This window comes from Rattus norvegicus, chromosome 20, assembly GCF_021556685.1.
Source record: "Rattus norvegicus strain SHRSP/BbbUtx chromosome 20, alternate assembly SHRSP_T2T, whole genome shotgun sequence".
Classification (NCBI taxonomy): Eukaryota; Metazoa; Chordata; class Mammalia; order Rodentia; family Muridae; genus Rattus; species Rattus norvegicus.
Window position 1 is genome coordinate 26357060 of NC_141553.1, and position 133197 is coordinate 26490256.

Genomic DNA, 133197 nt, shown 5'->3' on the forward strand with positions numbered 1-133197 from the left:
TTGATCCTAGAAACGCAGCAGCCTGGTCATTGCACCATGATAAGCAAGGAGATAGAAGGCTCAGAGACGAGATATGGGGAAAGAGTGCACTTGCTGGTGCTGTAGCTAACCTGCTGGGTGCCCCTTAAGCGGTCCTACCTCTGAACTTCTGCCTAATACAGAGTAAAAGTCTCAAAGTTTGAAGCCATTGTTAGTACAGAGACGGCCAGAATAGTGATTCGCCAAAGGACCCATAAGTATGTTTTGTTACTAGCAAGAGGTAATTAGGTTCAATCAACTGATTATTCTGGATTAGCAAACTCCAGGTAAAATATGTGTGTATGTGTATATATGTATAATATATATGTTATATATACATAACACATAATGGTTTATATATAATATATAATATCACATGCATATTTTATATATATTATATTATATTACATTACATTACTGGAGATTGAATAACTCAGATCCTCAGACAGGTGAGGCAAATACTCTACAACTAAGCTAAATCCCAAGCTGGCAGGTATCTTTAATGATAGATGTTGTTGTTAAGACAGGGTTTCTCTGTGTAGTCCTGGCTGTCCTAGAACTTATTCTGTAGGTCTGCCTGGCCTCAAACTCACAAAATCTGCCTGCCTTTGCCTCCTGAGTGCTGGGAATAAAGGGATCCACCACCACCACCCAGCTTTAATGGTGGATCTCTAATGTGCATATACGTGACCGCTATTCTTGGTTGTCAATTTGACAACTTGACTACATCTGGAATTAACTAAAACCTAAGTGGTTGGGTATACCTATGAGGGATATTTTTTCTTTTGTCCCTTTTTTTTTTTAATTTAAGCAGCCATTAAAAACCCTTTCCAAACTTAAATTCTAGTGTTGTTAAAATCTTGGGTTAGAACAGTCACAGAATTTATAGAGACATAAAAAACGTGTCCTAAATTGAGAATGGTGGTGTGTGTCTATTGTTCTAGCTTTTGGGGAGACATAGATCTGAGCCAAAAGGATCTGCCTAAGCCCAGGAGCTTAAAGGCAGCCTGGCCAACACAGTGAAATGCCATCTCAAGGAAAAGAAAATGTCCCTTTATTACAGAAACAGGAAATTAAATGTGCAGCTCTTGTAAACAGTAGCTTAGTTTGTTCCTTCCGAATGCAGTTAAACCCTGAAAGGCATTTATTCTGTATCATATGCCCTATATGGAGGAGATAAAATATTTGGATTAAATGTGATGGAACTAATATAATACATTAAATCTGACATAGCAGATATATGTGTAGCTTGTTCGGGGAAGCAGAGGAAAGCAGATAGATCTCTGTGAGTTTGAGGCCAGCCTGGTCTACATAGCAAGTTCTAGTGAGAACCTGTCTTCTGGCTTCCTGTTGAGATAGGGGGAAAAGAAACTCAAAGCCAGTTTGGAGCAATCCTGGGCTGCACTGCTCCTCTCTTGTAAATAATAAGTTCCTCCCTACTCAACCCCACAACCCACCTTATTTGCTGGATCACAAAATGTGTAAAATTTCCCTCCACCAATCAGCAAGTAGTCAGTTACTGTGGAGGAAAAAGAGGAGGAGGAGGAGGAGGAGGAAGAGGAGACCACCTTCATCATTCTGGAATAGTCTGACAGCTCCCAAATCCCAAAAAGATAAGATATGTCCACAATGAATTACAACTTGGCTTCTGTGCTACTTTCCTGGCAGACCCCCAGTAGCAAGGATTTTTTATTGACCTAATTTGGTTCACATAGTAAGAACAGCTTCTTTCTCCAGAATTGTTTGTCAAAAACAGTCAACCAACTGTTTAAGAACATGACTTCTGCCTGAGCTGTAGGCAAGTTACTGAGGCAAACAATTGGCTTTAAGCAAATGTTTGTAAGCACCAGCATGACATGAGATGATGTGACAGGTCTACTTTCAGGGCTTATTTTAATGGGTGTGCATGTGTGCATCTACAAAAGGCAAAAAGAGGATGCCGGATCCCCTGGAGGTGGTGTCACAGGGGTTTCTTAGCTGCCTGGCATGGGTACTGAGACCTGACCCCAAGTGCTCAGCCAGAACAGCAAGTGCAACCTGGCATGATGGCCTACATCTTTGATTCCAGCGCAGAGGAGGCAGAGGCAGGTGGATCTCTGTGAGTTTGGGGCTAGCTTGGTTTACATAGAAAGATCTAGGATGGTCAGAGCTACATAGTGAGACCCTGTCTCAGAACAATGGACAACAAAACAAACATAAAACAGTACGTGCTTTTAACTGCTGAGCCATTTCTCCAATGCTGGAAGGGGGTTTCCACTGGAAGAAGAAAGGAGAAAAGCTCCGGGGTGTTCCTGGAACTCTAGAAAGCAATGCACAGGTAGACAAACAACTCTGAATCTATTCTAGAACCACAAGCATGAATACCTGAGGAGGCCTAAAGTGGTTACTTTAGCCACCTAGAAACTTTGTGTAAGAGCTGGAGAGATGGCTCAGCGGTTAAGAGCACTGACTGCTCTTCCAGAGGTCCTGAGTTCAATTCCCAGCAACCACATGGTGGCTCACAGCCATTTGTAATGGGATCTGATGACCCCCTTCTGGTGTGTCTGAAGACAGCTACAGTAATATTCATATACGAGAGAGAGAGAGAGAGAGAGAGAGAGAGAGAGAGAGAGAGAAGTCAGGACAGTGCCTGTTAATTTCTCATTGCAACAAAGTAACTGTGCAGGACAACTTAAGCTTGGAAGATTTCTATTGGTTCCTTTTCAGAGAGTTTAAGGTGTTCAGGCACCACGTGGGGGTGGGTCAACAGTAGAGTGGAGAAGAACAGCTCAGGGTATGGCAGCCAGAGAGAGAGAAAGCATTCACTTGAGGAGGAGCTTTATTCCAGCCTCCTGCCCATTCCTGTAATGGGTAAAAGTAGCTAGGTAGTGGTGGTACATGTATGACTTTAATCCCAGCAATTGGGAGGCAGAGGCAGTCAGAGCTCTGTAAGTTCAAAGCCAACTTGTTCTACAGTGTAAGTTCCAGGATGGCCAAGGCTACACAGAGAAACCCTGTCTGGAAAAATAAGAGGGGGAGAAGGGATATTAAGGTCAAGAAAACAAGTAACCCAATTAAAAATGGGGTACAGATCTAAACAGTTCTCAAAAGATGAAACACAAGACACGAGAGTCTGAAAAACAATGAAACATCCTTAGTCATCAGGGAAATGCCACTTAAAACGACTTTGAGATTTCGAATCTTATACAAGTTAAATGGCTAAGAGCAATAAGACAGATGACAGCTCATGTTGGTGAGAATGTGGGGTATGAGGAACACTCATCCACTGCTATGGGAATACAGCCCATACAGTTACTATGGAAACCAGTGTGAGTTCCTTAGGAAGTTGAGAATAGATCTATCTCCAGACCCAGCTCTACAACTCGTAGGCATCTACCTAACGGGCTCTACAACCCACTACAGAGACACTTTTTCATCTGTGTTCATTGCCGCCCTATTCATAACAGCTAGAAATTGTAAACAGCCTAGCTGCCCACTGACTGATGAATGGATCATGAAAAGTGGTATATTTATAAAATGAATATTATTCAGCTGGCTTTTAAACAATCATGAAATCCAAAAATAGTTGGGTGGAACTATAAAAAATTACCCTGGGGGTTGGGGATTTAGCTCAGTGGTAGAGCGCTTGCCTAGGAAGCGCAAGGCCCTGGGTTCGGTCCCCAGCTCCGAAAAAAAGAACCAAAAAAAAAAAAAAATTACCCCGGTGAGGTAACCCAGATCCAAAAAGACAAATGTTCATATTTTCTTATACTTTCTTATATTAGCCTTTAAGCTTTTGACAGGCATACTACAATCCATATAATCACAGAGGTTAGAGGTCTAGAGTAGGAAACTAGGGGAAAGGACATGGTTTTCCAAGGAAGAGGAATAGACTTTATCCTTATGAAAGACAGGGAGAGATTGGAACAGGAGTTATAAGCGGAGAGAGTCAGGGGACAATTAACATGAAGAGTCATCTGGAAACTAACTACAGCAGAAGCTTCTTAAATATGAAAGAAATCTAAATGCATTCACTGAATAACAGGGGAAACAAAGCCCCAACCAGACAACTTTTGCCACTAACTCAAACCTCCAGTGCCAGGAATGGGTTACACCTAATTGAATTGTTGGCCAAAGGGGCCCCATACAAAACCCCTGAAACAACTCAGGGTATTGCTAAGACTGTTGGTTGCTCTCCGCAAATGGATGGTAAGGCCCTATTGCTGAAGACAACACTTAGGTTCTCTTGAAGTTGAAGCCCTTACTAACTAGTGTTTATGACACTGGTCGGTATGCACTCTCTACACTACCAGAGGAGAAAGGTCACCACCAAACGAGCTAGAAAACATTCTATCCACAATGGTGACCTGCCTGCATGACACATAGGCACAATAGTGACACATACGCTGTGGGAGTAACCAACCACTCTCTGATTGGACTTACCACCCACTCCGTGAGATGGAAGCTGTTTCCAACACTTCGCAGATGGCCAGCAACCTGAGACTACGTAAGTCATGCACTTAGAGGAAAGCCAAATACTACTGTTCTGCTAAAGGAACCTCTTAATGAAATGACGCCAAGTGACAATCTGCTCTATCAGATCAGTACCTCAATCAGCCATCATCAGAGAAGCTTCCTCCTGCAGGAGATGGGGGCACATACAGAGGCCCACCGTAGACAATGGGCAAAGAGTGAGAGATTCTGAAACGCTCAGTCCTGCATGGGACGTCTCCATCCAACCCCTCCCCTCAGCACTGTATGCATTATTCAGAAGAGGAGGCAGAAGTAATGTATGAGCCAGACGGCATGGAGGACACCAAGGAAAGAGTGTCTTCATGTGTGTCAGTAAGATTAACACACATGTGAACTCACAGAGAGTTCACGCAAGCATCGGGCCTCCCGAGGTCCAAGCCAGATGGGGGCTCCAGTGCCAAGAGGGGAAGGTGGACACAAACTCCCATCCCTAACCAAGAAGCTATCTCCAAATGATAACCACTTGCAAAGAAAAGGTTTTCTCCAAAAGAGTCTCCCTGGGTATATAAGCCACATTTATGGGTATACCACATGTCCAGCACATGGTCAACAGAAACGGAAATCAATGGAGTTTCTGAGGATTTTTGATCTAATATTGTTTTTTTTTAACCTTACTGGTCTTTTGCTTGTAAATTATGATTTCTGATTTTGTGTATGGTGGGTGCGTGTACGTGCACATGCAAGTGCATACATATGCGTGTGCTTTTGTTCCTGAGGTTTGTTGTTGTTGTTGTTCTTCTTCTTCTTCCCCTCCTCCTCCTCCTCCTCCTTCTTTTCTTCTTCTCCTTCTTCTTCTCCTTCTTCTTCTCCTTCTCCTTCTTCTTCTCCTTCTTCTTCTCCTTCTCCTTCTTCTTCTCCTTCTTCTCCTTCTTCTCCTTCTCCTTCTCCTTCTCCTTCTCCTTCTCCTTCTCCTTCTCCTTCTCCTTCTCCTTCTCCTTCTTCTTCTTCTTCTTCTTCTTCTTCTTCTTCTCCTTCTCCTTCTCCTTCTCCTTCTCCTTCTTCTTCTCCTTCTCCTTATTCTTCTCCTTCTTCTCCTTCTTCTCCTTCTTCTCCTTCTTCTCCTTCTCCTTCTCCTTCTTCCTCTCCTTCTCCTTCTCCTTCTTCTTCTTCTTCTTCTTCTTCTCCTTCTCCTTGTTTTGGTTTTTTGCTTTTGCCTGTTTGTTTTTTTAAATAAAGAGAGAAAGAAGGTGTGGATGGGTGTGAGGGGGGAAGACCTGGGAAATAAGGGAGGGAAACCAAGATGAGGATAGAAAAAAGAAATTTATGTTTAGTTCAAAAAGAAAAGAGAGAGGGAGGGATAGAGAGGGTTATTACAACAAAACAAAACAGACAAACATCTAAGCTTCAGAAGCTAAGACCACGTTTCCATCATTTGTCTGACTAATGTTGTTGAAGTTATTTCCCATCATGCTCTCTGATCTCTGCATCAGAGGCTGGAGGACACAGTGGTTCCAAAACTTTTGCTGTTGTTTCTTTCGTGTTGAGATGGGGTCTTATTTGTAGTTTTGACTGTCCTGGAACTCACTGTATAGACTAGGCTGCATTGGAACTCACAGATCTACCTGACTCTGCCTCCCAAGTGCTGGGATTAAAGGCTTGGGTACCACGGCTGCAAGCCTCTCCCTCAGCAACAACCAAGTATCAGCAGAGTGGAGAGCTGAATTGAGGGGAAACAGTCAGAGAGGAAATCAGCAGAAAGGAGAGCTGAATTGGGGAAAATAGTCTGATAGTGACCATATTTGGAATCTGACTGCAAATAGTAAAATGTATTCATGATCGTGACCTGAAAGCTTTAGTCAGGCTGTGCTAATTCCCAGGGAGTCTGGTGAGGAGAATGCTGGAGAAATCTGATGCAGCTGAGCAATGTCTCAGACATCTTCAGCATCTTAGTCTGCATAAAGAGATTCATGGAGGTAGAGGGACCAAGGGAACAGGGGCAGGGGAGGACTGAGAGAAAGAGAACGAATCATAGTGACTATGTAATAGATTTAATTTCAAAAAATAAATTATCTATATGGGTGCTTTGCCTGTGTGTATATCTGTGTACCAGATATGTGCCTGGTGCCTAAAGAGCCAGAAGGAGGCATCAGTTCCCTTGTAATTAGAGTTACAAATTATCTTGTAAGACACCATATAGGTGCTGGGAATTGAACCCAGGTCTCCTGGGAAAACAGAGAGCAGCCCTGACCATTGAGCCATCTCTCCAGCCCACTATATAATAGGTTTTAAGACTGAAATTATTATTAGAAACAAAGAGGAGGGGTTGGGGATTTAGCTCAGTGGTAGAGCGCTTGCCTAGGAAGCGCAAGGCCCTGGGTTCGGTCCCCAGCCCCGGAAAAAAAGAACCAAAAAAAAAAAAAAAAAAAAGAAAGAAAAAAGAAAAAAGAAACAAAGAGGAACATGTTTCTATCATGGATCAACATGTGATTGTACTGGCTGGTTTTGTGTGTCAACTTGACACAAGCTGGAGTTATTAAAGAGAAAGGAGCCTCCCTTGAGGAAATGCCTCCATGAGACCCAGCTGTAAGGCATTTTCTCAACTAGTGATTAAGAGTGGAGGAACTGGGGTTGGGTATTTAGCTCAGTGGTAGAGCACTTGCCTAGGAAGTCCAAGGCCCTGGGTTTGGTCCCCAGCTCCGAAAAAAAGAACCCCCCCCCAAAAAAAAGAGCAGAGGAACCAGCCCATTGTGGGTGGTGCTGTCTCTGGGCTGATGATCATAGGTTCTATAAGAGAGCAAACTGAGCAAGTCACGGGAAGCAAGCCAGTAAGTAACATCCCTCCATGGCCTCTGCATCAGCTCCTATGACCTCTGCATCAGCTCTTGCTACCTTCCCTGCTTGAGTTCCAGTCCTGACTTCCTTTGGTGATGAACAGCAATGTGGAAGTGTAAGCTGAATAAACCCTTTCCTCCCCAATTTGCTTCTTGGTGATGATGTTTTGTGCAGGAATAGAAACCCTAAGGCAAGGATGAAGACATGACAAAAATAAATACTTATTAACAGAGCATAAAATGCAAAACTGACAGAGCTAAGGGAAATAGACGACCCAACATCAATAACTGGAAATTTTGATGCCTACTTTCTTGTTTGTTTTGTTGTTGTTTTAAGATTTACTTTTATGGGGTTGGGGATTTAACTCAGTGGTAGAGCGCTTGCCTAACAAGGGCAAGGCCCTGGGTTCGGTTCCCAGCTCCGAAAAAAAGAAAAAAGAAAAAAAAATTTACTTTTATTTATGTATATGTGTCCATGTCTGCTTGCTGTTTAATTTTCTGTTTTTTGTTTGTTTGTTTGTTTGTTTGATTGTTTGTTTGTTTTTTACCAACTTGACACAAGCTAGAGTTATCTGGGAAAAGGGAAAGCCAATTGAGAAAGTTCATACAATGTAGGCAGGCCTGGAGGACATTTTCTTGACGAATGGTTGACGTGAGAGGGCGCAGCCCACTGTGGGCGGTGCTATCTCTGGGCAGGTAGTTCTGGGTGGTTCAAGAAAGCAGAGGTCACCAAGGCAGTGAGTACTAAGGAGCAATTTAAGGGGACTGGAGAATTGGTCGCTCCAACTGTCTGTAACTCCAGTTTCAGGGGATCATTAGGAGTAGCCTTCTTCTAGTCTCTGCTTCAGTTTCTGCCTCCAGGTTCCTGGCCTGCTTGAGTTCTTGCCTTGGCTTCCCTCAGTGATGAACTGTGATAAGATATGTAAACCAAATAAACCCTTTCCTTTGCTTTTGGTCATGGTTTTTTGTGGGTCTGTGTATTGGAAGCTTTCCATGGAGATCCCTGGCCTGGCCAGGTTCAAGAGAAGGGGAGAGAACTTGAGCAGGGAGGAGGAATGGCCTCCGCCACCTCCACTGTTGGTGCTGCTCCACCTCATCTCCACCACTGCCACTTCAGTTGCTCCAAGATGTCAGGCCGGGCTGAGCCATCAGGAGGCTGACTAGCCAGGGAGGGGCACAGGGGAGCTTCTGGTAGCAATTTTGGGAGAGCGGATCTCTTCCCCAAGCGGCAGTGTTATAGCTTCTATGACAGAAGCTCTCAGATGATGGAGTATCTCACACACCTTTATTCTTTCTGGATAAGATCCTCATATACAGTTTTGGGGTAGGTCAGGGTCTGATAGTAGATACTTCCTATTGGCTTGGTCTGAGAGCTTGGGGATAACTTATCTATATCTGGGAGGGCTTGGGGTGCTGCTCCTACGAGACTGATGGTCACAAACCTCTCTACAGGGGGATGTGGAGGGCTGTAGCTACATGACAGGGGCCTGGTTTCCTAGGAGTTTAGGGAAACGCCTACCATCCCTTAGGGTCATAGGGGTTTGAAACCTGAGCTCAACTGGGAACCAGGCTACCTTTCACAGCCCGCTGCCCCACAACTCCCTCTTTTCTTTTTATTAGGGAGAGGTCTCATCAGAATGACTGTCTCCTATGTTGGGAACAGTTTGATACTGAACCAAGACCTGATTAGTAGTGATCTTTGTAATGTTACTCATCTGTTGCTTTAGAAACTGAATGAGACAGGGTGCCAAGAGAAGGGCCAAGGAGGGGAAGAATCTAAACTACCAAGGGGTTAAAGTACCAAGGGGAAGGGGTGTTGGGTGTATAGTGTGCCCAGAGGTTCCCCCAGAGCTCTTTGAGCATTTTATATCTCGTTCTACCAGTCCAGATTCATTGACATAGACATAGAAGCAACATTCCTCCCCCAACAAAATGCAAGTCCCTCCCTGTTCAGCAGTCAAGTAGTCCAGGGCTCTCTGGTTTTGCTAAAAGATATCTGGCCTTGAAGAGACTGAAGGCTGTCTGTAGTGGAAGCCATTGCCTGGTAAGTTTGTCTTGGAAGTCGTTGGCCAGATGTTGTGTTTGGACCAGGGCTGCTCCAGCAGTTTCTGTTGAACCCAGTGAGACAGCAAAGCCTAGTCCAATGAGCAAAGGGATGACGCTTCTCTTTTGATAGAGGTCACTGTGGGATCCAGATGGCTTTGTTGGAAGGCCAGTCAACTCAGGGAGTGTTAAATCTAACAGTGGCCTCTAGGATTGGGGGTGACCTGGAGGAGGGTTTTTAGGGTCTCCTTAGGTGTTATTTTCTGTATAGGTAATGACCTCTATCTTAATGTGGTCTCTTTTTGGTAGAGTGGTAAGAACCACCTCTAAGGCTTGTAAGATAGCTCTCCCTAGAAGATTGGTGACTACTTGAGCCACCAGGGGGCGTATGAGACCAGTAGCTCCCACCTATAGGCCTGTTTGGTGGTGAATGCGTGAGAGGCACCCTCTATGCCTAGGAGCTGGGGCCCAGGGGTCAGTTGCCAGTCACATGAGATCTCTTGTCTTAAAATTGTCCTGTTTGCTCCAGTATTAATAAGACACTTGAATGGTTTATTATCTATTTTAATGGTTAATTTTAGGTGGGACCTTCTGAGATGCTGCACCCCCATAAGACTTCTATGGGAGTAGTTGTCCCTCTTATCCCTTTTATTATAGCAATAAAAAGTAAACCAAGATTGTCTCTGCATGTGTATATCATGTGTTTCCTGGTGCTGGATTTACAGGCAATTGCGAGGTGCCCATGGTGGATGCTGGGAGCAGGCAGCAAACAAAAAGATCTATTTGTGTATGAGTACTTTGCACATATATCTATGTGCCATATTTGTTCCTCGTGACCACAGAGGTCAGAACAGGGTGTCAGATCCTCTAGAACTGCACTTACAGATGGTTATGAACCACTGTGTGTGCACTGAGACTCAAACCTAGGTCCTCTGCAAGAGGCAGAGCCATTTCTCCAGCCCGGAACAAACAGATTCTTTGGGTGGGGGCTGTTGCTGTTCGGTTTGTTTTTAAAAGCAGGCTTCTCTCAGGATTATGTGTCTTAGGATGGTCTGGAACTCATTACATAGCTCAGGCTCCCCTTGACCTTTCACCTTCCAGCCTCTGCCTCCTGAGCATTACTGGAGTGTGTGTGTACCACCATCATACCTGCATCTGTCCTTAGTACAGCTTTTCTGAATCAGTGCTTCTCTGCTGTGTCTTCTTCTAGCCACCCCCTCTCCATTTTTATCTACCCTCCACATGATAATTAGAATTATCAAATTAGAGGCTGGGGACAAAGCACCTTTGGTGGAGCCTTATCATGCCTTACCATGCTTGACACAATTTCCTTTTTTGTTGAGAACTGGATAGTTGTATAAGAAGGAACTGTTTTCATTTTCCTGATAACAATACTCTTTTGTTTATGATTTTACTTGTCAATTTTTACTTTGGCAGTGCTGGGGAGTGACCTGAGGGTTCACATGTTAGGCAGGTCCTCTACCACTGAGCTACACAATTTGGTGACCAAGGAGGCCAAAGAAGGTGTCAGGTGTCTTGGAACTGGAGTTAGATGATTATGGGAATCAAATGTGGGTCTTCTGGAAGTGTGGCCAGTGTTCTTTACCACTGAGCTTTCTTGTGTGTGTGTGTGGGGGAGGCATTGTGTGCTTGCCACATGTGTTTAGTAGTCTGAGGACAAGCTGTGGGAGTTGGTTTTCTCGTCCCATCTTGTGGGTCCCAGGGATTGAACTCTGATTAGCTTGGTTGAGTGCTGGGCTGTTTGGAAGCGCTGAGATACTGCTCAGGGGTGGGAAAATAGTCTGAGAAGTGGGAAACCAGAGCTGGTTTGGGGGTCCCTGGGCCTGCAACGAGGCCGGGCCAATGGGGTTCTCAGGCCCTTGAATGTACAGGTGGTGCTGGAAGTCATAGAAGAGCCGAGAACGGGATTGGGAGACCTGCAGGCCAGGACGTCTGTGGCTTGTCCCAGCAGTGATTGTCCTTTGCTTGGAAGTGGCATGCTTGGTGGTGTTGTGGTTAGGAGAAGAGAGGCCTTCTACAGGAGAACTAAGCTATGGTTCTGTAGGGGAGTGCCCCCTCTCCATGGCTCCCTACAGCAGATCTTGATGAAAGAGACAGGCCATGATTCTAAACAGTTTATTGATTGTTCATGTTGGAAAATGGATGCATAACCCTTTTCTCAGGGTCTGACCGGAGACTGAATACCTTTTATCTGGGAAAGGAAGCTTATTGGCTAAGCCCTCACGGCCTCTAGGTACCTAGGATGGAGAACTCTGTTTTGGGTCTACGTGACCACAGGGCACATTTATTTTATGTGAGGAACATGGCACGTGAACAGGGAGCAAGGAGTGTACCCACCGAGTCTCCGGTCTCAACTTGCTCTACCTTACCCAACTTCCTGGCATGGTTTTACTGTCCAATACACACATATAATAATTTGCTGGAGTCTGGTAAAAATGAATTAAAGTGTCGGTTTGAATATGCTTGGCCCACAGGGAGTGTTAGGAGGAGTGGCCTTGTTGGAGGAAGTGTTTCACTGCGGGGTGGGCTTTGAAGCTCCACTCAGTGCAGAAGAGTCAGCTTCTCCATGCTTAGATCCAGATGCAGAACTCTTAGCCTCAGCTCCTTCTCCAGTACCATGTCTACCTGGATGCTGCCATGCTTCCTCCCATGATGAACCTCTAAGCCAGCCCCAATTAAATGTTTCCTTTATAAGAGTTGCTTGGGTCATGGTTTCTCTTTACAACAGTAAAACCCTAATTAGGACAATGTACCCCTAAAACGTAAAAGCAGGACTGAGGAGATGCCTCAGCAGAGAAGAATGCTTATTGCCCTTGTCGGGGACCAGGGCTTGGTTCCTAGCACCTTATCAAGTGACTCACAACTGCCTGTCTCCAGCTCCAGGGGATCCAATGCCCTCTGGCCTCTGAGGGCTCCTGTGAGTACACACCCAGGCACTTGCACATATACACAAACTTAAATCTTGAAAAAAAAAAGCTTAAAAAGTGGGTGTGGCAACACATACCTGTCAATAGCGTGTATGGATGGAAACAGGACGGAGGGTCCCAGAGTAGCCTGGGGTGTTTAGCAAGTCTCAAGAAGCCTCACACACACAAAACTATAAACTGGGGTTGAAAGAAATGATCTCTTATCTCTTATCATGACGTATCTCCTACATTGCCATCCACTTAGACATTCCAAAAGGCACAGTGATGACACACGTTCCCTGGTTCTTTTCTTTGGCTCCCACAGTGGTCACCGGAGCAATTCAATACTTGGAACTATTTCAAAAAATTAGAGAAAGGGGACCTGAAGTTATAAGCACATTAGGAAGGGTGGGTGCCTTGCAAGCAGAGGACCTGAGTTTTGATCCATTTAAGAGGCAGAGCCAGGAGAGTCTCTGGGGCTTGCGGGCCAGCCAACCTTGTCTAGGCAAACCCTAGGCCAGTGAGGGGCCCTGTCTCATTAAGAGGTGTATAGTGAGGACAAGTAGATGGCTCAGAGGGTAAAGGAGCTTGCTGCCAAGCCTTGTGCCATGGGTTTGATTCCCCAGGCTCCACATGGTAGGACAGAATGGAGAGAACGGACCCATGAAGGCTGTCCTCTGACCTTCACTACACACACACACACACACACACACACACACACACACACACACACACACACAAAAGAAGCCCAGAAGATGCTTGTGGGCTGGCCTCCATGGGCACACAAGCACAGGTATCTCCTCCAGTATAGAGAATGACTGGGTTCAGGGCCTCCTGCCTTAGGAACCATTTGTTTACTTAATATCATAGTAAATGAGGTCTTTTCATTTCCATAGTTCCCGGGGAAGTAATTTAAACAAACACTCAAAGCTGGAATCTTTGAGAGCCTTGTCCTGAGAAACGGTGGTAGCCATGTGAAGAAGGTGGTCCATCTTCTGAAGACATCAGATATTTAGGTCATAAACCAGAGAAGGAGCCCTTCACAAAACCTTGTCAGAGTTGCTGTTCCAAAGCCCTTAAACACTGAATAGACACAACCCCAATATGATGTTGTGGGTCATTTTGTTCTTGGCTTATTTTCATGCAGGCAAAGTGATTATTATGATTCCATTCTAGTGATACTCTGTAGTATCATTAGGGATGTGTGAACATAGACTGTACACTAGTTTTTAGCTAATGTGCTCTGTCTGCCCTAAGAGAGCGCATTCTCAGTTTCTCTTTCATTTTCATGCATGCCCTGCATGGAATTTTCCTTTTGTCTTTTTTCTGATGGAGTAATGCACAGTGACGTGTATCCTTTTCCTCTGGGAGGGGTGGGCATTTCTATTTCCTTCTCTTGCTTCATCTTTTCTCTCATTATACACTGTAACAGAAATTCTCTTCAGGGTCCCTATGACCTCTACTCTAACAGGAGAGCACATGAGAGGGGGGTGGGGAGCAACTGGGAGCCCTGAGCTGTAACCATCTCCATGGAGACAATTCCTTAGAGATCAATCTGGAAACAATTCTGTAGGCATCACCGAACAGCAGGGTCCAATTGCACCAAGTCTAACAACAGGATTCAACCGTGTGAGGAAGGATCAGCTGTTCTTTTTAAAAGAAAATTAGTAAACTAAGAAGTTAAAACAAATTACCTATATCATGGTCTAATGCTCCTTTAAATGAAAACATTCCTACTAGCTGTAATAAAAAGGCAAAAGGACTGGATATACTAATTCCAAGACCTTCTAAATCTTCATAGTGGTAAAGAGCACTCACCACAAAGAAATGATATAGACACGCCTCCAAAAGAAACATCAAACTGGTTGAAAAGTCATATATTAGAACCATCAAAACAAACTGAGGATTGTTGCCTATAACCACACAAAGTGTATGCAAAGAATGCCAAATTTATTCAGGCGGTAAGTAGACAGAATTCCAGGGGAAGAGGAAAAGGGATTACAGAAGTCCACCCACCATTGTATTGAAAGACTGAAAGAGAAAGGAGCCATGTAATTAAACCCAATAGAAAAAAGGCCCTGGTTCGAGTTCACCCTAAGTGTTCAGTTTGGAGTTCTGCTAATGAACCAGTTAGGTTTTGGTTTCCTCCTGTCCTGTCTACCCCCCTCGCCCCCACCCCCAGTGTATCCTTGGCTGTCCCGGAACTTACTCTGTAGACCAGGCTGGCCTCTAACTCAGAGATCTACCTGCCTCTTTCTCCCGAATGTTGGGATTAAAGATGTGTACCCAGCTAAACCAGTTACTTTTTAAAAATGAGAACATACTTTGAGCCCTAAATTCAACCCCCAGCTATTAAAAGGAAGGGGGTGACTTTAGGGAATTAAAGTAACAATAAGATAACCAAGCTTCAGCAAGTCTTTAGCTAGTAAACTTCTAATTTGTAACCACAAAAAAAGGGTTTAGTGTTAGGCTCAGCTTTTTGTGTTGGGCAATTTATTTTCACTCTGATGGGTCTAGGAAGTGCACCTATGAAATGAATACCACTTTTTAAGGCTATGGAGACACATGATGTAGAGGTTGGAGGGTCAGAGTTCAAGATTATCCTTGGCTACCCAAGAACAAAGACAACGAATTGCTTACTATGTCGTTCCAGTAAGTCCTTAATAAACCTGAACTATGATGGCTTCTATAATAACTTTTGATTTTCCTGTCTGTAATTATAATCACACACACACACACACACACACACACACACACACACACACACACACACACACACAACTTTCTCTGAGGGAAATTTTGGGTTATAAAATCAGTAGAGCACTAAAGACTTTCAAGTAGGTTTGAAGATGAATTAAAACTGTGAAATGCAAGTTTCCATACCAGAAAGTAATTGGCCTCTTAGCTCTAGTCTAAACATAAATAAAATTCTCATAAGTAAAATTCATCCTTCTACACTGCCAATGTACCACGCAGCCCCACTCCACTCCTAATGAACTTCCCAGTGTCTGTAGCGCAAAGAAATCTTTGAATGCACACTGAACAGTGATCCCAACCTAGCCCCGTCCACGTTTAGTCTTAATCTGTCCACCCTGGCCTCTTTGCCCTCACACTGTCCATTCCTAACGTAATTTGCTTTGCTCTTCTAAGTCTCTTACACCAGGGTGGCCCTCAACCTTCCAAGAGACTTTCCATGTGCAATTTGTGCTAAAACTTAAAAAGAGAGCACGACAGAACGTCAACAAGCGTTTCTTAGGTGTCTCCGGGAAGCAGTTTTTAGGAATACTAAACTTTATTTAGATAAAGTATACTGCCATGAGCCGCTGACCCGTCAGTGGGTTTAATGGAGAGAAAAATGAAACATGGCAGGTAGGAAACCAATCAAGACGTCGAGGTTGGCTATGCAGGTGAACAAAGGGGAATCCTGTTGGATTTAGGCGTTTTGTATTTTCGGAGGCGAAACATTCATTTTCTTCCGATTGCATAATGCAAACACGGTAGACGAGAAAAGAAAGCCTTTCCCTGGTTGGGGGGCAGAAACCACGTGGCTCCTTTCGCGCGGGGGGCCTGTGTGGGATTTATTCCCGGTGAAACATTAAAGAGATTTCGCAAACCTACAGAGCTCACGGCCGGATTAACCCATACATGAGCTCCCCCTGCCACATCGAGATGATCCTCACTGAGAAGGAACAGATTGTTCCAAAGCCAGAAGAGGAGGTTGCACAGAAGAAAAAGATATCCCAGAAGAAATTGAAGAAACAAAAGCTCATGGCACGGGAATAAATTCAGCATAAATAAATGCGGATAAAGTAAAAAAAAAAAAAAAAAGAGATTTCGCAAACCGCGTCACCACGGCTCCGCAGAAGCCACACACGCCCTCCCGTGGGGAGAGACAAAAGCGAGCTCGGGGGTTCAGAGGTTCGGTAACCAGGAGATAACCGAGTCCGCAACAGTCTCCTTGCGCCATTCCGCGCCCACCACGGTTGCCACTACGCAGGTCCTGAGTGCGTAGGTGCCCTTGGCCCCGCCCTTACCAAGACCCCACTGTAATCAAGTCTCGCGAGAGCAGAGCGGCCGGTCTGGGCACTCCGCCCCGCCCCCTCCTTCTCGCTCGCTCCCTCCCATCCCCCCTCGCCAGTCTCTGTGCTGCGCAGCTCCCGGAGCGGTTGCAGCCGCGGGAGACGGTTGAGGGAGAAGAAAAAACCAACACCACCACCAACAACAACAAAACAAGCCAAAAAACCGTTGTGGAGAGCGCTGAGCCGCGAACCAGCCCGTGGTCCCTGCCGGCGACCGGATCCCCGCGACCGTCGGAGTCAGCGTTGCTAGCACCCCACAGGGTATCTGAAGTAGAAGTGGGGTAGGTTGGGCCGGTGGTGCCGACCGCGGAGTCGGGAGAAGGACGAAGAGCCCGGAAGCGGGTGAGGGAAAGTGGAGTCGCCGTGCGCCCCGGCGCTCGCTCTCTCGGCTGCCGCCATCTTGGGGCCGACGGCGGCCCGGTCGCCTTCCCGCCTTTCCCCGCTCCCGCTACTTTGTCGCCTCTGGCTTGCGGAAAGTGTCAGGAAGGAGGGGGGCGGGAGAGCCGAGCTCTCCGGTAGGGATGAGGGTGGGGAGCTCAATGAGCCGGGCTAGCGCGGAGGCGGGACGCGCTTCGGATAGAAATGGCGTCCCGCGGGCCCGGCCTCCCACCGCGGCCTCCGGTGCTCTCGAAGGCACCTGGGCTGGCGGGGCTGCGGATGGCTGCTGACGCAGACGCCCGGGATGAGACAGGGGGAGCCGGGGGGGGGGGGGGAGAAACCAGTGACGATGGGAGCGCTCCGCTGCCAGATGCAGGACAAAGGCGGCCACCGTCCTCCTTTGTAATTCCGCCTCGGTGGCGAAGGAGGGGGGCTGTCCCCTAGTTCTCTGGTTTCCAGGGCAAGGTAGATAAACGGAAAATCTGCAGGAGGAGGTAAAGGACGCTTAGCCGACCTTTTAGTCTCGATTTGGAACTGCGGAAAGAGTACGTACGCATCTCCAAAGGATTCCTTCCCATCCCACACTGCATGCCCCGCTTAGATGTTTACCGAGACTTTAATTTTGTAAGAGAAGTGAAAGGCTGATCTAATAGGAATAGCACCCTATTCCGGTGAGATGGGTATGTTTCAAATAGGTCGAGTCCGGTGAACATAGTACATAGTACATCTTTTAAGCAGGGGTTGATAGTTAAATGAGGTTTTTGTGTAGGTAATTCTCCAAGAATTGTGTTTTGTGTCGTTCTGTAATTAAGGCTGAAAGTCAAATACATTCGTTTCATTTAATGTCTAGGCGTGTTTAAAACTTAAGTATCAAACTGTGGTGTTTCGAACCAGAACTCTGTTTATTAAAATGGAAGCCTAATCCCGTACCTAGTTGATGTGTTTTGGGTCCATAAATTAGAACTGTGTCAGTAATTTTCATTGAAGATGGGTTAAAAAGGAAAAAAGGACATCCTGGGCCTGAAAGTTAGTTTGTAGTATTACTCATGAGTAATGGGAAAACTGTTAAGCGCATTCCAAGATTTACGACAAAAGCTGGACAAAACGCTCATTAGTATGGACTTTGGAAATGCAGAGGGCTCAGATCGACTGTAATGAGCTAAATGATATGCCAACTTTTCTTGATTGAATTATATTATAAATATCTTTGCTTTTTTTTTTTTTTTTTGAGACAGGATCTTGTTATTAACCTGTAACTGGTTGTGTACAGAAGGCTGCCTTCTAACTCTCTAGGAGCCACCTGCCTCTACCTCCCAAATGTGTTTTGTTTTGAGATAGGGTTTCATTGTAGATCTTGGAGGATCTTGTTACTTTTCCCTCCCAAGTGCTGGGGTGGCAGCTGTCAGCCACCATCAACTTAATCAGTGGATTACTAGTTGTCAGACTTATCACTACAATCCGGTTTTTAAAACACTTCTATAATTTCAAAAAGAATATATGTACCAACAGTCATCCCATGACAGTTCTCTATTTCAAACCTGGGAAGATCGTGGTTTTGGTTTTTTTTTTTTTTTTTAGATTTTTATGATCTGGGTGTTTGTGTAATTTGGAATAGTATGTAGTCTTTTGTGACTGAAATTTTTGTTTTCTATTTAAAGTCTCAAAAATGTTACTAAAATTGGCTTCATTTTAACTGATAGTCTTTTTTTTTTTCTTTTTTTTTTCCGGGGCTGGGGACCGAACCCAGAACCTTGCGCTTCCTAGGCAAGCGCTCTACCAGTGAGCCAAATCCCCAACCCCAACTGATAGTATTTTTAAATTGGTCCTATCACTTGGAGGTTTTATGGTTAGTGTTTTGCTGCCTACCCTGGCAACCCTAGGACTCCTAGGTTCAAACCATCCTTCCTTCCCCTTTAGCATGGATGTGATTCAGGTTGGTTTCCTGTCTCAAGCTCTGAAATTAGTGACATGAGAACAATTGGCATCCCCACAGCAGAGTAGCAATTAGTTTATGACACTGTTATAAAGGTTGGAGTATTGTAAATAGTGAAGTGAACTGTTGCATAGCCTTTGAAAACTGTATATTAAGGTATCAGAACAGACTGCCCTTTGGGTTTTAGTGGGATTCTAGAGTTGACTTAAAAGGTATATTAGAGCAAGGCTGCTTCCCTACTCTCTTTACTTGAATAGAAAGTCACCCTATGAGATAACTTTTTGTCCAAATCAGTTTTTGCCCAGTAAAGTTTTGTTAATTGAAATCAAGAACTGTTGAACAAAAATTTTTCTCTGACCTTCACATTGCACTCAGGTATGTGTGTGAGGTATGAGCACATACACCAGATTAATTAACTGTAATAAAAGATTGTTAAATAAAAGTTATCAGTGTAGTGTTTTTCAGAGTTCTTGTTTTCATAAGGACTTTCCTGGCAAAAATGGTGTTTTAAGTTTTAGACACACAAAAGAGCTTTCTCCCTTGTACTTGCTACTGAAATACTTGTCTTTCCCTCATTTTAATTTTATGAATGTTTTGCTTGTGTCTGTGTTATGTATACCACATGGGTAGAAACCCAAAGAGTGTTAGATCCATGGGAACTGGGGTTATACAAGGTTCTAAGCCCCTGTGTAGGTGCTGGGAATAGAGCCCAGGTCCTCTGCAAGAGAAGCAGTGCTTTTTGTGATGAATTATAGTCATCTCATGGGGGTGAGGGTGGGATTATCTTAAGCTGGTGTGGTAGCATCTGTAATTCCATCTATGAGTCCTGTCCAGGTTATAGAGCTCCACCTGGCTACATTAGTTTGTTTTTATACTCAGACTTCAAATATGAATAGGCATGTACTATATATACCTTTGTGTTATTAAACATTTGCAGTTGGGCAGGTGTGTCAGTAAAGCTTAGTACTCTCCAGCTGAGGCACGACTGCTTGAAGTTCAAGGCGAACCTGGGCACTGAGGCCCTTGGATTTTTGGTTTTGTTTCTCGTCTTGTATTCTTTTTGTTGGTGTTTGGTTTTTTTTTTTTTTTTTTTTTTTTTTTTTTTTTTTTTTTTTTTTGAGACTAGAGAACAGCCCTGGCTATCCTGGAATTTACTTTGTAGACAAGGCTAGCCTTAAACTCCCAGAGATTCTCCTGCCTCTGCCTCTCCAATGCTGGGATTAAAGGTGAAGATCCTTGTTTTAAAACAGAAACAAGTCCCCAGCTCCGAAAAAAAGAACAAAAAAAAAAAAACAAAAAAAAAAAAACAGAAACAAGTTTGGTATATAGTGACACCCTGTCTGTAAAACAAAGTCTGGGGAGCTTTGTAAAACAGTGTAGCATGAGGAAAAGGATAGTGTGTGACAGCAAATTTTATTCTGGTGGTAAAATTCTACAAGCCTTGTTAGATCTTCAGGGTTGTTGGTAGGAGGGGGGTGAATTTCACTATCTTTTCCTACCCTACCCCAAAGAAGCATGTTAATAGAACACTGTTGCAGATTGTCCCAGGAGTCACTTTAACTTTTGCCTGCATTTTGAGTTGTGACACTTGTCAGAGTTGTTGGAGTTTTGGTAAGACTGTGTTGTGATTGACTGCTTTATGTGCTTGTTTATTTTCATAGCATTTAAATCAAGCGGTATTGAAATGGATTGGGTTATGAAACATAATGGTCCAAATGACGCTAGTGATGGGACAGTGCGACTTCGTGGACTGCCATTTGGTTGCAGCAAAGAGGAAATAGTTCAGTTCTTTCAAGGTACCTCTAGCACTAGTCAAAGTTTAGTAGTATTTTAAATTGTGTTTATTAGCTGTTACTGTTTTTAATTTGTAAAACCCATTTGATTTTAGAACTTAGTTTTGTGAAAACCTGGGTTATATAGTAAAATGGGGAATGTGCTCCAGTTACTATTGCATAGAGTATGTGTAGGCCAAGTAAACATTGATGATGTATAGTGTAGTTAACCGAGAGTAACTGTGATGACATGGGCTGTGAGTTACCATTGGGAGCACAGTTAAATGATTTGTAGTTTTTCATGTAGTGGGCTTTTAGAAGTATAATTTTAAGACACTGGTCACAAAATATTTAATCCAATGATATTTGAAAACTATTCCAGTTGTATTATGGGGTGATGGGAAACTAAGCCTTTTGTTTTGTTTTGTTTAGATTTGTTTTAAATATTTGATTCAGATGGGAATGTTTCAGCCTTTAACACTGTTCCCCTTGATGGGGTATTTGTCCTTGGGTTAAAGGGTTGGAAATCGTGCCAAATGGGATAACATTGACGATGGACTACCAGGGGAGAAGCACAGGGGAGGCCTTCGTGCAGTTTGCTTCAAAGGAGATAGCAGAAAATGCTCTGGGGAAACACAAGGAAAGAATAGGGCACAGGTGGGGATGGAGAGTTTGGGATGGTGTTACATTTTTATTTTTGGGGGTTGTGGGTCGCTATTGCTTAAATGGGGGGGGTAAGCATAACATTTTTCTGGGGTAGTTTTAAAGAATTGATAATTACCTAAATTTAACATGGAAATACAGATTTGGGTGGGGAATTAATGCTTATAGTTTAAATTAAAATTAGATTGTTTCCATTTTTTTTGTAGGATGTTGTTAAATTTGTTTTTGTATAATCACCTGATTTTTGTTTTGTTTTTGTTCTTTTTTTTTAATATACCTATCTTGTACTAAAGGAAACAAGCTAAAATATATTCCTAATTCAGTGTTTTCAAATGACTCATTTGTCTATGTAAAACTTAAATATTTAAGTTTGTAGGTGTAAAAAAACGTTAACCTTATGGTTTATTTAGGCAATTTAAATTGGGATATATACCTAGATATAGACAAACTTACTGCATTTGCCCAGTATCTAATTTACTCTCTAATGCATCTGAGCTGAAACCTGTACCTTAAAACATTTTTAAATAGGTATATTGAGATCTTCAGGAGTAGCAGGAGTGAAATCAAAGGATTTTATGATCCACCAAGAAGATTGCTGGGACAGCGACCTGGACCATATGATAGACCAATAGGAGGAAGAGGGGGTTATTATGGAGCTGGGCGTGGAAGTATGTATGACAGAATGCGACGAGGAGGTGATGGATATGATGGTGGTATGTGTGTCTAATGAACAAAGGCTCTGTTGTCATTTTCTTGATGTTCCTGACACTTTGTCAAGAAGTACAGAAATGGCAGTAATTCCAGTACCTATGAGGTTTCAAAACCTGGTCATGAAATTATGGGATGTCCATGACCATCAGGTGGAACTTGATTGATGCATGTCTTGACAGCTAGAGAACACAGTGGAGAAGTAAAAATAAAGATGGTTGGCATGTTTTCTTCCTGGCATAAATATGAGACTTCATTTCCATGTCATGTTTGAATTTATCCTCTGTAAATTTCCATTAAGTGTTCACTTTTTCTCACATATAGTCAGCTGCAAACATAATTGAAAGAGCTAAGACAGTTACTGCTAGTTTACAGAACAATGGCTCAGAGTTGTATTTATTTTTCCTTACATTTTCCACAGGCTATGGAGGTTTTGATGACTATGGTGGCTATAATAATTACGGCTATGGGAATGATGGCTTTGATGACAGGATGAGAGATGGAAGAGGTAAACAGAATATTGTCATAATGAAGTCAATTTTACAGGGTTGGGGATTTAGTTCAGTGGAAGAGCACTTGCCTAGCAAGCGCAAGGCCCTGGGTTCGGTCCCCAGCTCCGAAAAAGGGGGGAGAAAAAACAAAAAAACTATTCACTGAAGTCAATTTTACCATTCCCTTTTGTAAAGTTCCAGTAGTAATTAGGTAACTTTCCAGTAGTAGTAAGACAACTTTGATAGGTTAGTGGAAACTTGTGTCAATGCACTGCTTTGGAGATGTATATGAATATACTTATGTGAACCCACATGGTTTATCTAGGCATGGGAGGACATGGCTATGGTGGAGCTGGTGATGCAAGTTCAGGTTTCCATGGTGGTCATTTTGTGCACATGAGAGGGCTGCCTTTTCGTGCGACTGAAAATGATATTGCTAATGTGAGTAATTGTGGTTTTATAGTGCGTTTTTTAATTTATTTTTTGTTAATAATAATTACTCATGGCGGGGAGACAAACTGGGCTAGAATTTGCAAGAATTTGCAAATGCTAACTTGGCTTTGAGCCTGTTGGAATTACAAGCAGCTACCATGCCCAGTTGACTCATCTTTTTTATTTGTTGAGACTCAGGCTAGGGTTGTCTTTTAGTAGATTGATTATTTGCCTAATGTGCACATAATTGTTTGTGCCCATTATGTGCTGACCTAACGAGATTTTTCAGCAGGTTAAAAAAAAATGCATTAAAATAAACAACAGAAACCCAGCTCTGTTAAGGATAGTCAATTAGGTAGGAGCTTGGTAGGGACTGAAGCAATCCCAAACTCAAGATACTCCTAAGTATACTTTATCATGGAGCTGTATCCCACAGTTGCACAATTCTCATTTAAAATTTAGTATTGCCTTAACTTTAAAAATAGAAGTGCTTTTTGCATTTTAAAATATGTACTCCTTCCCTGCGTGAGCTAAGTTGACCACTTCTGTAGCAAAGGATGACTAGCCTACCTCCACAATGCTTCAGCCTTTAGAGACTCTTAGTAGTTTATTTAGTGGACTAGGAAAGTAATTAAGGTATGTGTTAACTTTAAATAGCTGGAATTTTAAAATGAATAACTTCTATTTAGTTCTTCTCACCACTCAATCCAATACGCGTTCATATTGATATTGGAGCCGATGGCAGAGCAACAGGAGAGGCAGATGTAGAGTTTGTGACACATGAAGATGCAGTGGCTGCCATGTCTAAAGATAAAAACAACATGCGTAAGTGATATCTTTGGTATGCTTGTTTTGTAGTGGTGGGCAGTTTATAAAATACTTGTTAAAGCTTGTGCTGTAGACCCAAAGGTTTAAAATCATCTGACCTGTTAATAATGCTTAAACTTTAATGGCTATCTGAAACTTTAATGGCTATCTGAATTCTATATTTATGGATAAGCCTATTTAAATACTAGCTAACTGATCTTTATTTAATACCTTTGATCCAGCATCCTTTTCTCTACTCTTACCTTTTTCCACTTTTTTTTTTTCTAAAGAACATCGATACATTGAACTCTTCTTGAATTCCACCCCTGGAGGTGGCTCTGGAATGGGAGGTTCTGGAATGGGAGGCTATGGCAGAGATGGAATGGGTATGTATAGTTTTGTATTTGTGACAGGTAGCATCTCCTCTGTAACACAGGCTGGCCCAAAACTCACAATCCTCCTTCCTTGGTGCTTTAGCATATCCTTCCAAAACCTAGGTTTATAAATTTTGTAGAATAAGCAAGTGTTAGCTACTTTGTTAGGCAATCATCCTCTGTTGCTTCTTTATGTGTAGATAATCAAGGAGGCTACGGATCTGTTGGGAGGATGGGAATGGGGAACAGCTACAGTGGAGGCTATGGTGCTCCTGATGGCTTGGGAGGCTATGGTAAGTAGTTGTTTCTGTGTCATGGTATTGTCCTTCATTTAAAGACATGGATGTCTCCTGATGGGTGGTTCTTACTGTCTTCTTAAGGTCGTGGTGGTGGAGGCAGTGGAGGTTACTATGGGCAAGGTGGAATGAGTGGAGGTGGATGGCGTGGGATGTACTGACAACACCACCCCAACGTACACGTCCTAACACCGGCTCTACTAGACTTTCTTACAAATTTCTTTTGTATTTCAAGAACTTTATAATGACTGAAGGAATGTGTTTTCAAGATATTATTTGGTAAAACAACAAACTGTGATGGGAAAATCTGTTTTCTGTAGGTTTTATTTGTTGCATACTTTGACTTAAAATAAATTTTTATATTCAAACCACTGATGTTGCTACTTTTTATATATAGGTACTCCTAAAGATGTGCTGCCTTCGTAAGATTTGGGATGATGTATTTTACTGTTAACATAGGGCAGTGTTAGAGGGCAAGACTGCAAGTAGGCATCTGGGATAGCGCTAACTTTCACTCCTGGACATATGTAAATAAAAGCCTAAAGATAGATCTAGGGGGTTCAAGAATATAAGTTAGTATTCTCTTTTCAGTCTTGTTTATCAAGCATAGCTCTGAATAATTTAAGAGGTATCTGGATTCTAAATATTCACAATTGTATTATGAACGGGGGAGGGAGGTAGGAGTATTGAAATTATAGCTTGAGATTTTAAAACCCTCATAGCACTTGACTAAGATACCAAAAATGTTCCCAAAACTTGAGTCTGTCGGAGTAGTTTGAGTATTTTCAGTTTCTCACCTAAGAAAATAGGGTCTTCAATGGTGTAAATGACATTTAAGAAAATGTAAAACAATGCTGTAGCTGGTTTTGTGTCTGAAACTGGCTTTGAGTAGTTAAGTGCTCTGTATAACAAAGGAAAGGTGCTTTCTACTAATCTTTTATCACTTTGGTCAATAAGACATTTTCCCTAAATTGGCTAATGGATCAAAATGAACCTGTCAATGTGAACTCAGTTATTGAACTTGTTACTTGTTTTTGCTAGACATGCTATTAATGTAATAAATGTCAACATGGGAGATAAAGGAATGCTGTCTGTGCTAGTATGCTTTGTGTTCGTTATTGGCTGTAATGTATTGGTATAGAGAATCACATGCCTTTAATCCCAGCACTTGGGAGGCAAAGGCAAGTACTGTTAGATGCCAAATTGAGGTTTCTGATCGAATGACTGCAAAGGAGTTATTTTTCTCCATGCTTTAAGAAAAGAGAGTTGCCACAGCATGTCATTTGGAGCCTATCCACCTGAAACGGTGAGTTTCTGTCTTATGGGTTTATCTTGGTGCTTATATACTGATGAACTAGTTTGCATGCTTGCCACAGAAGTCAAAAGCACTTCAAGGGTTACTTTAAATTTCAAAGTAGGTGGCTGGAGAGGACTTAAGTGGAGTACTTAAGAGTCCTCGCTGCTCATTCAGAGGGGCCTTTTGGTTCCCAGCACCCACATTAGGTTGATCACAACCCTGCTGTAACTCTAGTTCCAGTGAATCCAATACCTTTTCTGGCCTCCGAGGTCATCTGCACACATATGGCATACACTCACACACATAAACAAATCTTTTAAAGCAATAATAGTAATTGTCAATTTCTTAGATCTCCATGTTATAAAATTCACATTTATTTTAAAAACATTACAGATCAGAATTACAGTTGCAATTCCTTGGCACCATGATGACATCTTTGTGGTAGTACTGGCTAGGTAAGTAAGAGAATGACAGAAATTTTCAGCAAAATAAGAATTGTGAATGTTTTGTAATGAATAGGATAACCTAAGTTTAAAGTTGGGTGGTTTTTATCTTTTGGTGGTAGTGCTATGAATTGAGAATTCAGGCTCTTAACGGCCATAATAAGCAAACATTCTACCACTGATCGAGTTAATGCTGCTCCAGAAAAGGCTTGTGTTAATGACAATTTTTAAGTATTTGAAATCTTTTCATTTACGCTCACTTTTTTTTTTTTTTTTTTTCGGAGCTGGGGACCAAACCCAGGGCCTTGCGCTTCCTGGGCAAGCGCTCTACCACTGAGCTAAATCCCCAACCCCACGCTCACTTTTTTTTTAAAGATTTTAATTTTATGAGTACACTATGACACACCAGAAGAGGGCACCGGATTCCATTACAGATGGTTGTGAGCCACCATGTAGTTGCTGAGATTTGAACTCAGGACCTCTAGAAGAGCAGTCAGTGCTGTTAACCACTGAGCCATCTCCCCAGTCCCCTATGATCACTTTCAACAGCAGAAAAATTAGTCATCCCCATCAGTCAAAGTGGTTTAAGAATATATTATAATTTTTTAATTTTTGTGCCAGGGTTTCACCACCGTGTGTGTGTGTGTGTGTGTGTGTGTGTGTGTGTGTGTGTGTAGCAATAGGGATGAACCAAGCAAGCTGCCCTTGAAACTTGTGGTAGTCCTCCTTTCCTGCCTTACTATCTTAATTCTGTCTCAAGGCCAAAAGAAGAGACAACTAGAAATCTGTCAGAGCGAACGTAAGTTAACCACAGAAACTGGTAAATACTGGTTTTGTAAAATGGCAATTTATAAAACCTTACTGAATTGCAGCAAATGAAAAGATCCTGCAGGAAAGGGGATCAGAAAAGTACCCAGTCACTGACCAGTGTCCTTGGGAATGTAAAGTCGATAGCGTTTTGAAAGGCTTATAGACTTAAAGGTACAAGACTGGAAATTAATATACTTACGATCCTGAATGGTCATGATTTAAGTAACTTAATGCTTTTTCCCCCTGCTTGAAAAAATAAGGAACCACTATCTACCTAAGACCATAGCATAAAGGTATTTGATATACACATAGGGTGAAATTCTCTTGTGGGTAATGCACCAATGTAAGGCTTCTTAGAATCCTAAGAGAACTGAGGATGGAGAAACTTAACTCTTTCATAGCAAAGGCAAAGTTTTAAATGCTCTTATTTTTAATTCTTTAGAATCTTTAAAGGCCTGTGGTCTCACTCAGTCCCCCTGTTCCCTGGGAAGGAATGTTTTCTCCTTTGGAATCTGACCCTTTACAAAAGTTAGCATCTGGGATAAGGATGATGGTTCTAAGTAAAACTCGCCTTAAAGTGAGGGAAAGACTAGAGGCCAGAGCACTAGTCCTTTAATCCACCATGCGAAAGATGGGCAAGTGAAGAGGAAAGGATGGGGTAAAATCACTGGTCTTTCTCATTGTAGAGGAGGGAGACGGACAAACAAATAAATTAGAATCTTACCAGATAATGAAGAATATACAGACCTGGGATGAAAGCACACAGCTATGATCCCAACACTTCAGAGCTGAGGCAAGAAAATTCATGATAAAAAATGCCCAACTTTGATTCAGTCTGTCTTTCCTTTTCTGTTTCTTTTTTTTTTAAAGATTTGTTTATTTATATATAAGTACACTGTAGCTGTTTTATATGTAAGTAAATACCAGAAGAGGGCATCAGATATCATTACAGATGGTTGTGAACTACCACGTGATTGCTAGGATTTGAACTCAGGATCTTTGGAAGAGCAGTCAGTGCTCTTAACCACTGAGCCATCTTTCCAGCCCCTTTCTGTCTCTGTGCAGCTCTGGCTGTACTGGAACTTGCTCTGTCTACCAAGCTGGCCCCGCTGAACTTCTGCCTCCACCTCCTAAGTGCTGGCATTAAAGGCATGGGCTACCATTTCAAAAAACGGTGCTAATCAGCATATAACAAAGTGAACGCATTTCCAGTTTTTCTCTGAGAATTGTGATGCTTTTAAAGTGCATTAAGAGATATGCAGGCACCATCAGGTGCCAACTCAGTTCAGAAGCAAATAAGCTGTGGCCTTGTTCTCAAGAAGGCCTCTGTAAGGTAAGGCAAATGTGTATTAGCTCTGCTATCTGACCTTGTGTCAAAGGTTATTTGATTGTTGAAGTAGTGCTAAAACATGCTATCTTAATCTGATTAAATAACAGGAACGGAATACTAACCCATATAACTTATAAACTTGTGTGTTAGCTGGAGGTGAGGTACAGTACTGACTGGGTGCCGCTGTACACACAGCCCTCCCTCATTGTAGATGCTTCTGTGCAGGAGCATTGAGTTCCTATGTCACGGCACAGTAGAGGAGCATCTCTGAATGAGCATTGCATGACAGGAATCACAGACGCGCACGGGCTTTGGTGAAGAAGGCAATGGCAGCTCGTTGTCAGAACAGGCATTACAGAAAATTTCCCCACAATTTCTACAGTGGTGCTATTAAATGGGAAAATAAAACCAAATTAGAAGCCATTTTTGCTGCCAAACTCTTTTTTTCTTTTTTTCTTTTTTTTTTTTTTTTGGTTCTTTTTTTTTTCGGAGCTGGGGACCGAACCCAGGGCCTTGCGCTTCCTAGGTAAGCGCTCTACCACTGAGCTAAATCCCCAGCCCCCTGAGCTAAATCCCCAGCCCCGCCAAACTCTTTAGAATCACTTTCACCCCTCTTACCTTTCTTTTGGAGAGTGAAAATTCCTTCTCACAAAGCTTACAGTGGGTTGCATCTTTGTCTTTTAGCCAGACCAGTCCCTAATAGGGAAAGATGAGTGTTAATGTTCAAATCATTAACACCTGTCCTTGCTTTAAAAGTATGAAAACAGAAAGGCATTCTCATGTGCACAATTACTGTGACTCATTTTCACCATTTTTTAGGGGGTCACTTCTGTTCAGTACGAAGAAATAACATAGGAAAGAAGGCACAAGGCTCAGGCAGTAGTTCTCAGAGTTAGGTTAGAAACTCAGGAAATGGGGTTGGGGATTTAGCTCAGTGGTAGAGCGCTTGCTAGCAAGCGCAAGGCTCTGGGTTCGGTCCCCAGCTCCAAAAAAAGAAAAAAGAAACTCAGGAAATGTCTGGACAGAACTCAGTTCTGCGTTGTCCTGATGTGGGTAGGGGGCTTGACTTGAAGACAAAATAATGAGCAACTCTGCTTCTTCAGGGGACATTTGATAAAAGTGCTGTGTTGTCACAGAATGATAACATTTTGGTCCTGAAGTAAAACACTGGGAAATAAAATAACTGACAGGCAGTAGACCTCAGGAAAAATAACAAGGGTAGAGTGCACCTGGGAGGCAATGGCACTTCTTGAATCTCTGGGTTCAGGGCTATGGAGGGAAACCATGTCTCAAAAAGTTCAGGCGAGGTGTGTGATGGCATATATATCTTTAATTCTAGCACTCAAGAGGATCAGCCAGGGTTCTAGTGAGACCCTGTCATGCTTACTAAGGGCATGCAAGGAAGAAATGAGTTTGAGTGAACAAACAGGTTCAACCATATCCATAGCAAGGTGAGAAAATGTTAGTGTGGCTCAGTCATGCAGTGTTTGCCTAGCAATGTGTCAGGTGTGTTCAGTTCCATTCTCTGCACTACAAAAGGAGAGCAGTGTGAGTCATGTGTTGCTTTGAGTACAGAGCTAGATGCCAGAGAAAACAGCTATAAGAACTGGAAGCAGCTGTTTTTATAATAGCAGGTTAAAGGCAAGGGAAGCAAAACACTTGAGATCTTTTTGGAATGGGGTCTGGGACAGTGGCTCAGCCATTAAGAGTGCTACTGTTATTCCAGAGGGCCAGCATCCACATAATGTCCTGTAACCCCAGTTCCAAATCTAACCCCCTTTTCTATGGGACTCTATAGGACCTTTTTTTTTTTTTTTTTTTTTAATCTAGTTCGGAGTACTGATATTACAGCAGTAACATATTTTGTTGTTCATTTGTTTTGTTTTTTTCAAAGCAGGGTTTCTCTGTGTAGCATGGAATTGCTCTGTAGACCAGACCAGGTTAGCTTCAAACTCAGAGATCCACCTACCTCGTGCATCACTGCTCCCTGGCATCATGTACTATTTTGCTTAAACAATTAAATGGAGTTGGGCATGGTGGTATACACCTTTAGGGGGCAGAGGCAGATTGATCAAGGCCAGCCTGTTCTACAAAGAGTTACAGGACATCCAGGGTGACACAGAGAAACTGTGTCTCAGGAAAAAAGAATGGGTGGGCGATTAGGAGTAAAAGGCCATCATTCATTACACAGGTCATAGGATTCTTTCAGGCAGCCAAAGTCAAGGCAATGTTGTGTGCATCAGAAGCCTTTTCTAGAAGGGTCAGCAAGGACATGTTACTGCTAAAGTAGCATTATAGTGCCATTGTTTGCTAAGACCAATCATTATACACCCTTTAACAGATGCTAACTAACATTTCCATCCTTTTAAACATGTCAGTAAGGGTGGAGATAGTGATGAACAGAAGGGCAACTGCACCACCCACTCCCCTTCATGGCTGCCACCTCTGTTCACACCGTCTGGTGCTAGGACCAAACCACGGGCCCCCAACATCCTGGTTTCCAAACATTCCAGGTTTACCAACTTTAAAAAACTTTCAGCTGGACTCACAAACCTAGTTACTCACCTGCAATGCTTTGTTGGCTTCTTTTATATCGTCTATTTTAAGTTTAGATCTAAAAACATTACAAACAGCCCAGATTTTAGTATGCATGTAAATACAGAACACTCAGTATTTCACAGATTATTTTTTTCACTGCATATAATTTTAGATCCTAACAATCTCTTGACTAAGGGAATATTTTGTATTTTCCTAATTTTTTTCTAAATGTCTTGAAACAAAAATCGGTTTTTGAGATTTCCACAACTTGATTTTGGTTTTTGTTGAAATAGTTTTACAATCTACAACTGAATTTTTTCAGAAGCTTCTGTGTGTGGGTTTACAAAAGTGCTGTACACACTGTAATCCCTCTATTAGATTCCTCAGCCCATATAGACCCAGGTGTGGGGCCTACATCGGTAATACTAGTTCTCAGGAAGCTATACAGCAGGAAGACTGGAAGAAGTTCAAGGTCATTCTTGGCTACTTGTATTAAAATGACTTTTTGTTTTTGAAGCACAATTGAGATTTCATAGCCCAGGCTGGCCTCAAGTCAGGTTACAGATAAGGCCTGCTTACACCCAGCTCGCTTACATTTTCAATGGACTATCATCTGTAAGAGTTCTCAGCAGTGGATCCTACACATGAAATGGATGGATTAATGGCACACAGTCCAGCCTATTTTTTGAGAGTCCCATGAGCCCAGGAATTCAACACCAGCCTAGACAATATACCAATATCATTTCTCAGGAGAAGGAGTAAAAGGAGAGGGAACACAAACCTAAAATAAAAAATTGAAAGGATGGTTTTCTTAGGTATTTCCCATCTCCATTTCTTTTAAAGATTTATTTTTGCGTGTGAATGTTTTGCCTGCATGTATGTATGTGTGCCATACACACGCATTATGCCCAAAGGTCAGAAAGAAGCCACTAGATTTCCTGCAACTAGAGTCACAGATGGTTGTGAGCCACCATGTAGGTGCTAGAAGTTTAACCTAGGTCCTCTGCAAGAGCAGCAAGTACTTTTAAGATCTGTTATATAAATGAGTGCTCTATCTGACATACACCTGTGTACCAAAAGAGGGTGCCAGATCTCGTATATGATTGTGAGTGGGTCCTGGGAATTGAACTCAGGATCTTTGGAAGAGTAGCTAGTGCTCATACTACTGAGCCATCTCTGCAGCCTCTACTTTTTTTTTTTTTAAGGCGTGCTCTCAAGGCTGGCCCTGATTGTCTGTGTAACTGAGGATGACTTGAATTCCTGATCTTCCTCTCTCCCTCCCAAGGCCTGAGATCACAGCCTTTCCTGGCTTCCTTTTCACTAGGGATCCCAATAACCTTCTACTAACACAGGATCACACTGAATCATGATGGTAAGCTTTGACCCCTGTAGGCATAGTCTGTCAATAGTCTGATATAGCCCTGGAAAATTTCAAAAATTCAGCTTTTGTTGTCCTGACAAAATTAAGTTTCTGGATTTGTTATCACTGAAGAACTCAAGCAATAGTTTTAGCTCTTGTTTGTTGGAGCTCTTCAGAGCCAGTGTCTATTGGAATGCACAGAACTACTGAAATCCCTTTAAAGAATCTAGTTTTGGGGCTAGAGAAATGGCTCAGTGGTTAAGAGCCACGACTGCTCTTCCAGAGGTCCTGAGTTCAATTCCTAGCAACCACATGGTAGCTCACAACCATCTGTAAAGAGATCTGATGCCCTCTTCTGGTGTTTCTGAAGACAGCTACAGTGTACTTATATATAATAAATGAATAAATCTTTAAAAAAAAATAATCTAGTTTTGGGTTTTTTGTATGCCCATGCTCAAGACCTTCTGCACCACTGATGTGGTATGAGTGTGTCTTTCACACATTTGTGAGCACTTAGCTGAAGGAAGAGAGAGAAATTACTCGCAGAGTTTGCTGCCAAGTTCTTGCAGAGCCTGTTCTTGTTCGTGATATATTCTTTTCAACTGCTGATTTTCATCCTGGAGGTTAAGAAACTCCTTCAATAGAAAACAGAAAATATAACTTTAAAAAAAAACAACCCCAAATTACATACGTATCATTAGTTAGGAAAGTATAAATATCGTTGCATTTTGTTCTGATTGTGCTTCTACTTCCCAAGTGCTGGGGTTACAGGAGTATCCTATCAAGCTTGGATAAGGGACTTTCCACCTTCATTTCTCTTACGTAAAAAGAATTTGTGTGCAAGTATCCTTGCCTGCATCTATGTGTGTTTCCATGTGCATGCTTGATACCCAGAGGTCAGGAAAGGGCATCAGATGCCTGCAGCTGGAGTTAGAGATGGTTGTGAGCCACCGTGTATGAGCTGGAATCTTACATCAAACTTTCCTGGAAGTCACTGTAACTAGGCTAGCCTCAACCTCCTGATTCTGCCTTGGCCTACTCAGTACTACAACCTCCTTACTCATATTCCTAAGATGACCAGTATATCTTGTTTATTCATGTACATGTAAACTGTATAAAGTATCTTGTTTTGGAAGTATCTTGTATATGTATTTTTGTGGAGGTTGGAAGATAACCCTTGTTGTGGTACTTAAGACTGCCTACCACCTCCTTTGAGACAGTCTTTCACTGGCCTGGAGCTTACAAATTAGGCTACACTGGTTGGCCAGTGCCAGGGATGCCTCCCCAGAGCTGAGAGTACAGGTCCCACAAGCACTTTACTGACAGCCATCCCCTCAGCCCCCAAATCATTTATATAAGCCAACAGAGCAGTCAGGCAGGCACAGTGGCTCATGTCTTAGTCCCAGCACTCCTGAGACTGAGACAGAACTGCTGTGAGTTCAAGGCCAGAGTTCAAAGATAGTCTGGACTATAGTATGAAATCCTGCCTCCAGCAACTTGTCAAGATGTAAAATTTAAAGTTTTACCACTATTTACTTTTTTAAGACTTATGATTTTTTGGGTTTCGTGTCTAAGATGAGATAGGACATCTTTTTCCTTTTGAAGATCTTCTTGCAAAGTCTGCCTCCATTCCTTCTCAATCTTCAAGTCCGTTTCCAGCTGCACCCTTGAATGGCAAACATAGAAGCTCAGTGTGTGGTAGGGTCTCATGTATCTGAGTGTAGCCTTCAAGTCCTAGTTCTCCTGTGCCCACCTCCAAAGTGTGCTAGGTTACAAGTGTTCTCTACTGCCAGGCCATGCAGATGCTGCACACCTTTAACCTCAGCACTTGGGAGGCAGAGGCAGTGAATCTCTTGAGTTCAAGGCCAGCCTGGTCTACAGAGAGTTCCTTGACATCCAGAGCTACATGGAGAAACTCAAGGAAAACAACATCAAAACAACTGTGTGCTACCCATACCTGGCTCTTTTTTTGTTTGCCCTTTCAAGACAGGGTTTCTCTTGTGTAGTCCTGACTGGCCCCGAACTTAAGAGATCTGCTTGCCTCTGCTTTCCCAAGTGTTGGGATTAAAGGGGTGAGCCACCAGTGCCCTGTTTTAAAGGCTTATTTTTTAATTACAAGTGATAGACATCTGGTATGGTGCTATGGACTGAACTGGTGATCTTCTGTAAGAGGCATACCCACTGAGTCATCTCTCCAGTCCCTTTATTTTTTTTATTTTTATTTTTTAAGACAGGGCCTCATATCCCAGACTGGCCATGAACTTGCTATCTAGCCAAAAATGACCTTTAATTTTTGATCCTTTTGACTCTGCCAATATTAACCAAGACCCAAGATTCAGCCACACACCTTTAATCCTAGTACTTGGAAAGCAGAGAGAGGCAGGCAGATTTTATTGTGTTTTGTTTTTGAGACCCTGACTTGGTGGGTAAAATCTCTTCCTGCCAAAGTTTGACAACCTGAATTTGATCCCACAGTCCTACATTGGAAAAAGAAAACCAACTCTCACAAGTCCGCATCTAACATGCATACTCTAGTACATGCATGCTAACAGACTAGAGTAAAACCATGCATTGCCTATATATTTGTATGTACAAAGAAAAGTCATACTTTGTCCTTATTTTATTGAACTTTGGACTTTGTGCAAACTGAGAAGCATATAATCATTGTACCAATGAGTTACACTGTAGCCCAGAACAGTTTTAAGCTGCTCGGGAGGGTTTTAGCCTTTAGAAGTATCACTCACTAAAGCTCCTCCCCAGGGGTCCCATACTCACTGCCTTTGTTATTCAAAAGAAGACAGGCTGCAGAGATGGTGGCTGAGCAGTGAAAGATACAAAACTACAGGCTGGAGAGATGGCTCAGCAGTTAAGAACACTAACTGTTCTTCCAGAGGTCTTGAGTTCAATTCCCAGCAACCACATGGTGGCTCACAACCATCTGCAGTGGGATCCGATGCCCTCTTCTGGTACACACAACTACAGTGTACTCATACATAATAAATAAACCTTTAAAAAAAGATACATAACTGCAAGTAATTAAAAATGAAAATATTTTTTAAAATCTTAGAAAACAGGAGCTGAAGATACAGCTCAGTGGATAGAGTACTTATGTAGCATAAACTCTGAGTTTTGACTCCCAGCATTACATAAGCCAGGCACGATGGTACTTACCTGTAATCCCAGCATTCAGAGGTGGAAGCAGGAAGAGCAGAGGTTCAAAGTCACCCTCCCTTATGTAGGGAATTATGTAGACCCGTCTGGGGTTTATGAGACATTATCTCCAAAAGTCAATAGATAAAATAATCAGAGTAAAACTAATATAAGTATCCTTACAATTACATTCTCTCTTTCTCTCTCTCTCTCTCTCTCTCTCTCTCTCTCTCTCTCTCTCTCTGTGTGTGTGTGTGTGTGTGTGTGTGTGTCTCGAGTGTGCCCTTGGAGTTTAAACCCAGGGCCTCACCAATGATAAGGGACTGAATCTCTAACCCAAATTGTTTTTCTAAAAACTACATTTATTTAGTGTGAGGATCTGAGACATGAGTTTGTAAACCAGAGGATAACCCACAGGAGTCAGTTTCCCTCCATCTACCACATAGGGCCTGGAGACTGAACTCCCGCTTGCTGGTAACTGCCTTTCCATACTGAGCCATCACAAGCATCCCACGTACCTTCTTTAGGTGCCTGTACTGGCTAGCAGAGACCATGTTAGTACAAGAATTTGATTCCAAGACCAAACACTCACAGCTGTTGCTCCTTCTGCGAGATCTGTCTCTGCAGACTGTCGAATTTGCTCAGACACTCTTGGGCATATTTCTCATCCTCATCTTCAGCTTCCATTTGCGCCTTCTCTGCTTGCTGCAATCTGGTGTAATTCAAATCAACTTTGGGTAAAACTGAGGCTAGAACTAGGGTGTAAAAGGGTGAAGAAGACAAAAGAAAAATGGGGAAATAGAAACATTTCTAAATGAAAACAAAGTTTGGGGGGAGAACTCACAAACTCAAACGTGAAAGCCACACAATGTCTAGAAATTGTTCTGTGCTTTTTTTTTTTCAACATAAGATATTATGCCCAGAAAACTATCTTTAAATTTGCTTTATTTCTTGTTCATAATTAATGCAAAGCAATACAGGTTTTTACTGTTGTAGGATAATGATTCAAATTTCAAATATGGCTAGGTATGATACTGCCCTTTTACAAAGCCATGAGCAGCATACTTGGGTCTATAGTAAGTGCAGACCACACCTGCTGTGTGTGATGCTAAGATGTGTGTGCCAGGACTCAAGTGCACTACAAGGCCAGGAGCAACCACCACTCTCAGTACTGGAGTCTTCCTGTGGGGCTCTGTGCAGTTGATTAATTATGCAAGGCTGTTTATGTATGTGTGTATATGTGTATTTTTAAAATTCAACAATATTTAGTGCTTGGCATCATTCCCTAGAAAGAAATTTTTAAATATTTATTTTATATTTATGAATGTTTTGTTTGAATGAATGTCTAGGCACCACATATGCTTGGTGCCCACAGAGGTCAGAAGGTGTCAGATCCCATGGAACTGGAGCTATAGACAGTGGTAAGCCACTCCATGTGGGTGCTGGGAAGTGAACCCAGGTCCTCTATAAGAATATGTGCTCTTAACTGCTGTCACCTCTCCAGCCCTAAGTACAATTTCTATTCTTTACCTTGAATCCTGTTTCCCTATTTTTATTTAAGTCACTGTCCCCAGGCTTAGCCACACTCATTGCTTCCCTTGGCCATCAAGATTTCTGAGGTTTATCTTCAATATTTTATAAGAAAATATTTCCTAGAATTCAAGGGACATTAACTCTTCATGAGAAGTCACAAGAGAACTCTTGTATCTTCATATCTGCCTCAAACACCCTAAGTAAGGCAACACACACTGCGAGTACAAAAGCCTCCAAGGAAAGGAGAGGAAGTAAGTTACCTCTAGGTCTACATTGAAATGAAAGGATTAAGGCGGTAGGGGTGGACTCCGTAAAGTAAGTGAGGTAGGCCTGCAGTTGTGCTATCACAGGAGGGCGGGAGGATTAGAAAACGGAGGTGCTAAAGCTCAGGGCAACGGCCAGCCTGGCTTGAGAAATGCTTTAAAAACTTAACTTTAAAAAGGAGCCATTAGGCAGAGTATGCCAGTGGGTGTGGGTATATGTTTTATCTGTGCCAACACAGCTTGAAACCAAAGGTTTCTAGCTTCCATCAAAAAGTAGCTAAAAAGATAAAACTTTGAAAATCTTGCCATCCTCGAAAATGAGACTTGGATCTGCCCTTGTGCACAAGGCTGAGGAGTGCATGTAAGGAGCCCGCCCAAGTGCAGCTGCCGTGTCGCACAGCAGCCATGAAGGGGTGGGTCCTGCAGCCTGTACATATGAGATAGCATAAATGCTTTTCCATTAACATGGGAGAGTATGGGCTCTGCTCTAGGAGTGGGTTTCAGAAGGAGATGTCTTTGACCAGCTTGTACTGGTCCTGAGGGTCACTGCTAGCACTTTTCACCAATGACACTGCAATTGTCCTAGTTTGAGTTAACAAGTCGTTGTCACTTCATAATGGAATGAACAGAAATCAAAGACAAGAAACAGTAATAAAGATGTCCAAAATGTAAAAGTGGGGGTAAAGAAAACAACAAAAAGAAAGAAGAAAAAAGAAGAAAGAGGATGTCAATAAAAGAATATTTGTGTTAGTAAAGCATCACTAGTTATGTCTTTCCTAAGTAAGTTCAAAGAAAGCAATGGTGACACACCATGACAGGGCAATGGACACAGAGGTTTTCCGAGGGTAAGGTGAAAAGGCCAGATGGAAGGGCTCCACTGACAACGTCCTGCCTTGGGAAAGCAGCTCCCCTGGAAGGATGGACAGCTGCTCAGCAGGCGGCCTCTGAGCCCCATGTCATTTTTCCAGGTCTTTGTTTTATGTCACAAATTAAATGACAAGAAACTACAGATAGTGTGCCTTTAAATTATCTTCAAAAGGTAACTTTAAATGAATCGTCCTAAATAAAGCAACTTGATTCCATGCAGCAACCAAAAAAAGGCAAATCCTGTCTTGGCATTGGCAGACACAGGCCCTAGGTGAGGTCTTTCTAACAACTTTCTGTGGCATGTGTAGAGGTGAAGAAAGGAAGGGGAAGGGAGAGAGTCGAATGTGAGTATCATGTAAGTATCGTACCTTTGCTCCAGCTGCCTCATGGCTGTAGTGATTTTATTGGTCTTTTCTTCTAGTCTGGCAATTATTTCATTTTTTTCTTTCAAGCCATCTTCAGAGCCCTATTTATAAAAAACAAAACAGCTATGGTGGTTTTGATTTTGAAACCTAAATATTAGGCCAAGTTATGTCTTGGAATTATAGCACTCGGGAGGCAGAGGTAGGATGATTATGGGTTCTATACCAGCCTCACTACACAGGGGCATTGAGGCCAGCCTGGGCATCCGTCCCTCTCAAAAATAACTGGTTGCACCAGAGAGGGGCTCAGAAAATCCACATAGCTGGCCTGTGAAGCTGGACCTGTGGAGCCCATCTGATGGAAGGAGGGTTTACTTCTGAAAATTGTCCTCTGACTTCCACACATGTTCCAAGATACATACACAGCCTGCACACTTAAAATAATACAATAAAAAGATCTCTCATACTTCAATGTGACTGAAACATGGTGGCTCACACCTTTATCCTAGCACTCAGAAAGCAAAGACAGGTGGGTCTCTTGTCCAATCTGGAATATAGAAGTTGAATTCTAGGATAGCCAGGGCTACACAGGAAAAACCTTGTCTGGGGTGCAGGAGGTGGTTGCATTTAAGTTTGATGAGGTAGGGACAAGCATCTAAATTCAAGGCAAGCCAGGGCTACCAGGAGAGGCCTTATCTCAAAATAACATAAGTGAGTGTGAGATCATTTAGTGGGTAAAGGTGTTTTCTGCTAATCTGGAAAATCAAAGTTGGATCCCCAAGTTCCATATAATGAAAGACTGCCCATTCCACAAGGTATCCTGATGTCTACATGTGCGCACTGTGGTACACACACACACACACACACACACACACACACACACACACACCAAAAACTAAATGTAAAACATTACTGAAAGCCAGGTGTGGAACATAGGCCTTTAATCCTAGCACTGCAGAGGCAAAAGCAGGCAGATCACTTTGAGATCAGGGCCAGGCTGGTCTAAGTAGGTTCTAGGCTAGTCAAGGCTACACAATGAGACCCTGTCTTAAAGACAAGTTACTGAAATTGGAGGCTGGAGAGATGGTCCAGTGTTTAAGATAACTTGTTCGGCAGAGGACCTCAGCTTGGTCCCAGCATTCACATATGGTTCACAACCATTCCAGAGGATTCCATGCTCTCTTTGGCCCACTAAGGGCACAAGGCATGCATGTGGGACACATTCATGCAGCCTACATTTTAAATAATAGTAAAATTTAAAAATAAATTGGGAACGGGTTGGGGATTTAGCTCAGTGGTAGAGCGTTTGCCTAGCAAGCGCAAGGCCCTGGGTTCGGTTCCCAGCTCTGAAAAAAAAAAAAAAAAGAAAAACATAAATTGGGAGGAGAGGAAGAAGGGGAAATAGATTTGGAACTGGGTGGGTGTAATGTTCTGGATGTCCTTAACATGATGAAGCCTAGGGGTTAGATCTCAGCACAAGAAAAAGGGGATGGTGGGGGGTGAGTTTGTAGCTGAAATGTGTCAGTTATTGCCTGCAGTAACAATTACAAGTCAACTAAGTCTTGTGTTAGGGAAAAAAATAGGCCAGCAAGGCGGCTCAGAAGGTAAAGCACTTGCCACCAAGCCTGATGAGCTTCATCTCCAAAATCATGTGGTGGAAGGGAAGGGCTGATTCCCACAGATTATCCTCCGACCTCCAGATTTGTACCGTAGCATGCAAACGCTTGTAATCTCGGCACTGAAAGGAAGGAGGCAGTAGAGGCTGATAGCCTGGCTACCCTTCCGGTGCCCTGTCTGTTGATGTGTGGGCAAGCAGCTTCAGTAGCTAGGGCTAAAAACCACTCCTACCACTGCCTTCCCCATTATGACTATCTGTCCAACTGTGAGACAAAGTAAATCCTTAAATTACCTAAGTATTCTGTCCCAACAAGGAGAAGGAGAAAGGATCTGGGCGTGGTAGCACATACTTAATTCTAACACTTGGGAGGCAGAGGCAGTTTATGAAGCCAGCCTTGACCACATAGTGAGCTCCAGGACAGCCAGAGCTATATAAAGAAAGCCTGTCTCATAAAACAGAAATCAGGGTGGAAGTGGCTCAGTGCTACAGTGCTTGTCATCATGCACGAAGCCATGAGTTTGATTCCTAGCAATGCCAAAAGTCAAAGAACGTTCTGTACCTGCAGCTTTTGATACATCTCAATGTTGATTGCTTTGACTTCTTCCAGCTGTTGCCGAAGGCCTATGAGAGTGTCTTGTTTCTCATGAATATCTTTCTCCAACAACTTCATGGCCAGCTCGATCTCATGCTTCATGCCAACTTGTACTGATAGCTCATTCTCCACATCCTGCAATTTCACAATGTCATCAGTTCAGGTTGTCAAAATCAGATGTGCAACCATTAACAAGACTGGGAACACTTCATTTCCATCTAATATTGAACATCATCCTGCCTGGTGTGGTGGTTCACACGGCATTCCAGCACTGAAGAGAATGGGACAAGACTGTTTTGCGTTCAAAGCCAATCTGGGCTACACAGTGAAGTCTGTTTCAAAAACAAGGTCCGGGCCTACTGCTGTACACTTTTAGTCAAGCACTGCTCAGGAGGCAGGGGCAGGGGCAGGGGAATCACTGAGGCCAAAACTAGCCTAGTCTACATAGAGGGTCCAGACCAGCCCGAGCTACATAGTGAGACCTCATCTATCGTAAGATTTATTCATTTATTATATATAAGTAAGTACACTGTAGCTGTCTTCAGACACACCAGAAGAGGGCATCGGATCTCTTTACAGATGGTTGTGAGCCACTGTGTGGTTGCTGGGATTTGAACTCAGGACCTCTGGAAGAGCAGTCAGTGCTCTTAACCGCTGAGCCATCTCTCCAGGCCCCCTAGCTTGCTTTATATTGCTGTGACAAAACACTAAACAAAAGCAACTTGGGACGCAAAGGGTTTATTTGACTTATGGTTACAGCCCATCAGTTGAAGGTAGGAACTTCAGCAGAAACCAGAGGAATGCTGGCTTGATCCCCATGGCCTGCTCAGACTGCCTTATTTCTTACATCACCCAGGACCACCTACCTGAAATGGTACTGCCTAGACTGGGCTGAACCACACTGACCATTAACTAAAAAGAAAAAAAAAAAGCCTCACGAACTTATTTACAGACCAATCCAATGGGGGGGGGTATTTCCTTGTTGAGGTTCTCTTCCCAGGTGACTCCAGTTCTTTCTTGTTAAATTAACAAAAACTAGCTAGCACACTGTCAAACAAAACAATCAGATTAAGACATTTCCTAAGGTTAAAAACAGGAAGAGTGCACTGAATTTTGCCTCATTAAACTGTGTCCATTTTTGTGTCTGGTCTACCATCTGAAATCTAATGATTTAAACATGGTGTTGCTAACATATTTCACTGTATTCTCTTTCTTACTGTTTCTGTGATGGCGGTCTTCATTCACATTAACAATCTTGTAATAGTTTTAAAAGTACTGCGAGATGTGGGTGTATGTTTTGGTTTTCAAGACGGTTTCTCTGTGTAACAGCCCTGGTTGTCCTAGAACTCACTTTGTAGACTAGGCTGGCCTTAAACTCACAGAAATCCCCCTCCCTCTACCTCCCTAGTGCTGGAGATTAAAGCTGTGCACCACCATGGCCAGGGCTGTTTTTTTTCTCCCAACTTATTGATTCGTTGTGAGTTTCACATCATGCATCCCAGTCCTACTCATCTTCCCATCCTCCTAGTATCTGCCCTCTTCCCTTACAACCTACCCCCGAAAAGAAAATCTAAAACAAACCATAGAAAACATGGAGATGTGTTTTTAAAGCAACATGACTCCATAGGCATCACATTCAGCTTTATGGCAGCCTCAAGTCACCTGTGTGTGTCTGCTGGGGAGTGTCTAGAAGGGTAGCTGATAGAGGAGCAGTGTGCAGTGCAGTTCCTGGGCGTGAGGGCCTGAGTTATATAAATAAAGCTAGCTGAGCACCTCTGCCTTATGTTCTTGCCCTGCCTTTTCCTAGGGAAGGACTGGGACCAACCCCTTCCTCCTCTATGTAGACTTCAGAGTTTTATCATGGCAGCAGAAAGGACTAGAACGTGGGTACCTTGATCGCCAAGCCTGATGACCTGAGGTCAATCCCTATGGCAGAAGAACCACATGATAGAAGCCTCTGACCTCCACACAGGTGCCATGGCATGTGTGCAGACATACAGAATAAATGCAAAACAGTCAAAGTGCATTATGGGTATCAGGTTCTACTCCACCTCCAAGAGGCTAAGGCTGACACACTTGAATGGTGTTGCCTGAGAGTAAATTATCCCCAGAATTTTGCTGACATAACTGCGAGGTTAAACTACCTGTCGGAGCTGCGACTCGTCTCGAAGCTGCCTTCTGGCGTCATCATACATCTCGTCTAGACCTTGTCGGGAATGCTTGTATGTTTGAAGCTCGGTTTCTACATCCACTTTGGTAACCTAGGAAGACAGGTCACACCATCACATGGGGCTCTGTCATCCCACATACCTGGCTTACAGGACTGAGGACCCTAGGCCTCTGCAGCCACAACTCACCTCTAGGTGCTGCCGAGTTCTCATTAAGATCAACTCATTTTCACTACGTAACTGGTGGTTTTCCTCTTGGAGCTTTATGATATTATTCTTCGCTATTGCTAACTGCAAATCGTGAAACACAAACAGAAAGCCATTCTGAGCATCCTTGGGTAGACTTGCTGCACAGGTTATATGTGTGGCTACAAGCTGCAGGAAAGAAACCCCTAAAACCAGTAAGAAGAGTCTCACACTGTACAGAAGCTTCCGTCATAAAAATGTGTTGTAGGCTGGAGAGATGGCTCAGCAGCCATGAGTGTTTTCTATTCTGCAATGGGCCAAAGTCCAGTTCCCAGCACCTACCAGGAGCTCACAACCATCTGCAACTTCAGTCCCAAGGCTCTGGTGCCTCCTCTGGCCTTCCTGGGCACCAGGCATACATGTGGTACACAGGCATACATGCAGGCAAAACACTCATACACATAAAAATAGGTATGTTCATCTCGTTTATTTTGGTGGAGTTTTCTTAGGAATTCACTGTAGAGCCCTGGGTGGACTTGACTTCAGATCTGTCTGCCTCTGTCTCCTGGGTGCTGGGATTCCAGCCATGCTTACCAGGCCTGACTATTGTGTGTACTCTGTGTGTGTGTGTGTGTTTTGCCTGCATGTATGTATGTATGTACATCATATGTTTGCCGGCTATCCAGACTTCAAAAGAGGGTGTTGGATTCCCTGCAACTGGAGTTATAGATGGTTGTGAGCCACCACGTAGGTGCTGGGAACCGAATGCCTGGTCTCCTGCAAGAGTGGCCAGTGATTTTAACTGCTGAGCCATCTTCTTAGCTCCTCACACTATTTCCCTTCATAGCTGAGGCTCATGCTCATTTGCTAGGCTTGTGAGAAACTTGTCAGACCCACCATACGTGGAGTGCAGGACGGAAGGAAGCCCAGAAGAGTGATGTAAAGCAAGCACACGGTAAAAACTTGTGCATGTGGAAAAGAGATGGTGCTGGGTTTGAAAATGTGACAGATGTTCATGGTGACTCAACAGGACACCCACCCCGTGGTTGTGACAGGTGATGGGACTCCAAAACTGTGTCCACTAAGACAACTTTTAGGGTCAGAGCTTTACACTAGTGCCCAGGATGCTTGGCTCTGAAGCCCAGAATGAAAGGAAGAATCCTGAACAGGTAGAGCAGGGGCCATTCCCTGAAACTGGCAGCAGTTTGTCCATTTCTGAACACTCTGGGGAAACAGCTCAAACCTTGTTGTGTAAGGAAGGCTAAAAAGAGTCGCAGACTCATGGGAAGCTCCAGAATATCCCCAAGAAGGATTCCCACCAGCAGTATATACATGGTGTTCTTGAGTGTTCTTTGGGTTTTTTGTTTTGTTTTTCTGAGACAGAGTCTCATGTAGGTCAGGCTTGCTCAAATTCAATGATATGTAGCTGAGGTTAGCCTTGAACTCCCTATCATTTCCCTGCCTCCCACGTGCTGGGATCATGGGTGTATGCCACCATGCTGGGCCTCACATATGCATTTCTTATTTGCAAGTATTCAACTTATCACAACTGCCTGGTTTGGAAAGAAATCAGGACAATTCTTTAATGAGTATGTGTACACTGTCACTGGCTGAGCATTTAAGAGCACTGACTGCTCTTCCAGAGGTCCTGAGTTCAAATCCCAGCAACGTCATGGTGGCTCACAACCATATGTAAAGGGATCTGATGCCCTCTTCTGGTGTGTCTGAAGATGACACTGTATTCACATACATAATTTTTTTTTAAAAAAAGGTTTATTCATTTGTATGTGTATATCTACATAAGTATACAGGGGTAGTGGGGGTCCTGGAGCTGGGATGGGTTGTGAGCTACTGTGTGTGTTGGGAAGTGAACCTGGGTCCTTTGCAGACACACAAGTGCTCTTCACTACTGGGCCAAGTCCCCGAGTCCAGATTTTTCACTTATTTTTATTTTTAAAAGATGAACTAGCTCTTCCCCAAAGGTGTGGGAAGCCATGGCTTGGGATGTTGTTTGTACACAGGAGGGAGGAGGACAGGTGACAGGATTATATAGTCCTGCCCGTGAGGAGAAATATCTGACTAGCCAGACAGTGACAACTCGATCTACACAGTTGGTTGTAGTTGGCTAAGAATCTCACTCCATGATTTTAGGAGTCTGTGTGTCTTTTGTCTCTGGTGCTGATTTCCAGTTACGATCACAAGTAACAGTACCCCAGAGCACGCAATTAGGAACTTAAGGTCTATGTGAGTTCTCTAGAACTCATAATCTTGGACTGCAGCGAATGTCCCACCATGTGTGAGTGTGTGTGTGTGTGTATGTGAGTCTGTGTGTGTGTTCTGGTGTGGTGTGGTGGATGCTGACCGCACTCACACTTACAACGGAGGATCAGAAACAGCAGGTAATCAGAAAACAAGCATCCCCTCTGGGGACTGTACCTCTTCGATCAGCTTAGTGTTTGACTTCTCTAACGAGTCCACTCTTGAATGGAGGCTGCTGACGGTGCTGCTGGAATTGGCAATGAAAACAACTCATTCAAAATCACACAAGCTCAAAAAGGCTAGGACAGCACACCTCCTCAGACTCACAGGTAAGGCTAGGACAGCACCAATGACTAATGAACTAATTTTTAGGGGGAACAATTTCATTAACCTGGCTGACTTGAGCTGGGCTAAAATAGCAACAGAGACCACAGCAAGACAACATTTCTCTCAGGCCTTGAGCAGGTAAGGCCTCTCCATCTATGGTGGCGATGCATCAGCAGTCTTTGGGCCTTTTTGTTTTGCGTTGTTTTTTGTTTTTAAGGCAGGGCCATGTTTAGGCCAGGTTGGCCTCAAAATGACTAGTGGAACCTTGAACATCTGACCTTACCCCTACTTCCCAGTCCTGGGATTATTACAGTATTGGGACACAGCTCTCCATGTGTATTGTTAATTTCTGTTCTGCATCTAGCCAGACCCTCATGCCTCTCAAAAATGCTTAGCAATCAAAGATGCTAAGTAGAGAGGAATAAAGATTAGGCTGGAACAAAAGCAGACCCTACAGTGAGATTCTGCAGTATAGTAAGGCACTCATAATACTCACTTGAGTTGTCTGTTTAGCTCTTCAACGTAATTCTTTTGGTCTAAGATGGCAGCAATTTGAACGTTCCTATGATGGGAGGAGAGAGGAGCTTAAAATATACCTAAATCACCACAGAGATAAAGTATGTCTTTGTTTTTAAAACAAGCTGCCATACATCAGTGAACTGAGAACTTGGAACCCTGCTGAGCAACATACTTGCTAATCGGTCATTAAACACCTTAAACTTAGAGCCAATTAGATAACCGCAACTGGCACAAGATAGTCACTAAGGTGTCTCTCAGCAAGGACAGATGTGACCAAAGTCAACCTCTTGTAAGGGACTTTTTTTTTTTTTTCCCGGAGCTGGGGATCGAACCCAGGGCCTTGCGCTTGCTAGGCAAGCGCTCTACCTCTGAGTTAAATCCCCAACCCAGGGACTTTTCTTTATCTGCCCTGTAGAAGCTTTTAAAATCAAAGCACAAGCCAGGGCTCCAGGGAGGGAGGAAGAGAAAACAAACTGTGAACAGACAGCTCAAGTTCAATTGCAAACAGCTACGTGAAAACTGTAACTCCGAAATGATGATGATAAGGAAGACATACCTTTCTTTGTTTCCAATCTCTTCTTCATTCTTTAAATACATTGAGAAATCAATCACTCCAACCTAAAGTTAATAAACCCATTTTTATTTACAGAGAAGTACTGGTAAGCAGGTCTGGCATGATGGATATAGTCTTGCCAGTTTTCACTGGCTTGAGGGATGAGAGGTCAGGGAAGCCTGCCTCTGGGGCTTAGTGGGTGCTTCCGGAGATGTTTAGGTCCTGGTGGCTCTGAGCTAAGGAGTGCTTTATCCTTTCTTTAAATCCTGAACAGACTACAAGTAGCCAGGAGAACTGTAGCAGCTATAACCTGTCTGGAGGAAGCTCCCTTGAGGACAGGCCTCTAAAGGATACGTCTTGGCCTTGAGCCTTGCCAGCCAGTCTACCTTCTGGCCACCCTTTCTGTCTTATTGCTCCCTCTACACCACAGGGCCCATAGCTCAAGCCAGTCTGTCAGACCTCTAAAACCATGAGCCCAAATAAACTTTCCTTCCTTTGTGGTGGTTTGCCATGTATTTTAATAATACTTGGTCTGTAGTTGGTGTCACTGTTGGGAGAGGTTATGGGGCCTCCTTCTAGCCTTGGTAAGCTCTCAGGGTTCATAGCCACACTGTTTCCTGTTCCTGTGGGCGTACCACGCCTTCCCTACATTAAGGACTCTAGCCCTCTGCAACTGTGAGCCTCAACAGTCTCTAAGTTGTTGTGGGGATGATATTTCATCCTAACTCCAGGAGAGTAACAATACTTAAGCTGTTCCTATCAGGTGCTGTCCAACACAACATGCAACTGAACTTCGCTCAAGTGACTAACACTGCCATGTGCAACTTAGAGCTGCGAGGATCCAGGAAGAACTGTGCTCGAGGAAGACCCAGGTCGGCCTTACCCACGCTCTCACCTGGGAGTCTAGGTCCTCTCCCTTCACACACAGGTTGGCATCAATCACGTTCAGGCCGACCAGCAGCCCGACAATCACTGCTCCTTCCTCCTCCATCATCAGTGCGTGGTACTCATAGAACTCACTGGGGACATGAGAACAGACACCTTCATCACAAGCCTAACTCTCACAACTCAACTTGGAAACCTCAACACCTTATCAGACTCATCTCCCACCTTGTAGACTCGAAACTACCTTAGTTCCTCTAAATCCCATTCTCAACACTTAACCTGTTAAAAATGCTGGATGTCTGTATTAAAAACAAAAGGACTGAAGGAGGTAGGAGAGAGAAACATTTTGAAGGAAAAACAGAAATTAAAAGAAAAAGAGGTAATGAGGTGCATGGAAGTTTGTGTCTTGAATCACCAGGAGGCCGAGACAGGAGGATTCCTATGAGTTCAATGCTGGCCTGAATTACACAGTAAGTTCCAGGCCAACCTTGGTGGGCAGAAACTTAGACCATTGCTTTTTTTTTTAGTTATTTATACATGTTTTTTGCCTACATGTACCTACATATACTACATTCATACAGTACCCACAGAAGCCATAAGAAGACATCTGGTTCCCTGCAACTGGAGTTACAGCTGTCAGCTGCCATTGTGGGTGCTGGAAATGGAACCCAGGTTTTCTAAATGAGCCTCCAGTGCTCTAAGATGTTGAGCCATTTCTCCAGCTTGTGGACAGCGAAAATGGTGAAGTGACCCAGAGATCTGGGATGCTGGATTCTCAGGACTCAGTAACTGTTGCTGATCTGATTATAACACTTGTAATTACAGCTGAAATTTCAGTCTCCAGATTCATTAAGATCTTTGGAATGGCTGGCACTCAAGAGCAGAAGCGGGCAGATCTCGAGCTAGAGGCTTGCCTGGTCTACATAGCAAATTCCAAGCCATCCAGGGCTACTAGTAATACCCTGTCACAAACACATTTTATATGTTTGAACGTTTTGCTTGCATACATGTATGTGCACTAGGCTGGTGCCCTCAAAGGCCAGAAGAAAGTATAGAAGCCCTGGAATCAGATGGCTGTGAACTGCCACGTATGTACTGGCAACTGACCCATGGTTCTCTGCAAGAACAGCAAGTGCTCTTAACTACTTAGCCATCTCTCTAGCCTGCTAAGTATTCTTTTTTTTTTTTTTTTTTTTTTTTTTGGTTCTTTTTTTCGGAGCTGGGGATCGAACCCAGGGCCTTGCGCTTCCTAGGCAAGCGCTCTACCACTGAGCTAAATCCCCAACCCTAGCCTGCTAAGTATTCTTAATGGGGAGTCAATCAACTAAGGACACGTGGGTAAGTACACTCTAAAAATGCCCAAGCAGAGACTTGGTCCCCAGGCATACTGGCGCACACTGGCAGTCCTAGTACTTGAGATAGAGACAGAAGGAGCAAGATCTCAAGGTCACCCTCGGTTACGCTGCAAGTTCAAGACCAGTCTGAGCTATGAGACTCTGCTGAGAAAGAGGGAGAAGGAGAGACTTGCAAAGAGAACAGTCTAAAACTGAAGTTACCAGTGTCTTTATAATCCAGAAAAGCTCAGGTGCCATTACGTGTGATGTATACACCTACGGCTTTAACTGGGCCTCAGAATACTGCTGAGAACTCCCAGTGCCTCAGCTATGCCCACTGTCATTTCACAAATGCAAAAGGCTGAGATGTGAAACCAGAGTCCTAAATAAAACCAAACACAGAACACTAGTCCCGAAATAGCAGCGGGGTGGTCCGAGAGAACCCAGGCCAGGGGTTGCCATGGGCCAGCTCCCTTTGAAGACTCACTGATCTGCTCTGAAAACTGTCTTCAATGTTTGACCTTTGGTTAAACTATGCTCATGATACAGCTGACGCATTCATTAAAGACCTTAAAAGAAAATCTTCAATCGAACCCCCAAGTCCCAGTGCAAATTTGTATCCATAAAATTATAATTCGGAGGAAGGGAAGCAACTAGGAATCACGCTGAGGTTCCGCCATGTTCAGCCATAAAGAGCTGATGGGATTTCTTGCAGGCTGATTGTTTATGGTGGCGTGTTACTCTCCCATCCTTTGCTTTCTCATTTTGTCGCTCCTTCTATTTTACTGTATTTCAGATATCTTTCCTTCCTTCTTTTTGGGCTGGCAACATATAAACGCACTAAAAAACTGAACATGACTCCAATGATACTGACCTCAGGAGCTCCCTCTGGATAATTAGGCAACGCAGGTAATCGGCCATTTTTTTCTGCATGAGGGCTAATCGAAGCCACGCTCTAGCACGACCCAGGGGAGTCCTAGAAAGAAGAGCCACTGGGTTACAAGACCGCCTTAATGCTAAATTCGCTGGCCATGGGCTCTGTATCTGTTGATAGATGACACTGTTCACCTTTAGATCGAGATGCTAATGTCTGGGGTTGGGGGTTGGGCACATACACACCTGTGCTCTTGACCTAGATGACACATCTGGAAACCAAAGACTGGCGTTGCGATAGCTTTCCCCTGTTGCTTCTCCACTTCATCCTGCCCAGTGATGCCTGTCTTCCTCACCCAGGACACCTAGTTTTTACTTGGGTTCTAAGTGTACAAACTCAGTACTTTATGCCTGTGCAGTTATATGCTATTTTTTAAATTTTATTTTACGTGTATGGATGTTTTATGTGCATGCATATCATGCATGCATAGGCCAAAATCAGGCATTTGACCCCCTAGAACGGGACTGGGATATAAGGTGTTATGAGCTGCCAAATGGGTGCTGGGAACTCAAACTCTTGTCCTCCCAAAGAGCTGAGCCATCTTTCCAGCTCCTTATGCTAAATTTTTAAGCAAGCAATTCTTCCTCTGGGTGGGTTTTTTTTTATGTATATTAAGTGTTTGCTTAAATGTATGTTTGTGTATCACATAGGTACAGCACCGGCCCAATGACGTGAGAAGTGGGTGTTGGGTGCCTTAGGACTAGAGATACAGATGGTTGTGAGCCACCACATGGGTGCTGGGAATCAAACACAGGACCTCTGAAAGAGCACCCAGTGCTTTTAACCACTGAGCCATCTCTCTAGGTTCAAGTTATTAAGTAAGAAAGAATGCTCTAGAATATTACATCTGTTACAGGTATTATAGCATAGCGGGCTGCACACTACATATCCACATACCCTCTCACACCACATAACACACACACACACACACACACACACACACACACACACTAATAACAAAATAGAAGTTTAAAAAATGGAGGAGCCAGGTGTGGTGACACATGTCTTTAATCCCAGCACTCGGGAAGCAAAGGTGGGGGATCTCTGTGAGTTGGAGGCCAGCCTGGTCTACAGGGTGAATTCCAAGACAGACATAAATAGTGAAACCCTGTCTCAAACAAAACAAAACAACAACAACAACAAAAAAAAAAAAACAAAAACAAAAACAAACCAAAAACCAAGAAAAAGAAATTGCTAACTTGAAAAAAGTTTTCTATGTTTATGACTTCTGAGCTAGAACGCACCAGCTTGTGGGGTTTCTAGATGTTGCTGTTGTCCAGACTGAGGTTCTCTGAGGGAAACAGTGTGGGGTGAACTGTGACAGTGAGCAGGGCCCAGGCTGAGAGGGTGGTAATGCAGTCTGTGAGTATTGAGAGATGGGCAGATGTACTCAGGGAACACTCGACCATACTTACTTAAGACCAGGCAGATCCCGGACACTCGCTCCGATTTCCTCTGCTTCTGGGTACAGCTTCTCCACCAGTTCCAGAGGGCCCCAAATAGTTTTGTTATAACTCAAAAAGGATTTTCTTACTGGGAAAAAAATATATATATATCTCACATAATGTCAACTCGTGAAATGGGAGTAACATCATCTTTAAATATTTAGTTACACATCTAGAGAGTTGGTCCAGTGGCTAACAGTGCCTCCTCGTCAAGCATTAGGCCTGAGTCAATGCCAGCACTCGAATAGCAAGTTGGGCATGGTTGTGTATGTGCTTGGAACCCCATCACTGGAGGGTGGAGAAGGGCAGCCTAGGGCTTGCTGGCTAACCTGCCCAAGTGAAACTGAATTTCCACTTCAGTGAGAGAGCTGTCAAGACTGTCCTGCGCTGGCCATTGTGTGTGCTCATATTAACCCCCCTCCAACACACCACACATATAATCTCAGCTTTATGAGAGGCTGGGGCAAGAGGATAAGAAGTTTAAGTAACTTAGTGACCTCCTGTCTCAATAGAAAGGAAAGAAAGGGGGAGGGAGGGGTTGGAGAGATGGCTCTCAGCAGTTAAGAGCACTGACTGCTCTTCCAAAGAGGTCCTGAGTTCAATTCCCAGCAACCACATGATGAGATCTGGTGCCCTCTTCTGACATGCAGGCAGAATATGGTATATATAATAAATAAATCTTTCAAAAAGAGCATTTGCGGAAGCGCAAGGCCCTGGGTTCGGTCCCCAGCTCCGGAAAAAAAAAGAACCAAAAAAAAAAGAGCATTTGCTTAGCATGCACAGGGTTCTAGGTTTAATCCCCTGTACCACCAAAACTAAGTGCATACATACATTAGATGCACACACATACATCTTGGCCGTTCTTTTCGATCAGGAACATCCAGGTAAGTAACTATATGATAGTCCAAGTCATTCTTTTTTTTTTTTTAAGATTTATTTACTTTATGCATGTGAGTACACTGTCACTCTTTTTAGACACACCAAAAGAGGGCATCAGATCTCATTACAGATGGTTGGGAGCCACCATGTGGTTGCTGGGATTGAACTCAGGACCTCTGGAAGAGCAGTTGGTGCCCTTAACCGCTGAGCCATCTCTCCAGCCCTAGCCCAAGTCCCCAATACCAACATAAAAACTTTTTCATAAGTCTATTAAGTAAATTCAGCACACAGCCAGGTATAGGGGCACAGCTGAGAGGCAGAGGCAGAAGAGTCCTAAGTTTGAGCCTCCATGGACTATGGAGAAAGTTTAAGATCAGCTGGCAAACTGCACTATCTTGTCTCAAAACTTACAGGCAATGCTAAGAGCTCTGAAGGTGTAAGAGACGTAGTTGAGAGGCAGGACGCTAACCTAGGATGCACGAGGCCCTTGTACTGAAATAAAGAGAAGCAGAATAAGGGCTGGAGAGATGGCTCAGCGGTTAAGAGTATTGACTGTTCTCCCAGAGGTCTTGAGTTCAATTCCCAGCAACCACATGGTGGCTCACAGCCATCTGTAATAGGATCTGATGTCCTCTTCTGGTGTGTTTGAAAAACAGCTACAGTGTACTTAGACAAGTGCTGGAATTACAAACGCAAACCACCAAGGCCAGTTTACGAGGTGCTGGAGGTCAAAGCCAGCATGCTAAAGCACACATTCCTATCAACCAAGCACATCCCCCGCTTGGGTGTACAACTTTCCTAGCCTACTACACAGACACTGATCATATGAGACCAGTGCTACCCCCAAACCTGGTGTACACTTACATACATATACACATATATGGATGGATGGACAGACAGACGGATGGATAGATGGACGGACAAATGGACAGGTGATTTTTTAAACAGGTTCTTACTATGTCATCCTGGCTGGCCAGGAACTCCCTATGTAGACCAGGCTAACCTCAAACTCAGCAACTTGCCTGTCCCCTGGCTTCCTGGTGCTGGGACTAAAGTTGTACCACCACAGACACTCCAGCCAGCACAGGCTGGCCTCAGACTTGCTCTGTAGCTGAAGATGATCTTAAACATCTGAACTTCCTGTCTCCACCTTCACGGGTGCTGGGATTACAGACATGCATTACCACACCTGGCTTAGTTGTTATTTTAAGTAAGAGAATTATTATTATCTGGTATATACTTAAACACTGAATACTACACAGCCAGGTGTGTCATCTGATCTTAGAGGTGTATGTGTGCAAGGGAGGCCAGACATTGGCTTTGGGAGACAGCCTCAAGAGTCCTCTACCCTATGTTTTGAGTCAGTGTCTCTCCATAGGCCAACTAAGCTAGCTGAACTCCAGGGATCCTCTTGCCTCCACCTCCCCAGTTTAGGGATTACAAGCTTGCAACCTAGTCTAGTTTTCTGCATGGGCACTAAGGATTGAACTAAGTCCTCACACTGGGTCATCTCCCCAGTTGCTATTTTCTCTCTCTCTCTCTCTCTCTCTCTCTCTCTCTCTCTCTCTCTCTCATTTATTTTATGTATGTGAGTACACTGTCACTGTCTTCAGACACACCAGAAGAGAGCATCAGATCTCATTACAGATGGTTGACCATGTGGTTGCTGGGATTTGAACTCAGGACCTCTGGAAGAGCAGTCAGTGCTCTTAACCACTGAGCCACCTCTCCAGCCCCCTATCCTGTGTTTCATTCCACACATAGCTCTGAGTTGCATGATTCCTTGATACGCAGCAAGTACCAGACCAATCTGGGCTATTTGCCAGTTCATTATCTCGAAACAAAACAACCACCTGAGTATGACAGGGCCTGGCTAATCTCAGTAGATAGAGGCGAGTGGACTTCTGGGAGTTGGAAGCCAGCTTGGTCTATACAGTGAGCTCCAGGCTAGCCAGGGCTACATAGAGAGCCTCAGAACCCACAGACTTTTCATGGATCAGCCTCTGATGTGAGCTGCATAGAAGAGGGTCATCCTCCCCGGATCACTTCTGTCTCTACAAGAGCGGGTTCAGAGGACACTCTTCCATGCATGGAGACATTTCTAGCTCAGCAATCGTCTTTGATGTACTTATTCCACAGAGGTCAAACTATTAGTGAGCTCATGCCAGCATCTCCACTCAGTTTCAGAAGCAATCTAAAGTCACTGAGACGGCTCAGTGAGGAAAGGCACTTGCTTCCTGCAAGTTGCCCTCTGACCTAGATGTTCCTGTTCATATGTGCACGCACGTGTGTGTGTGTGTGTGTGTGTGTGTGTGTGTGTGTGTATGTATAAATAAATATAATTTTAAAAAATTACCCAAGAAAATGAAAACCCGTTGAAAGGTAAATGTGTAAAAATATGTAATCAGGTCAAGTATGTTGGCACCTTCGTTTGATCTCAGCACCGGGGAGGAAGAGGCAGAGGAAGACCTCTGTGAGTTCCAGGCCAGCCTGGTCTACAGAGTAAGTTCTGAGACAGCCAAGGTTATTTATCACACAGAGAAACCCTCTCTCAAAAATACAAACAAACAAACAAAAAAAAACGAAAAGATAATTTTTTTCTGAAGATCATTTACTAGAATACTTTCTCCTGAAACCAACATATTCAAGCTTTTTGTTTAATTTTTATTATTTTGTGCTGTATGGATGGGTGTGACACAGTCACCAGAACTTCACCTTAACCTAGATTCCAAAGATCAAACTGGGGTCATCCAGCTGGAGTGGGAAGCCCTTTAATCATTGGCCCAACGTTGATTTAAAATACAAAATAATGAACAGCAGCTACAGCCTCAAAACTATTTCTCTCAAGGACACTGAGGGTGACAAGCGAGGGGCTACAAAATGGGTTGTTTGATTTCGGGAGCCTCCTCATACCTTTCAGGCCGTGCTTCAGACAATGTTCCATCACCACGAAGAACTGCTGCAGAGGAGGGTAATCGGAGTCCAGGGTGCGGCCAAAGCTCAGGGCGGACTCAATGAGCCCTTTGATGCTTAGTTTCGCCATGTTTAACAAATTGGCTCTCTCCACAGCCGTGGGGTCTTTTGTAGCTGAAAAACACATGAAAGCCCAACATTATTCCCAGGTCAGGATGACAGTGGCAAGTCCACAAATCTGTCCTTCCTCATGGAAGTCAATACTGTTTGCTTTCCTGTGATTGGCAACTGAATATCTCTTCAGGCCAGGGCGCCACAACACGACCTCCTTCTTCTCTCGCACAAGCCACTGCACAGTGCCACGCCCACTGCAGCCATGCTTTTGAATTATCCTCAAGACTCCACACAGAGAATGAGCTTTATTCTCTAGCCGGATCACCTGAGCTCCATCCAGAACCCACAAGAAAGCAAGAGGGAAAGTCTCTGACCATCACTTGTCAGCCACAGCACATTTGTGTCATGAATGCACAAAATGGCACATGCGTACAAACACGCACACACACACACACACACACACACACACACACACACACACACACACTGACCATTACTTACCAGCCACAGCACATCTGTGCCTACCTACTACACATGTGTTAAAGGAAAGTGACTTTCTGTGAAGACAAGCTTGGAAGCATAGGCCGCATGTTTGAGGGCCTTGCAAATGGTGGATCGCAGGTATGTCCTGATGATTTCCAAGCAAGAATAAGAGGCTAACAAGGTGGCTCTGCTAGTAAGAGCATTAGCTGTTCTTCCAAAGAACCAAAATTTGGTTCCTAGCATCCATTAGAATGGTTCACAACTACCTGTAACTCTAGCACTAGGAGGCCCAGTACGCTCTTCTGACCTCTGAGGACATAACACACACACAACAACACACACAATACACATAGAAAACACCCAACACACACACACACACACACACACACACACACACACACACACACAAATCTTAATTTCAAAAACATTAGCCAGGCAGTGGTGGCACACACCTTTAATACTAGCACATAGGAGGCAAAGGCAGCCTGGTTTACGGAGTGAGTTCCAGGACAACTAGGGCCACATACTGAAACTGTCTCAAAATAAAAAGTTCAAAATACACAAGCAACAAAATAAAAGGTAAAGTTATCAGATTCCAGAATCTCCCAGAATAATTGTCACAGGACAAACAACAGAAAAGAATCAAAATATTTGGACAATATAGGGATAGTGAAGAAACAGCTCAATCCGGGATAGTTGTCCATGCCTTTAACCTCAGCAACTGGGACGTAGGTTCCAGGCCAGGCAGGATTAGATAGTAAGAACCTGTCTGGAAAAACACAACCTCTAAATAAATAAAAGAAAGACAGAAAGACAGACAGAAAGGAAGAAAGGAAGAAAGAAAGAAAGACGGAAAAGAAAAAGAGAAAGGTGAAAAATTCCAGTACAAGCTGGAAAGAGGTTAATTCCCAGCACCTGTGGCAACTGCTTAACCCCCCCCCCCAGCTCCAAGGAGTTAAGTCCAGCACCTCTGGAGACCCCTAGACTTAGGAACACACCCACTAAGAATTTTAAAAAAATTTTTTTAAATCAGCTGTTTCCACAACACTCTAAACAGTGCCGGATAGCACAAATATTTTCTCCAAAGATGACAAAACAGATGTGAAAAGCGAACATAACATTTCTTTTTTTTTTTTTTTTCTTCTTTTCGGAGCTGGGGACCGAACCCAGGGCCTTACGCTTACTAGGCAAGCACTCTTCCACTGTGCCAAATCCCCAACCCGAACACAACATTTCTTAATCTCCAGATAGCTCTGCTCATGGTGGCAGAGACCGAGAAATCTGAGCTAGCGGCCAGCCTGGTCTACATGGAATGTTCTGGGACAGTCAATACTATACAGAGAGACATCTCAAAAACAGGCAACCTTCAAGTTAATGACAAATCCAGGTGGTCAAGGCGTTCACTAGACCAGTTTCAGCTATTTAGTGGCACACTGTCTCAAAACTAAACAGCTGGGTGTGGTGCGGCACACATTAATCCCAGAATTTGGGAGGCAGAGGCAGGGGGATCTCTGAGTTCGAGGCCATAGTTCCTGGACAGTCAAGACTATGCAGAGAGACGCTGTTTCAAAAAACAAAAGCCCTCTTGCTCTCACCCTCTGTTATGGTTTGCATTTCAGCTAAATAGGCTGACATCCTCCGCAATCTGAAACAGCCCGGATCTGCCCACATCTTTTTCCTCCACTCTCCGTCGAGGTGTGATTCCTCTACCCACCCTCGCGCCCAAACCACCTGACGTTTCATAATTGGCAGGATTCCTTTTTTAAGAGTGTTCATCACAACCTGTAACCTGCACCCTAGGACGGCGGCTTGTGCAGCAGCGGTCGTAGGTGGGGCCAGTCGCCAGCACTCCCCCGCTGTCCCTAGAGGGGGCCCTGCTCTCTCCGTCCCCCAGCCTGCACGGAGACCCCGCGGGACGGGCTCCCGGGACCTGATACCACACCGCTCCTCTCCCCAGTCTTCCGCCCACCACTCGCGAGACTGGGAAGCCATCCTTGTCCCTGGACGCCCTGGTCCCGGCCAATCCACCCGCCAGGCCCCAGGGCGGGCGGGGCGCAGGGATGCGGGCGGGCGAACGTTGCCATGGCGACCCCGGGAGCCCCCAAATGCCCGAGTGACTGCGCGTCCCAAGAGGAGAATGGTGACCCCGGCTACTACCCTTACCCATGGCGGCGATGAGTGCGGGACACGGGTGCGCGGAGCAGGTCAGCAGCTCTCCGCAGGCGGGCAGCGGCCACCGCGTCTGACCCTGCTCCGCGCTGCCACAGCGCCCCTAGCGGCGGGAGGACGTCATGGCCGTGCGAAACCGGTCCCGGCCGATCATCTCCCATTTGACAACCCAGACAGCGTCAGAGAAAGAGGCGTGACCGAGATCTGTGGGCTCGGGTGCCGCAGCACAGCCCCATGGGAGAACGTGGATCCGGGCTTCAAGCTACCTGCCAAGGTTTCCTCCACGCAGGCTGGATGGGTTTAATGGAGCACACTGGCAAATTCAGAGCGAGCCCGTAGACTTTAGAAAACCTCACGCAATTAGCAGAGCCGGCGGCCCGTAATCCCAGCATTTGAGAGATGGGAGCGAGAAGGATCCGTAGTTGAATACGGCTCAGTTACATAATGGATTTGAAAACTAGCCTAGTCGCAAAAAGCAAGACACTGAAATCCGGCTGCGGCGGTGCATACTGTTAACCCTAGCACTCTATAGGAGGCGGAGGCAGGAGGACTGCTAGGAACTTGAGGTTACTCTGAGCTACCTAACAAGTGCCAGGTCATCTAAGGCTAGCTACAAAAACCCTGTTCCAAATTACAAAATACAATACTTTGTAAGCGGGTGTGGTGGACCTATAAAATACCAAATCTTAGGAGCTGGAGGCAAGAGCTGGAGTGTTTGTTGCTTAAAAAAAAAAAAAAATTCCTGGGTGAGGTGTAAACAATGTCTACCAAATCCTTCCAAAATTCCGATGACACACCAAAATGATTAGCACCGTTCACGCTGAAGAATCACTGAGCTATGGGGAACAGTATGGGGGACCTTGAAATTGCTATACGGATGATTCCTCTCTGGCTGCAGAGACTCCTTCCTACATCTGTTACTTCCCCCTAAGGCCATTTGCAGTTAGGGTGGAATTGTATACAACAGCTTGCAAGTAATGAGTCCAGTGGCCCTCATTCTGTGAGGGAATTCAAGTCAACTTGCCCAGCTGTGATCTTTGTAAGCAGACATAGGCCAGTTTGCTGAAAACAGTGGTAGTTTTGACTCATTGAACAGTTCAACTATACAATAGTTCAAGGTCATCTCCCAGACACTCGATATTTCAAGGCCAGTCTGGGTTATGTGGGGCTGTCTTTTAAAAAATGCGCACACACCTGCCTTTCAGACTTGCTGTAGCTAAAACTTGCAACAGGGAAGCTGGGTGTGGTGCCAGCCCTACACCTGTAACCCCAGGACTCACCCTTGAGGCAAAAGCAAGCAGATCTTGATTTGAGAGCTTATAAACCCATCTCAGGGGGCTGGAGAGATGGCTCAGCAGTTAAGAGCAGTTAACTGACTGCTCTTCCAAAAGTCCTATGTTCAATTCCCAGCAACCGCATGGTGGCTCACAACCATCTGTAATGGGATCTGATGCCCTCTTCTGGTGTGTCTGAAGATAGAGGACAGTGTGCTCACACAAGATTAAGTAAATCTTTTTTTTTTTTTAAAGATTTATTTATTTTATGTATATGAGTACACTGTAGCTGTCTTCAGACACACCAGAAGAGGGTATTGGATCCCATTACAGATGGTTGTGAGCCACCACGTGGTTGCTGGGAATTGAACTCAGGACCTCTAGAAGTGCTCTTAACCGCTGAGCCATCTCTCTAGCCCGAGATAAGTAAATCTTAAAAGAAAAAAAGAGACTATATTAAAAAAAAAATCTCAAAACCACCAAAAGTAGATCTGCACAACATTAAATCAATACTCTGGTTTATAATGTTAGAGACAGTTGCCTGAACCCAGCCATCTTAGAAACAACATCTATCCTGTTGGCAGTCATGTTCCCAGGCCCCAGAACCAACTCCTAGCCTGTTATTTCGGGTGTTTCATGTTTGTCTACTATTAACCAGTAAAAGGGAAGTGGCCTTGCAAGTAAGGCACGCAAGTATTGCCTGCAAGTGAATTACTTGACCATGTGTAGCTTGCCCACTCCTCTGTTCCCTTCTCATTCTAAATTCCAGACCTGAGTCCAGGAGGAGACCTGACTGACTGCAAAACTAAGTCAAGGTCCTTGTAAGCAGGTGACCTGCAGAAGGCCCAGTCACCGACATTTACTTCCTTGTTCAAGCCTCTTGTGTCAAAATATGATTGGACAATGCTATAGCCCGCTCTGCGCTTTGAGGTTCCATCCTTTAGAAATACTGTACAATTTCTCTTTTGGACCACAGTGAGCTCCAGAGTCTGTGTCCATGATCAATCAGTAACTGTCCGAGTTTACAACAGAAATTTGTCATCTGCTAAGGTGAACGTTCAAAGGCACAGTAGTATGTATGTCTCTGACTGGCCGTATTTAAATACAGCTCTTGCTTTGCTGGACTCTTGTGACTGCTTGGGTTGTGTTTCAGTAACTCTTCTGATCTGCCGTCTACTGTTTTCCTTCAGTGGGTAAGCCTACCCAGTACATCATTTATAAAGCTCTTTGAGATATTGTTATTTCTTGGTTTCAGCTGTAGGATGTTGTGGCTGGAATGAACACGAACCCGGGGAAGAGAGGTTCCTGGTTTGGAGATGGTTCAGCTTGGTAGGAAGTTGGTCTTTTGGAGAAGGCACTGTCTCACCTCACTGACAGTAAGCTTTCTTCCTCGTGCTTGTGGCTGAAGATGTGACGTCTCAGTTCCAGTCTCCTGCCGCAATGCCCAGCACCATCATGGACTCTCCGTCTGGGAACCTAAAATAAACTCTTCCTTAAGTAGCCTTCAGACTTGATGCTTTATCTCAGCAAAAGAAAGGTAACTCATGTAAATATAAGGAACATTTCCCCTGTCATCAGGGAAAAAGAAGCTAGACACCTGAACTTAGTAGTTATGGGGGACAGCGGGTGACTAGGTTATGGGATGCACATGCTCAAAGCTGGAGGCTCAATCTCTACCACTGCAGCAACCAGACAAGCAGGAAGGTCACAGGTTCAAGACACCCAACATACAGGAAACCCTACATCACACAGACATATAAGTCATAAAATGAAAAACGATTCAGCAAAATATCAGGACAAAAAATTTATTAAACTGTACATTTAATTAATAAAAAAAGACAGAAGCATCAAAGTGAGGTAGGTTTTCTACTCCAGGAGATAAGACCCGAAGTGAAAATGTCACCTTATATACTCGCTGGTAAATTTATCCATAAAAACATCTGGGGGTTGGGGATTTAGCTCAGTGGTAGAGCGCTTGCCTAGGAAGCGCAAGGCCCTGGGTTCGGTCCCCAGCTCCGAAAAAAAGAAGCAAAAAAAAAAAAAAAAAAAAAAAAAAACATCTGTACATCAGTGAAAAGGTTGAGCAATGACCCCAAGGAGGCAAACCAGGATGAAACAGGCCATACCTCATAAGCTGGCATCGATTCAGAAATCAAAACTCCTCAGAAATTTTTTTCTTTTATATCAAATACATCAAAAATATGTTTTATATCAAGACCTCATCTAATATTAAATATAAAAAAACCCAGGAAATCACAAAATTCAGAGTTAGCCAGGAGTCAAGCCAGTCTGTCTGACCTTTTACAATTCTGGAATCAGACCCCAAATTCTAATTTGTGAGATCTTGACCTTGAGATCTAACAGAACCTTAGGTATTACAGTACAGACCCCAAGTTTTTCAAGTGGAAATCTTACTTCCCCCAGCTTGGCCATACACAGATATACTTGAAGTATTTCCAAATTTTGACTTCTCAGTCTTGGGTACATCAGTACTTTTAAAGTAGAATTTCGCCTGGTAACAGAAGAGAAAAATCTGGAACTTTGAGAAAGGTACATTCACGTCCTTTTGTACCTTTCGGCTAAACGTCGTCTTCCGTTTAAGGGTGGCATTCCCAGCAAAGCTAAGCTGGAGCTTAGGCCATGTGATCCCCTCACTGCCATGAACGGCAGGTAGCAGTGCAGTGCTTCAGTCTCTCTGACAGTCACCCAGGATGTGGTACAGACTCTCGTGCTCTCTTGATGGAAGGTTCCTGATGTAAGATAAGTTAAGGAAGAAAGATCCAGTGAATGTACCTGTGTTTTATGGTGCACATCCATAACCTCAGCCCCAGAGGTGGAGGCAGGAGGAGGAGTTCAACACCACTGCTCTACAGTAAGTTGCACAATAGCGTGGGATACACGGGACCCCGTGGGAAGGTAGAGAAGGAATGATAGGGGAGAATAATGTCTGAAAGTGAGAGAAAGCCAGGGGTGGGGGCCCAGGCCTGAACCCGGGGCTGCTGGAAGATCAGACCTTCAAGGTCACCTTCAACTATACTTCATGGCCAACCTGGGATACCTGAGACTTCACCTCACAGAACAACCTGTTTGAAAAGTAACGAACTGGGAGATGGCTGTGTTGCATGCCCTTAATCCAGTGGATCTTGATCTTCCTGATGCACGACTCTGTAACACATGTTGTATTACACATATTTAACATAGTTTGTGTCCTAGTGATCCCCAGTGATAAGACCATTCCGTTGCTACCTCTTGTCTATATCTTTTCCTTTGCTAAGTCATAATATAAACGTCTGATATGCAACTGCTGAGTCATAATGTAAATGTCTGATATGCCGGCCCTTTTGTTTGACCACCTACACAGGGGTGGGAGACCCACAGCTTGAGAACTGCTACTATAATCCCAACCCTGAAGAGGCAGAGGCAGCGGCAGCATCTCAGTGCACGACCAGGGAAGGTCTCATAGAGACCGTCTCTAAACAAACAAACAAGCAAGCAAACGAAGGAAAGCCAGGCTTTGTGGAACATGCCCATAACTCAGCAAGCAGAAGGCTGACACAGGAGCTTCGAGTCTTGCCCCCCACACTCCATTTTTTGAGACAGAGTCTACGTAAGCCCTGCCTGTCTTGGAACTCTACAAAAGGCTGGTCTCGAACTCAGATATCCATCTGCCTCTACCTACCCAGGGCTGGGACTAAAGGTGGGCAACCACACTACCCTATACCCAGTTTGATTTTTCCAGTTACAGCATAATACTTTGCCTTGTATCAATGAGATGCAGCATCTGGGGCTAGAGGGCAGAAGGGGGAGCCCATTCCTGCATATGCTGGTCCTGGTGGCAGAGAATGCCACTTCCTCTCCCCAGCTCACTCCACAGACTATCCTGTCCATCACCATTACGTCAATGATGGCCAGACAAGACTTCTGTGATGCGTTTCTTGCCTCCATCAAAACGGTCTTTGAACTATGCCCATGGCAGACAAAGGTAAGCCTATGTTCACTCAAGCACAGGGGAAACCCACGGAAAGAAAGCCTGAGGGAGCCCACGAATGAGCAAGGATATTAACTGCTCTGCGTTCAGATGGTCAAAGAGCTTCTCCAAAGGGGGAAAGCGCTTCAGCGAGGACACGCTGCCCAGCAGGATCAGTTTATGTTTGGCTCTGGTTATGGCCACGTTGAGTCTTCGCCAATCTTTCAGGAGCTCACCAAGCTGGGAAAAAAAGAAGGAAATTTCCAATCCAGTCATGCTATATATCTAAATTTGTTATAACATAGTTTACCTTAAACGACTTTTTTTTGTTTTTTTGATTTTTTTCAAGACAGGGTTTCTTGTAGCTCACCCAGACTGGGCTCAAACTTGCTACACAGTCAAGGTGGTCTTGAACTCCTGATCTGCCTCCAATTTCCAAGTACTAGGATTACAGGCTTGTGCCACCATAGCTGTTTGCTATTTGTCCCTTTGTTTTCTGAGGCAGTGTACTATGTAGCCCAAGCTAACCTCCAACTCCAGCCTTCCCTGCTTTAGTCTCTGTCACAGGCATGACCCAGTGTGCTATGAGTAAAACTAAGTCCAGAGTGGCATGTACGTAATCCAGAAAGTCACACAAACAAGAAGCGCCATTATCTGGACCACAGGAATGGAGTAATGAGGAGCAGGGTAAGGAGGCAGATGCTCTGCTGGGTGTGTTTCAAACCTCATAGGAATGTTTAAAAATGGTGCTGTGGCTCAGTGAGCAGCACCAGATGCTCATCCAGAAGACCTGGGTTGGATTCTCAGCACTTACATGGTGGATCCGTAACTTCAGTTCCAGGGCATCCAATGCCCTCTTCTGGCCTCCTGGGGCTCCAGGCATGAATGTCACGCCCAGACATACATGCAGGTAAAATATTCACGCAAAAATGACTAATTCCTTTTTTAAAAAGGAAACAGTATTAAAGAGTGAAAAAAGAATGTAAATGAAACAAGAACCTGAAAGTGTCTGTGAATTGAAGAGTATTCTGTATGAAAAATGCCCCAAATGTGGTGAAAGGGATTCAATCACTCTGAGATAAGGAGCGAGGTTAAATGTGATTTCATGGATGAGAGAACATGATTCAATCTCAATCTCTTGTTGGTTTTGCTTTTCCAGAGAGGGTTTCTCTGTGTAGCTCTGGCTGTCCTGGAACTCACTCTGAACACCAGGCTGGCCTTGAACTTGGAGCTCCGCCTGCCTCTGCCTCTCAGTGCTAAGATAAAACCATGCACCAGCAACATCCAGCACTATGATTGAGTCTTAAAAATACAATCCTGGGCTGGAGAGATGGCTCGGCGGTTAAGAGCACTGACTGCTCTTCCAGAGGTCCTGAGTTCAAATCCCAGCAACCATATGGTGGTTCACAACCATCTGTAATGGGATCTGATGCTCCCTTCTGGTGTGTCTGAAGACAGCTACAGTGTACTTATATATAAAATAAATCTTAAAAAGAGAAAAAAAAAAAAAAAGCCCGATGCATGCTGTATTACAAATCTACCCAAGTGCAGTAAGCCAGTTAGGAGAAAAAGTAATTATTACAAGAATTCAGGGACAGAGTGGTTACCAGGGTAAGGAGTGGACAGCTGTTCACAAAACAAAAAGGTTTCTAACGCACCCTTTGGACAGTCTTGTTTCACAGCATCCAGTTGTACACATACAAATTGTGGCCAGGATGGGGGCGCATAGCTGGAATCCCAGCTTCGTAGATGGGAGGGCTGGGTTACAATGTGAGCTCGAGATAGGTCTAGGCTACAGAACATGCTGCCTCAAAACGAACAACAAAGGTCAAAATGGTTTTGTGTTTGCTTTTAGACAGGGCCTCATAGGGAGGAACTTAGAGATCCTCCTGCCTGTCTCCTGGTTTCCAGCTTGTTTTATTTCTACATTTACGTGTGCGTGTGCGTGTGTACACGAAAGAGGAGAGGGAAAGATAGAGAGAGAGAGCTGGGTGCACGTATATGGAGGTCAGAAGTCAACTTTAGGTGTCCTTCCTTAGCTATCTCTCTGTTGTCTGACATCAGGTCTCACTGGGCCAGAGTGTCCCTGCAGGCCAGGCTGGCTGGCCTACAGGCTTCTGGGGAGCCTCCTGTTTCTATCACTATGTTGCCTTCACTGGGACTTCAGGACTCCATGACCACACCAGCACTTTACATGGAATCTGAACTCGGCCTCACACTTGTGAGGCAAGCCTGTTACCATGCGGGTATCCTCCCGACTCCTTGGTTTGATACAATTTTTATTCACCGTGACTATCACATATGTGGTGCACAGGTGCCACGGCTAAGGAGTGGGGTCAGAAGAGAACTTTGGGGAGTCAGTTCTCTCCCACAATGTGGCTTCTGGGTTTCAAGCCCAGGTCACAGGACTTAAGAGTCAAACGTCCTGGGTGAGTGGCGGTGGTGGTACATGCCTTTAATCCCAGCACTCAGGAGGCAGAGGCAAGCAAATCTGAGTTCAAGGCCAGCCTGGCCTACAGAGTGAGCTACACCCACAGAGAAACTGTCTCATCCCCACCCCCGAACCCCAGAGTCAAATGCCACCTGCCTTCCAATCACACATGCCTTGTTTTTAAACAACTTAGAAAGAGAAAGTTGGAGGGAAGCTGGAGAGATGGCTTAGATTAGGGTACTTAATGCTTGCACAGAGAACGTGGGCTCTGTTCCCAGCACCCGCGTGGTATCTCATTCCCACCCATGACCTCAGTTCCAGGGGATCTGACACTCTCCCACAGGCTCCAATGACTCCAGGCACTCACATGGCACACAGACACACGTATACGAGAGACAGAAAGAGAGAGAATGAGCTAGAGTGTAGCTTTATGGGTGAGGTGCTTGTCTGGCTAGCAAAGAAACCCAAGGCCTTGGGTTTTAGCCTTGATGATGTGAGGCCAGAATGGAGGGAGGGAGAAGACTGCTCAGCTCAGTAGGGTGCAGATAGTCAACTTACAGTTCCATCCTCGTTGCTCCTAACAAAGGACACCAGGATGAGACTCTTGTCCCTTCCTTGGTACTTGTCCACTGTGTTAACCTCGACCATCCCAACAGAAGACCGTGCCAGCAGGTCGGTGATGGTCCGCAGCTGCTGCCGGTACGGGGCGATGATGCCAATATCCGAGGGGCTGCAGCCTGCCTAAGTGGAAGACAGGCATGAAGTGATGTGTCCTGGTTTCTAAGTTCTTGAAGCTTTACTGCCGCTTGGTATTTATATCTTTTGCCCCAACTTTTAAAACGTTTTAAGTTTTCATTGCTTGCAGGTATGTGCTTTGTAGCTGTGTGTTTTGGTGCCTTTATGGGGGATGGAAGGTTCCCTGTAGATGTGGAGGCCAGAGTTCTGACCTTAGAGGCAGGTCATCACATCTACCTGACGTTTAAATGGGTGCTGGGGATCTGAACTCAGATCTTTAAGCAGGCAGAGACAAGTCCTTTTATCCACTGTGTTCTCTCCCAGTCCTTCAACTTTCTGCTGTCGTGTTCAGAGTTAAGGTTTGTAGTGTGTAGTTCCTACTACCCCGCTTTAAATGCTTTAAACTCTGGCTGACTGTGCTGCCAGACCCTTCATCCCTCAACATACTTATTTTTTATATGCTTTAGCTCAATGGCTGGGCTCTCCTAAGCCTCTCTGGGCTAGGCTGCTGGGCTCTCCTAAGCCTCTCTGGGCTAGGCTGCTGGGCTCTCCTAAGCCTCTCTGGGCTAGGCTGCTGGGCTCTCCTAAGCCTCTCTGGGCTAGGCTGCTGGGCTCTCCTAAGCCTCTCTGGGCTAGGCTGCTGGGCTCTCCTAAGCCTCTCTGGGCTAGGCTGCCCTGTTCTTCACTCCCAGCAACACCTCTAACTCTGCCTTCAGCTTAGTTGCTCAGTTAACTTTAGTCCTAGCTCAGCTCCCTAAGTCTGCCCTCAGCTTAGCTTCATTTCTATTCTTCCACCTGCTACTGGAAGCCCAGTCTGGGAAGTGGGCAAGGGCCACTCTGCCTGAGATCTCACATGGCTCGTGGCTTTCTCCCTCTGAAGCATGGTTAATGTTTTCTTCCTGTGTCTGTTAGCCTGCAGGAAACTGGAAGTCTCACCTCTTCCACCCAGCCATTGGCTGGTAGCATCTTTATTGATTGATCACCAATCAGGGAACAGGACCTTCAGTGTTCATTTCCCATAAGAACATCAGAACCAGCCCCTTCAAAGGTTCTAATGACCCTATACACTCAGGACACTACACAGTGACACTAAGGACAAACTTCAATTGCTACCATAAAAAGAACTGCATGTCACTGGGCCTGGTGTCGCACACCTTTATTCCCAGCGATCTGGAAGCAGAAGAAGATGGATCTCTACAAGTTCTAGGCCATCCTTACTATAGAATGAATTCCAGGAGAGCCAGAGCTAGGCCAGTCTGGGCTACAGGAGAGCCAGATATATAGATATATATACCGTGTCACAAAATACAACAAAAAAAATCTTAAATTTTCTGACTGTAGCTTTTAGAGTGTCTTAAGATTTGGGTTTTGGATCCTGGGAGCTGGAGTTAGAGGTGGCTGTGAAGTGTCTAACATGGATGACAGAAACTGAATTCAAATTCTTTCTAAGATATCAGCCCTTAACCACTAAACCATCTCTCCAGATCCTGACCCTCCTTATATCTCAATGAACAAATATTAACACCAGATCTTCTGTTCCTTAGGGTCTGGCAATATTAACAAAATAGTTACTACTTACTCTGCGTGCATAGTGACTAGCCTATGCACTACTTTACCTTTATAAAAGTTGAGGTTAGGAAGACGATGAGTCTGGCTTCTGTGACATTGCTCACGCCACCATTTTCAATTTGTTCTGGAGCTGGGACCTAAGCAGAGAAATGTGAGCCAGTGATGCGATCTGACCTGACTACTAGGTTGGAAGATAAACGGAAAGAAGTATGAAGTAATATATAGGGATGTTTGACTCTATCTCTGTGAGTCATGTGTTTACCTGGTACTCACAAAGGTCAACTGCCATGTGGGTGCTGAGACTCGAACCTGGTCTTCTGGAAGAACAACCAGTGTTCTTAGCTACTGAGCCTCCCCAGCCCTAACACTGTGGATCTCGGTGTCTTTTTTTCAAACACTGCAGCAGAAAAGGCACACCTAACCTGAAGGTGACCCGCCCACATCTTTCTCACACAGCATTCATCTCACACATACGTTGGTTCTGTAAAATGTTTGTTTGTTTATAGTGTCCCAGGTATGGCCTGAACTACACCAGTAGACCAGGATGATCTTGAACTTCTGATCCTAACTCCACACCCCAACCTCAAGAACTCAGCCTGACACTCATCTACCTGTAGAATAACTGCCCCGAGAGCACCGGAGCCAGTAGGTGCCGCAACACACAGTGAGGCACGGGCGTGGATCACGGATTTCAGAGTGGATCACGGATTTCAGAGTCTGAGGCTGGCTAGGTGAGAACCAGAAGGACAGACAGACAGGACTGTGGTGCTGCGCTGAGGTGTAGGGGTATGTTAGAATGTGCTAAGCTTGGTTCTAAGTAATCGGCTCGAAAACTTAGCTGAGAAATTTAAATATTAGGACAAATATTTTAAAAAACTCTTCACTCTTCACTCATCCTCTTCACTCTCATTTTACCTTATCTGTATTAAGGAAACAAACGGGATTGTCTGGCTCAAACACTCCAGCCAGCCAGGGGTTATCAGAATAATCGGCATAAAACTCCAGCCTGACATCCTTGAGGTTGGGCAGGGTTATCACTGCGTTGGCCACTCGGTCTGATCCACACTCCAGTTTCCCTTCATATGTGAGCTTATTGCTCAAGGACATAATCTTCCTGGAAGAATTAGAGAACACCACCTCGGTTTGGATGGAGATGAAGACAAAGCGGCCAGGCACCCAGGACGGGTAGGCCGCACGTACCTGTTCATCCTGTACTGTATCGTCAGCTGCACAACAGCACTCTCGTTCCTCTCCAGCCTCTTGAACAAGCTCTCGCTCATGCCCAGAGCTCTGCCAACAAACCATATTATAAGCACACCAAACTGTCCCTTAGGAAGGATCCAACTAATTTTTTTAACTTTAGCTACTGTGATGGTTTGAATATGCTCGGCCCAGGGAGTGACACTATTAGGAGGTGTGGCCCTGTTGGAGTAGGTGTGTCACTGTGAGTATGGGCTTCAAGACACACATCCTAACTGCCTGGAAGCCAGTCTTCTCCTGTTTGCCTTCTGAACAAGATGTAGAACACATCTCAGCTCCTCCTGCACCATGCCTGCCTGGATGCTGCCATGTTCCCGCCTTGATAATGGACTGAATCTCTGAACTTGTAAGCCAGCCCCAGTTAAATGTCCTTGTAAGAGTTGTCTTGATCATGGTGTCTGTTCACAGCAGAAAACCCTAACTAAGTCAATTGTGCTTTGCACCCCCATTGGTGGCTATTTCCTTCTACCTTAACTGAGGCTCCAGGCTTGGGAAAGTGCTTTTCTCACTGGGCAATCTCACGGGTTCCCAAAAATCCAGCTTAAAATTAAAACTTGGCTGTTTTCTTTTCTTTCTTTTTTTTAATTTTGAGACAGAGGTCAAATATCCCAGGCAGACCCACACACTTGAAAGGTAGCACTGGATGGCCTTGAACTTCGATCCTCCAGCCTGTCTCCCAAGTGCTGGAAGTGTCTGCACTGTGCTTGGTTCATGCATCACTGGGATGGACCCAAGGCTTCACGCACAGCAGGCAACACTTTTGAGAACTGAGCCACATTCCCAGCTCCTAAAGTTAAAACTTTAGTACTGAATGGTGACACGGGTCTGTCATCCCAGCTCTCTAGAAGCCTGAGATGGGAGTCTGAGGCAGAAAGATCCTTCAAGCCTGGATGATACGGCAAAATCCATCTATTAAAACCAAGCTGAAACCCGTGTGAGGGTGCACACCTTTAGTCCTAACACTTGGGAGGCAGAAGTAGGCAGATTTCTGGTCTACGAAGTGAGATCCAGGCCAGCCGGGGATACATAGTGGGACTCTGTCTCACTCAAAAGCACAAGCCAGGAAGCAGTGCTCCTCATGAGCCTGGGATCAAGCCAGGAAGCAGTGCTCCCCATGAGCCTCAGATCAAGCCAATCAGCAGTGCTCCCAGTGAGCCTCTGCTGCAGTTCCTGATTTCACTTCCCTCAGTGGTAAATTGTAATCTATAAGCCAAATAAAATCATTTCCAGGACGGTTTTGATCAGTGTCTGACACAGCAACAGGACGCAGACAAGAGCATGTACTCACCTTGCTTCCCGGTTCAGTACCAGGGGAGGAAGTTGCTTATGGTCCCCCACCAACACAAACCTCCGAGAAAAGAAAAGTGGGCCCAGGCAGATGGGCTGACTGATTTGAGAGGCTTCATCCACAATACAGAAATCAAAGGTTTTTCGGGAAAACATTGGGTGGCTTATTCCCATGCAGGTTGTGGCAACGACAGGCTAGATGAACACAGAAAATAAGTCAGTTGCTGAATGTCAAAGACGGTACTTGGGTCCCGTTCTTCCCCCACATACACTTTTTGAAATTAAAAGATCACCGGGGTTGGGGATTTAGCTCAGTGGTAGCACGCTTGCCTAGAAAGCGCAAGGCCCTGGGTTCGGTCCCCAGCTCCGAAAAAAAGAAAAAAAAAGATCAAAACCAATCCCTTCCAACAGCAAGAATTTCTCATTACTGAATTCAGAAACGTTTACAGTTTGTTTTGTTTCTTGGGAGACTCTTTTTATGTAGTTAGTCCAGGATCCCCTGGACTTTCTATGTAGCACAGGCTGGTCATAAATGGCTGGGTCTGAGGGGACCATTAGCCTGAGCCTCCAGGGGAGCCAAGAGATCAGGCCCACACCATCATACTTGGTACATTACTAACTCCCTTGCTCTGCAAGAGATGCTGTGAAGAAGACAAAAGGCAACTTAGAGAGAGGGAGACCAGGAAACCATGTATGCAGAGAGGACCAGAACCTAATGTGTGCATAGTGCTCCCAAAGTCAACAGCAAGCCCAGCGTGGAGGCAGAGGCCTGTAATCCCAACTCCTGAGGGAGTTCAGGGGCAAGCCAACTACAAAGTAACTTCAAGGTGAGTCTGATCTACAGACAGACAGACAACAAAAGCTCTTTGTGGAGACAGATGGATTCCCTGGCCGGTCAGCCTAGCCTAGCCTACTTGTCAAGCTACAGGACAAACAGACATCTTGTCTCAAACTGAGACTATCCTCTGCACACAGGCACACGCACACACACAGTAAGAATCAGACTGACTTACGTGACTATTATAGAGTTCTTCTAGATGGGCTAAGGACGCAATGGACCTCAGTCTGCACATCTCCTCCTCTGTAAACTTCTGGATGTCTGGATGGACCTTATGAGACTGACCCAGACGCAAAAATCCAATTTTAAACTTGGCTAACTTCAAGAGAATATTGTCCACGGCAGAGTGCGTATAACTGGTCAGCAGAACGCTGAAACCACAGGCAGAGAGGATCCTTACCTAGGCATGGAAGGCAGAGAAAAACATCACCTTAAAGCCCTGATAACCATTAAACGGGCTTACAGTTTTCAAACACTCACAACATTCAGTAACACCGGAATCCAAGAGAAGAGATAAGTAACTTTTCTAAAGAGCTATAAAACTAAAATAATCAATAAACATTATACAGCATTGATTTTTTCACGACATTTTACTTATTTCTGTGAGTGCGTGCATGCCACGGCACACAAGTGAAGGTCAGAGGGAAACCTGCAGCTCTCTCTCCCTCCACCATGTGGATTCTCGAATTGAACTAAGGTCACCAGGCTCGTAACTTTGTTTGCTGAGCATCTCGCCTGTCCAAGGTGTTTTTATTTTGCTATTAATCATATTGACCCCAGAGTGGTGTGGGTATAGGCCTGTACCACCATGCTGAGTCATCATTGTTTTGTTTGTTTCGATGAGACAGGGTCCATACACCTTGGTTAGTCTGGAACTTGCTATGTGGACCAGGCTGGACTCAAACCTACATATATCCACTCTCCTGTCTCTGCCTTGAAGTTCTGAGATTAAAGATGTGAGTTATCATACTAGGTAAAATATGGCAGAATAAGGACTAAAATAACCCATAAGCCCCATGTGCCCAAGGACAGGTAACTTCCTGGAAAGCCGGGGGCCGGTGTTCTTGGAAGACAACAAGTCACAATTTGTTTACTAAACAAGGTTTACTAAACAAGGTTTACTAAACAAGGTTGGTTGCCCCAACTACACAAGATACACTCAACCACACCCAGGGGAGAGACATGTAGGCAGCAAGTATGTCAGGATATATGCTTGGCCCCAATTCGACGGATATGGAAAGTGTTTGACCTTTATAGGCACCTGACTGACCTAGTTCAGCACCAGGAATTCTGGGTATGGACCTGGCCCGTGTCCATCTTCCTAGCCAATATTAAATAAAACTTGCTTTTTAATTGTGTATCTGTGGAACTGGTCTTTCTCCTTGAGGTTTTCAGGTTTAACAGCAGTTGTCATATCAGGAATCACAAACTCAGAAAGGAATTATCCAATAGAAGTGTTTAGTTTCACAGCTTACAAGGGCACATATTGTGGTTGTCTTTCCTGTCCCTGGCATCCCGACAATGAGTGTGTAGTCTTTTGAAAGAAGAACCTTCTTCATTGCTTGTCTCTGAGGCTTATTCAAACCTGTATTTCAATTTGACAAAACAAAAACAAGATTTCGTCTCAATGAACTTAAAAAAAAATATATAGTCTCTTGATATCTAGACTGCGTAGCCTAGGATGGCCCTACAACATGCTTTCCTCTGCTTCTCAAGTTCTAGGATTACTTGTATAATACCATGTCCAGACCATAATTCACCTTTTATAAGAAAAAACAGCTAGGCAGTGGTAGCGCACACCTTTTAATCTCAGCACTCGGGAAGGCAGTAGGATCTCGGAGTTCGAGCTCAGCCTAGTCTACAAAGTGAGTTCCTGGACTTTCCAGGTTTATACTTTTTTCCCTGTCTGCTCTGAGTACCTTCTTAAAGCAAAACAATGCCTCAGTGATTTGTAGTTTTCGTTGTTTTTTTGAGACAGGTTTTCTCTGTGTAGCCCTGGCTGTCTTAAAACTCACTCATTAGACCAGGCTCATAGAGAACTGCCTGCCTCTGTCTCCCTAGTGCTGGGATGAAAGGTGCGTATCACCACCACCACCACCACCACCACCACCACCACCACCACCACCACCACCACCACCACCACCACCACCACCGGGCAATGATTTGTTTTTTAAGACAAGGTCTGTTAAGTCGAGGCTGGCCTAGAGCTCAGAAACTCACCTACTTCTATCTCACAAGTACTGAGATTATAGAAGGGAACCACCATGGCTTGCTTTGTTACGTGATTTTGTGTCTTTGGTATGCATACTCAAATGTGTGTAGGTGCATATGTGTGTGCATGTATGCAGAGGCCCTAGGTTAATACGAGGAGTGTTTCTCAGTCATGCTCTAACTCATTCACAGATGCAGGTAAGACAGTGTCTTTAAATCAAACCCTGAACTCACTATTTTGGACCAGGCTGGCTGTCCAACTTGTTCCAGGGATGCCCCGGTCTGCCTAGATGTCACACACACCCAGCATTTGTGGGCTATGGGGATCTAAACTCTAGGTCTCACACTTGCGGGCAAATACTTTATCATACTGAGCCATCGAAATTTATCTACCTTTGTAAACTTATGGTGTGTATGATGTGTGTACAGGAACATGCATGCTGCTGTAATGTGTGGAGGTCAGGTGACAACTTACAGGAGTTGGTGGTTTCCTTCCAACATTTTGAGGCAGGGTCTCCCTTATTTTTGCCATGCTGCACACTAAAGGTTATCTGGCTGGCCCGGGAGCTTCATGACCGTTCTCCAGTCTCCACTCTCCCATTTCCCTTTCCTGACTAAAACCACTTCTCTGTCCCTCTATAACTGCATGCCTAATCAACTACTGACCAACTGGACACTAGGCACAGTTTAGGTTATAGAAAGAATCAAGAAAACCAAGTGGAAATGCTGGCTATCCCATACCCTTTAGAATGTTGGCCACTGTATCCTTCGCATCGTGTGGAAGAACGGAGCTGAGGTAGGCTATAAACTGAGGTTCCTTGAAATCAATGATTAGTTCTCGAAGTCTTTTGCTGCAAAGAAAAATAAAGAAATTTTACTAGTATCTCGGCATAAGTGGGAAGAGTCAGGCTCCACCGTTACCAACCTGCTATCTGTGTTTTCCATCAATTTAGACAGATTTCCTAAGGGAGTATTTATATCACCATGTTTTTCTTCCCGGTCTAATCGAAACAATGTTGTTTCTGGAAGTGTTGACAGGTTCCTAAAACAACAAAACGGCTGTGTAAGGCACACACTACTGCGGACCAAGTCTGTAAGACTCACACATGTCTGTAAGGTGTGGGATGTGCTCTGTAGTCCTGACACTTGGGAAGAGAGGAAGTTCAAGGTCACTGTCAGGTACATAGCCTGTCCCAGGTCATCCTGGACACAACGTGTAAATCCAATCTCACACCCATATATGCACAAAAAAATAAGCAAGTGTAAATTGTTTACAATAAACTGTATGCAGAGGCACCTGTAATTACGCCCTCATGTTTCACACTCCAGGACTGCCCACACCGCTAAAGCCTCGGGCACGCTACCTCCACCAACTCGCCTTCCTGCAACATGGTCAGTCCTGTGGATGTGCCTCACACCTCAGCTAACCTGTGAGTGGAGAAATGAGCCCTCCCAAAAAGCCTTCTAAGTGGAGCACGGGCATCGTGGAGATTCTTCCTAGTATGCATGTGTCTGTCAAGTGTGGGGGTGGATAGGCCACAAGCCTGTGTGTGGAACTGGAGAACTTTGTGGAGAGGTTTTCTCCCTTCTGTCTTTCCAAGAGTTCCTGGAATAAGGTCAGACTTATACAGCAAGAACCTTCTCAACCATCTTGCAAGCAGTCACTGTCTTTTTTTTTTTTTTTTTTTTTGGAGCTGGGGACCGAACCCAGGGCCCACTGAGCTAAATCCCCAACCCCAAGCAGTCACTGTCTTACTCATGAATTTCAGTGTCCTGACCGTTGGTGAGGAGAGCTGGGGATAGAACTCAGCAATAGAGCTTTTACCTCCTGTCGGCGAGTTCCTGGGCTCAAACGTCAGCATGAAAGAGAAAGGGCTGGCCTGTGAGAACTATGGAGGCAGGCTGTGAGTTGCTGGGTGAGGTGGTGCACAACTTACATGCATAAATAAAGACTCAGCAAAAGAACACAATATGGCAGGACAAAACCCAGCTACCAAAGGCCTTCTGTTGGGTGAATTTGTTTGAAATGTTTAAGAGGAACTAGGACAGGGACAGAGAGCAGATCAGGAGCGTGTATGATCCCAGTTCCACACGGACAGAGCTGTTGTCCAAAGAAGTTTTACTACCTGTCTAGCAAGCAGGTTACCGCTGCTGTGTCAATCCTCTTCACGTAGCCTTTAGACAAAGCAAACAGTTTTCTCTCTTCTCCACTTAAAATGATTCTGTCACCTGCCATCAGATTGGTGGCGGGCATGGGGCCATTTTTCCGCTGAAAATTATGTAAGTAGTGTCCATCACAAACTCGCTTTACAGGCTCTGTCCTGACCAGGCTTCCAATGCAGTTGCCGCTCTCCTCCCTGAAGGAGGGCAAAGGAGAGAGAGAGAGAGAGAGAGAGAGAGAGAGAGAGAGAGAGAGAGAGACCAATGACATAATATATTTGTTTTTACTACAATGTATTTGTTTATATAACCCATGAAAAGATTTTAAATTTTTATCATCATCATCATCATCATCACCACCACCACCACCATCATCATCATGTGATATGAATGTGTGCGTACATGGGCCAAGCTGCTCCTGTGAAGCAGGGGATGACTCCCAGTCATGTGAATACCATGTGAATACCAGGGATTAAACTCTGGTCATCAGGCTTAGCTGTAAGCACCTTTACTCCCTGAGCAAGCTTGCTGGCCTATGGCCCCTGGCAATCAATGCTAAGTTTGCTGCTGTTGCTTTTAAACACTTTCTACAATCCACTATGAAGTGTGAACGCCACATTAACGACCTTCCATTTGTTCTTTTTTAACATAATTTTCTGATGCCTGTGACAAGGTCCTGAGTAAATGAAGCCATAGACACTTTAAAAACTGTGCTTGTACGTCTGAGTGTTCAGGTGCCCACCTGTGCAGATGCAACCTTGGGTGATCCCTTAGGGAATGTCTACCTGAATTTCCCACATAGCCTCTCAACGGCCTAGAGCTAGACAACTGAGCTTGCTGGCCAGTGAAGCTCTAGGACCTAGGGGTCTCAGCGTCCACAGCATTGGGGTCACTCTTTACAGGGGTGCAGGGGATTAAAACTCAGGCCCTCGTGCCTGTAATACAAGCACTTTACTGACCAGGTCTCCAGGAAACCATACTACACAAACCTCTGCTGTCAAGAACTTCAAATGCTACAGTGTACTAAAGAACACGGTACTGACGATCCGCTTGGTGGGACACTTACAGTTTGGACGCAGGCGTTAACCAGATGCTCTGGTGACTCTTCTTAGTATCTTTAGATTGTGACTCCAACATTAACATGAGGCACCACAGGCTGAAATACTTCAAGTGCGCCCGCGTCAGGTGCTGAGTTCCTTCCTGGATTTTGGACCGCATGCCTTCTGGGATGGAAGTGTCATGTACCTGTTCAACTGCTCTAAATACAATGTTCCAATTAGAGCTAAGCATACACTTCCCTGGCAGGTAGTGAAGTAAGGTTTCTTACACACACACACACACACAAACACACACAGAATGTTTACCTGCTATAAAGAGCACAGTTGCCCATCTGCGAACAATATTTACAGGTTTTCTCTTCCTCAATTATTTGTGGCAAGGCCAAAAGCCGTGCTTCCTCCCCGGCAGCTGCTCTGCTAACTCGGTGCAGCAGAGAGAAGGCCAGTTGGTTCCTGAGCTTCAGCAGTTCTGGGGAACAGGTAAAGTCGGCCTTTAGAATGAGGCCGACTTTCTACCAGTAAAGGCCTCACATATAATGACAAAGCAGAGAGCTACATGGGTATTTGCCTCTGTATTAGAGTAACCATGGTCGTGATGTGCACACTCATGAGGTTTTTAAACTTCCTCCCTCATACTTAGTAAGTACTGTGAGGCTGTTTAACTGTTTTTGTTTTGAGACAGGGTCTTACTGTGTAGACTGGGCTAGCCTGGAACTCAATTTGTAGACCCACCTGCCCCAAGTGATAGTGCTAGGGTTAAAGGTACGGACCACAGCGAGCTAGTAGGATGGCTAAGCAGGTAAGGGAAATTGTTGTGCAAACCTAGAGACATGCGTTCAATCCCTGAAACCCACATAAAGGTGGAAAGAGATCTGACTTCCACAAAGCTGTCCTGAAATCCCTAGACCTGCACTCCTCCCATAAATAATAAAGAGAAATGATAAGCTTATAAAGTAGAGAAATGCAAATCACAATGTGCAGTGTGGTCTGCCGAGTAGCACAAAGGTACCGCCGAGGAGGGCAGTAGTGGCTCACGCCTTTAATCGCAGCATTTGGGATGCAGAAGCAGGCAGATCTCTGAGAGTTTGAGGCCAGTCTAGTCTACGGAGTGAGTTCCAGGGCTACACAGTGAAACACCATCTAGAAAACAAACAAACAAACAAACAAACAAACAAACCGAGAAGTATCACCAAAAGCTGGCAGGAAGAGCAGGCAGGAGAGGTAAAGCCAAGAAGAGCAAAGCAGTTGAACCTCTTTTGTCCAGATGGTTGGCGGGCACAGGGTACATCTGCCCGGTCTTGAGATAGAGAAGCCAGCCAGCCTCAGGATCCTCTCGTCTCTCCTGGCTTAGCAGTGTGTACAGGATCACCTGTGTAAGAGAGACTGTCAAGTCCCCCCCCCACACTGTCTGGAACCGCACAAAGGAGAAGGTCAGCCGTACGATTCCCAGTGTGCAATGGCACAAGCACTTGGTAAAGGTGGCAAACCAAACTCAATGCCAAACATTTAATCTGCACAAATAGTTCTGCCGTTTGACTGGAAAGAAATGTAGTGAACTGGGAAATGGGGGTGAGGTTCAGCAGCACAGTGCCTGCCCAAAAACACAGGAAGACAGGGAGAAAAATGTTTTCCCACCTTGATAGTCAAATTCTAGACTCCCCCCCACAAAGTTAAGAAGTCATTAAACTGTTTCACATTTCTAAGTTAAAAATCTCTTTATGTTATTTCCTGACTTAAACATGAACCCTAAAATGCTTGGGATTTATAGTCACTATGACAATTCAACAAAACCAACAGTGACTTTTCCAAAGCAGGCACTCTTGTTACTTGTTGGGAGAGTTAACATTAAAAGTGTTCAGCAGAGCCACTAAAATCTACAACCAATACAGCCTTCCTGCCTGGAAGTTCTATGGTTGTCTGGTCTACATAGTGAGCTCCAGGACAGCCTAGTCTATATAATGGGCTCCAGAATAACCAGATCTATGGACCTTGACTCAAAAAAAAAAAAAAAGGGGGGGGGGGGAGAAAAATAATTTGACAAGAGCTGGAGAAGCTGACTGAGCAGTTTCCAATGCTGACTGCAGCCAGACATGGTGGTGCACGCCTTTAGTCCCAACACTTGGGAGGCAGAAGCAGGCAGATCTGGAATTCGATGCCAGCCTGGTCTACACAGCAAGTTCTAGGACAGCCAGGGCTGTTGTAAAGAGAAACCCTGTCTCTAAAAACAAAACCAAAAAAGTACTGACTACTCTTCCAAGAAATCCTGATTCAAGTCACATACCCACATGACCACTCACAACATTGTAACTCCAGCTCTAGTGGATTTGGTGCCAATTTCCTATATCCACAGAAACCAGACACATGTGGTACATAGACATATATGAAGGCAAAACAACAATAGATATTTTTTTAAAAAAAATCACAAAGTTTATAAAACAAACAGAAAATTTGGCCAACTGGGGACTGGAGAGAAGGCTCAGAAGTTAGGAGGCAGCACTGCCCCTGCAGAGGGCCTGAGTTGTGTTCCCAGGATACGTGGGGCAGCACACAGCTGCCTATAAATCTATCCTCAGGGAATCTAAAATCTTCTAGCCTCATATGCACATACATACACACATGACTACATACTAAAAGATGAAAATAAACCTTTGGATTTTAACAGACTAATTCTGCAAACTGCAGAAATAACTAGGCACAAAGCCCTGCGTTAGAACCCTTATACTGAAAAAGAGCACAGGCTGCTTGCTCTTTCAGAGGACCTGGGTTCAAATCCCAGCACCCATATGGCAGTTTATAACTATCTATAACTTTAAGATCTGACATAAGACCCTCACACAGACATACATATAGGCAAGACATCAATGCACATAAAATAAGAATAATTTTTAAAAAAACCTGAAAACAGCTGGGCAGTGGTGGCACAGGCCTTTAATCCCAGGAGCCAGGTGGATCTCTGTGAGTTCAAGGCCAGCCTGGCTTTACAGAGAGTTCCAGGACAGTCAGAGTTACACAGAGAAACCCTATCTCAAAAAAAACCCAATGAAAAGAAAACAGCTGGAAGCCACTGAGGCTAAATTTCTATGCTAAACTAGCTATCTAAGCAGACATTTTCTGAATGTTCCGGGGCTATGTATATTTGGAGATTCTGCCATGTACACTGGTCTGTTCAAAGCAGTGTACTCTGAACTTCTATTACAAGTTAGAAACTACAACGTGGGGCTGGAGAGATGGCTCAGTGGTTAAGGGCACTGACTGCTCTTCCACAGGTCTTGAGTTCAATTCCCAGAGACTACATGATGACTCACAACCATCTGTAATAGGACCTGATGCCCTCTTCTGGTGTGTCTGAAGACAGCTATAGTGTACTTATATACATTAAATAAATGATATAACATGAACATAAACACTACCTCGCTGAGCGGAGATTAGGAAACAGAACATATGTTTAGGGATCCTCAATTCTACATTTGTTTAAGAGTTATACCTGGGGTTGAGGATTTAGCTCAGTGGTAGAGCACTTGCCTAGTGCTCCAAAAAAATAGAAAAGAAAAAAAAAAGAAAAAAAAAGTTATACCTGACCTCGGTGTTCAATAGAATTCGATTCTTTGCCAGTTTTGAGCTCCAGTGGCATTATCTTATATTTCGTCTTACAATCTCGATGTATTTTGACCCCAACGGTGACGTCTATTTTGCCTTTCAGTCCAAACCTCGGGGACCAGATGCTTTCTTCAATATCTAGTGACTTGACTACTTCAATGTTACAAGGTGAACTTCTGTCACTGCTATCACTTGGCCTAAAAGGGGAGACACAACACAGTCACTCCACACCTGACCCGATAACTACCACGCAAGTATCTTTTCTGGTTGCTGGGGGTCTTGTTGGTGCTTTCTGAATTGCAATACTGGCACCACCTGGGATTTGAATCTCGCTGCTCAGCCTGTGGCTATAAAGACTGGCTGTGACAACTGCCCGAGAATTGCAGTGTGTAGTAAGTTACTTAACATAAAGGCCTGACATAGTGGTGCCTGCTGTTAATCCTACCACTCACTCCAGTTGCAAAGGCAGCAGATCTGTTGGGTCAAGGCCAGCCTGGTCTACATGGTAAGTTCCAGGCCAGCCAAGAAACCCTAATCCTAACCCTAACCCTAACCATGAGGCAAAAATAAAAAAATAAAAAAGTTGTCATAAAAGATGAAACAAATCAGAGTTGAAGAGATGGTTAAGAGCACGGGCTACTCTTCCAGAGGTCCTGAGTTTAATTCTCAGCAATGATATAGAGTCTTACAACCATCTATAACGGAATCTGAATCCCTCTGCCAGCATGCAGGTGTACACACAGATAGAACACTCATATCCATAAAGAAAAAAAAAAGTTTCGTATGAAATGATATCGAGGGTTGGGGATTTGGCTCAGTGGTAGAGCGCTTGCCTAGCAAGCGCAAGGCCCTGGGTTCGATCCCCAGCTCCAAAAAAAAGAATAGGAAAAAAAAAAAAAAAAAGAAATGATATCGATTAACATTAGGATAAAATAAAATCCTCTACTCGGGAGATTTCTTTGGTCATGCAAAGATACTATAGATAATAATTTGTGAAAAACAGTAACAACAAAATGATAAATTACAAAAGCTTATGCTTTTAAACCAGGATGATGGCTTACATCTTTAATCCCAGCGCTCAGCGGGCACAGGAAGGCCGATAAGTCTCTGTGAGGTCCAAGCCGGTGGCAGCTAGACAGTGAAACTCTGCCTTAATCATCTTGATTACATTCGTGTGTTTACTTAGTGTGTGCCTGCATGTCGGCATGAAGACCCACGAATGCTGCAGCATGCATGTGGAAACCAGATGACAATATCCAAGGTTAGCTCTGTTTCTGCCGTGGGAAAGGGCGTAAGTACCTACACCAGCTAAGCCATCTTGCCAGCCTCTATCTGACCTCTAAAAAGCTTTGGAAGAGCTGTGCACTTAATTCTTTTTATACATGTTTGTGTACATGCCTGTTTACATACGACAGTATCTGCAGGAGCCCTTGGAGGCCAGAATGAGACACCAGAGCCTCTGCAACTGGAATTACAGAACTCACATGAGTCCTAGAAATAGAACCAGTGCTCTGTAAGAAGAGTAAGTGTTCTTAACCACTGAGTTACCTCTCCAGGCCCCTTTAAAAAGCTTTGCGTCAGCTATCCAGAGGCAGGCTGATCTGTCTGAATTCAAGGTCAGCCTGGTTTAACATGGAGTTCTAGGCTAGCTAGAACTAAGCTAAGTAAGACCTGGTCTTAAACAAACAAACAAACAAACCAACAATCTTGGAGTCAACAAGCATAAGGGATCCAGTCTAAAAATCTGAACAGAATACAAACACTTCTTACAGAGAGAGATGCATTTGAGGGAATTCTGCCTTAGTGCCCTTATGCATGAACTCGTCAGCCCACTTAGAGAAAGAGGGGAGATACTCTTCTACTTCACATCTTACTTCATCTTGACTCAGATTCAAGCGATACCTGCCAAAAAAGGGAAACTGGATAAGAGAATAGAACTATTAGCAATATAAATGAAGAAAATAATATCGAAGCAGGTTAAGGAACAGATGTTTCCAGGTGAGGTACAGTAGAATACAGCTCAGTCTTAAAATAATCAGTGGTACAGAACATACTCTGCATGTTTAAGCCTCTGGGGTTGAGCCCTTGCTTTCTCTTTTAAGGTGTAAAACTGACATAGGCTTGATAGCACACACCTAACGTCAAGCGGGTATAGCGGCTAGGGCTTAGCACGTGGAAGGAAGTACTATCCACAAGCCTGAACTCCCCAGTGGAAGGAAAGAACCAACTGCACAGGGCTGTCCTCCGACCTCCACATGCTGCCACATGTGCTGGGCCCACATCACACACACAAATACACAAAAAAATAGTATGTAAAATGAAGTTTTAAAACAAACAAACCTATGTACAGAAGGTTATCTGAATGCAAAGGTTATCTGAGACAGGAGACAGGAGTTGGTCAGGCAGCTAGCCTGGATTTACATAGCAAAGCAGCAGAAAGGAGGCCTGGGGAACCCCAAATGCTGTCTCCCGCTGCCTCCCCAACCCTTGTTCCCCGATCCCTCCTCTCTCCTGCTACACACACACACACACACACACACACACACAAACGCATGTCCTCGCGCTTTAAAAAAATGATAACGGAAGAGGCTAATCTTTGGGTAGGGAGCCACAGAAGTCTGCTAAAATACAGACTTATTCTTGTTAAAATTGGCTAAGTTTCCAATACCCGATTCCAAACCCATACAGTGCTCAGTATATTGTCTCTAAACTAATGCAAAAGCATTTGTCACACATTCTCTGAGCTTCGAAGCTATATTGCACTGGTTCCATCCTTGAGCACGTGTGTGTGGTATTTCAGTAATGTTACCCAACAGTCCCTGTTGCCCAGAGTCACCACAGAGTACTATGAATAAGTTGGCAGGAAGTTACAGGGTGATGTGGCATCTGCATTTCTCAGTGACTTACATTTCCTTCAAATGCCTTACTTCTCGGAGAGTTTGAAGAGCAAGCTCTTGTAGCTTTTCTGGAGCAAAGCTCTCACTTATTGCTTTTTGAAAGACTTCGTGGAGAATTGTACCGATCAGCATTTGGCGAGTGGCTGTATCAGAGACCTATTAAAACAAGTCATGTGCACATTTCAGGCTAACACATTGACACAATGGTAGTTATGCAGCCAACACGAACTTAAGACAAATGCTAATACATTTGCAAAGTTGTTTTGCTTGGTTTTATTTATTTATTTACTTTATGTAAGTACATACACTGTAGCTGTTTTCAGACACAGACACACCAGAAGAAGGCATCAGACCCCATTACAGATGGTTGTAAGCCCCCATGTGGTTGCTGGGAATTGAACTCAGGACCTCTGGAAGAGTAGTCAGTGCTCCTAACCACTGAGCCATCTCTCCAGCTCCTTTTGTTTTTTTCTAATTGGTTCTCTTTCCTGGAGGGGTGCTTTGCCTGCATGCATGCCTGCACACCGCTCACATGCCTGATGCTGGCTGTTGCCACTCCTTATATTTTTCCTAGGCAACACTCATACCCTTTAAACAGTCCCTTACAGCTCTGTTCTCTGTCTTCTGGTCTCTCGGTCTGTCTGCTGTCTATATCTCTTTCATGTCCCCATTCTGAGATGGCCTTTCACTCTCCCTGCCCCAATAAACCTCTGGCTTTAGATCAGTTTCCTGGTGTGATCTCTTTGCCACACACCTTGGCCCCAGCCTGCCAAGGTGCTTCTGCCACTAAATCCTAAGACTTGCCCACAGACCAACTGACCTGAGTTTGCTTTCACAGATCCCACGTTAGAAACTGCCAGACACAATTATAGGTGGTGGTGCCTAGCTTTAATCCCAACACTTGAGAGGCAGAGCAGTGTGGACGTCTGTGAGGATGAGGCCAGCTTGGTCTACAGAGTCCCAGCCAGCCTATGAACTCCCAGCAGCCATGGCTGTTACGCAAGATCTGGGCCAGCTACCATGCCAGCGTAGAGGTGTGTTAGGTCCAAACCAGGCCTCCAAAACAGCAGTGCCATTGACAATGTCTAAATTACAGTCTGAACTTAGGTCAGGCTAGACCCTGACTGGGTCAAAAAAGGGTTGCTAGGAGATAAACAAAAGCCGAAAATCAGGATTCCTCAGAAACTTCTGAGTCAGGTTTCTGTTTTTCGGAAAGAGTCACTACCGTCTTTATCTAGCTACCTTCAGCCATGGGACATCTAGTTCCCTATCCTGAAACACATGTCTAAGTCCCCAGGTAGCCCCAAACTCTTGGGTCACAAACCACCCCCACCCCACCCCACCCACACACACTCTAACTTTCAGGCTGCTCCTGAGTTTACATACTTCCTCCTGCCCCAGCACCTGTCTCTTTAAAATTGGCACCGCTTCCCCTAGCTTTTGCTATCTTCCCCTGCTCACCTGATCCTCATACCACCGTCTAAGATAGCCACGGCAGCCTTGAACATCCCCCAAATAAACCTTCCTTGTACAGGCTGATGGTGGTTGTACACGGCTATACTCCAGCACTTAAGAGAGTGAAACCCTGTCTCGAAAAACCAAAACCAAAACAAACAAGCACCAAACAAACCAACCCTGTCTACCCATGGAGTGTCCAGCTCAGTGACTTCTCTGTGTCCCCACTTCCAGGGTGGATGGGGCTCAGGAGCCCCTTCCCCGAGCAGAGTCTTTGACAGTTGATGGCTTCTAGGGGAATGAGTCGGTTTTCCTTAGCAGTGTGGGCCCCAATAAGTTGACCATGTTCCACCGATGGTTTGGTACCAAGGGGTGTAAGGACAGGACAGCACAAACTGGAATTAGTGGGTTATTAAAAGAAAATGAGGATGCGGGCTGGAGAAATGGCTCAGCAGTTAATGGCACCGACTGCTCTTCCAGAGGACCCAGGTTCAAATCCTAGCACCCACATGGCAGCTCACATGTAACTCCATGATCTGATCCCCTCACAGACATACATATATGCAGGAAAAACACCAATGCAAATAAAAATAATAAATTTTTAAAAAGAAGAAAAAGAGGAACACAAAGTTGAAGGGAGGTTAAAATAGATCTGGGAGGAGCAGTGTAAAGATTACCAAAGTAATCACATGACATTCTCAAAGAATTAATTCACACACACACACACACACACACACATTCTCACAAAACTGCAACTTTTTTTTTTAAATATTTATTTATTATGTATACATCATACAGCCTTCTGCCTGCATGTATGCCTGCAGGCCAGAAGAGGGCATTGGATCTCAATATGGATGGTTGGGAGCCACCATGTGGTTGCTGGGATTTGAACTCAGGACCTCTGGAAGAGCAGATAGTGCTCTTAACCTCTGAGCCACCTCTCCAGCCCAAAACTGCAACTTTTGTCTCCTTCTTTCTACCTCTTTCTCATGATGCATTTTGTAACACCTTACCCCATCTTGGGGCTGCTGATCTACCCTGTAGCTGACCTCCAGGCTGGCTTAAGTCAGGTGCCGTGGCTTTCTCTCTCCCTCTTTCTGGGCAGTTGCTGAGGTTGCCTCCTGTGGAGTTTTCCTTTCAAACTCTAAGAAAATTGCCCTAGATCTTAGGGAAAAAGAAAAAGCAAGCCAGACACAGGCATGCACTCTCATCCTCATGAGTAGCTATTAAATGCCTATGATGGTTTGTATATGCTTGGCCCATGGGAAGTGGCTCTATGAGGAGGTGTGGCCTTGCTGGAATAGGCTTGGTCTTGTTGAAGTGTGTCACTGTGTGCATGGGTTTCAAGGGCTCCTAGAGGTCAAGCTATCCTAAGTTCAGGCTATCCTAAGTTCAGAAGTCAGTCTCTTCCTGGCTGCCTTCGGATCAAGATGGAGAACTCCCCACTCCTCCTCCAGCAACACTGTCTGCCTGGATGCTGCCATGCTCCCACCATGATAATGGTCTGAGCCTCTGAACCTCTAAGCCAGCCCCATTAAATGTTTGCCTTTTTTTTTTTTTTTTTTTTTTTTTTTTGGTTCTTTTTTTCGGAGCTGGGGACCGAACCCAGGGCCTTGCGCTTCCTAGGTAAGCGCTCTACCACTGAGCTAAATCCCCAGCCCCAAATGTTTGCCTTTATAAGAGTTGCTGTGGTCATAGTGTCTCTTCACAGCAGTAAAACCCTAAGACCAAGCTAAATAAAACTCAAAGGACCAATAGATGGTCTGCATCCCAACACTGCAATGACTTAGGGTAGGTCACACCGCTGGTGGCTCTCAGCCTGTGTGCCCTCTGTAAAGTGTAGCAGGTGAGGACTGAACACTAGTGTGAAGGCCTACCTTCCAGAAGTGCTGAAGATGTAGCTCAGCATGGGGCCAGGCCTTGGATCCCACCCTCAGCACAGCAGGGGGAAACACTGATGGAAGTCACTTACCCTGAAAGTCTCACTCAGGACAGCTCTTCTCAGACACCGAATACTGCTGGCGACGCTTGTGCCAGAGATCAGCATGTCCGGGGACAGGATAAAATAGCCAAAGTCATCGTCTACTATCCACGGCTCAGATGTACAGTCTCCCTCGATGTGAATGATGTCTCCTGGCTCAACTGGTACCGAACTCCTGAAAACAGGCAAGGTTGAAACAGAAACGTATAACCTAGGTTCCCATAGTTAAACACATCCAGAAGCAGCGAGGACTTTATCTAAAGAATAAATATTTCTAAATCTCTGGGTATTAAATTCCATTTAAGCGGGGGGTTGCTATCGAGACGGCTCTATGGCTAAGAGTACCACCTGCCCCTGCAGAGGACCCTGATTCAATTCCCAGCACCCACAGTGCTGCTCACAACTGTCTGTAACTCCTGTTCCAGGGGATCCAATATATTCTTCCGGCCTCTATGGAGACTGTGCACACACATGGTGTTTGAACATATATGTGCAGACAAAACATTCACATAACATAAATTTTTAAATAAAAATTAAAATTAACTCATCAATGTAAAATTTTTATTATTATTATTTTAAGTATACATGCGTGTAAATGCGTGCAGCGCCCAAGGCCAGAGGAGGGTCTCAGATCCCTTAAGACTAGAGTTACAGGAAAATGTGAGCTACTTTGTGGGTGCTAGGAACCAAACTCAGGACCTCTACCAGAACAGAAAGTGCTGTTAACCATTGAACCACCTCTTGAAACTTCTTTTTATCTCACCCCCGCTTAAAATTATTCTTTTTCTTTTTTAACATATTTATTTTGTGTGTCAGTATGGGGTGGGGGATCTATCTGGTTCTTCTACCATGTGGGTCCCAGGCATCAAACCCTGGTTTTCAGATTTGGTTGCAGGCACCTTTTCCTTTGAACGATCTCTATCTCCTTTTAATAATTTATCTGCACAAGATGGGTTTTCAGGGGATACCCTAGGCACACACAAGGTCTTGGGTAAGGCAGTGTCCTCCTGACTCTACCAAATCATATCAGGTAATCTCAGCATTTGGAGTTGAGGAAGTGGAGGCAAGATACAATCAGTTCAGGTACAGCCTGGGATCTGTGAAAGATGGTATTAGAAAGCGAACAAAAACAACAAACCACCCAACCACTAAATCATGGCTCTAAGTCAAATGCAAATCACCAGCCATTCCTCAGGATGCACAGAACTTCCTGCTCTCGGTCCTGGGACACAGTTATGAGTAGGTGCTTCTCCTCTGCTCCTCTTTCATTCAGCTTGGTCTCAACGGCTAGCACCAGGTATCGGTTATCCACTCCTCGGCTCAGAACTGTCTCAGCAAAGAAAGCGTCTGCCTTCTTCTGAAGTCTAAATCGAAAACATAAAAACCATCCCGTCAGAGCCTTGAGATAAGCAGCCAGTTGACTATACTCAGTCTTCTGGTTTTCTAGTCTTGTTTGATCTGAAAACCTTAAACTAAAGAAAGACATGGGGTGGGATTCTTGTTATAAAGACTGGGGCTGGGGCTCAGTTGGTAGAGTGCTTGCCAAGCATGTTCAAAGCCCGGGAGTCAATCTGATGCCCATCTCTGCATAAACTCTGTGTCTGAGTGTGATGGCTCAGAGGCAAGAGAACCTAGGTGCACAGGGAGTTTTGGCTAGCCTGGACTACATGAGGAACCATGTCAAAACAAACAAGAAGTGACTCTTCTCCTTTTAAAACACATATGAGCAATAAGTGAAGTTGCACATCATGACTCACAGGGCTGAGGCAGGGGAACTATCCCCAAAATTCAAGTGTTGCAAGGGATCAAACCAAAGAAGGAGACACCCAAACTGCTTTAAATAGGGAAGTTGACTATCTCTAGAGGATCAATACCATAGGCTAGGGAGTTCCTGAAAGCACAAGATTGGACTTTTATACATTTCTGCCTTCGCCCTCGATACATGGTTACATATATTCTGACGGGTATTTTAAACTAGTAGGCAATGATGGTTAGAATTGGGGAGGGGGTGCAGGACTAGGGTTAGGGTCAATCTACAAATAGGAGAATGCCCACCAGTTTGGCCAACTATCACAAATACCTGGAATGGACATTAATCAGCCCATGTGGCTGTTTCTTGGGCCTTTAAGGCCCATTCCTGCCTCCTAACCACACAAGGTTAACCTGGTCTACACCATGAGACCCTGCATAATACAACAGCAACAAAACAAACACCTGGGAAGTGTAAAAAGGAGGTTTAAGATCAAAAGGTCAAAGCCACCCTGGGCTGGCTACACATCTCCACTCGAGGCTAGCCTGGGCTACCTTAAAACCTGGAAAATACTGAAAAGGGTTTCTACCATGGTCAAAAGCCTTTACAAAGTACAACTAAAGGGAGACATTCATATCGCTTTTCCAAATAGCTGATATACGGTGCACGACAATGTTCAGTGGCATAATAGCACTTGCTGTGCTGGATTCCCCCAACTACAGGGGGTGGGGAGGCTGGGGAGAGCAGCATGAAAGGCTAATCTTTACAGTATTAGAGGCCTTGGGCCTACTGTATACCGGGTGTATACCAGGTGTTGGTTCCCCCAGCACCACCAAACAAATCTAGTCCAACATAGTACAGATGCAGGAAGAAGTCCTGGCCTCCCTGTCCTTGTCAAGAAAGCAAGCTCCCCCTTGGCTTCCCAGGAAAGGTCTCTGTTAACGCAAAGGCTGGTCTCAAGCCCTCCTACTGAAGTCACTTACAGCAACTTCTGAGCCCTCAGAACCGTGCCTTATTCCGGGGTAGGAGGTGGTTCATTTCTGTTCAGTAACCCAGGAGTTTCTCATTTGTGTTTAACAGTGATCAAGGCAACTTCACAATAATAAAACTATGCAAACTAGTATGTAAGCCATATCTCTTCTCTCCTTACGTCTTTCTGGGTGGGTTTCCATAATCCTAACAAGCCACCAACCCTCTCCAATTAAAGACATCCAATGGAGGCAGAGGCAAGAGGATCTCTACGAGTTCCATGCCAGCCAAGAATATTGAGAGACCTTGCCTCAATAAATAAAAAGATAAATGCCTTCCACCTTCCCCAACCAAGCACTTCGGGGGAGGTGCAGCACCATCCATTGCTTTGTAAATGTTATCGCTCAACACCCTACTTAGCATTAATTTCCGGGACACCTCCAGGAGCTCTTCTAAGATAAACTGGAGGGATGGCCCAAGTTCAATTCCCAGCAAACACATCAGGTAGCTCACCGCTGCCTGTAAAAAGAGCTCCAGGAGCTTAGGCACGTGCACACATACACATAAATAAATTTAAAAATAAATAAATAAGACTGGTCTGACTAAAGGAGATTTCTGACAAGCTTTATGCCCGGAGTTTAACCCCGCGGTCCCACGTGAAAGCAAAGAACTGACACAGGTGCTCCTCCTACCGCCACAAGCCGGACCTCTGCACACGCAAATTAAACAAAATCAAATCCAAGGTATCAAAGACAGTAACCATCATGTGAAAAAAACTGCAGGCTACACAACCGGTTACGCCCAGGTCCCAGTTAACACTGGCCGAGAAGGATCGCCCCCAGCGATCGCCTGGGAGGACTGCGCGGGTCCGCCCGCGCTCGCCCCTCGCGCCCATCGCTCTCCCGCAAGCTCACATCTCCATCCGCGGCACGGCCTCCGCTCCGCTGTCCTCTTCCAGCAGCAGCAGGTCCAGATCGTCCAGCGGCTCCATTCCTGCTGAAGCCCGCCTGAAGAGCAGGCAGCAGCGTAAGGCGACAGCGCCCGCAACTCACGCCGCTAAGACGAGCCAGCGCCCCGCGCATGCGCAGAAGTCCCGCGCGCCAGCGGCTCCCGCGCTCTCCGCGCCGGGGAAGCACAGCGCAGGAGCGGAGGCGCTTTCCCGCCGTCTTGCCTCCAGGACCGGATTCCTGAGTGAACCTGCGGAGCTGTCACGCTTACGCTCGCCGCACGCACCTCACAACAATCTCCTCTCTCCGGCTTTTCAGAGGAGGGCGGAGGATGAAGCTGTTTCCAGTAGGTACCTGGCTGCTTCCCACTGCCGTTAATCCCAGTACAAGGGATCTGATGCCTCCAAAGGCATCTTCATGCACATAGTACATACACATACTCACGGGCACACACACACACAAAATAAATCTTTGAAAAAGTGAATCTAGGAGGCCGGTGCTAGCACACGCCTTTGTTCCCAGTGCTCGGGAGGGAGGGGCAGGCATATCTCGAGTTCAAGGCCAGCCTGGTCTACAAAGAAGCCCTGACTGGAAAAAAACGAAAACCCAAAGCATCCAAACGAAAGATAAGTCTAAAGAAAAATTCTTTTAAAAGAAACATTTCATAATTTTAACATCTGTCCATTCTGATGTCTGCCTGTATGTGTACATGTGTGGACACCAGTGAGTGGTTCAACAGTCATTGCCTTCTATGGCTCCTCACTTTATGAGGCAGGGACTGACTAAACCTGGCTAGTATGTAGGTGCTAGGAATATGAACGTAGGTCATACAGCTCTATCACCTGAACCATCTCCCCAGCCCTCCCATTCTTTTATTTTATAGTTAACATTTTCCCTCATCAATAATGCAAACATTTAAAAGAAACACTTTACCTAACACGTGTAACCCTCGGGTAGATCTCAGGTTCCACAGATGATAAATAAAACAAGCCATCCAAACAAGGATAAAAAACTACTTTTAATATCTTATGGATTCTATAATGGACATAGAATGTAATTTATTTTAAAAAATATTTTCAGTTCTCTTTTATTGATAATATAATTGAGATATTTATTTTATAGATTTAAATTACCTTAAGATTAAATGGAATAACTAGCTACAGTGTGGTCCAGAAATTAAAATATACAAAAGAGCTTTACATTATAAACAGACTTTATCCCCACTCCTGGTACATTTACAAATCACAAGATACATTTTTATTTTTAAAGTAAAGATTATAAAAATGAAACTGATTCATCCAATTTTTCAAGCTATGACAAGAAATCATACATGAAAAAATGCAGAAATAACATTTGCAGCTTAATTTTAATGTCTTAAAAATCACATCAATTCTACAAATCACTACCTCTAAAGACAGTTTACTGCTTCTACTTCATGTGTCATGCTTACAACAAAAGAGAAAAGTGTTCTAAACACAATGATTAGAATTTTTATATACTAAACAATCTCTTTAAAATGTAACAATTGCAACGTGTTTTATATTTACGCTTAGGACTATGACACACTAAACTTACATTACATGGAAGAACTTTATATCTTGACATAATACCTCGGAAACATTGCTTCATCTAAATTTATGGTCCATTTAAATTTTCTAGTACATACCAAGTTATTTAAGACAAGCATCTACAATGTTACTCTCCTTTTAAGAGCAAAGATATTTAGTTTTTATTATCACTGCCTTTGGGAAACACAGGCTTTTAAAAAACTCATGAAAATCAAAGTCCATGATAACAGCATTTGAACAAGACCTGCTATTTCTTCATTTCTTGAATATCTCCTTTAAAATTCAGCACTAATTTTATTGAGAGTGAAAGACATTTGGGGATGTACCTCAGTGTACACTTGGTTTTCTGATGGGATCTCATCATGCCTGGTCCTAGATTCAATCCCCAAAGAGAGAAGAAAGAAAGAAAGAAAGAGAGAGAGAGAGAGAGAGAGAGAGAGAGAGAGAGAGAGAGAGAGAGGAAGGAAGGAAGGAAGGAAGGAAGGAAGAAAGAAAGGCAGGCAGGCAGGCAGACAGTCTGCTTTTCAAACGAATGAAGGGAAAGGTGTTGTTTTTATCAACTGGAGCAGAATTATGAGGTGAAACATAATAAGAACACTACTTTGTTGCTGGCTCTGTTTCACAGACCTTAAATATTCAGTCCTCATTCTGCGACAATAAAACGAAGTCGGCTGATTTTAATAACATTACCCAAGGCTAAAAGGCTGGAGATGTAGTTCAGAGGTAGAGCACTTATCTAGCAAGATAGGCAAGAGAGACCCTGAGTTTACTCCCCAGAAGAAGTAAAGAAAGGACAGAGTGGGAGGGGGTAAATAAGGAGCGGGGTTAGTTGGCTGGGGGTGTGGGCCATTGGCAGTGTGCAATTACACAATCGTCATGCATGAGTGTGATCCATCCCCAGCTTCACAATAAAACAGAAAAGGGCCAGTGACATAGCTCAGTCCTATGGTGCTTGCAGGCTGGGGATGTGGTGAGGGGGTACAACATGTGCTTGGCATGCAAAGGCCCTCGGTTGGATTCCAGTCCCTCCACCCCCAGTAACCACAGTTACAATGGGAAGTTTGGAATGGTATGGTAGGACTAATGACAATCTCTTGAACTCAAATATGAACTTTCTTTTCCTTCCTATTAACACTTTAAAATAACCAAACAGGTAGCCACAGTCAGCCCAAGATGGCTCTTCAGGGTTTTAAGGTATAATGTTTGCCATTAAAAAGTATGTCAGAGGAAGCATGATGGCTGACGCCTGGAATCTCAGGCATGGGATTCCAATTCTCTGGAATGGGCAGCAGAGGAAAGAGGATTGCTACAAGTCTGAGGGTAGCCTGGTCTCTTCACAGTGAGTTCCAAGCCAGCCAGGATAACATATGGAGATCCCATCAAAAAGAAAAATAACAAATTATGCTAAGCATTTTTGATCTATGATTTAAAAACTGAAAGAAATCAAGTATTAAAATACCAGTGGTTCCTGTGTGAGGGCAAACGTCCCCTTCAAGTAACGTTTCCCTCACAATTAAGGTGTCACTCATACACACACACACACACACATATATGTATATACATACATACACACATGCATACACACACACACACACACACACACACACACACACATCCTTCCGAGAATTACTGAGCACAGTAACTACAAATCATGATTTTTTTCTTTTAGTTAAGGTGAAAAAATTGCTTCATAAGTTCATATGTTGTGAAAGCCACAGCTTGAGAGGGAATACAGCGGATGTAGTTCAGAGATAAGCCACGGTACAATCCTCTCCGAATCCCATGGTGTCCATAGACATACTTCATGGTCTCCCTCATGGTACTGAAAGACAGTAGAAAATGACGTAGCAATCACCCACACACTGACAAGACAACTCCGAGCCCAGAACAGCTTTGTTTTATTGTTTGGATGGTTTCTTCAGACAGAATTGTGGTCTGTAGCCTGGGTTAGCTTTGAACTATAATCTTCTGCTTCCCAAATGCTGGGGAAAGAGACCACCACCAGAACCAACCTATGGTAGCCTTTTTAAGGAGGCTTAAATGGCTGTGGTTGCTCAAGCTTGCAACTCTAGCATCTCAGAAGCTGAAACAGGAGTTTCAAGCCAACTTGAGCTACAGAAAGAGCTGTCTCAAGTAAAACAATAAATATTTGCATATATAAATCCATACATACAAAGGAGGCCAGGTGGTGCACGCCTGAAGGTTAGCACTTGGGAGATGGAAACAGGAAGACCAGGAGCTCAAGGCAGTTTTGGCTAAAGTAAGTCAAACATTTGAAAACTGGCCTGGAGAATTGGCTCAGAAGTTAACAGAACTTCTGAGCTCAGGTTCCGTTCCCAACACCCACATGGTGTTCTACAGCCATTTGTAACTCCAGTCCCAAGGGATCCAACACCCTCTTCTGGCCTCAGCAGACACGAGGAATGGACGTGGTACACAGACATACATGCAAGCAAAACACTCATGAAACTGTAAACTTCCATCTGGAATAGCTTTTGGAAGACAAAGGTGACACATAGTTAATGAAAAAAATCAAGTCACCCCCAAAATGGGAAAGCACTCTGCAGAACATTTCCAGGTTACTCAGGTCCATGTGCTCAGCGTGTGCCACATCTCCGTGGTTAACTGGCAGCACTAGCCCATTGTCAGGTTAATGGAAGCACTGGCTGTATGAACATCCACCCTTTAAGCTTTCACTGCAGTGTAACTTTCTGCAGCTGCTTGCTGATGCGGGCCTCAAGTCTGGGGTTACCAGAGTTCTAAAAGGCACTGCTGGGAAGGATGGGACCTCTCCCAGGTGGGGCCTGGCATGAGGCAGCTGAGGAAGACTGTAGGACCCTACCCTCTTCTTTTGTATTCTCTTTCATTTCTTGCCCATGGATTGGGTGAGGTTGAGTTTCTCTGACAAGGTCTTATTCAGCCCTGAAGGGCATGTTCAAGGCCAGATGTGTACTACATTGTAAGATTCTGTCTCAAACACTAACCAACCAAGAAGCCGAGTAAGAGGGTCACACCTTATCCCTTGCACTTAGAATATGAGAAAGGAAGGTTTCAAGTTCAAGGCCATCCATGTTGCATACAAAGCTAGAAGCCAATCAGGGCTACATGAGATCCTGTCTTAAAATTAGAAATTTAAAGACCATTAGGTTTCTAAATATTATAAAGAGTTAGACTTCAGAACACTTACAGGCACTTCTCAAACTCCGGTAGGACTGCCCCCAACTGCATTCTCCGACGGGTTACATCAAATGGGTAGCTAAAGAGACACAATGATTAAAGACTTAACAACACTCTCTCATTTCCTGTCTAACACCCATTAAAACCGCTAGATCCTAAATCTACTGGGCAGTCTGGAACTGGGCAGGTGGAGGCAGGAGGATCTGAAGTTCAAAGCCACCCTCACCTACATAACAAGTTAGAGATCAGTTTTGACCACAAGAGACCCTGGCTTTTGGGGGGAGGGGAAGGTGAGAAAGAGAGGACAGGTTAAGCTGTGGGTCAGCTTTGAGGAAAGAGAGGTGACGGGGCCAAGGGAGAACTAGAACTTTGGGGGTGGTCCTGGGTCCACAGAAGTCCGCAGCCAGCTGTGCACAGCAAAGCAGACACCTCTCCTTTACCATCATCCCCAGCACAGCACTGCCTCCTATCTGAAGATGCAGTCCACTTCCTGGGCAGCTCTTGCTCTGAGCATCTTTTTTTTTTTTTTTTTTTTTTTTTTTTTTTTGGTTCTTTTTTTCAGAGCTGGGGACCGAACCCAGGGCCTTGTGCTTCCTAGGCAAGTGCTCTACCACTGAGCTAAATCCCCAACCCCTTGCTCTGAGCATCTTATCCAGCTGATCCTGGTTCTGCTTGGCCCACCCAGGATTCCGAGGAGTCTGGGGACGGCACTCCCACTGCCTTCCTAGTGCTCAGGACATGTCCTTGGCCACCTTGGAAGCTTTCTCACTTGCTTTCTCTAAAAAGTCCTGCTGCTTAGCTTCCAGCCCTCCATGTCTCATTCTACTTAATCTCTCTTGCTCTGGGGAAATGTCTTGAAACCACCTTCCCAATTTTGATATAGTAATGGACTTATTATAACGTCCCCTCTCTATATCTTTAACTCCAGTTAAACACTGAACTGCTTCAATAAAAACAGCTTGGGCTAGGATGATTGCTCAGTGGTTAAGAGGACTTGCTTCTGTTCCAGAGAACCTGGGTTTAGTTCCCAGCACCTATGTCAGGTGGCTCACAACCACCTTGTCTTAGCTAGGGTTTCTAGCTGTGACAAACACATGTCAAAAGCAAATTGGAGAGGAAGTTTCTTTTTTTTTTTTTTATTAACTTGAGTATTTCTTATATACATTTCGAGTGTTATTCCCTTTCCCGGTATCTGGGCAAACATCCCCCTCCCCCCTCCCCTTCCTTATGGGTGTTCCCCTCCCAACCCTCCCCCCATTGCCGCCCTCCCCCCAACAGTCTAGTTCACTGGGGGTTCAGTCTTAGCAGGACCCAGGGCTTCCCCTTCCACTGGTGCTCTTACTAGGATATTCATTGCTACCTATGAGGTCAGAGTCCAGGGTCAGTCCATGTATAGTCTTTAGGTAGTGGCTTAGTCCCTGGAAGCTCTGGTTGCTTGGCATTGTTGTACATATGGGATCTCGAGCCCCTTCAAGCTCTTCCAGTTCTTTCTCTGATTCCTTCTACGGGGGTCCTATTCTCAGTTCAGTGGTTTGCTGCTAGCATTCGCCTCTGTATTTGCTGTATTCTGGCTGTGTCTCTCAGGAGCGATCTACATCCGGCTCCTGTCGGTCTGCACTTCTTTGCTTCATCCATCTTGTCTAATTGGGTGGCTGTATATGTATGGGCCACATGTGGGGCAGGCTCTGAATGGGTGTTCCTTCAGTCTCTGTTTTAATCTTTGCCTCTCTCTTCCCTGCCAAGGGTATTCTTGTGGGGAGGAAGTTTCTATATTATTGCTCATTGTCAAAGGAAGTCAGGACAGGAACTGAAACAGGACAGGATCCGGGAGGCAGGATCTGCTTCAGAGGCCATGGAAGGGTACTGCTTACTTACTGGCTTGCTTCCCCTGGCTTGCTTGGCCTGCTTTTATACAGAATCCAGGACCACTAGCCTAGGGACGGCACCACACAGAATGGACTGGACCGTCCCACACATTGATCACTAATTGAGAAAATGCCCTACAGCTGGATCTCACAGACGCATTTTCCCCACTGAGACTCCTTCCTCTTTGATAACTCTAACTTGTACAAGTTGACACACAAAACCAGTCAGTACACATCTGTAATACCAGCTCCAGCAGATCTGACACCCTCTTCTGGCCTCTGAGAGAACTGTACTCTTATGGACAAGCACACATACATACATACATACATAAAGATAAAATCTAAACAGAGGGCTTTCTGAGTCGGCTATTATATTTTTCCTTCAGTGAAACTTACAATGCTTCATATACTATCTGGAACAAAATAGGTTGTCAAGAATTTAGTGCACACACGCATGCATGCATGCACACACCCCACAAACCATACATATAAACACACCACATATTGTACACATACATATTCACATATCACAATCCACACACACAAAACACACCACATATTATACACATACACACTTACATACCACAATCCACATATACACTTATCCCACATACACCCCAGAGACCACACACACACACACACACACACACACACACACACACACACACACATTAAATGGCTCAAATGTCAGAAACTTCTTGTGAGCAAATTGACCAGAACAAATGAATGGAGCCAGGCAGTGATGGCTCACGCCTTTAATCCAACCACCTGGGAGACAGAAGGCTGATCTTTGTACTTCAAGGCCAGCCTGGTCTACAAATTGAGCTCAAGGATAGCCAGGTGTACACAAAGAAACTGTCTCAAAAACCAACACAAACTAAACAAAAACAAACAAATGAATGCTCATATTTACATGATTTTTTTCAAAGGAATCTATAGGAAATTGTGAGGATTTAGATTAATGTTATTGACTATTGGCCTGTAATTACCTATAATAGGCTTATGAAAAAAAGGATTAAGTTAATATTTATCAAAATTAAGTTGTATTTTATAAGGGATTGTGCTCTTCAATGATCTGTTAGAAGAGAATAAAATGAACAACAATGTCAGACATGACTCAGAGCCAGAGACTTAGGGACTCAAGTTGAGACACTTACGATATCGTCTGTGCTATTGCTCCAGCAACACCACCACAAAGTAAGTTTATGTGAGTTTTCAAGACTAAGACGTTGGGGTTGTCGGACGATGGTCGGCCAAGCAGGGTGGGAGCATAGGAAAGCCCAACACTCTTCAAGGTACCAAAGGTAAAAAAGGAAACACCTGAGAAGCAGGATACAAACTTACTATGGATGAACTGAGAAAGAGATCTGCATTACATGATAACAAATTAATTGAGAAAACAATTATGCATTTCCCAGTCTAAGACAATTGCTTTAATATGTTTAATTAATACTATAAATGATAATTCAAACATATTACCAGTTATCAAAAAACATAGCATGATTTTTCACACACTAATATATACTGTGTACTAAAGGGGCAGAAGTTAAAACTATTTAAAATCATATAGAATAGATTTAAACAGTCTTCCAAAGTTTAAAAAGAATAAAATTTAAATTCATATTTATAATTTGAGCAGGGGAGGGGGGACGGGGTCTGAGAAATAGTCTCACAATGTGACTGTGCTGGCCTGGAATCACTGTATAACTCAGGGGAGCCTCAGCACCTCAGTGCTGAGACTAAAGGCATGCACCACCCAACCCATAGTTCATAGTTTTTATATACATATGAGCATAATAAATAGACTGTGGTGGTTTAAATATGCTTGGCCCATGGAAAGTGACACTATTGGCCTTGCTGGAATAGGTGTGGTCTTGTTGGAGGAAGTATGTCACTGAGTAGGTAGGCTTTGAGGGCTCCTGGACTCAAGTTCCTGATTCCTGGCTACCTACAGAGAACAGTCTCCTTCTGGCTGCCTTCAAGTCAAGATGCGGAACTCGCATCTCCTTCCCGAGAACCATGTCTGCCTGCACACTGCCAAGATGACAATAGACTGAACCTCTGAACCTGTAAGTCGGCTCCAATTTAATGTTGTCCTTATAAGAGTTGCCTTAGTCGGGGCTGGGGATTTAGCTCAGTGGTAGAACGCTTACCTAGGAAGCGCAAGGCCCTGGGTTCGGTCCCCAGCTCCGAAAAAAAGAACCAAAAAAAAAAAAAAAAAAAAAAAAGAGTTGCCTTAGTCATGGTGTCTCTTCACAATAGAAACCCTAACTAAGACACGGATGTAATCAGAATAAAGACATAGAAGCCAGCCTCAGTGGAACACACCTGCCAGCCCAACACTTAGGAGTCCTAAGCAAGATCAAGGTTTCAAGGTCATTCTTAGCTAGATAGCATGTTCAAGGCTAGACGAGGGTATATTAAACCTCGTCTCAAAAATAAATATGCACCCAGAAAACAGCTCCATAGCAAAAACAAGAAAATACAGTATGTCTCCAACACAATGAACCTCAAAAACACACAGTCCCAACATGATTTCCTTCATATGAAATGCAGGCCTACAGAGATGCAAAAATTAATGGCTGTTGAGACTTGGGAGTCCTAACTACAGATGAAGATGATGTCAAGCTCATTATGATGATGGCTGTGTGTCTAAAATCAGGTAAAAACCACATCCATGGACAAGCTATATGGTGTTCTAGTCACAACTCAATGAAGCTACTATTGGAAAACAACTGAATTGCTATTCCTTAAAGACACTTTAGGAGCTAGAGAAACAGCTTGGTCTTAAGAGCACTTGCTGCTCTTACAAAGGACACAGCACCCACATGATGCTTTACAGGGGTCTGTAAGCCTCGTCTGGCCTCCAAGAGCAACAGACACATGCAGTGTACACATATACAGGCAAACCACTCACATATAAAATAAAAATATAATTTAAAGACGATAGTGTTCCAGCCAGCATAACAGTCACAGTTATAATCCTAGCACTTGGATTCAAGGTCCTTGGCTATGAAATGAGGCCAGATTGGGCTACAAGACTTATCTAAAAACAAAAAGAGAAACGAGAGAAAGAGCTTCCTGCATATCACCAGGGCTGGCCCCAAACTCCCAGCCTCAGTCTCTTGCATCAACTTTTCAAACACCTGGGATTATGAGCATTTACCACTTTGCCCAAACATCAAATGTATATGAGGTGATCTTGAAATTCTGACCCTCTCACCTTGACCTCTCCAGTGCTAGGATTAAAGCAATGTGCCACTGTACTTTTTTTTTAACTTTATTTTAAAATTTTATGTGTATGAGTGTTTATACATGCACCACATGGATGCCTAGTGGCTGCAGAGACGAGAAGAGGTTGTCAGACATCTGAACCACAGTAACAGATGATTGTGAGATCAAGCAGGTGCTGGGAAGCAAACCCTGGTCTTCTGTACGTGCTCTTAACTACTGAGCCATCTCTCCAGCCCCAAACCTGAATTCTTTGTTTGTTCTTTGTTTTTTTCCAGACAGGGTTTCTCTGTAACATCCCTGGCTGTCCTGGAACTCACTATGCAGACTAGGCTAGCCTCAAACTCAGAAAACTCCATCTGCCTCTGCCTCCTGAGTGCTGGGATTAAAGGCATGTGCTACCATGTCTAGCTCAAAACTGGATACTTAACAACATAACTGTTCATTAAGAAAAAAACGTTAGGGGTTGGGGATTTAGCTCAGAGGTAGAGCGCTTGCCTAGCGAGCGCAAGGCCCTGGGTTCGGTCCCCAGCTCCAAAAAAAAGAAAAAAAAAAAAAAAAAGAAAAAAAAGAAAAAAATGTTAACGGAGTACGTTAACGGAGTCACATATTAATAAAAAGATGTAAGATTGCATTTCTATTTAGTGTACATAAACAGTAAACTTTATATATAATTGGCTGAATGACCATATTTGAATTATAATTCTATTTTCATCATAAGTAAAAACCATTTCAGAGAGCATCTTTTCATGTTGTCACTTAAAAAACACTGGTGACATAAATACAAAGTAGGCTTCTGCCAAATTACATTTTGCTTTGCCTTGCTCTGCTTTATGTCTGAAATGGGATCTTGCTGTGTACCCCTGGAAGGCCTGGAGCTGGCTGTGTAGACCAGGCTGGCTTCCAACTCACAGAGCCCTGCCTGCCTCTGCCTCTAAGTGCTGGATGGAAGATGTGTAGCATCTGCCAGCCTGGCCCAGTCTGAATCATACCTGCATATGGAGCCATTCCTAATATAGTAGGCATCAGACCTCTGTAGAATCCAAGGAAACCACCTTCCTTTGAATAAAGAAAGGTAGAGGATTATATCGTACTCATTATGATAAATGCCATCCAATAAAAGCATAATGCAGGGGTTGGGGATTTAGCTCAGTGGTAGAGCGCTTGCCTAGGAAGCGCAAGGCCCTGGGTTCAGTTCCCAGCTCCGAAAAGAAAAAAAAGCATAATGCAATGGAAGTGACTCTAGGCCTCACCTGAAACACAAACTCAAGCTTCTCAGGGCTACTGCTGCTGTTACCATTAATAACTCCTTCCTCCCTCCCTCCTACACTGTGGCTCTGGGAATCAATTCAGAAATTCTGCAGGGTAGGTGAGTGCTCTATCACCGATCTATACCTCTAAGCTGGTATCACTAGTTCACACAGAGAAAGGTAGCTATCCTGACAGTTTCCTAGATACCGGAGGGCATGCTGTGATTTGGAAAGGGGATGGCCTACCTTGGCATAGATTGTCTTGAACGCATGGATGATCCCTGAATAGGTGTGTTCACCTTTCACTTGGAAGGCCAGGCGCACCCTGACCACATCCAGAGGGTAAGTGCAGATAACTGCTGTCATGCCTGAAGAGAATGAACAGCAGACGTCAAAACAGTGACAGCTACATGTGTACACACACACTCCATAGAGTAACGTCTTAGTATTACAAAAATGGTGAAACCTACTCAGAGCAAAGGTGAATTCAAGGACTAAAGACTCAAATCATACAACAGCAGTACCTAAGGAGGGCTAGGGGTTTCTGTTTACTTGGTTTTTTGAGACAGGGTCTCACTATACAGTCTTGCTAGGTTTGACGGTACCACTCCTGGAAAGGGTCAGTTTTTTAAAAATCATCTGAAGTTCCTCTCATTTTGAAATCCTAACGTCAGCACCAAATGATGCAGCTCAAACCCACCATGGGTTTGGTTTTATTGGATGTGAGATTAGTAGTACTGATTATACACCTTTAATCCTAAATTTAACACCTGTAATCCCAGCATTGAGGTGAAAGCAGAAAGCTGAGGATTTCAAGGCCACTCTGTCTAAATAGCTAGTTTGAGACCAGCCTATGCTCCACGAGACCCTATTTCAAAAATCAAACACAAAAACACACTGGGGATCTAGCTCATTTGGTAGCATGCTTGTCAAGTGTTCATGAAGCCCCAGATTCAATTCTCAGTATACATAAACTAGGCGTGGTGGTGGTGGTGGTGGTGACACATGCATATGAATCAGCACGTGGGAAACAGAAGCAGGAGGACCAGGGCTTAAAAACTATCCTCAAGTACATAGCAAGTTCAAGGACACCTATAATACCCAAGACGCTGTAAGTTGTAATGTCTTAAGCTCAGTAGTGGGGAGGCAGAGGCCAGCCAGGACTACATAGTGAGAGTCTATCCTAAAACAGTCAGTTAGGCTGGGAGGATGCTCAGTAGTAGGGCATCTGCTTAGCATGGACCAGGCCTAACTTCCACCCCCAGTCCTGAAAGAAGAAGAAAAAGTTTAGCTCTTACTGCTTTCTTAGAGTTTTTTTTTTTTTTTTGTTTGCTTGTTGTTTTAGACAGAGTCTTGCTATGCAGCTCATGCTGGCCTAGAACTCTCTATATGGGCCCAAGGTAACATTCAACTAGTAACAGTTCTCTAGCCTTGGTCTCCCAAGTGTTGGAAATGCAAGGACCTACAAGTCCTTGCTTAGAGGAGGGCCTGTGTGTATACACATTACTGCCTGTAAAGTGATTCAGTTAACATTGTTTTCTTGGTTTGGTAGCTTTCTAATTTTATCAAACTTACTTATTTTTAAACATTTAGGTTTTTTTAAGACATGGTCTCTGTATATACCCGTGGCTGTCTTGGAACTCACTGTGTACATCAGACTGGGCTGGAACTCAGAGATCCACCTGCCTCTGCCTCCCAAGTGCTGGGATTAAAAGATACACACCATCACTCCCAGCTTTTAAAAATACACAGCTCAAGTTGGCCTCAATTTCATGATTCTCCTGTCTCCACCTTTTCTGCATGTCCTACTGGTGTGGAGCACACAACCACTGTCAGGGGTTACTTCTGTGTGGTATTCTTCCATGGTCCACTGCTGTGAGGTCAGAGGACAAGTCGCAGGAGTACACTCTCACCTCCACCTTGTGAATGTCAAGTACTAAACTCAGGCTGCCAGGGTTGGCTGCAAGCACCTTCACCTGCTGAGCCATCTCACTTACCCAGGGTTTAGTTTTTGATCCTCTTCTTCCAGAGCCAACCCCCTTACTCCTATTAACCAGTATCCCCATCCCTTGTATCTCTTTCCACTTTCTACTTAACAAATATAAAATTCCCAGTTACATTTGAAGGTGGTTAAAGGTAAACAAAGATACTAGATTACTAGATATAAATTAACTAGAACATTAACTCATCCTTGAATAGGAACAACATATTAACTGTAATCAAGTAAACATGGAAAAATAGAGCCATCAGAGAGTCACAGCTCTAACTAGCCTTATATTACCTCAATAAGTATTTCTTAAGCAAAGATTTTTTTTCTCTTATTTTTAATTGTGTGTGTCCATCTATCTGCGTGTTGAGTGTGTGCACGAGAGAACAGGTGCCCATGGAGGTCAGAGAGATCAGGTTCTACTCGAGCTGGGATACCAAGACACTATGAGCCACCTGAAATGGGAGCTAGGATCCTATCTCAAGTCCTCTTCATGAAGAGAAGTGGGGCTGGAAGGATGGTTCAGTAGTTAAAAGTACATTGCTCTTCCAAAAGACTCCAGTTTGGTTGACAGCACTCAGGCTGGGTACCCTACATAGCCAATAACTCCAGCTCCAAGGTATCCAACACCTCTTCTGGCTTCCATGGGTAGATATGTGTATACACTCCCACATATATTCTCATTCTCTCTCTCTCTCTCTCTCTCTCTCTCTCTCTCTCTCTCTCTCTCTCTCTCTCTCTGACACACCCACACATGTGCATTTGCATGTAAATAAAATTATTTTATTACAGGCCCACCAGGATTACATAGTAATGCTGTGTCTCAATAAAAATATAGATATTTTAAAAAATAACAGGAAATACTCTTAGCTGTTTAGCCACCTCTCTAGCCCCCAAATTAAGCATGTTGATATAAAGAAAACTTATTTATCAGATATAAAATGTACCTACTCATCTTACCTGCCATGGATCCAGCCATTAATCTATGCACATGACCAGAAACTCCCAGCTTTGTAGTAATGAACTAGAAACCAAAAACACTGAATTAAACGAGATGATATTTTATGTGTTGAAATACTGTTAAAGGAGCCAGAAAGACAACTCAGCGGTTAAGAGCATTTGCTGCCCTTGCAGACCTGGGTTCAGTTCCCAGCACCCACATGGTGACAAGGCAGCTTATGACGGTCCCTAACAACAGTTCTAGGGGATCCAATACCCTCTTCTGGCTACCACAGGCACCAGACATGCACCGTACATACACATAGATATATATATGCAAGCAAAACATTCATATACATAAAATAAAATCCCAGCACTTAGAAGGCAGACCAGATCTCTGTGAGTTCAAGGCTAACCTGGTCTACAGAGAAAGTTCAAAGACAGCCAAGACTAAACAAAGAAACTTGTCTCAAAAAAAATATTTTTTAATTTCTTTATATTGGTGTTAACTACATGTATGAAAGTGCAGCACCAGTAGAAGGCAAAAGAGGGTGTCAGATTCCCTGAAACTGGAGTTACAGATGCTTTTGAGCCACCATATGGGTGCTCAAGGAATCAAGCCTGGGTTCTTAAGAAGAGCAGCCAATGCTCTTAACCTCTAAGCCATCTCCAACCCAAAACATAATTTCTTTTTTTATGTAAAGTCAGGCTGGGTGTGGTGGCTCATGCCTTTAATACAGCAAAGGCTGGTGGGTCTCTGTGAGTTCAAAGTCAGCCTGGTCTATAGAGCAAGTTTCAGGACAGTCAGGAATACATAACAAAAACCTGTCTCAAAAACAACAACAACAACAACAACAACAACAACAACAACAACAAAAACAACAACAAAAACACCCAAAAAGCAAAAAACAAAAACAAGAAAAGAGGGGTTGGGGATTTAGCTCAGTGGTAGAGCGCTTGCCTAGCAAGCGTAAGGCCCTGAGTTCGGTCCCCAGCTCTGAAAAAAAAAAAAAAAAAGAAAAGAAAAGAAAAGAAAGAAGTAAACTTTGAAAGATAAGAGAAATCTAATGAGAATAAGAAGAAAGCTGTCGGGCTGGAGAGATGGCTCAGTGGTTAAGAGCACTGACTGCTCCTCCAGAGGTCCTGAGTTCAAATCTCAGCAACCACATGGTAGCTCACAACCATCTGTAATGAGATCTGATGCCCTCTTCTGGTGTGTCTGAAGACAGCTACAGTGTACTTATATAAAATAAATAAATAAATAAATCTTAAAAAAAAAAAAGGAAGAAAGCTGTTGAAGCACTGCTGCAAAATAAACTTTTGAAACATGATTTCCCTTATTTAATAACAAAGTCCCAAACTGAGAATACTGTTCACTGGTAAAACATTTGTCTAGGATGCTCAAGTATCTGAGTCTGATCCTCAGAACAACGAAATATTTGTGCATGTGTGTGTGCGCATAATTATACGTTTATATAATATGCATTCATTAAGTATGCTATACATGTACACTTTATGCCAATTGAAAACATATAAACATAATAAATGAATATAAATATATAAATATAAAAGTTCCTCTGGTATTCTCAGAGAACAGAAGAACAAGCCTATTAAATGGGCTGGAGAGACAGAGCAGTAGGTTAAGAGTGACTGCTGCTTATCCACAGGATGTAAATTCTGTTCTGAGCACTCTAACCAGCTAACTCCAGCTCCAGGGGAAATCCAGAGCTTTCTTCTGGCCTCCACAAGCATCCATACGCACACATACATATAAATAGTTTTTTAATTTTATTTTGTGTGTGTGAGTGTGCACACTCATGACGTTAGGGGAAAAGGAGTCAGCTATCTATTTATGGATCCCAGGAACTGAATATGGGTTGCTAGGCTTGACAGAAGCCACCCTTACCCTCTAGCCACCTCAGTGACCCTGTATCTATCTTTCTGGAAGGCACTTTTGAACAGGGCATGGTGGTATACGCCTACAATTCCAGCACTTGAGAGGGAGAGGAGGGAAGATTAGGAGTCCAAAGCCAGTTTTGGCTACACAGTAAATTCTAGGCCAGCCTTACATAAATTCCAGATCCATCTCAAAACAAACTAATAGGAAATGAGAAGATGCTCAATTGCCACAGAAACCTAAAAGCTTGCACTGGATTCACAGCACCCAAAATTAACTTTGAAGCTAAAACAATTAGTGTGCACAGAATTGTAGGCTCAATCCCCAGCACTGAGGAAAAAATTCCAAGAGAGCATGCCCATATAATCCCAGGGTAGAGAGAATCTGTTGTGTGTTGTATGGTTGCAACACTTGTCAATAAAAATCCTATGGCCTATAGAAAAGGGCGGAATAGAAGGTGAGACATCCAATTAGCAGAAAGGATTCTGGGATAGAGGCAGGCTGGGATTTGCTTGGAACATGGAGGTCAAAAACATGGCAGCTGAGCAGAGGTAACCAGTCACATGGCAGAACTCAGACTAGAATAAATGGAATAGTAAGTTATGATCTAATCAGGGAACCAACCTAAGCTTACGGCCAAGGTGCTTGTAAATACATTTTGAGTCTTAGAGTCTTTAGAGGCTTGGGCCTCCAGTTCCTGGAGGAAAAAAATGCACTCGACATCCAGACCTGGGAGGCTGAGGCATGAGGATCATTAGGTCAAACCTAGCCTGTGCTTAACATAAAGATATTGTTTCAACACCACAAAACATGCAAGGGACTACAAGATGATTCAGCAGTAAAGACACCTGCCCCAAGCCTGAGAGCCTGAGTCCAATATGCAGACCTCACAGAGGGAAGGACTTTTACAAGTTATTCCTTGATCTCCATACACACACACACACACACACACACACACACACACACACACACACGTTTGGCATTAAACATAACATTGAAAGACATGAAAGGAAGAAAAATCCAACTACCGTTTTATAATGCTCAAAGGCCATGAACTGGATTGCACCGTAGGGAAAGATTCGAATCATCATTGCACCGTTTCCTTTATATAATCCAAGGTAGCCTTCCTTTTGGGGAACAGCGCGCAGTGCAGAAAGTACCCCTACTCATGGAAAGAGTTTAGAAAAAGATTAAAAATTAGAAGTTAAGGTGATGGAAACTTTGAGCCAGGCATGTGTCTCACATGTGTAATCTATGGTAACTCTTTTTGTTCTTCTTTCTGTTTGTATGTATTTATTATTGTGTATGTGTTTGAGAACGTGTGCTCGTGTCACAGTATGTGTGCAGGTCAGTGGACAACTTTGAGCAGTAGGTTCTCCTTACATATTTATATGGGGTTCTGGGAATCAAACTCAAGTCATTAGGCTTATGTGGTAAGGGTTTTACACACAAAGCCATCTTTCTGGCCCTTATTTCTCCTTTTTTCTTTCTTTTTGTTGAGAGAGAGAGAGAGAGAGAGAGAGAGAGAGAGAGAGAGAGAGAGTGTGTGTGTGTGTGTGTGTGTTTTGTGATAAGGTTTCACCATACAGCTCCAGTTGGCCTACAATCTGTAACTCAGAGATCTGCCTGCTTCTGCCTCCTGAATACTGGACTAAAGATGTGCGCTAGCTTGACCCTTGTTTTGTTTTAATCTCAACTTGGGGGAGGCTAAGGGAGGAAGATCACATGTTCAAGGTCAGCCTCAGCTACATGTAAATTTGAGGCCCAACCTAAAGAACAGTGTCCTAATGTTCCTTCCTCCAATAAACGTATTTAAATTCACTGGTAGAGATTATTAAACCATCATTCATACTGAAATGTTATTTGAGAAATTACATAATTTCATGAGTGTTTTGGGTTTTTTTTTTTTTTTTTTTTTTTAGAAAGGGTCTCCTATGACTGAGGTTGGCCTTAAACACACTAGGCAGTCAAGAATGACCTTGAAGTCTTGATCATCCTGCCTCTACCCCTCAAGGGCTGGTATTATTACTGTGCACCATCATGCCTGACCACAAATGGTAATTTATTTTTTAAATACAATTTACTTATTTTATTTTATATATACAACTGTTTTGCCTACATGTGTGTATGCACCACATGAGTTCCAGATGTCCAAAGAGGTCAGAAGAGGGCATTGGAACCCTGGAACTGGAGCCATAGATGGTTGTGAGCCACTGTGTAGGTGCTAGGAACTGAACCCAAGTCCCCTAAAAAAATAACAAATCCACCCTTTGAGCCATCTCTCCAACCCCAGCCTGGAAGTGGTAATTTCTATACAATAAGTAAACATTATTTATCTAAACCATATAAATACACTTTACTCATAACTGTACTCGATGTCCTGGTACTCGGGAGGCTGAGGCATGAGGATCATTAGTTCAAACCTAGCCTGTGCTTAACATAAAGATACTGTTTCAAAACCACAAAAGATGCAAGGGACAACAAGATAAAACATAAAGCTCAGGATAAAGCTGGAGATATGGCTCAGCGGTTAAGAGCACTGATTGTTCCTCCAGAGGTCCTGAGTTCAAATCCTAGCAACTACATAGTAGCTAAAAACCATCTGTAATGAGATCTGCTGCCCTTTTCTGTTGTGTCTGAAGACAGTTACAGTGCAGTCATATATATATTAAATACTTCTTTAAAAAACATAAGGTTCACCACTGATCAGGACGTGATGGCACACATCTTTAATCCCAGTACTCTAGGGGTAGAGGCAGGTGGATCTCTGTGAGCTCAAGGCCAGCCTGATCTACTTAATGAATTCAAGACAGCAAGGGCTGTATAGAGAGGCCCTGCTTCAATCAATCCATCAATCAATAAAAAGAAAAAAGAAAAACCAAAAAACAAGCTGGGTAATGGCAGTGCATGTCTTTAAACCCAACTCAGAAGCAGAGGCAAGAAGATCTCTGTAAGTTCAAGGCTATCCTGGCCTACAGAGTGAGTTCCAGAAAAGCCAGGGCTATTAGAAAACCCTATCTTGAAAAAACAAACAAACAAAAACAAAGAAAAAGAAAAATGAAAGAAAAGGAGGGCGATAAGGCCCTTGCAAGGCTTGTCCCAAACACAAACATTAAGTCTACTCAGGCAGATAATATTCCATTCCTTTTTATCTTTGGCTTTTGGGCAAGTTGGCAAAATTCCAACCTAGCTTTTTGCCCACTTGACACAAGCTAAAGTCATGTGAGAAGGGAGAGCATCGATAGAAAAAAATGACTCCATAAAATAGGGCTATAGGCAGGCAGGCCTGTAGGCCATTTTCTCAAATAGTGACTGATGTGGAAGGGGCCAGCACATTGTGGGTGGGATCACCTCTGAGTTCTATAAGAAATTGGTCCTGGGTTCTACAGGAAAGTACACTGAGAGCCGGGCTATGTTAGTACACGCCTTTAATCCCAGCACTCAGGAGGCAGAGGAGGGCAGATCCAGGCCAGCCTCTGGTCTACAGAGGACTGCCAGGGCTACACACAGAGAAACTGTCCTGAAAAACAAAAAGAAAAAAAAATGAAGAAAAGGAAGTAGAGGAGGAAGAGGAAGAGGAAGAGGAGGAAGAAGGCAGACTTTGGCCAAGCTGTGAAGAACAAGCCAGTAAGCAGCAATCCTCCATGGCCGCAAGTCATCCTGATGCACACCTCTGCATCAGCTCCTATGGGTCTGCCCTGTTTGAGTTCCTGACTGTCTTCCTGATGAGCTGTGATACAGAGAAGCAAGCATAATAGACCTTTTCCTCCCCAGTGTGCTACTGGTCACGGTGTTTTACCACAGCAATAGAATAACTAAGACAGCATGTAGAGCTCACCTAAATGTTTGTAATGGTGGTTGTGAGCTTGTAATAAAACCTTTACTCGATCCAAGGGAGCAACTGTGGTTTTGGCACAGCATCCAGCAATACCTAAAAAAAAAAAAAAAAGAAGGAAAGGTCAGAAAGAAACTGGATGCTATCTCTTCCTTTTTCTTTTTCTTTTTTTTTTTTTTTTTTTTTTTTTGGTTCTTTTTTTCGGAGCTGGGGACCGAACCCAGGGCCTTGCGCTTCCTAGGTAAGCGCTCTACCACTGAGCTAAATCCCCAACTAACTTTTTTTTTTTTTTTTGGTCCTTTTTCTTTTTCTTTTTCTTTTTCTTTTTTTTTTTCCGGAGCTGGGGACTGAACCCAGGGCTTTGCGCTCGCTAGGCAAGCGCTCTACCACTGAGCTAAATCCCCAACCCTGTGCCATCTCTTCCAAAAGGGAAATCATCACGGGTGCAGTCAGAACACCAACTACGGTTCAGTTTGGTCTCCATGGGGAGAAGTACTGAGTAATAAATAGGTTCTGTAGATCAATGGTCCTGTTCCCTGTAACTTAGGCAATTTCTAAGCAATGTAATACCCAATGATGGATGTAAGACCCAATGATGGATGAACAGAGGGCAATTTAACCCAACTAGGAAGTTCCATTTAAAACTCTCTTCTAGAAATGCTTTTCATTAAAACACCAACCTTTGCCTACAAAAGCAATCATTCCTTTACAATGCAGCAAGTATGCATTTGGTGCCTACTCTGTTGCAATGGTGGCCAGGTGTGCATGGAAGGAAGAGAATGCTTATAAGAAGTTCCCATAGAGGACTGAGCTGTTAGTCTACCAACAAGGATAGCTCTAAAATGACTGAATAAAGGACATGGCAGTTCCCACCAGCCTTTGGGAGGTTGAGACAAGAGAGCTCTGTGAGTTCTCATTGCTGCAGTTTCAGACTACCTTGAGCTACCGAGTGAGATTAGGTCTCAAAAAATTAAATGAGCATCAGCCCATGCCTTTAATCCCAGCACTTGAGAGGCAGAGGTAATCAGGTTATCTGTGAGTTAGGGGCTAACCTAGTCTATATAGTGAATTCCAGGACACCAGGGCTACAGGACTATAAAGAGACCTAGGCCCAGAAGAACAAAACTACAGAAAGAAATGAGAGCTAGTGAGATGGCTGTAGTAGCTTAAGATACTTGCTGTCAATCCTCATGACCTGAGTTTTGACCTGAGACCCACATTATGGAAAGAGTAAACCAATGCCCACAAGTTACCCTCTGACCTATACACATGCTCCACACCCACTCAAATAAATGTAATTTAAGAAATGTTAGGAAGCCGGTTGTGGTGGTGCATGCCTTTAGTCCTGGCACTCATGAGGTAGAGCCTGTGAGTTTGAGCCCCATCTGCTCTACACTTCAAGTTCCAATATAGCCAAGGCTACATAGTGATCCTGGTTCAAGAAAAGAGGAAAGAAAGGAGAGAAAAGAAAAGAACCTCAGGAGCTTGAGAGATGACTGGCAGTTAAGAACACTGGCTGTACTTCCAGAGGACCTGAGTTCAATTCCCAGCACCTACATAGCTACCCATAATGATCTGTAAATCCAATACCAGGGGATCCAATGGTCTCTTTGGCATCCATTGGCACTACCATATGGTGTGCAGACATACATACAAGTAAAACACCCATACACGAATGGAAAAATTATTTAATTTTAGCACACACACAAAAATAAGAAGGCTTCCCAACTAGAACCAGGAATAGGTTAAGTACTATAATATCAGCACTTGGGAGACAGAAGCAGGAGATCTGCCTCAGCTGCATATCAAGTTACAAGGCAGCCCAGACTACATGGGAGCCTGTTTCAAAACCCTACTACCACTACTCACTGCAAAACCTGAGGACTGGAATTTGGGTTTGAGTTCAAATCCCTTGTATCCATGTAAAACCTGGGCATGGTGACATCTGTCTGTAAACCCCAGCATTGGCAGTGGAGACCAGCAACACCAATCTCTGGGGCTCCCTGATCAGCCACCCTAGCCTAGCTAATCAGCAAGCTCCAGTGAAAAACTGCTTCAAAACCTCAGGGGTTTTGAAAACACAGTGCTGCATGTTTTAAATCTCGGCACGGGGGAAGCCAAGGCTGATAGATCTTGGTATGTTCTAGGTTATCCGAAGCTACATAGTAAGGCCTTGTGTGAATAGATGGGTGGTTAAGTGGGTAGAGATAGATAGATAGATAGATAGATAGATAGATAGATAGATAGATAGATAGATACATACATACATACATACATACATACATACATAGAAAGAAGATAGAAGATATAGATAAGAAAGAGAAAAAAGAAGGATGACACTGGTGGATCACACCTGTAATCCTAGTTCTCAGTCACTTGGGAGGCTGACACAAATCAACTGCAAGAGTTAGAGGTCATTCTGAGCTAAGTAGTTAAGTTCTAGGCCAGTCAGGACTACCCAGAGAGATCCCATTTCAGGAAAGAAAAAGAATAAGAAAAGAAAAACTTGAGTATTCACTTTGTAACAAGCACTAGGCTAAGAGATCTGACCATAGACACTGTGCTGAGATTATTACAGTCTCATTTAACCCTTTCAGTACTCTAACGTCACAGAGTCTGGTGGCACAGGCCTGTGATCCTACCTACTGGAGAGGCTGAGCGGAAGGATTCCAAGCTTAGAGCTTGCCTGTGCAACAGGGCAAGTGCAAGGCTACCGCGGGCAACTTAGTGAGAGTGAACATGAGCGAAAGGGCTGGGAGGCTGGGCTGCTCTTGCAGAGGACTGGTATATTGTGGCTCACAACCACCTGTAATTCTAGTTCCACAGTATTGAGCAACCTCTTCTGCCTGTGGGCACCAGGGCTGCACAGGGCACATATAAATACATACATACACGCAGGAAAACACACATAAAAACTAAATAAGTAATTATTTTTTAAAAAGGAAAGAGAAGAGGAAGCAGCAGCAGGAACAGCAAAGCAGGGTGTGGTGGCCACATCGGACTGAGACCTGGCATGAAGAAAGCAGAGGCAGGGGTCTGAGGGATTCACAGTCCCCTTCAAGTATATACTAAGTTGGAGGCCACCATGTGACACATGAGAGTCTGTCTTAAAAAACTCTAGCTGGGGAGTTCAATTCCCAGCAACCACATGGTGGCTCACAACTATCTGTAATGAGATCTGATGCCCTCCTCTGGTGTGTCTGAAGACAGTGACAGTGTACTCATATATAAATAAATAAATAAATCTTTTTAAAAATTTTTAATTAAAAAAAAACTATCTCCCTGGTCTGGCAAGATGGCTCAGCACACATGTAAAGGCACTTGTCTTCAAGTCTGAAGCTCTCAGTTCAGTCCTCAAGATCCACCTGGTGGAAACAGAGAATTACTCCAACAAGATAGCCTCTGACCTCCACACATGCTTGGCATGCCTGTGCCCACAACCATGCATACAATAAACAAACAATCAAGCAAGCAAATGTAATTTGTTAAATGTTAGTATCTTGTGTGTATGAGTGATTTGCCTGTAGGTATCTTTGTGTAACATACGTATGCCTGGTACCTGCTAAGGTCCGAGGAGAGCTGGATCCCCTGGGACTGCACTTAACAAACATTTGTAGTGTCAGGAAAGTGCCGGGAATCAAACCTAGCTGTTCAACACGAGCAACAAGTGCTCAAACTGCTGAGCCAACTCCTCAGATCCCCGAAATTATTTTTTAAAGGCAGGATCTGGCAAGATGGCCTAGTGGGGCACAATGTTTGCCACCAAGCCTAAGGACATGAGTAGGATTCCCAGGGCCCACAGTTGACAAGAGAGAACTGACACTTTATCCTCTAAGTTCCACATGAGAGTGTGATAGGTACACACAGGCGCACAGAGGTTAAGTTTTAAGTAAGTAAAAAGTACGTTATGTCCCATTCCCAAAAAAGTGCTGGGCATGGTGGCACATACCTATGAGCCCAGGACTAGACTGTGGAGGCAGAAATGGGAGCATTGGGAGTTTAAAATTAGCCTCAGCCAATCAGGTTCCTTCTTCATAGGGATCTGGTGATACAATGGCTGCCAAGAACAAAATCCTTGATAGTGTATGCAGCCTGTTCCATGCCTGAGTTCCCCTTAGAGACCTTCAAAACAGTCTTCTAATGGATACTGGTATCTCTGAGCCCAACCAACCTAGGGTCCCCCCCCCCAAAAAAAAATAGACAAAGTGCCTTTGGGAAAGCCAGGCAGAGTGGCAAGGGCTCATGCAGTGGTTTGAATGAGAATGAGCCCCCTAGTATCATATTCTTAAATACTTGGTCCCTGATTGGTGGAACTGCTTAGGAAGGATAGGGAGGTGCAGCCTTGTGGAGAAGGTGGGTCACTGGGAGTAGGTTTTAAGTTTCAAAAGACTTCCACTAGTGTGTCTTTCTGTGCCTTCTGCTTGCTGACCAGATGTGAGTTCTCAGCCATGGCTTTGCTCTGCCGTCATGGACTCTAATACAAAGCCCAATTAAACATTTTTTTTTTGAGATAGGGTCTCTATATCTAGCTCTGGCTGTCCTGGAACTTGCTCTACAGACCAGGCTGGTATTGAACTCACAGAGATCTACCTTCCTCTGCCCCCAAAGTGCTGGGATTAAAGGAGTGGGCCAGCACACCCAGCTGACAGATCTTTCATTTTCTGATATATATATATATATATATATATATATATATATATATATATGTCTAGATATATATCTAGATATACATATATATGAAGGTCAAAGTAGGCAACTAGGGGTGTTCCAGTAATGTAACATATATATATATATGTATATATATATGTGTGTGTATGTATATGTATATGTGTGCATATATATATATATATATATATATATATATATATATATCTCCCCTAAGACAGAGTTTCTCAGTGTAGCTGTGACTGTCCTGGTTGTAGACCAGGTTGACCTGGAGCTTATGTAGATCCACCTGCCTCTGCCTCCAGAGTGCTGGGACTAAGAAATGTCTTTTTAATCTGCAGAAGAAAATAATTACATTCCCAGCACAGCTGATGCTATGACACTATCTTTTTATTGCCAGTCATAAATAGTTAAGTAATGGCAACTCAAATAATCAATCATTGTGAGGAGAGGGCGGTTAAGAGATACAACCATCTGCATACAGAAAGGGGGAGGAAACCTGAGACATGTAAACCAGATAGATGGTCATGAACCCACAAACCACAGCACTACTTTTTCAAGCAACTGCAAGCTTGTTTACCACAATTCCTGGAACCAGTTTTGGTTGTAGGCAGTTTGCACAATACCCTTAGTCATTTTATTTTGTTTTTGAGACAGGGTATCACTATGCATTCCTGGCTTGCCTGGAACTTGCTATGTAAACCAGGTTGATCTCAAACTCAAGATCTGCCTGCCTCTGCATCCCCGGTGCTGCAATTCAAGGCATGTTCCACCATGTTCAGTTCATATCCTAGTCTAGTTTTCAAAGTTAGCCTCCAGAGATGGACTGCGGCATGTGCCTGTAATTCCAGCACTTACTTGGGATGTAGAGACAAGAGAATCAGGAGTTTAAAGCCAGAGTCAACTACATAAAGGAGTTTGAGGTCGGGGCTACATGACAATTTCTCATATCATTATACTCGTGCGCGCGCGCGAAGGAGGCACAAGCCCAAGTTAGCCTCTACCTCCAATATTTGTTTTCTTTTTAAGCAAACAGCAAAATCCAATCCTAAACTGTCACTCAGGTCGTTGGTAACAGAAAGGAGTGGTGCCCACCATGTCCCACCTAAAGGATCCTTTTTTCGACCTTTGGGAAAAGGTGCTTGGTTCAGCAGAGGGATTAACCCCGGCTGCAGCGGCTGAAGTAAAGACCCGGCTGGGCGCTGCAGCAGAAGCCCGGGACTGTCACGGCGGCTGCTGGCTCTGACTGGCCTGCGGCTGGCTTCACCACCCAACTCCAGGATCCCAGCGGTGAACACCTACCTCCGGCTAAGAAGGAACGCAGCCAGTAGAAGTCTCGGCGAGAGGTCGGGCCCCCGCTCCCCGCCGCCTGCGGCACCGCGGGTGGAGGCTCGGCCGCCGCCAGGGCCGCTGCAGCCACCAGGGCCGCCATCCGGACCTGCGCCACGTCCCGAGCCTCCGCTGCCAACTTACAAAACACTAGGAAGCACCATGGCTGTTGCCGGCTCTGACAGGAGCCGAGCTGCCGCGCGGGCGGGGCTAAATGATGCCCGTGGCGCGGCGGCACGGAATGATGACGCACGCGGCCGCAGTTGAGTCCAGGCCTAGAGAGCAAGACGGAAGTGGGCGTCACCCAGGGGATCTGGGACGCTCAAGGTTCCGATGTTTGCGATGAAGGTTTGTGAGCCTCTTTAGCCAGACTAGTTTGTTCAGGCTTGCAGTCTCAGCGAGTCTGGTGGAGGTCAATGGAGATCAAGGCCCGTCTGAGCTACGTAACTCATGCCTGTAATCCCAGCACTCAGGATTCTGAAGCAGGGGGATCACCTCCAGCTGAAGGCCAACCTGGATATCATAGTGAGTTCCGGACTGGCCCGGGCTGCTGAAAGAGACTGTGTCAAAATAAAAGGCTAGTCAAGCTAGCTGGCTCAACGGGTGAAGGCACTTGCCACTAGGCTGGACGATCTGAGTTGTCTCCAGACCCGGCCTAGTTGAAAAGTTATTCTTAGACCTCCATACATGCACCTTGGCAGCGCATACGCACACGAGGGTGTGCACACACGCAAACACATTATAATAAATGTTAAGAGCTGGAGAGATGGCTTAGCAATTAAGAGCACTCTTTCAGAATATCTGGGTTTGGTTCTCGTGTGTGTGTGTGTGTGTGTGTGTGTGTGTGTGTGTGTGTGTGTGTGTGTCCCTGGCATTAACACAAGCAGCTCAGCTTTACCCTTCTGATCCATCCCATCTTCTACTAGTCATATCTCAGTCCATCTCACACAATAAATTCTTCTTTAACCTGATAACTCTCTTTTATTTCTTTCCTCCTCTCTCCCTGCCTTTCTCCGGGCCGGCTATGGAGACTTGGCTTGTTTAGAGGTTCTTGCAGAGTGACAGAGCTATTCCCACACCCTTTATCGAAGATCCACCCTCCTCTCTTAGGTCATCCTCTTTGACCAAATAGGCATGTAGCTCTGGAAGGCATGTATATGGAGTGGGAAGAGGGGAGGAGACACTCACATAGCCAACCAGATCAACTGGTTGATCAACCAGATCAGTGGGGTGACATGGTGCAGCCACAACACCCTCACACCCTTGACCTAGTACTAAAGACTAAATATGGCCCAGACACTTCTGCCTCAACTCTGCATGTGCTAAGAGTACAGGATTTTACCACCACTCCTGGGGTGCTCTCTGTCTCTGTGGGGAGAGGGGGATAAAAGAGACTGGGAATCCATTGACCTCAGCGCTCAGAGCTTATCAAATGCTAGGCAGACACTTTACCCCATTTGTAACTGACATCTAGGTTACCAACATTTGAACTCCCAATCTTCTCTTCTAAGTAATGGTAATTCATTCAGTTTTCACTCTTCCACAAATAGGAACATTTTCTCCTCTTCATAAACTAGAAAAAACACAGAACTCAGTCTCCCTGCTTTCTCTAGCCCTCTACTGTGTGGTCTTGACATAACAGCTAACACAATGTTTTAAAACTATACATTTATTCATGTTGTGGTTGGGGGAGCACATGTGTGGAGGTCACAAAACAGCTTATGGAGTCAGGTGTCTTTCTCCTTGCACCACATGGCTCTTGTGGTTCAAACTCAGACCCTCAGGTTTAATAGAAAGTATCCTTACCCTACTGTGCCACCTTGCTGATCCTAAAGACAAAATAGGTTGACATGGTGGCTCATGCTTGTGATGACAATGTTGGAAAGGCTGGGGCAAGAAAAATGACAAGAGTGTCAAGCCAGCCTGCCCTACATGATTCTGTCAAAGCTACCCTGGGCTACAGAGTGAAGCCTGTTAGAAGAAGAGTACAATCAAGGGCTTCAGGATGTCACTAAGGTGCATAGACTGCAACAAGCTCTAGTTTGACCTTCAGCACCAAAGTAACTGGATGTGGTACTGTGCACTCCTGCAATCCTGGGCTATACAAGGAGAGCCATCTGAAGCAAAAATGTTTTAAAGAGAGCAAGTGTGCACCTTACAGTGGTCGAGTGAATGTCCACTGTATCATAGCAACTAGAACAGGGTTCAGACACACTGGCCTCTTTGCTAGACAGATGTGTGCTGCCACGCCCAGCAGATGATTGATATACAGAAAGATGAATCTTCTCCACTTTCCCACTTCTAGAATATCTGGACAATAGTATTCCTAGACTAAAAGAGACAGTTTAATCCTGTCTCTCAAAGAGTTTGCTGTTTTTCACGGGATGAGTGTAATATTAATAGAAATATATATCACACAAAGGATAAATGGGAATAGCACTAGGCATGGTGGCTCCTTATGACTCTTTTTAGAGATTTATTTCATGTATGTGAGTACACTATCGCTGTCTTCAGACACACCAGAAGAGGGCATCAAACCTCATTACAGATGGTTGTGAGCCACCATGTGGTTGCTGGGATTTGAACTCAGGACCTTTGGAAGAGCAGCCAATGCTCTTAACCACTGAACCATCCCTCCAGTCCTCATTATGAGGCTTTAGAGGCATAGACAAGTAGATTCCTGTGTCTTCAAAGCCAGCCTGGTCTACATAAAGAGTTCCAGGACAGTCAAATGCTGTTACACAGAGATACCCAGGTCAGCCAGGCCTGCATATGGAGACAAGCCAAACCAAATGGGAACACAGAGAAAATAAATACATGTTTTAGGGAAGACAGCAGTTAGACTGTCCATGGCATGGATAATCATGGGCAAGCACAGAGCTCAAGTGCTCACAAGTAAGGAACCATAACTTGTTCAATAAAGAAAAGACAGATGGCTCAGCGGTTAAGAGCACTGCTGCTCTTTCTAAGATCCTGAGTTCAGTTCCCAGCAACCACATGGTGGCTCACAACCATCTGTAATTGGATCTGATGCCCTCTTCTGGTGTGTCTGAAGACAGCAACAGTGTACTCATACAAATAAAATAACTCTTTTAAAAAAAGAAAGAAAAGACAGTCCAGTTTAGTTTGCTTGAGTTTCTGGTTCTCTTACTTGTGACTCCCTAGTATTTGTAAAGCAGTTCACTGGCCAATTTCCTTTTCTTCTAATAGATTCTCATCGAACCTGGCCTAGCTATAAACTTGCTGCAAGGTGCCCCACCTTGCTGGAAGGTAAACTTGTGAAAGGCTCAAGGTTGAGTCTTAACTACTGAGAGACGCCCCCTCCCCCAAGTGAGACACAAGAACAGAGTTCAATGCAAATGCAAGAGGTTTATTTTTCCGGCATGTCAGGGTTGACCTTCAATCAGCCCCTCCTGGTGAGTGACTAGAGGATGACCCTGAATGACTGTAACAAGCAGTTTTTATGCTTTTTAGGAGTACTGGTTACATCAGCAAGGTTACAGTTTACGAACACTATCTGGGACCCAGGTGAAAGTCAGTTCATTTTGCCGTTTTTCAAGAAAGTTCCTGCTCCTCCCAGGAACTGTGGGTGGGGAATGGAGGCAGGAAGCTGGTACTTGGCCTAATCTTGACCTGAGGCGGTGAGTGTAAGGCTGGTGAAAGCCCCTAGGGTCCTTCAGTTGTTGTTTGTTTTTTAAGATTATTTATTTATTTAATGTCTGTGAGTACACTGTAGCTGAGTTCAGACACACCAGAAGAGGGCACTGGATTCCTCCAGTTGTGAGCCACCATGTGGTAGGGAATTGAACTCAGGACCTCGGGAAGAGCAGCCAGTGCTCTTAACTGCTGAGCCATCTCTCAAGACCTGTTTTTTTTTTTTGTTTGTTTGTTTGTTTTTTTGTTTTTAAGATTTATTTATTTTTTGTATGAGTGTTCTATCTGTTTCTACACCTGCACATAGCAGGAAATACTAAAAAAGCAATCTATGCTAGGCACCGGCCTGTTCTCACCTCTAGGAGAGCTCTGAAATCTCTCCACCAGACTATGTTCCCCCATGGTGGGTTGCTGCCCACGCCAGCCACACGCATCCAAATTCACACGGCTGGCTAGCTGGTTTGCTCTTCTCACAAACCCAACATTTGCCGCTGTACCTTTCTCTCTGGAACCCAGCTGAGTTGACACATGAAGGAAAACACCACACAAACTTAGTTTAGAATCAACAGGTAACACAATCGCTGGGCACGGCAACTACCATCCTAGTTTGTAAGCCATTCTAAGTTAAATCCTCTGGTGGCAAATCCTGGCAGGTCCACCATCTAAACCAGGGGACCTCTCGTTCGCTATAAGTTGTCCTCTAAGCTCTCCCCGTCCAGATGCAACGGGGAGACTCCTGCCTCTTCTCTTCCTCTTTTCGACCCGGAAGTCCTGCCTATTCCTCGCCCAGTAATTGGTCCCCTGAAATTTTCATTCATTAGGAGGAGGTTCTGCCACACCTGCATGCCAAAAAAGAGCACTAGAACCCATCATAGATTGGTTGTGAGCCACCTTGTTGTTGCTGGGAATTGAACTCAGGACCTCTGGGAGAGGAGCTGGTGCTCTTAACTTCTGAGCCATCTCTCCAGAGAGAACTTTAAAAAAAAAAAACTTTAAACTTCTGATTCTCTTGTCTCTACTTCCCAAACTGTGTTTACAGACATTTGCTGTTTTATGTATTACTGGGAGTGGAGTTCAGGCCTTCATAAGTGCTGGGCAAACACTGTAGCAATTGAACTTTGTCTCCAGCTACAATAACCAGTTCTGTCAAAGACAAAGGTCAAGGTTATGTCACCAACAGTCTTAGTTTTGGCTATGGAGTTGAAACTTAATATTGTGGATAATGAGAAGCTGGTGACAGCTATATTTGGAAACATTAAACACAGAGTAATGGATAGGATGGTGGGGGAGGCAGACACTGACAGATCATGCACCAGGGAAGTTACTTAGGAAGACTTTCAATGATTCCAGCAAAGGGATGATAGTGCCAGTTGTAGTGGTCCTTGCTTTTAATCCCAGCATTCTGGAATATGGCGGATGAATGGAAGTGAGGTGGACTCTGGTCTAGCTAGGGATTTCCGGGCCAGCTGAAGGTATCTACTGAGACCCCTGTCTTTTGTGTGTGTGTGTGTGTGTGTGTGTGTGTGTGTGTGTGTGTGTGTGTGTGTGTGTGATTTATTTATTTTAGTTATATGAGTACATTGTTGCCATTTTCAGACCAATTACAGATGGTTGTGAGCCACCATGTGGTTGCTGAGAATTGAATTAGAACCTCTGGAAGAGCAATCAGTGCTCTTAACCACTGAACCATCTCTCCAGCTGGAGACCCTGTCTTTAAAACGAAAAAAGTATATGTTGGGGGATGGTGCTTTTGGGGACAGAAAAACAAATTATTCAGAAAGGAAATCTACACACTGCACCCTCTTCATAGGCTGAGGCAGGAGGAGCAGGAGTTGTTTGTTTCTTTGATACAGGGTCTCAGTGTATAGCCTAGGCTAGGCTGAAACTCACTCTGTAGACCAGGATGGCCTTCAACTCACAGAGATCCACCTCTGGCTCTCAAATGCTGGAACGAAAGACGTGTGCTACCACACCTGGTAGGATCAGGTGTTTCAAGGTTATCTTCTAGGATACAGCAAGACAAGAGGAGGAGGAGGAGAAGGAGGAGGAAGAGGAGGAGGAGGAGGAGGAGGAGGAGGAGGAGGAGGAGGAGGAGGAGGAGGAGGAGGAGGAGGAGGAGGAAAAGAAAGAATTTAAACAAACGGGGTTGGGGATTTAGCTCAGTGGTAGAGCGCTTGCCTAGCAAGCGCAAGGCCCTGGGTTTGGTCCCCAGCTTAGAAAAAAAGAAAAGAAAAGAAAAAAAAAAAAGAATTTAAACAAACACGGGTTAGATTCACAAGCCTGTAAACGCAGCATTGAGAGAGCTAAGGGAAGAGGGTGAAAGTGGCAAGTTTGGGATTTGAGGCTAACTTGAAGAATATGTAAGTTCTTGCGTTCAGAAAACAAAGGAACAAATTTTATTTGTGTGATCGGCTATGGTTTTCGGTTTTGGGATGTTGTTGTTGTTGTTGTTGTTGTTGTTGTTGTTGTTGTTGTTGTTTGAGACAGAGTTTCTCTATTTCAGGGTTCTAGAATTTGCTTTGTAGGTTAGGCTGGCCTCAAACTCAGAGATTCATCTGCCTCTGCCTCTGTTAGAATTAAAGATAATATGCACCACTACTGCCTAGCCAAAAAAAAAAATTTTTTTTTCCGGAGCTAGGGACCGAACCCAGGGCCTTGCACTTGCTAGGCAAGCGCTCTACCACTGAGCTAAATCCCCAACCCCCACAAAAAATTTTTTAAGAGGCTAAAGGCATAGCTTAGCACTTAAGAGCAATTACTGGGGCTGGAGAGATAGCTCAGTGTTTAAGAGCACTGGCTGCGGGCTGGAGAGATGGCTCAGCGGTTAAAAGCACTGACTGGGGTTGGGGATTTAGCTCAGTGGTAGAGCGCTTGCCTAGGAAGCACAAGGCCCTGGGTTCGGTCCCCAGCTCCGGAAAAAACAAAAACAAAAGCACTGACTGCTCTTCCAGAAGTCCTGAGTTCAATTCCCAGCAACCACTGATGCCCTCTTCTGGTGTGTCTGAAGACAGCTGCAATGTACTTATAATAAATAAATAAATAAATAAATAAATAAATAAATCTAAAAAAAAAGAGCAATTATTGTTCTTGCAGAGGATTGGGGTTCAGTTCTCAGCACACACAGGCATCTATAACTATAGTTCCAGTGAGTATGACTCACTCTTCTGACTAACTTGTGCATCAAGCACACAGGCAAAAACTTATACACATAAAATATATAAGTATGAATTTAATTTTTGAGACAGGGTCTCACTATGTAGTCCTGGCAGGCCTGGAGCTCTCTATGTGGACCAGACTAACCTCAAACTCACAGAGATCTACCTGTCTCTGTGTCTCAGGTGCGGGAATGTGTCCTCATATCTTGTTTTATGCAAAGCTGGAAATAGAGTCCAGGCCTTCACACATGCCAGGCAAACACTCTACCAATGGAACTATAGCTCCAGCTTCAATAACCAATTAAAATCATGTGCCACCATGCCTGACCGAAGCATTTGTATTTGTTTTTTGAAACAGGGTCTCACTATGTAGCCCTGGTTGCCCTGGGACTCATTTGTAGACCAGGTTAGCCTAGAACTCACAGAGATCTGCCTACTTCTGCCTCCCCAGTGCTAGGGTTAAAGGTATGCATCACTATTGCCCAGTAAAAAATTTTATATAAAGTAAAAATAAACATTTGGATGAATATTTATCTAAATAGAGGAAGAAAGACAAGAAGCTGATTCAATGCACAGGAGTTTGGAGATACACACAAATAATGAATAACTCATGCCTGGATAGCAAATGAATCTTTGAATACTTATAGACTATAACAATATTTCAATAAATATAGACCACAAACATGACAATGACTAGTTTAAAAAGGTCTTCTTTAGGTTTTATCTCTCTTTTTGTTTGTTTGTTTTTGTTTTGAAACAAGTCTCAAGACCAGGGTTGGTTTCAAACTCACAGAGATCCAGCAGCCTAGACTTGCCAAATGCTAGGGTTTAAGTTATGGGGCACCATGCTCAGCCCTGTCTTTGGTTTTATGCTAGCTAGTTTTCTGTCAGCTTGATACAAGTTAGAGTTATCTAAGAAGAGGGAATCTCAACTGAGTCAATGTCTAAGCCAAAGTGGCCTACAAGTCTGTGAAGATTTTCTTGATGAATGATTGATGTGGGAGGACCCAGCCTACTATGGGCAGTGCCATCCCTGAGTAAGTGGTTCTGAACTATATAAGTATATTTTTGGTAGTGAGTCTAGACTTTAATGGCTGGACTATCTTTTCCAGTTGATGCTGGTAAGAGTGTAAACTTGTACAAACATTTTGGAAATCAATTTCTTGATTTCTCAGAAAACTAGGAATAGTTCTATTTCAAGACCCAGCTATACCTCTCCTGGGCATATACCCAAAAGATGCTCCAACATATAACAAGGACACATGTTCCACTATGTTCATAGCAGCCTTATTTATAATAGTAGAAACTGAAAACAGCCAAGATCTCCCTCATCTGAAGAATGGATTTTAAAAATGGGGTACATCTATATAATGGGATAGTATTCAGCTATTAAAAACAAAGACATCATGAATTTTGCAGGCAAATGGATGGAACAGAGAATATCATCCTGAGTGAAGGAACCCAGACCCAAAAGAACATGCTTGGCATGTAGTCACCTGTAAGTGCATGTTAGCCAAAAAGTACAGGATACCCATGCTATACTCCACAGACCCAAAAAAGCTAAACAAGAAGGAAGGCCCAAGAGAGGATGCTTGGATCTCACTTAGGAGGGGGAACAAAAGAGTCATAGGAGGCAGATGGAGGTAGGGTACTGGATGGGAGAGGGGGTGGGAAGGGAATGGGAGGACATTTCAGGATCAGAAGTGGGAGGAGACAGGAGAGATGGCTGAGAACGAATGGGAATTTGCAACTGGTGTGTGTGGAGGATTGGAGCACATCTTCAGGACATGCCAAAGACCTGGGATGGGAGAGGCTTCCAAGAATCAGTGGGAGTGACCTTAGCTGAGACTCATAGCAGTGAAGATATGGAACCTGAAGAGGCTGACTCCTACAGCCAGACAGGAACCCCAGTGGAGCAATAAAGACACCAACCCACCCACAAACTTGAGACCTATCCCACAGTCAAGACCAGACTGACACTACTAATGATACTCTGTCATGCTTACAGACAGAAGTCTAGCATGGCTGTCCTCTGAGAGGTCCTGCCCAGAAGTTGACTTAGAAAGATGCACAGACTCACAGCCAACAATGGACAGAGGTTGGGGACACTTACAGAAGAGTCGGGGGAAGGATAGGAACTCCACAAGAAGACCAACAGTGTAAACTAACCTGGACCCTTGGGGACTCTCAAAGACTGAGGCATACAAAGACCAAAGAGCATACAAGGGCTGCACCTAGGCCCATGGTACATATGTAGCTTTGACTGGCCTCAGTGGTAGAGGATGCACCTAGCCCCTTAGAGACTTGATGTGTCATGGTGGGGAGGATACCCATGGGGTCCCTCAGCCTCTCAGAGAAAGGGAAGGTTTGGGAGGGGAGAACCTGGAGTGCAGGCAGAGTGCAGGAGATGTAAAGTGACTGAAATAAATAAATAAATAAATAAATAAATAAATAAATAAATAAATAAGAAAGAAAGAAACCTTAAAGAAAAGAGAAGAAAAGAAAAGAAAAGAAAAGAAAAGAAAAGAAAAGAAAGAAAGTGGGACTGGAGAGATAGCTCAGCAGTTAAGAGCACTGACTGCTCTTCCGTAGGTCCTGAGTTCAATTCCCAGCAACCACATGGTGGCTCACAACCATCTGTAATGAGACCTGATGCCCTCTTCTGGTGTGTCTGATGACAGCTACAGCGTACTCATATATATAAATAAATAAATCTTAAAAAAAAAAAAAGAAAAGAAAAGAAAAGAAAGAAAGCTAAGGAAGCCATGAAGAGCAAGTCAGTAAGCAGCACTCCTCCATGGTCTCTGCAGCAGCTCCTGCCTCCAGATGTTGCTCCTCTTACTTCCCTAATGATGAACTACAAGCTATAAGACAAGATAAACCAACAAAACAAAACAAAATGACATCAAACAAACAAAGATGAAATAAAGCCTTTCCTGCTCTCATTGCTTTAGCTTATGGTCTTTATCAGAAACCCTAACTAAGTAGGATAGGTTTTCAATTTGTTGTCTTGCTTTAGTAATGTTTAGAATTGAACCTAAGGAACTGGAGAGATACTTGTTGCTCTTGCAAAAGACCTATGTTCAGTTCTCAGCACCCACATGGTGGCTATCAACCATCTCTACCCTCTGTGAGTAGCCTGGCATACACATGGTACAGATACATACATACAGGTAAAACACTCATACACATAAACAAATCTGAAAAACAAAACAAAACAAAAAAAAGAGACATGGTCTCTCCTTGTAGCCTTGGCTACCCTGGAACTTGCTATATAGACTATGGTACCCTCAAATTCACTGAGCTCTGCCTGCTTTTGCCTCCAGAGTACTGGGATTGGAGGCATGGAATTGGATGTAAAACTTTTAGTAAAAAATGAAAAAACCAGCCAGGTAAAGGTGAGGCATCTTTAATCTCAGCACTCAGGAGGCAGAGGCAAGCAGATCTTGAAGGGCTTTCGCCAGTCTTACACCTACCACCTCAGGTCAAGATTAGGCCAAGTACCAGCTTCCCACCTCTGGTCAAGGCTAAGCCAAGTTCCATTCTCCACCCACAGTTCTCAGGAGGAGCTGGGACATTCTTGAAAATCCGAAGAATGTCACAGTCACCTGACCCTCTGGTCCCAGGTAGAGTTTGAATGCGTGTCATATGCTTGCTAGCCAATAGATTCAAAGGTCAATATGCTTAGCCAATAAGTCTAAACTGTAACCTTGCTGATGCAAACTGTACCCCTAAAAAGTATAAAACCTACTTGTTATAGCCATTCAAGGTCGCCTTCCAGTCACTCGCCATGAGGGGCTGATGAAGGCCGACCCGGACACACTGGAAAAATAAAGCTCTTTCGTGTCTCTGGGTGGTTAAGATTCACTTCGAGCCTTACAGTCTCTGAGTTGGAGGCCAGCCTGGTCTACAGAGTGAGTTGCATGACAATCAAACATACACAGACAAACACTGACTCAAAAAAAAATTTTTTTTAATTGAGGGGCATGAAAGATGTACTTAGTGAATACAAGCACTTATAGTTCTCACAGAGGACCCAAGTACAGTTCCCAAAACCTGCATGGTAGCTCACAACCTTCGGAAACTCCAATTCCAGGAGACCAATACCCTCTTCTAATCTCCTAGGGCAGGCATAGTGCACATGCAGGCATGCAGACATAACAGTCATGCACATAAAATAAAAACTAAACCTACATTTTAAAAAAGGTTTATTTATTTTATTCATACGAGTGCACTATAGTTCTCTTCAGACACCAGAAGAGGGCATCAGATCCCGTTACAGATGGTTGTGAGCCACCATGTGGGTGCTGGGAATTGAACTCAGTACCTCTGAAAGAGCAGTCAGTGCTGTTAACCATTGAGCCACCTCTCTAGCCCCTAAACCTACATTTTTATAATAATAACAATAACGGTAAAAAGAATTGAACACAGGGTCTAATGCAAACTACTGTACTGCACTTCAGCCCTAAAAGGACAATTTTTTATTACATTTCTCTCTCTCTCCCTTCCTCCTCCTCCTCCTCCTCCTCCTTCTTCTTCTTCTTCTTCTTCTTCTCTCTCTCTCTCTCTCTCTCTCTCTCTCTCTCTCTCTCTCTCCCTCTCTCTGTACGTGTGTGTGTGTGTGTGTGTGTGTGTGTGTGTGTGTGTGTGTGTGTGGTATTGGGGCCTGCCTCTTCCAGTACGCCCCAAGTCAGAAGACAACTTAAAGCAATTTTCTTCTTCTACCATGTGTATCTGATAGATTGAACTGAGGTCATCAGCCTCAGTGGCACTTACTTTACCCACTGAGCTATCTCACAGGTTCCGAATAAGTCCATTGAAAGCTACTTCCAACTCCATTTATAGTTTAAAATATTATTAAATGGCAAAGATATCAAGTGTTTTATGTCTTAAAGTGGGAACAATTTGATGGATACATATGTGTCTATGTCTGGGTGAGTGGACACAACCTGTATGCGAATGTCCTCAGAGGCCAGAAGGAAGCATTGGATTCCCCTGCAGCTAGAGGTACAGGTAGTTTCGAGCTGCTTCACTTGGGATCTGGTGATTTGCTTCTGCAGGTTTTGCTTCTTTGTTTTGAGACAGGGTCTCCCTATGTATCCCTGCTGGCCTATAACCTAATAAGGTGGAGCAGGCTTGCCACAGTCTCTGCTTCCTGAATGCGGACATTAAAGGCTGTGAACTACCACATTTGGCCCTGGTTTGGCTTTTTGAGACAGGGTTTTATTAGGCAAGGCTGGCCTTGAACCTGCTTTGTAGCTGAGGAGAATATCAATTCCTAATGTTCTTGCCTCCATCTCCAGAGTATTGGGATTGTATGTGTGGGGTTTCATGCCACATAATGGTATGTCCTTTTAATAAACATTATCACCAATTTGTCTTCAAGTCTTCTTTCATAGAGCCAAGAAATAGAAATAAGGAAGGTAGGGCCAACATTACAGTATGCTCAAAGCCCCGGGTTCTCTCCCCAGTACCAGAAGACCGGAAAAGTGAGGGATAAACTTTCTACAAGGTTGTCTGTACAAGCGATTGCAAATATGTAAGTGTAATCTGACAGTTGTTTATAATAAGAAGGTGTGTGCCTGGTGTTTACAGAGAGGCGGAAGAAAGAAATCCAGTCTGGTGGGTTAGGTGCAGAGACTATAAAGGTTACAGATTTACCATGAGACACGAGAGGGAGAGAGGGAGGGGGAGAGAGGAGAGGGAGAGAGAGAGGTGTGATGGTGCACACCTTTACCCCAGCACTGGGAAGGCAGAAGCAGGTGGATCTCTGTGAATTCAAAGCCACATATTCAGTTCCTGGACAGTGAGGACTACATTAGGGAGACTCTGTCTCAAAACAAACAAATACATGAAATGAAAAGAAAAAAATGAGTGTTTTAGTGTGTCAGCATAGGCCACAGAAATTTAAGATCACCTTCAGCTATGTAACAGTTTTGAGTCTAGTATAGCCTCCATAAGACCCTATCTATCTATCTATCTATCTATCTATCTATCTATCTATCTATCTATCTATCTATCTATCTATACACACACACACACACACACACACACACACACACACACACACACATTTCTCTCTCTTTGAGATCTGGTAATTTGCTCCTGTGGGTTTTGTTTGTTTATTTTAAGACAGGGTCTCACTATGTATCTCTGCTGGCCTATAACCTGTAGACCAGGCTATAACATATGTATTACATATATTATAAACACACACATATGTGTATACATACATATACACATATACATACACACACGCATATATACATACACACACATATATATACACATATGTATATGTGTATATATATGTATGTGTGTATATATATATATATATATAGAGAGAGAGAGAGAGAGAGAGAGAGACTGTGAAGATGGCTTTGGCTTGGTGGGTAAAGTCTTTGCTGAGTCAAGTGTGAGGAGCTAAGTCGAATTCTTAGAACCCACATGTGGTGGTTTGCACATGCTTGGCCCAGGGAGTGGCACTATTAGAGGGTGTGGCCTTGTTGGAGAAAGTGTGTCACTGTGGGGTGGGCTTGGAGACCCTCCTCCTAGCTGCCTGAGGATGCTCAGTCTGTTCCTGGCTTCCTTCAGATGAAGATGTAGAACTCAGCTCCTCCGGTACCACACCTGCCTGGATGCTGCCACGCTCCCACGTTGATGATAATGGACTGAACCGCTGAACTTGTAAGCCAGTCCCAATTAAATGATGTCCTTTATAAAACTTACATTGGTTATGGTGTCTGTTCACAGCAATAAGACCCTAACTAAGATACCATGCATGGGGCTGGAGAGATGGCTCAGCGGTTAAGAGCACTGATTGCTCTTCCAGAGGTCCTGAGTTCAACTCCCAGCAACTACATGGTGGCTCACATCCATCTGTCATGAGATCTGATGCCCTCTTCTGGTGTATGTGAAGACAGTGATAGTGACAGTGTAACTCATATAAGAACTTTCTTTAAAAAAAAAAAAAAAAAGATACCATGCATATACTGTTGGGTGCAGTAGTGCAGTAGGCAGCAGGGTTCTACAATCTCAATGTTCTTACATCAAGATGGGCAGTGGAGACAGGAGAATGACCTGACGCTTGAGAAGCAGATAGCAGCATAAGCAGCTGCAAACAATAAACGGACGCTGTGTCAAACAAGAGAAAGCAAAGAGCTTCCCCTGAGGTTGTCCTCTGATGTCTGCATGGGCAGTGTGATGTATGCCCCTGCCCCAGGCATAGATGACACACATGTGCATACACAAGGTCATAAACAAGGTCGAAGAGTTTGATAGATGTGAGGGCGCACGCACACCAGTATTCCCATAAGGAGATCATTCTGACCCGAGTTGGAGATTTCGGAAATTAATGGGGGGAACATAGTGAGTTCCTGTTAAAAAAAAAAAGAAAAAAAAAAGGGCATAGTGGTAAAAAGGAAGTTTAGCCCAGACAGGTTAGTGCTTTTAATCCTAGTACTCAGGAGACAGAGGCAGGCAGTGAGTTAGCTGCCAGCCTGGTCTACAAAGAAAGTTCCAGGTCAGCCAAGTTTACACAGACAAATCCTATCTCCAAAAGCCAATAAAGAAAGAAAAAAAAAGTTTTTAGGATAGAGCCTCAACCTAATATGCTCTTAGACTTTCAAAGTTGCAAAGAATAGCTCAGAAGACAGACTGTATCATCTCCCAAGGCATTTACAGAATTTACAAATACTTATGGAACAATCTAGAAATTATTAAGAACTGAATTAATTTGTTCATTATTCATTTATTGTTCTATCAGTCTTTCTTCACCTTTATTTTTAAAGATGTATTTATTTTATGTATATGTATATGTTTATGTATAAGACACTGTCGCTGTCTTCAGACACACCAGAAGAGGGCATCAGATCTCATTACAGATAGTTGTGAGTCACCATCTGGTTGTTGGGATTTGAACTCAGGACCTCTGGAAGAGCAATGAGTGCTCTTAACCACTGAGCCATCTCTCCAGCCCCCTTTCTTAACCTTTATTAAAGTATGTATGTGTTTATTAGTGTATGTTTATGGGCCTGAGTTTATTTTGTACCACATATTTGCAGTGTCCAAATATGAAGAGGCGTTAGATTCCACATGGAACAGGAGTTATAAGCAGCTATAAGCTGCCTAATATGGATAGGTTCCTGGAATTCAGCTCTGATTCTCTGAAAGAGCAGCAAATGCTCTCAAACATTTCTCCAGCTCCAACCCACCCCATAGTTTGCTTCTACAATTAATTCTAGATTTTTTCCCCCTCAAGTATTTATTTCTGAAGGACTCCGAACATGGAGCTGTAAAGGGTGTGTGAACATTAGAAGTGACTGAAGAATCTTGAAGTAACAGGGAGGGGAATACCTGTTAGCAGGGCCTGTTACTATTTTACTATTTGTAGTAATTGGCACTTCTGTTCTCTCTCTCTCTCTCTCTCTCTCTCTCTCTCTCTCTCTCTCTCTCTCTCTCTCTCTCTCTCTCCCTCGTGTTTATTATAAGTAGTAGCCCGAGCTGTCTGAGGAGCAAGGACTTAGGGACTGAAGTGTGGTACCACCCTCTGTGCACTTCCCCAACTGGCAGCCAGGTCCTTTGTACAACAAGTTAGGCTGGAAGGAGAAAAGCTTAACTCACCATGGGTGCGTGCAGTGCAGGATCTCAAAGAGTCATGGACAAAACACTCACAGGGGAATGGCATTGGAGAACTGGTTTGATGTACTGAGGGAAGAGGGGTATTTATGCCCCTGGGGAGGTGGCCGGGGTCTCTGGAGCAAGGTTTATGTGGCTGTGCACCATTGGTTAGGGGCAGATGCTTTATCTGCATATTAACGTGCTGGGGGGGGGCGATGATGACCTATCTTGTAAGGTCAAACAAGGAGTGAAGCCTGATAATTCTTGTCAGGGTAAGAAATTCAATTCATACTAGGCTCTACAGAAGGTGGAGGAGCTGGATTTATGGCTTCAGGTTCAGAGGGAAGAGGGAATCAACCCCAGCCTCATATTTGAGGTATGGGGCATTGAAGCTTCCTTAACCCTTCCTCCGTAATCCTGGGCCATTATGGCTCCACAGTTCCTCCCTTTTGTTTTATAGAAGAGAAGTATCATCACAGTCAATACCTATGTTGGGAATGGTTTGGTACTGAACCAACCACTGATTAGCAGTGACTTTTGCAATGGTACCCTGAAGTGGAAACTTGAGGGCTCCCTTTGGAAAGTCGTTTGGATGGTGTTTTGCTAGGGCAAACACATGAAGAAATGAATCTTTGTTAAAGTGGATGCAGATGTGAAAGGCTCAGGCAGACCAGTAAAGGAACAGGTCACTGAAACAGACACAGGTGAAAGGATGTTCTGCTAAAGCAAGCCCATGAAAGGACATGTGATTTAGGATTCTTTGCAAAGGACACAAATATATTGATCTGCCTTACATTGTGTAGTTGAGCTGCATTTGTCAAGATGCCGTAGAGAGAAACGCACCAAAAAAAAACAAAACAAAACAAAACAAAAAAAACCTTCTGGTGGCATGTTGTTGTTTGTCGCTGCTTCTGAGGACTTGGGCTAATTGGATGCACGTACTAAGGCGAGGCTCATGGAGGGCTTGATGTTTGGAGGTTATAAATAGGACTCCACAGAGTGACAGACAGAACTCGTCTAGCTGTGCAACATTTGTGGGCCTCCCATCTTCACTGATCTTCGCTTCTCTGAGAGAGGCACAGAACTTCTCCTTGTGTTCCTGTTGGTCTCTCTTGCTGACTCAATCTGAGGCTGAGGCCTGGCTGTCTCTGCTGGGACATATCACCACTGTTGCTAACCTCACTCTACCGTGTATCTATGAGGTGTTTGTGAGTGGATCTAGCTGTCGCTGCCTGCTAACCTGTGAACCAAATTGCTGATTTCCAAATGACACAAACAGGAGTTGCTCCAAAGAACCTTTCTAAACAGGTCCACTTCCCCTATATCCTTTTTTTCCCCCACTAAAAGTGAAGGACCCTAGTTCTTATTAAAGGGTAAGAGTTATTAAGAGGCTTGGCCCGGTAGAAAGTAGGTACATTATGGAGACCCTAGGGGCTTCGTCACCTTTACATCCACTGCCTCAGGTCAAGATTAGGCCAAGTACCAGCTTCCCTCCTCGGGTCAGGGTTAGGCCAAGTTCCGTTCTCCACCCACAGTTCTCAGAACGAGCCGGGACTTTTTTTTCTTAAAGATTTATTTATTTATTTATTTATTTATTTATTTATTTATTTATTTATTTATTTATATAAATACACTGTAGCTGTTTTCAGACACACCAGAAGAGGGCATCAGATCCCATTACAGATGGTTGTGAACCACCATGTGGTTGCTGGGATTTGAACTCAGGGCCTCTGGAAGAGCAGTCAGTGCTCTTAAATGCTCAGCCATCTCTCCAACCCCAGCAGGGACATTCTTGAAAATCTGAAGAATGTACTGACATAGTCACCTGACCCTCTGGTCCCAGATAGAGTTCGAATGCATGTCATATGCTTGCTAGCCAATAGATTCAAAGGTCAATATGCTTAGCCAATAAGTTTAAACTGTAACCTTACTGATGTAACCTGTACCTCTAAAAAGTATAAAAACTGCTTGTTACAGCCATCCAAGGTTGCCTTCCAGTTGACTCTGATGCTGTTTGCATAGAATTCCGTTCTTGTGTCTCACTTGTGGGAGGTCTCCCGGTAGTTAAGACTTTGAGTCTTACAAAAAGTAAGGGGTGAAAAAAA

At 44.1% G+C, this 133197-nt stretch overlaps 4 protein-coding genes and 1 non-coding gene across 48 annotated transcripts; 2 read left to right on the forward strand and 3 right to left on the reverse strand.

Annotated features, from left to right (window-relative positions):
- The first annotated feature begins 16407 nt into the window (after positions 1–16407).
- Hnrnph3 (heterogeneous nuclear ribonucleoprotein H3) lies at positions 16408–25180 on the forward strand. Of its 17 annotated transcripts, none has more exons than XM_087597764.1 (10): positions 16408–17273; positions 20323–20457; positions 20952–21090; positions 21625–21809; positions 22226–22312; positions 22621–22736; positions 23417–23552; positions 23825–23920; positions 24109–24201; positions 24289–24575. In XM_087597764.1, exons 2-10 carry the CDS (start codon positions 20346–20348, stop codon positions 24363–24365), a joined length of 1041 nt encoding a protein of 346 aa, XP_087453890.1. In that variant the 5' UTR covers positions 16408–17273; positions 20323–20345; the 3' UTR covers positions 24366–24575. The 17 variants fall into 17 exon arrangements, 16 of the variants coding, with proteins under 16 accessions (XP_087453890.1, XP_087453894.1, XP_087453888.1 ...); XM_087597768.1 differs by having other exon boundaries at positions 21625–21764; XM_087597762.1 differs by having other exon boundaries at positions 16408–16692.
- Positions 23316–57610, reverse strand: Rufy2 (RUN and FYVE domain containing 2). Of its 20 annotated transcripts, none has more exons than XR_015645055.1 (19): positions 57530–57610; positions 54770–54943; positions 50948–51065; positions 49473–49574; positions 47275–47398; positions 46383–46444; positions 45804–45869; positions 45158–45224; positions 42725–42826; positions 42512–42628; positions 40335–40502; positions 38164–38261; positions 35725–35844; positions 33519–33648; positions 32523–32617; positions 30650–30698; positions 28703–28780; positions 28207–28471; positions 23316–23531 (listed from the first exon to the last, which is right to left on the reverse strand). XR_015645055.1 is itself a non-coding variant. In XM_087598369.1 (18 exons), exons 1-18 carry the CDS (start codon positions 57531–57533, stop codon positions 28328–28330), a joined length of 1818 nt encoding a protein of 605 aa, XP_087454495.1. In that variant the 5' UTR covers positions 57534–57610; the 3' UTR covers positions 25854–28327.
- A 1437-nt stretch (positions 57611–59047) lies between these two features.
- Positions 59048–90045, reverse strand: Dna2 (DNA replication helicase/nuclease 2). Of its 5 annotated transcripts, none has more exons than XR_015644770.1 (22): positions 89889–90037; positions 87437–87619; positions 86247–86430; positions 82830–82975; positions 81693–81824; positions 77577–77694; positions 76632–76794; positions 76334–76525; positions 75234–75464; positions 74033–74149; positions 73849–73958; positions 72372–72481; positions 71072–71296; positions 70060–70253; positions 68712–68801; positions 68427–68625; positions 67559–67648; positions 65766–65948; positions 62870–63016; positions 61382–61564; positions 60098–60285; positions 59048–59241 (listed from the first exon to the last, which is right to left on the reverse strand). XR_015644770.1 is itself a non-coding variant. In NM_001389622.1 (21 exon segments), coding segments are annotated over 21 exon segments (3180 nt in total). In that variant the 5' UTR covers positions 89966–90045; the 3' UTR covers positions 61093–61495.
- An 875-nt stretch (positions 90046–90920) lies between these two features.
- Positions 90921–115851, reverse strand: Slc25a16 (solute carrier family 25 member 16). Of its 5 annotated transcripts, NM_001100860.4 has the most exon segments (10): positions 90921–93039; positions 93070–93311; positions 94677–94745; positions 97689–97851; positions 100755–100821; positions 101259–101380; positions 103960–104023; positions 106864–106997; positions 109674–109766; positions 115638–115851. In NM_001100860.4, coding segments are annotated over 9 exon segments (999 nt in total). In that variant the 5' UTR covers positions 115768–115851; the 3' UTR covers positions 90921–93039; positions 93070–93154.
- On the forward strand, positions 113670–113805 carry Snora70 (Small nucleolar RNA SNORA70). The gene has a single exon (XR_015646090.1). It is a non-coding gene; the product is annotated as a small nucleolar RNA SNORA70 (small nucleolar RNA).
- Positions 115852–133197: the final 17346 nt, after the last annotated feature.

Excerpts from the sequence above, each read along its gene's own strand:
- Dna2 (XM_087597518.1), bottom strand. The coding sequence starts at position 77,613 with ATGTACCCTGTGCCCGCCAACCATCTGGACAAAAGAG. Across the intron at positions 76,526-76,631 it reads AACTGTGCTCTTTATAGCAG|AGCAGTTGAACAGGTACATG; the intron begins GTAAACATTCTG and ends CATTGTATTTAG. Across the intron at positions 72,482-73,848 it reads AGTGGCCAACATTCTAAAGG|GTTTGAATAAGCCTCAGAGA; the intron begins GTATGGGATAGC and ends ATTGAAATACAG.
- Slc25a16 (XM_087597760.1), bottom strand. The coding sequence starts at position 115,767 with ATGGCGGCCCTGGTGGCTGCAGCGGCCCTGGCGGCGGCCGAGCCTCCA. Across the intron at positions 101,381-103,959 it reads AATGGCTGGATCCATGGCAG|GCATGACAGCAGTTATCTGC; the intron begins GTAAGATGAGTA and ends CATTCTCTTCAG. Across the intron at positions 94,746-97,688 it reads GCAATAGCACAGACGATATC|CTACCCATTTGATGTAACCC; the intron begins GTAAGTGTCTCA and ends GTGTCTCTTTAG.
- Rufy2 (XM_087598369.1), bottom strand. Across the intron at positions 40,503-42,511 it reads ACGAGTCGCAGCTCCGACAG|GATGTGGAGAATGAGCTATC; the intron begins GTAGTTTAACCT and ends GTGAAATTGCAG. Across the intron at positions 32,618-33,518 it reads AAATCATAAGTCTTAAAAAA|GAGTTTCTTAACCTCCAGGA; the intron begins GTAAATAGTGGT and ends TTTCTATTGAAG.
- Hnrnph3 (XM_087597764.1), top strand. The coding sequence starts at position 20,346 with ATGGATTGGGTTATGAAACATAATGGTCCAAATGACGCTAGTGATGGG. Across the intron at positions 22,737-23,416 it reads CTGAAAATGATATTGCTAAT|TTCTTCTCACCACTCAATCC; the intron begins GTGAGTAATTGT and ends ACTTCTATTTAG. Across the intron at positions 24,202-24,288 it reads TGATGGCTTGGGAGGCTATG|GTCGTGGTGGTGGAGGCAGT; the intron begins GTAAGTAGTTGT and ends TGTCTTCTTAAG.